Genomic DNA, 144,179 nt, shown 5'->3' with positions numbered 1-144,179 from the left:
TAATGGAACTGTCAACGGGAAAAGCAAGCATAAAAGCAACCTTAGCTACGTATGCACTGCAACCAGGACTATCTTTTGAGAGGGGATTCTGTTTGGACTTGCAGATCGGACGCGGAATGGACCGAAACAAGTCCCACTTGGGAAGGTTCATTTTGTAACTTGATAAATAACAACATTTATTAATTTATTTTTTTTAGCCGATAATGCAGCCACAAACCCATTTGTAGGCTACCCCACAGATACACGACTTTTAGGGTACACTAAGATTATAGGCGCATAAGATCCCCGAGATTTTGTTAAATTACATAGCTTACTTTTTATCGTCAGTATGATAAAAGTGTTCCTTCTCACAAAAAATCAATTTTGTTGAAGTTTTTTAATTTTAAATGATATTTGCCGGGTCCAGATCGTGATCAAAAACAAAAAGTATCAAGACATTTTATAAAATTTTCATTGCATCGTTGCAAAATAAATGCATATAAAATAAAGTCACAGTTAGAACTTGAATTTTCAGTTTGAAAATACACTAAATAATAACAAGCGATACTTCTTAACCGAGCAGCAGAAACTCATCAACTGATACAAGAATGAAAATACGTAAACAACATAACGAGCAACAGATCACGTGAGGTGTATAAGGCAAATACGTGACACAAATTAGAAAACGCACGAAAAAAAAACAACGAGACAAAGGCAGACAACAGCCTCTCAACGGAAGACATTATAATAATGGTATTTTATACTGTCGGTCCACAACAGGTAACGTTATATATCTACAATAGATATATTCAATTCTGCATTCATCACATTTGACCGACCTACTTTCCGGCTACAAGGTAAAATACAATCGGTACCGTATTTAGTATGACCTGACCTGTAAACAATCTCAGACCTACCAGCACTACATTACATCCACTAAGCTGATCAAGTTCGTTGTAATTATAATGTCATAGCTTTATTTATTGTCGCTCTACAACAGCTAATGTGTTTTAACGACATTGCTCATTTTTAATTTTATATCAGGTTTACCATCTCATCATATTATTACCCGACCTATTCTCATTGCGTTATGCAAGAAAGAACACAATCGGTACCGTTTTTAAAGCCTTCCGTATCACCCGACCTGGAATCGACCTCAGATCTACCAGCACTACAGACGAAGAATATTACCACTCTTTCAATGAGCTGGCCTTGTTTCCTGCATTTGTGTTCCTATTTTTGTAGCTTTTTAAAAGTCTTGTTTAAGCAAAGTTTATTTACGAGACAAATGCTTAGGGTTTGATTGATCTTTCAATTGTTGCGTGATACCACACAAAGAACTTGTAGCACATTTGCATCAAGTACGCTTCATTTCTGAAGTTGGCCTTAGATTTGCTTCTTTGTTTTTTCTTCTACTTGCATTTAGAATAAATTCGATAGTAACACAAGCTATGACAGGTGCAGACGTAAGGAAGAAACAATGCATATAATAAATACATTACTAAACTAATGCGATAATTGCTTGTGGCAGAAAGCAGCGTTTGTTAGAGAAAAGAGATTAACAGTAAGTTGGGACGCAACTGATGCTATCAATGAAAGAATTTACTTAGAATTATTAGAAAATGTACACATGGTATGCTCAGAACTGCTCCAGCATAGAGTTAAACCCATGTGTTTAGATCTCTATTTTTTCTTTTTTGATTCTGGTATTTGTTGGAAGTAGGCCTTTCAGAATTAGTGTGAATGTAATTTACTTTTTATAATACAAAATTCAAGCAGTTGTGAATCAAACTTAAAGAAATATAACACACAGCATGTTTCTCATTACATAATACGCAGGATAACATATTTGTGAATCAACAACTGAAAATCACGAATTTATACCAAAGAAAGCATAAACAAAAACTATTATCGCGCAACTTTAAAACTTCTATCATGAATAATGGTTAAATTGAATTAAGTTGAGTCCGGTAAAGTTCTACTTGAATCAATGAAACCTTTTTATTGAATGATTACAATGATTGCAGCACAACCCTATTTCGGCCGTAGAGAGTAATTTGATCCTGGCTTCGAAGGGAAGCTGGATCCTTCAAAGAAAACATTCTTCTTCTTCTTTTTCTCCTTTTCCTTCGTTTGAACCTTGTTCGCCACTCCAAGGGTTGAGGGGCTCTGCCTTTTACTACTCTTGGGCAGTGGCGGCGACGCGGTCTAGATGTTTGGGCAGGTGTTGAACTGCCATTGAATTGATTTGTCGTCCAGTCCACGCACACCATTTGGCGCATGGTAAATGGCGCAGTTACAGATGGTGTGGTCTGCGGTTTGTTCCTCCTTGCCACACTTACAGATTGCGGATGAAGCCATCCCCCATTTGTACATTTTGGAGCGAATAGTCCGACGCCAGTAAACAGGCGGTTACGCCGCACCCAGGCCTTGCTTGGTGTAACGATTTCTTTCTATTTCTTACCAGGAAAAGACTTGGAAAGGTTCAATAATGTAGTTTAATGGGGTAAACCGAAAAGCAGTCAATTAAATTCATGGATAGTTCTACTAGTGAAATGATATATATGAAAACGCTTGAAGAACTCCAACGAATGGTTCACCACTTCCAGCAATTAATCAAAGTAACAGTAAACAGCAATAGATTCCAATGCTTGCGGCTTTTGATCGAGTCTAACGTGATCCACTCACAGCTTCTCATACGATTCTAATTACAATCAGAAATTATATTAGCATCAACTTTGCTTTACTCGTATTCAATACTTCAACTCTCGATCAACAATAATCTTTGCGTCTATTAACAGCTGCTACTACTACAACAATGATCTCTCATCACCAACTCAGATCTCACTAGTGGCGAAGAAGGTTCAAACGAAGAAGAAGACCAACTCATAATAATGATAATCAACTCATCATAATAATCATTACGCAAATTACACCACTATTTATATTTATAAAAGGTTGTTTCGGTCTAGTAACTTCGAGAAGGTTACGTAATGTTACATCATGGGACTCATGGATCTGTCAAGTTGCATTAAAATCGTAAACAAGCCGAAGCCTCTAGATTGTCACGTAGGGAAAATGATTCTAGAAAATACATTGCATAATAATAATTTCGCAATCAGAGATCCATTGGTAAACATCCTTGTGACATCATGACAGACGATATTTGGTGATTGAGCAAACAACAGAAGGTTTGAGGTTCGCATCTTACAGAATGATGTAGAATTACGTTACATAACAACGATTCGCGATCAAAGGTTACTTCAGGTCATAACCGATAATAACACATCGCACCAGAATTTTACAATCAAAACAACACGCTCGTTGAAGACACAAAGCAGTCCATCGTGAGGCCTTGCACATTGATTGTGACACTTGGCAAATGCATTCCGGTTGGGTGTGGGCTGGTGTCGGAGATGAAACTTTGGAGTCATTAGGAGTTCTTCTTCTATTCCGAGCTCCATTGGTGGTCCGCCCGCTGCATTAGAAATCTTTACTCTTTAAAATGTTTGATATTTGATATGGACATTTGTGGTTCCAGATAACCAGTGTCGTCCCCTACCGGATGTCCCCAACGCTCGAAAAGTCACTGTTCGTCGCAGGTCATCGAACGGCTCACTCGTACTGGTGACGGGGATGCTGTACGTGTATGCCGATGTGGCTGAATACGACTGCTTACCCGGCTATAGAAAAGCATGGCCTTCGATGCAGCATCTGTGCCACAGGAAGACGATGGAACAACTATTTGCACTTGTACGTTTTACCTTTATAATTGTTTATTCTCCTTCATCACGTTTATTATAACCTATTGCTTAATTATTCTGTCTTTATTAAAACAGTTCAGTATATTCTAGATTTTTGAAAACAAACAAGTGTATTTGATTATTTTGTAATGCGTATGAACTTTTGTAATGCGTAGTTGTATTATCGTTTTAGAAGAAATCAGTAAAATTTACAATCCGTCTGTAAGAATAATGTTACAAATCCAAAATATCGCCATCATCTGACAAGTAGCAAGGTATATTCATTTTAAATTTGCAAAAAAATATAGTGAGGCAAATATAAAATTTTTGGCCATATACATGTTAACCTTTATCAAGTAAGAAAATTTAACTGAAGTATAGGATCACTTATTTGGTTACTTGATAAGGGCTAACATGTGTGTTGCCGAAAACGTTTGCAATTTATAATTCATCTTCACTTCATTGTATTAAAATATCATCATTAATCATCATTATCAGCCATTGTTGTTCCACTGCAGGATGAAGGCCTTCCCCATATCTTTATAATTTTGTCTGTCTTTGCAAGTTTGTGTCCAGTGTTTGTCGAATTGGTAGAGTTCGTCTCGCCATCTTGTTTTCTGTTTCCCTCTTTTGCGTTTATTGTCAAGCGGTATCCAGTCAGTAACTCTTCTTGTCCATCTGTTGTCAGTTGTTCGCATGGTATGTCCTGCCCAATTCCACTTTAAACTTTTTATTGTTTGAATGATATCTTTGATTTGTGTTTGTTGTCGTATCCATTTGGCTGGTTTCCTGTCTTTCCATGTAATGCCTAAGAGTACTTTTTCATCAAGTGGAAGCATTGAAGGTGATCTAAGCGGTCTATGTGTAATGGGAAGTCAACTTACTTTTACTTGTCCTTTTTTTCATCACTTGATTGGTTCAAAAGTGAGAAAAAAAGTAGTCGATATACTTTTAAAAAAATTGTTTGACCTAATCAATTTTTATTTGAAAGTCATTGGGAAGAGTTTATTTTATTGATCAGCTAGAAATTCTAAATGTGTTTAACATCAGAACTACCCTATCTGTCAATTGAGCGATAGGGCATTTTGATTTGCAATATAAATTAAATCAAGATATGTTTTTTTTTATCAATTTACTAATCGAAGTCTTGCACTGTATTGTTAACTTCATAGCTTCTCTCCTGATGATGGCTATCAAAATAAATGGCTGTGGAGTAACTTACAATATGAAAAAAGGTGTTACCAAAAGATTGTAGCGATCGTTATTAGAAAGCCATTTGACATGGGAAAAGATAACGTTTTTAGCCAAAGTCATATCCATTTGGTTTATTTGGTTAATTGGTAATGATCGTTTACTTTTACTGCTACAGTATCTGGAATACCCATTAAAAACTTAAGCAAGATGTTTATCATTTTACAAATTCTAAAGTTTTGGTTATGTAAAGCTACAGTAAACGTAGGTGTAAAAATCGAAATGAGCTATTTATTCTTTTTCATCAACGATGCTCAATTGCAGAGCAGTGTTGTCTCAACTGCCTCTTCATTACCGAGTTCCTTCCTCAAAATTTCCACTATACCTACGCGTGGATTCTTACACAATGCAAGTCTTGTTTAGTATACTGGAAAAGAAGGTGATAGTTACAAGTTCTACGTATATAAAGTCTTAATTGTGCTTGCACTAGTCTACCTGGGCAACACTAAGCGAATGAGATATTGTGAAAGTAAAAATCAAAGGCTATAATTATTTTTCTTTGTATCCTAATAAAATTTGACCATTTTACATTACTCTAACACGACAGACAGGGATGGTAGCAAAATATACTACTTTCGTGCTATGTGTGTTCAGTATCGTTTTAACCAATGGGCAAGGTAAGGAAGAGCTAGATGCTACAGCTATGAATTACAAATATTTAGCAAAACACCTTACAGCACTCCTATTGCATGCTACTCTATGGTAAACTGCAACAGCAATCTTTGCTAAAATATTGCATACTTGTTGGTTGATAGTTGGTTAACCAAACCAAATGATATCAAGTGAAAACTCGATGTTTCTAGAACAAAGTTCATGTGGAAAAGCTGGAAATGTTAGAAACATTGGGAACCAAGCATCTGTTGGAAGAGTCATTGGAGGCGAATATGCTGCTGGAGGAGCCTGGCCTTGGCAAGCTGTTCTTTGCGGATACGAATCCAGTGTCTTCAACGTATGTGAAGTGAAGTAAACTTTTTCAAAGCAAATCTATCAATAATACAGTAGAAAAGCTGCATCACATTTATTGCGAAATTTTCACACAGCCGGAAGACCTCTTTAGAATACTAAAGTCTAGAAAAGAACGTTCATAAATTCAAATAATTTTTTGACTTATTTGAATGAAATACAATGCAATGTAGTTGTTATAATTTATGCAGTAGCTAAAATTGTAATCTATGATTCCTTTGAGTGCGAATTTATAAGGTTATTAGTTACACAATATTAATCATTGATTGAGATGTGTTTTGTTTAATTCATGTTGCCTTCCACATTGCTAAGCTAAATATTTCCAACTAAGTCTCGATGTCTCAAAGTTAAGAATGCCAATAGTCTAGATGTCGCAATAAGGCAAATCAATTCGATAGCATCACATATCGAATAGACCTTGCTACAAGGGGGAAGAGATTTTTCAAATGTGCTTTTGGTAAAAAGTATGTTTTGTTACTTATCTGCTTAGTCGTACAACGATAGTACATTCGGAGGCGGATCTTTGATCAACTATCGCTGGATTCTAACCGCTGCACACGTCTTCACCTCTTACTATATTAAACACGGTTGGCCTCGCAATCTACTGATCACAACGGGTAAGAGAGAAGTTTTGTTTTAAAGCAGAGAAAACATTTTGTTTTGTTGATCTTTTCTTTGTAATGCTTGTTTTGCTTTATGCTAGCTTACAACCAAAACTTATTTTTTGTAAATTCTTTATCGCATTCGCATTATACTGTGTTTGAAAACGTTCTTTGTTTAATGTTGTTGTTTGTCGTATCCAGGCTTACGCACGGTCATTGAAGATTTAGATTAAGCGGAGAGGAAGGCAAGGAAGCCAATCCTCGTGACCACCATCAGGCATGTCTTTAAATGTCTTGCCAAAGACACAGTCGCATGCACTTGAGCGGTGTCGAACCGGCGCTCTTTCGAACGTCGTTTCAGGACTCTTACCACACGGCAATGCCGCCGACCTTTTTTAATGATTGTGCGTGTAACAATGTGGTCATCTTAATATGAGTTTGACTGGTATTGTAATTAAGGAATTTCACAACTTCCTCTCAAAACGCCAGTTGCCCTCCCAGTCTCCTCAAGAGTTTATTTACCAGAGGAGATTATCATTCACGGTGATTTCTCAGACAGTACCTTGGACTACGACATTGCTCTTGTAAGTTGTATGACTTCTGTTATTACGTAGGATAATTTCAAATATGTTTTCTCTCAACTTTTATTTGATAAACCAAACCACATTTCCTTTTTATCCTATAAAAAGTTTCTGCCTTCGATCCAAGCTCCTTGAACTTTAATTTGCACAACAAAAATTATATCAGAAGTAGTTGGTTCACAGATTTTTCACAAATTTTAAAAATAATTTTTGTAGATCACACACAAGAAACAGTGCTTTGTCCTTGGCTATCCAATAGAACACAAGTGTTCAATTTTTAAAGGGAATAGAAGTAATATTAGAAAGAGATACTTGGTTATTCGGTGTTATTATAATTTAAAATTGTGAACGCTTTTTCTTTTGTGCAACTTTTTCAAGATTAAACTTGGACAAAGAATGCAAATAGTTGATGACAAGTGGATCGTGTCGTCGGACAGAATGGAGAAAGATTTTGTAGAATACTCGTCTTTTATTAGGCCTGTGTGTCTGCCGTGTGTTAAAGGAAACTGCGTTGGAAGTTTTCTTTATCAAAGTGGAATTCTTCACGGAAATGAAACGTCAGAAGAACAGTGCCAGAAGGAAAGTAAGTAATTGGTTATACTCCGCAACTTGTCTAATTAATTAATATTAAGAACAATTGACTTACGTTGGCTTTAAAGCCCAAGTAGCCGGGTAGAATTTTGCACTATTGAATTATTTACTTTGGTTTTGAACGACGTCTAAATAACATCACAAGTACTGTAGATTCAAATCATTGTTATGTAAACGTTTAGGCAAGTGGTTGCTTCAGGAAGACAAACGAGAAGAAAAGGATATTCTTGCCGTTATCACTGGCTTTGGCATAGAAGACGTAAAAGTCGAAAAAGCTTCTAACAAACTCAAACAAGGATTAATTCGATTGCGAAACAATGAAAGGTTTGTTATCAACTTAGGTTGCTCTCCATTTTGATGTTATTAGTGTGCATTTCTACTATAGATATCCATAATATTTGCCTGTACTTTGATCGTCATAAACAATCTAGTTTTAGAAGAAACGAAAACTTACAGCATGAACGGCTCATTTTACTTCAACTGACATAAATCTGATTATAAAACCTTCAAATCCACATTACTTTGGCGAAAATAGAGTTGTCATCTTTATTTTACTATTCGAAAATAGTAACTTCAATGTGCAAGAGAGAGAGAGAGAGAGAGAAATAACTTCATCTGCCAATTACATTCTATAAAAGAACGGTACAAAATAGGCTTGCATCACAATAACATATCATTTACAAATATGGAGAAGCACATAAGTACGCTCAGTGTTGAATAATTCAATCTGATTACCCACGAGCAGTGAAAGACTATTTGGTCATCTAATTAGCTGCTTCCAACTGATTATATATATAAAACAAAAAACAAAACAAATATGGTGCTGAAAATTGGATGAGGCTGTTCACCAGACATTCACTTAAATAACATGATCTGTTCTACTGGTGCAAATTAAGCTGAATTATCACAAGATGTAAAAGTGACAATCTGCTTTTATCTCGACATTTCGTCAAACAGACACGACTGACTTATTCAGGGTCAAGACCAGGTAGTGACCACTGACCACCTATCTAGCTTGGCAAAACACAGGACCATGTTGATGAAATCAACAAAACATGCAAGATAAAAATTCAAATTCAACAAAACAATTATCGCGGGCAAAGTTTGAAACTAGACAAAAAAGGGTTTAAAGTTGACGATCAACTAACATTCAAATCCCCTTTATCTAGTTTCAAAGTGTTAGTTCAGCTTAATTTGCTCCAGTAGAAAGCGTCATGTTATTTAAAACAAAAATTGATTGAAGAACTACTCAAAATGACTAAAGTAAAGGTAAAGTGATTTCCCATACTTTATCCAAGCATCGAGGGATGAGAACATAAGGTTCTTAACTGTATCTGTTACTGCTTCCTTTTGGCGGCAAGAGTTACTGGCCGAGACCATCAGGTCTACGTCTCTCTTATTGCTAATTACTCCGTCGGCTTATATCAAATAACACCGGGAAAAAGTATGCCGTTGGTCAAAAGCCTTATCTATCACTTCAATCAATTTATTTCGGAAAATATATTCGTGATTGTGTATTTTAGGTAGAAAAGGTGATAAAGACTCGGTTTTAGACCTATTTGGCCATTTCTTGGTCAATTTTTTCAGTTCACATTTCATTTTAAAAGTCTTCTTGCGTTGAACACAGAATTTCATCAATTTTGTTTTTCCGTTTCTGTGCAAACAGTATTCCATGCACTTTTTGCACTACAAAGCAATTTGCGCAAATAACGAATTACCTTCCTAATTATTGTCTGCCAGGAAAGAATGACTCATATTGCGTCAGAGACCGACTCCTTACCCAGACAGCAAAATCGACATTGAATCAATGTAAAAAGACGGATTTTGCTGCCTGGAATTTTAGCGCTGTCGCGTTAACAAAAAATGAAACTGCACGCTAATATTAAACTGTCAATCAAGCTATTGAATAAACCCGAAATTTTCCTGCATTTCATAACTGGCTGTGACAAAAGGTTTATTGTGAACTTCACAATTATCCGATACCAACATATTCGGGATTAAAATTTGGGGCAAGAAAAAAAAGTAATAGCCGAGAAATCTCAGGTTTCTAGCGTCACTGCTTCTATGTGAAATTTCTGAATTAGTAGAGGGCGAGACCATAGGGACTCCGCCAGTAACAGTCACGGTTAATATACAAAGCCTTCAGCACTTTCTCCGGGCCGGCTTTCTTCAGCAACCACGCTCATCGAATTTATTACACCCTGGTAGAAGTGAACTCTGTTTTTCAACATTCAGCTCAAGCCGGGGGTCTAGCCAGTCAAAATGACTAATGTCAACAAATAATTATGCTGTATCAGTGACATCTTTAACAACGTAAATTTTTGTAGCGGTAGGCGAAGTTGTTTTTCATGTACGGGATTGATTTGTCGTCACTTTTAGATAGCTTAATTTTAATTTGTGACAGAAAGTTTTGATGTTGGAAAGTGTCCGTATTTCGTGTGGAATTTCTTTCCATACTGTTGGAAATGTCCTACAATGTTAGAAATTTATAATATTTTTTTTTCCTTTCTCTTTTTCCTTGGTTCTCGAGTTAAATATGCCTTATCAATGTTAAGGCACAATCATTTTGTTCATAGTCTATGCAGACAATATTTTACAGTGTTAGAACTGTATTCCATTTGCACTTTTAGAATATATCATTATTTTACAAATTTCTTTGTTTGATTGATCATGATAAAGATGTTTGATTGATCATGAAACGTTGTCGGACAATCGAGTTATTGACGAAAGCATAAAGTTCACCAAAAACATGATTTGTGGAATTGGATCAAACAAGGCAAAAATTGTCGACTCTTGTCACGGTGATAGTGGGGGCCCTCTTGTTAGAGAGGTAAGACTTTTAAATGTGTTTCAAAGTTTATTATTTGTTATAGATATAATAAATTTTGTTGAAATGCATGGACGGTAAAAATATAATTTAGCTTTCCATTATAATCAAAAGAATAAAGATAAAATTAGGTTTTTAGTAGTGTTCATAAAAAAAACATTAAAGCTAATACAACTTCAACTTAAATGTCAACTAAATTAGAAGATTAGTCTTGCGCAACTAATCAAACTAGGGCACAATGCTTGATGACCCAATAATTTATAATTTATCACATGGCCACCTAAAGATACGGCCTGATTTGTCACATTTTGCAGAAATTTCCAGGTTTTTCTAACTTTGAGCGAACGTTAAAATAATTTTTTCTAAAAATTAGATTTTTACGCTTGCTTTATTCTTTTCCCCAGATGACACATTAGGTTTTAACATCCTCACATGTTGAAAAACAAAGAAAATTTGATTTTGTAGATTTTAGTCAGACTGTTAATTTTCAATAACAGTCTGATTTTGCGTTTTTCAACTTACTTTTTCGCATTTGCTACTGCTTCCCCAAGGCAACAAAAAAGTTTTTTGTCATTAGGAAACCGCAAAAAGTAAAAATATCTCAAAAAATGTCAGTTAAGCACTAGTAGTAGCTGTAATCAAAATCTGCAAAATGTGACAAATCAGGCCGCATCTCCAGGTGGCCATGTTTATCAAATAGATGAAGAGGAGAAGGCATTGATGCAAACTTTATTTCTGTGAAAAGCACATGCTGCTTTAACTTTCAGACTAAAGTTTTTTAAACTTTATTAGTTGATGCAAATATACAGCAAGGTTGAGCATTTGGGTGTACCATTTTGCAAAAAGTTTTTAGAAATTGTTGCGGCTATATATTAGGCTACGGGTTTCCACCTTTGTTAAACAGTATTTTGGTGGAGTTTCAGAATTTTCCCGCTAAAAGTTTGGTTCTGCACTATTTTTTAAAATGGCGGCCAGATAAGATATCTTGAAAGTCTACAGTCCTAAACTGGCATATTGTGATCATGTAATATGTCGATTACGGGGTTTTTAGGGTCACAGATCACGAATCGGAAGTCAAAAACATTTTACAACAACAATTTTGCAAAGTGAACTTTTACCACTTGAAATTTATGGTGAAATTTTATAGACATGGACACAACCTGACCAAGAATACCTCACCCCAGAATGAATATTCCTGAAATTATGTCAAAATTGTGAAATAACAACACGTTTCATTTACAAAAAATTGAGTTAATTACTCTCAGACATGATCCACCCCTGTTTCTTCTATTCCTATTTCCTCTATTCATATTCCTTCACGCTATTCCTTATGCTTCAGTCCTGATTGATTTCAATTCCCAGAATTTCATCAACACAATACCAGAGATGCAAACACAATTCACTGAATTCTTGGCGAATTTTTTAACAATTGAGTTTGACTAAGGTAGCTGTTTTGTAATTTGAGAACTGTTCTCTGTGCTTTTGCACAACAAACAAGAGCTTGCCGGTGGCTCTCGTCAGAACACCTGTCAATAACATCGTGATTAGCTTAATCGCATGTTCCGCAATATTGTTGACTACCCTTACGTTCAAAACGAATTTGTTTAGTTTCTTATAAATTTTCGACATTTTTCCATTCTGATACTGGCATTTGTAGCCACTCTTGATCAATAAGTTCCAAATTGCTTTCCCAATTGTTGCCTTCAGCAATGTAGGCTACAAGCACCTTGCCATTTCTCTGAATTGGCTGCAGTCGTATCAAACACCATACCACCAATGGAAACTTTCACTCTCCAGTCTTCCACCGATTTTATTACCGCCTGTTCCTGAGATGATCCGGTGCCGTCTGGTATCTCAGGCACTCCCAGCAGCTGCTTCATTTCTGCATTACCTTCATCATCAAAACTAACGCCAGACACATATACACACAGCACCGTTCTGATGAAACATTTCCTCTCATTTTCAGAATCTTATCGTCCCAGTGAATTGTTGCCAAATCAGGGGCCTGAAAAGCATTTCTGATATTGACCTAGTCTTATTAGCCAGTCTATGAGCTGTTGTGACTGAGATATTAGTGTCTTCGACTTGTATGCCGGACGCTTGAGCCACAGCAGCAACAAACATTGTTTTTTGCCTAAAGCTTAATCAAAGTTGATCAGATGTTAAAGCTGTAGGCGACATAATATCCATTTTCTTTTCCTTTAAGGTGTTTTCCAGTTGTCACTGTCACTTTCTGTTTCTTCACCTGCTGTACTTAAATCTAACTTCACTGTTTTCAGATTGTCAGCAACATCATCTTTCCATTTCTTTTGACCAGCTGCACTGTGTCGTTTTTCTAACTAAGCCCGTCTCTTCTGCATAGCATCTCTGCTCAATGCGCAACCTACTTGATCTCGCTGGAGCTGATTTTTCAGATGTTCCAGATCTGTCTCCCAGTCAATCATACCAGAATGCATGAGAATTGACCGCGAGGTAGTCTTACATATATTCAGAGGATCCTTGAGCTTTTCTTCCATATCACGCAAACGTTTTTTAAATGAATCACTATTATTCCTCTCACGTCTGGAATCAAGTTCTAGTTGATACCAAGTTTCATACAAATTCCTCAGAAGCCATGACATATCCGCATTTTTAGGAACAACAGCCTTTCTAAAACGTCAGAGCATTTAGGAAGCTTAGAAACACCTACTCTTTGCTAGTGTTCCCAATGAGGATGTGCTTTCTTTTTGGTCTTTGTGCCAATGACCGGTGTGCTTCACTGGCCGTCTCATTCAGTGGCATAACGGATCTGAATCTTGTAACTTGCGTAGGATCACTAGTCACTGTAGGTAATGATGATCTTCATCGTGTAGAAGTAAGGTGTTTACCCAGTTGAGAGAGTTTACTTCGTTTTTTTGAACCTTTTGGTCTGTCGTGGGGTAGGCTACTCTGTTGCTGTCCATTAGTTAGTAAGTAGGTAGGTTAGTAACTAAGTAGGCTACAAGTTACTGTAGACTAGTTAGTAGGTTCTACAGTTCGAATAGTTCACCACTTCCATGACATAAAGAAATCAAGCTATGAACAGCAAACGTCTTTATCGATTTCAAAATGAATATACACCACTACTTGCAACAGCTACTTTACAATTGGCAATAACTTAGATTGATTGATTGAACTTCCATTTTTACATTCTATTTAATGTTGACTGGAGCTCTACAATCGTTTTCAATACATTTTTCATTATAACTTCTACTCCACATAATACACAACTCTCGACACAACTCTAAACACAGCTCTAATAATAAAAATCAAATCACGCGGCTACTTATACCAGGTGTGCTTGGAGTAGAATCTCTCAGAGACTAAGGTAATATTACATCACAAGAATTTATTGTTTTGGCCAAAAAATCAGAGAAGTTTGCAGAATGTCATTGTCGCTACCTTTTAGAAGCAGATGTTACAATAACAGATTGCGTAACAAAAGGTTAATATCAGCCAGTATTATCGAAGCACCACAACCGAATTACGCAATAAAATAGTTCACTCATTTTAGAACAAAATGCAACCTACCGCAGACTACGCATATTGATCGTAACACTTACTATTAAAACGTTTCTATAAGCATCTCTTTACTGAGAGCTTTAACCCTATATGTAGCGACACGGAGTTTTATGAGGACGCCCCACTTTAGTAGTGAAATATTTCTCAGAAGGAAATATGCTGGAAGTATGAAATTTCTTGACTTTTAGTTTTTATTCTTTGCAAATTTTCTAAACCTAATAGTCCGGCAGCCCGTGACGTATTTGTAACATCATAAGGTACAAAAGGTTTGAGTGTTTTATCAACCTTGCCCCACTGTGGGATGTTCAGAAACCCACATCCGAGGTTTCACTGCTGGGGCGTTTGGGGGCTACGGCCTGGTGAAAAACCCATTTTGGGGGTCAAAAAAACATCATAAGGTACAAGAAAAAAACCTATGCTAGATTTTATGCCTTCACTTGTAGACTTTGGAACAAGTCGATCTGGGTGCCCCAGGTGGGGCATTCCCGAATAAGGGGCCCCCAAAGTTGGGGCAAAATACGTAAAAATAACATCATAAGGTACAAAGATGGAACTTTTTTCATCAGTTGGGGCATGTTCCACTGAGTACGAAACAACTTTTCTTATGGCCCCAAGGTGGGGTTTAACCTTATTTTAGGGGTACAACCCCTAAAATTCACAAAATTAACATCATAAGGTACATGGATGAAACCAAGTGTAGATGATAATACCTCACTTACGGATTTCAAAACATTAAAATTTGGTCGCCTCGGGTGGGGCATTCCTGAATAAGGAGCCCCCAAAGTTGGGGCAAAATACGTAAAAATAACATCATAAGATACAAAGATGGAACTTGTATCATCAGTTGGGACGCGTTCCACCGAGTTCGAAAAAAACTTTTCTTATGGCTCCAAGGTGGGGCTTAACCTCATCTTAGGATATACAACCCCCAAATTCAAGGTTGTAGCCTATTTGGATGAAACCAAGTGTTTGTAAAACGTCAAAAAAATTTTGCATCAGCTGAGGATTTTTCCTAGCACAAAGACTGATACCGGATGCGAAAGTCATAATTCCATAATAAGCAACTGCGCTATAATTTAATATTTCACTGGTTGAAGACTGTAGTGTACAGTAGCATACAATGTGATAATGATTTGGCGCAACAGGCATGCTTTCGTCATAGACTATTAAGTGTTACTCTGTATGACAACATAATGATATTATGCTACTCTTGTGGTTATATTTCGTACAAGACAAGAGTCGAAGACAATAATAGCGCATAAAGAACTCCACGTGCTGTTTCTGAAATTCTCATACTGACTGCCAGTTAACCTGCGCCATTAGAAATGTAAGATTTAGTATTATAGATTAAAGATTTTGAATCTTGCCAGTGTGCAGTGCCGGTTCCAGTAGCCTACCATTTTAGTTCTACTCAATAGAAAAGGTTAATTTGATGAAGATATTTACAACAAACTAAAAGCTAAGCTACATCTCAGGTTAGCAGACAACATTAGTAGCACAGAAGCATCTGGCTGATGCAAAAAGTAGAATTCGACCACGACAACTACCGGTAGTAACCAGTTCACAAGGGCTATCAAATAATAAAGTTTTAGTCTTCAATTGTTTAGAATACCGGTAGCGTAGTCTACGTTTTGAGTTCCTACCAAGAATTTTCAAGGAAAACCGAAACAGGAGAAAATGGCAAGACTGCCCAGTACTGGTATGGATACCTACTTAAAACTTGTCAAGACGTACCTCCTCTTTGCTCGGAGTATTCATTCTGCAAATCATCAGTTGTTTGTGCACTGCATAGGAGAGATGTCAAGCGTGTTCTTCATTTTCAACCAACCAAATTATGCAAGATGGATTTTGCGACTGCAGGATAACATGCTAAAAATGAAAGAAACTCACCCTGGAATAAGTGATCTGTTTTCACCTTGGAATAAGGCATCTTGTCCGTAAAAAGAACTGAAAAAAACTTCTATGGATGTGCTGTTGATCAAACTTTGGAGCAAACAATCAATGCAGAATCCGCCAATCGATTCACTGGGATTACGTCTTTCACCAATTCAATTGGTGCCAGACAGAGATGGGCACTTACCCACTTTATGCGCCAAACGATCCTTCCCCACTTCTATGAAGATCTGGGGATGACATCAGCAGAGAAAGCATCATTCGACCTTCATCCTTCAAGCATCGATAGAGATCGCAGACATTTGGATAAACTAATGCAAAAAGTAAGCAATACAGTTAATCCATTTAGTGCAGGCTTCGATGTATCCTTTCTATTCAATATTAGCACAGAAAAAGCAGTCGCTCCTGCCACTTCAAATTTTCTTTTGAATGTTTTTCAAAAAGGAACTGAGGATAGAAACAAATTTATTAGTCAATGCCACCAGGACGCTAGCACCTTCAACAAGCCAATACGTAAAAACAAAATCTGCAACTTTGCTTCTGAAGCTGCCGTTGTCAAAAGCATAACCCGCGAAGGCAAATTTTCTCACTTGAGAATGGAACGCAAATTGATTGGAAGGCTTCTATGTTTAGCAGTAGATCACAAGGTAGACATGGAATTGATGCTGTCTTACCCCTTCACACCAGTACCACTGTCTTTGTGCCATATGGATGCAACGATGAAATCAACCCAAAAGTCAATGCTTTTGAAGGCTCTTTAAAAAAAAAATTGAAAGTACAGATCCGCCTTTTGTTGACTGCACGTTGATCGATGGTATGTTTCTTCTTCACACTCTTGGATATTTGCCGATGACGTTCGGAGGTGTTGCAAAGACGACTTTGAAGAAATTGTGCAGACACAGTGAGAAAACAATACACGTTGTTTTCTATAGAACTATATCGCCGTCCATCAAAGATGCCCAGCGAGATCGCCGAGCAATTCATGACTTCCGCGATCAGCAATACGTCACCGAAGGAGAGGCCATGAAACGACCTGTTAATTTTGCAGCCGCAATGAGGAATGACAACTTCAAGCAAGTATTGGTGTATTTTCTTGTTAATTCTTGGAAATCAGATGAGTGTTCCAGCTTCCTCGACTTAAAGGTTCTTTATGCTACACTTGATGAAAAATGTTATGTTTATCGAAAAGATGGCGAAATGTTGTCTGGTGAAGAGAAGTCCTTGTTATGCTACCACGAAGAAGCAGATACGCGCCTAATGCACCACATCGTCACCGCATGCCAAGATGTGAAAAATGTGGTAGTCCGCTCTAATGACACGTATGTTCTGATTATACTGTTGGGAAATTTGTCGTTCGTACAAAAAGACGTAAACATATGGATGGAAATTGGTGTACAGGCAAACAATACTCTGAGATGTATTGATGTATCAAAGCTTGGCAGTACTTTATCTCCAGACATGCTTTGTTCGCTTCCCGGTTTTCATTGCTTTACAAGCTGTGATTATACAGCTGCTTTTTTGGGTAAAGGGAAGGCTCGACCCCTTAATATATTGGAGAAAAATGTGCATGCTCAACATGTCTTTGCTGCTTTGAGATATTCGAAAAATCTTGATGAAACCATTGAAAAGGGCATTGAAAAATTTGTGTGCCAGATGTATGGATGTAAAAGTGGTCATTGCCTTAATGAATTACGATTTAAAGAAATCATTGAAACATACAAACCGAAAAGTTCCAATCCATTGCGACGACTGAAAGGTTCAGATGGAAGCAACTTTCCCCCGTGCAAAACTGCGCTCCATCAGAAAATACTCAGAGCGAATTACATTCGTGGCATTTAGAATCATGTTGCCGAAAAAGGAAGCTTTTTCCAGACACCAGTTGAAAGCGGCTGGCATTTGGAAGATGGTAAATTCACTCCAGCTTGGTTTCATGGAGATCCAGTTCCGTCCACGCTGGATAACGTTCTGCAAAGTGAGAAGGGTTTGGACCAAGACGGAACAGAATCAGATGATGAAACAACAGAAACGGATGAATGTGACTTTTCTGACGACGAACCTGCAGACCTTTAATGAATAGATGTTTTTGCCTTTCTCCACCTCAAGCATAAATAAACTGTCGGCTATAGCCTACATAAGCAACTTTTTACCTTTATTCTTGTAAAAATGGGGATAGAGTATGATTTGAACTTGTATTAATTTTACGGTTTCCACCAGAACTCACGAAACCACATGGAACAAACTGTTAGGATAAATTATTTCACATGCCTGCAAACCGGGGCCAATGGTGCATAGCCTACTCAAGAGAGATTATGCAGGAGGCATGCTTTTTCAAGAAGACTTTTGACTTGATAAACAGGGCATACGTTTTCAAATAGTTCAATGTGCATCTTTTCGTTCTAGTGTAGCCTATAGTTTAACGTTTCTTTCGCACGCCTTCCAGGTTTCCATATTTTGTAGCGAGCAATTTTTCCATTCCTTTCAGCACAAATCACATGTTATTCGAGAAGTCCTCTCAGTTGTTTAAATGAGACCACATAGTGTGATTTGTTTCTGTTCAGTGTTTAGCCTGAGAGAAACTTAAATGTAGGTAGGCCTACGTACAATCAGGGGCGGATTTTCAAACTAAATTAGCCCGGGAATTTAAAAATAATAACGGTCCACTTCTATCAAAATAGATTTAGCATAAAAATGCTCGTTTCACAAACAATTTATTTCATTTCAGAAAAAGTCTTTCATCGGTAATATGATGTAGGCTATAAAATTAGACATTGTACGTATTTGTACAGCAAGCTTCGATTTGTAACTTGAATCATTGTCAGTGTTATTCAAACAAACAATAAGGATATAGCGCTACGACTATTATATTTCAAATAAAATTTTCTTTTGTACATAAAACAGGACAGTCAGGGCCGGATTTAGCTGATGGGGAGCCCGGGGCACTTTTAGATCGGGGGCCCCCATGCGAAAAACCATCTCTACGTCTACAGTAGCATCAGTCCAGTAGCCTACTGCACAGCATTTTGCAGACTTTAAAGGCCAAAAGGAAAAAATATATAACAAAATCACATTTTTTTCCACATAGGGGAGCCTTTCAAAAGTCGGGGAGCCTAAGGCAACTGCCCCCCTAAATCCGGGCCTGAGGACAGTGACCCTCTGACCGGCCAACCGGGAACGTTCTCGAATTCCCAGTAGGCTAATGATTAGCCGCCAATCCACCCCTGCGTACAATATCTATTTTCATTGTGATAAATTTTAACCTAATAAGCAAATGTTATGCTGTGTAGATATTATATCTTACATACTTCGTTGATTTTCCAAAATATTTGCAGACGTTTTGAAATATATACGTGAGACACTATTGGTTTTATACCTTATGATATTAATTTTGTGAATTTTAGGGGTTATACCTCCAAAATGAGGTTAAGCCCCACCTTGGAGCCATAAGAAAAGTTTTTTCGAACTCGGTGGAACGCGTCCCAACTGATGATACAAGTTCCATCTTTGTATCTTATGATGTTATTTTTACGTATTTTGCCCCAACTTTGGGGGCTCCTTATTCAGGAATGCCCCACCCGAGGCGACCAAATTTTAATGTTTTGAAATCCGTAAGTGAGGTACTATCACCTACACTTGGTTTCATCCATGTACCTTATGATGTTAATTTTGTGAATTTTAGGGGTTGTACCCCCAAAATGAGGTTAAGCCCCACCTTGGGGCCATAAGAAAAGTTTTTTCGAACTCAGTGGAACATGCCCTAACTGATGATACAAGTTCCATCTTTGTACCTTATGCTGTTATTTTTACGTATTTTGCCCCAACTTTGGGGGCTCCTTATTCGGGAATGCCCCACCTGGGGCGACTAAATTTTAATGTTCTGAAATCCGTAAGTGAGGTACTATCACCTGCACTTGGTTTCATCCATGTACCTTATGATGTTAATTTTGTGAATTTTAGGGGTTTTACCCCCAAAATGAGGTTAAGCCCCACCTTGGGGCCATAAGAAAAGTTGTTTCGTACTCAGTGGAACATGCCCCAACCGATGAAAGAAGTTTCATCTTTGTACTTTATGATGTTATTTTTACGTATTTTGCCCCAACTTTGGGGGCCCCTTATTCGGAAATGCCCCACCTGGGGCACCCAGATCGACTTGTTCCAAAGTCTACAAGTGAAGGCATAAAATCTGGCATAGGTTTTGTTCTTGTACCTTATGATGTTTTTTTGACCCCCAAAATGGGTTTTTCACCAAGCCGTAGCCCCCAAACGCCCCAGCAGTGAAACCTCGGATGTGGGTTTCTGAACATCCCACAGTGGGCCAAGGTTGATAAAACACTCAAACCTTTTGTACCTTATGATGTTACAAATACGTCACGGGCTGCCGGACTATAAACTGGTCTTTTTTTATTCTTCCTGCTCTTCACAATAATTATTTCGTGTCAGGTAGCCAGACATTTTCGTGCAATGCTAAATATATATAATTTAATGTAAGTGTAATATAAATTCTTCCTGACATACTTTCTACACTTCATCAATAGCTTCTTGCCATATTTTCTTCTAATGGTAGTAAAAATTTTACTACCATTACAAGAAAATATGGCAAGAAGCTATGTAATATAAATGTTAGTGAAATTACTTTGAAATGCAAAAACGCCCAAAAATGCCTTATATTTATGAGCAAAAGTAATTTTATGTTTAGTTTAGCATTACTTTATGTTATAATTCAAAAACTTCAACTTGGAAGCTACTTTTGGAAAGTAGAATAAAAACTGAATTTCTGACGTCTGTTCATCTCAAACACTTTATTTCAATAAATATGATGGGTACAAGTTTAATTTATATACGCACAATACACATGGCTATTATCTTGTAAAATATTTTGGCTTTGTGATTTTCATAGCTCCCGTTATTAACGATTTATTAGCATGGGGCTAAGATAGCCAGTGACGTGCTTTCCGCGTACGAAAACAGCTCGTATTAAAATAGGGTTAACCAGCGGTTTCGCTTTTATTGGGATCATGAGAATGTTCTTATTCCAATAGAATTTATATTTGAATCTCCACACTTATGTGTTAAAAGTCACATTTACAATAGACTTTAATCATATAAGTTGTAGTCAGAAGACGAATCCATTGCTCAAGTATGAACAGAAGTCATCGTCGATGTCATTTCAATTTATGAACGAAAACAGAGCAACATCACTTGGCAGTCATCCTTCAAACTACCTACACATGGTACTAAAAAGTTTAGGAATGAATAAAACAAAATAAGCTTCAAATTAAAATTTTTATTAAATTATTTAGGTTATAACTGGTCCCTTCAAAAGTTGTTGGGTGCAATTGGGGATAACCAGTTGGGGACCAGTGGAGTGTGCTTCGTCCTACCTCAAAAATGGGATCAGAAAATATTATCCTGGGTTTTATACAAACGTCCCAGCATTGATTAACTGGGTAGCAAGGAAAACATATAAAGGTGATTATGGTTGACTTCGATTGCATTTGTATTTGTTTTGTATTGTCTTAAATACAGCGCGCCTCCATTGGTAGGCTATATGAGTTCGTTGCTTATCTTGCACAAAGTGTGACTTACAACTTAAGTATTTGTTTTTCATAAGTAAGCTTGATACCTTAATATCAGAAGCAAATCAAGGGGATACCGCCTAGGTAATCCACGAGTCATGACGTACTGTAGGAGGAACTTGGATCAAAGGGGAACTTAGTCACGTGCTTTCTAGACAAAAACAAAAAACAACATCAAATCTGTTTTGTGTTTTTGCAAACTTTTGTCATTCGCTCTACTACATTGTATTAGTCTAACTAGAGGCAAAAGCACACAGTACGTGTATTTTAAATCACTTGCAGATTGCGCATATCAAAATCACTTGCAGTCATGCGCATATCAAAAACTAAAAAAACAATAAAGTGAAAGCAAATACTCTGTGGTAAAAACAGCATTGTTTTGCTAACAATGGGGCTAAGGGAATTGAAATTGAGAGTGGAAACTTTAACTGCAAAGGAATAATAGGATTATTAAGAGCATTGCTAAATCAACAAGTAGTCGCCGAAAATCATTTCTACAAAACATTATGTGACTTTTAGGCTGCAAAGAAAAGCGTTTGAAATGTAGTGATTATACAAAACAAGTTGGGAGAATTTTTGAACTTTTCTGGTTTTATGAAAAATCACTAAAAGCACCAAAAAATTACTTTAATTGTGTTGTAATATCAATATAAAAAATAAGCGGAATGATTGTAGCTTTAGTAACAAATTTTACATACAACTTTACCTTTCTTTGTCTACCATGTTGGCAATTCAAAAATTCTTAAAAAATAATAAATTCCTGATAGTCTTCTACTTTTACTAAATGGGATTTAAAATTTTAAGTTTATACCAAACACCTTTTCTCCAACTTTTACAGAAATCTAGCTTTTGCTATTATGGTAATACAACATTTTTGTCCTAAAAAACCAATCATTGTTTAGAAAGCAAAGTATGCAATAAAAAACGATCAAACTGAGTTAAAATTTTACAAGGCCAGGACCCCAGACGTGCAAGTAACATTTTTGACCCTTTCGACTTCAATTTTGTATAGTCTAATTATTCTTGCAAATTTCGTTTTATCAGAGTTTTATTGCTCCCAAAAAATTTTTTTATGTATGTTCTGCTGCTCAATTATATTTCAACATTTCAGAGATTGGCTGTTCTAAAGAATTGTCAAAATTGGAAAGAGGCAGAAAATGCAAGAAACCCTGTCGTTCTGAAAGCGATTGCAAAGGATCGCGAAGGAAATGCAGATGTGACGATGTATGCGGAATGTCTTGCTTTAACCCAGGTAGAGAACAAATTTTCGGCAACAATATTGCCGCTATAAATCATAATAAACTAAAGAAAGACTTGCACATTTCTTTTTACTTTATCAACCTTTTTAATTTTGTTGACACTCTAAAAAATGGAAAACGAAAACTAAAATTACGCAGTTGTCTTATTTTGCAATTTGTTTAATATTTTATAATATATTGTAATGTATGTTTTTGAATTTATAATGTATGATTTTTTTATATCTCTCTATGTATATCTCTCTATGATTTTTTATATGTCTCTTGTTCTCAGCACTTGATTAAAGCTGTGAGGGCAAGCTTAGCCATATACGAGCATATAGCGCATAGAGGTGCAGCGATTAAATTTTTAACCTAAATCAGGCGTGCCCAAAGTCTGACCCGCTGGTCAACTCCGGCCCGCGATACGTTTTTGTATGGCCCGCGCCTGTTGTTTCACAATGTGCTATGTTTGGCCTGCAGACACACAGAAATCATACCAAGTCAACTTGCCTTATTACAAATTTAAATAAGACAGCATTTTCTCACAGACAAGAGAAAAGTTAATCATTCTTGCGTCATAATTGGGAAATCAACTATTGTCTCGAAGAGTATATAAATGAGTAACTGATATGCGAGCATTTATTCATTTTCTTTTTAGCGAATTCGGCATTTTGCTGCAATTGAAAAGAACTTATTGCTCTTCACTTCTTTCTGCGTGAACCTTGATGAGGTTCCACCTCATGTGCAGATAATTGGGCTTCACTGCGGCGCCGAGTAGCGAAGGCGACAGCAACATATCTACTTTGTGTTTTTTTACTAGCAGATGGATAAATAAAATTCCAAAAATGCAAACGTTGATAAAGAAATGATTGAGCTTATTCGGATCAACATATTTAAACTTGATTGCTTGTCTACCGGTAACCTCAAAACAAATTTAACCTGGGTATTGAAATCAAGACGCCAGTTCATTCTTTGCAATAAGACAACTGTGTTTAAAAAGTTCCTAGATGTTGTAATTTATAATGGAAAAGCAGATAATTTGTATTCTTACTTATCACATCCGTTGATAGGCTATATAGCTTATATAAAAAAATACTTAAACCTGCATTATGGCTTTGTTGTATGAAAATTATATTACATAACACAATGTTACTATATAATGTCGCTTTATTCAAGCAAAACAAGGTTATCAGATAATATGGTTGAACTGCAGCCTCCCCGGCATTATTGCCTGGAGAAAAGTTTGGACATTCCTGCCCTAAATCCATTTCCTTGTCAAGTGTCAAAAAATAATAAGATGTAGGCCTACCACTTTCAGAAGGAATTCTAACCCACATCAGCACGATTGATAACATTCTGTGCTTATCGCATCTTGGCAGCAGGGAATGGGATGGAATGGAAAGGAAGGCATATTTTGCGATGGAATATGGAAAATGTTAAAGATGGAATAGAATAGAAGATTTGTGTGATGGGATGGAAGACAGTATTCCATCATTCCATATCAATTCCATCATTAACTTTCAAGCCTAACATGGTTAAAGACATAAAAAATTGCTAAAAAATTATCGCAAAGGTTAAATTGTTGAACAAGCGAGTTAGAAGAGGCACCGTTTCAGACGCTCGACATGTACTTCGAAAGCAATGGACTTGAGTTGATAGCGGCTTTGAAGGAGGACATACCTGACCACTTAGACCAGCTAGCCAAGAAGATGGACAACTACTTTCCGAATTTGGACACAGCTAGTCTCCAATGGTGCACTGATCCCTTCACATGTGATGACAGCCAGGTGGATGATGACGACTTTCCGGCCAAAGAAGAATTTATCACTCTCCGAATGAACAAAGCGTTGAAACTTGATTTCAAGGGGAAAGGCTTGGAACCCTTCTGGTTCGGCACACTCCAGGACGCACCAACATTAGCGACACGGGCATTAAATATCCTGACATCTTTTTCAACAATGTATCGCTGTGAACAAGGCTTTTCAACTGTCTTGGGAATGATAGACAAAGAAGCGCAATCGCCTGGATGTCGAAAGCGACGTAAGAACCGCCCTCAGTACCACAAAGCCCAGGATCACAAAGTTGGCGGCTGAAATCCAGGCTCAACCTTCGCATTGAATGTTTACCACGCATTGTTATCTTGTATTCAGTGTTGTATTGCATTTTCATTGTCATAGTTAGCCCATTCAAATTACATAGCAATAAACACTTTTGTTTTGAAAACTGATCGTGGGGGTAATTGACTCACTTCAGGGTGGAGATTAGGGTAACAGCCAAAAAAGGTTGGGAACCCCAGCCTTAGCTGAAATTAGTTTTTGTCCATGCATACAAAGTACAGTAGCCTACGACTGAAAGCTTTGCTTTGCATTTTATTATTGTTTTTGTTTTTTTTACTGAAATAAGATTATAGGATACTTCTTACTTTATACTGCAGATAAAAGGTTGTTTTTTCTTACTTATGAAATAGCCATTGAACTTCCGCATTAAATGCGCTCAGCATGGCATCACAGAGAATTATCACAAGGCCAAAAACTAATGGCAGATACAGCATGTCAACAAACAATAGGTATTTATGAAACAACAGGTTTTTAAACATTGACAAAACACGGTAAACAATCACTCCAACGCTTTCCATCTCGCTGTGACTCTTTGTACAAGAAGTGTTGAAGTTGCACCGAAACAAGACTACATAGCCTATAATGTGCTGCAGGTCTAGTTTAACTTCTAACACCAGACTGTACGTTGCATAATCCTTACAAAAATACTGCTGTTAAAGGTTTAACTCAAATTTACCGTATAGTTCGTGGTCTTACTTGTAACATACACAATACAGGAATAACAAAATTTGCAGATGGAAGATGGAAAAAAATGAGATGGAATGGAATAGGGACAGGATGGAAGAAAATCTCAGGATGAAAAATGGAAAAAACGTCTTTCATTCCATTCCATCCCATACCCTGCTTAGACTAAAGATTTTGTTTTCTTCTTTTCGATGAAAGGTTGTTTTCTCTTACTTATGAAATGGCCGTTGATCTTCCGCATTACATTCGCTCAGCATGGCATCACAGAGAATTATCGCAAAGCTGAAAACTAATGGCACATACAGCATGACAACAAACAACAGGCATTTATGAAAAAAAAAGTTTTTAAACAGTGACTACAAAATGTAGTTAATCGTATTTGTTGTACTTTTTAGAGGCAACTTGTAAAATGGATGATGATTTTCCTGACGGAAAAGTATTCGGAGAAAAAACTTATGGAAAAAAAGTGACGTATTCCTGTAACTATGGCTACAGGTTGCATGGCAACGCACAGAGAACTTGCAGATCCGACAGAAAATGGAGTGGGGTGGTTCCCATGTGTGTTCCAGGTATTGTGATTCTGCAGGGATTATCAAAGTTCAATATTCTGCCCAGTATCAAACCAAAAAAGATAAAATGTGTAAAGTATAGCCTGCGCCATTACTTTTTTGTAGCCAAGTTTTTTCGTTTTGAAAATCTTGCGCAATTCATTTACATCTGAGATGCTGAGCCACTCATGAGACCTATTTTTCTGAATAGATATTTTATATATCCATTTATATATAATTTATATAAATGGTGATCTCTCTAGTAAATTGAAATAGACTATTAGACACTCATTGAAGTAATAGTTAAGTAAAGCAAAATGTAGTTTAAGCAACAACATTTCAATTTTTTTTTTTAAAACATTTTATTGTTTGTTTTTTAAGTGACGTGTTCCACTCTTTATTCGCCTGCTAATGGATTTGTTAATTCCCAACCTCAACCATGGCGGCCTGGAGACACGGTGCAATATTTGTGCAAAGATGGATATTTTATATCTGGCTCCAATAAGCTCACTTGCCGAAGTAATGGAACATGGTCAGGGGAAGCGCCGAATTGTATAAGTAAGAATGCAGAAAGTGATTATATTTTAATATTAATTTAATAATAATTAATATTAAAGTATTATTTTAACTATTTTTTTTTTATGATTTTGATTATTGATGTCGCGTAAAACTTATCTCATATTGTATGCGCCAACCAGATTACAAAATATATGATTACTTCTCTCCCAGAATTCCACTATTTCAGCATATAATTTCAAATTATTTTTTCAACAAATTCTAAACACGTGAGACAAATCGTGACAGTTGATATGTTTGTTATTGTGCGTACAAAAAAAACTAAAACACGATACGGTTGAGTTTCTGCAACAATATGGCGTACATGCACTTATAATCAAAGCAACCACGGTGTAGCAACAGAAATGAATAGCACTTACTGGTTAATTTACATGCGTTTTGACGACAAATTAACAAATCAAGGAAATGTCATGTTCAAAACACTGGTCTATGTAACCTAATCAGCAATGAAACATATAAACAACAATGGTAATCATAACGAAATCGTTGCAAGCAAAGACATAAATACAGTACAGTACATGGTTTCGGCGAAGCTGCAGCGCCATATACAATTGCATGCTCCGTGAAGTACAACGGTTGCAGTGCGTTGTAGCGGTGAAAGAAAGATGTTGACCGTAAAACACAAGTAATGTACAGCTACCGCAAAATGACTTGAGACCTACCTTATTTTTAAAGAAAAACAGAGGTTTATTTGTTATAAACGCTTTTATTAAAAATAGTCACTTTTGTTAATATTTTGTCATATTGCCCTTGTTTTTGATAACCATTTGCAAGCATTTGGGCATAGAGTCGCTTAAATTTCTAAAATAATGTGGTGTCATTTCCAGGCACCACACTTTTTTCAGTTCTTCTTTAAGAGTATCCAGGTTAGGAGTTTTTTTTTTCGGCTATTGTTCTCTTCAGTTTATGCCAGCAATTTTCGATGGGATTTAAATCCGGGCTGTTGCCAGGCCATTCAAGAACATTTATCTGTTGCTGTTCAAGGAATCTTGTTACTTTTTTGGCTTTGTGGTAGGGTGCACTATCATGCATGAACACCTCGGAGCTGTGAATGTGGAAGAAATTGAGCATATGCTCCTCTAAAACTTGCATATAGAGATCAGCGTTCATTTTTTTGTTTTTTGGAAGAAAGTGCAGGCCTCCCTTTCCCTTCTCTCCAGAAAAACTTCTCCACACCATGACTGACTGTGGGTGTTTAACAGTCGGAACCGTATATCGAGGATCAAAACGATCAGATGACCTTGGACGCTGCACCGTAGTAGACCCCATCTTAAAGACCTGGAAGTTGCTCTCATCAGAGAACATTACTTTTCTTCATTGTTCAGTGGTCCAATGGGCATTTTTCTTGGCAAATGCTAGCCGTTGTTTTTTCATCCGCTCATTGATAAGAGGCTTTTTGGCAGCTTTACGGCTAGGAAGATCCAAGTCCTTTTGGAGGCGGTGCTGAACTGTCCAGATTTTTACATGCTGCAGCAGATCTGGATGAAGATCTTGCAGGCCTAATGCTGTTAAACGAGGGTTCTTTTGTAGTTCTCGTTTCATGATGTTTCAGTTTATTTAGATGTTTTTTTTTCCTTCCTCCACCAAACTTATGCTTGGGAACTGTTTTGCATGGAAGACTTTTGGCTGCAGCCAAGACCCTCATAATGGTTACTTTTCCTCTTCCACTTTGCTAGCATATGACTTTTATTGGCACATTTTCCTGTCTCCATGCAAGAATACGAGCCTTCTCTTCATTACTAGTATACTTTCCAGGCATGACAAGTTTACTACAAAAATATTTACTCACCTCCGAAAACATTTACTTTGGATTCTCTTCTGCTTTCAAATTAACTATGATTCTCCAAGAACTTCCTCTGAATTCTCATCACTATTTTATTCTAATAAAATGCCCAAAGCAATTCTACAGTAACATTGTCTTGCTAATATCCCATTGTGTACGTATTATACATCATAATTGATTTGAGTGAAACAATTGCCTTTTATGCAATACACAATGGTTTAATACTTATTGCAATTAAAAACGTGTGAAAATGATCGAGGTCTCAAGTCATAAATACAGTACATGGTTTCGGCGAAGCTGCAGCGCCATATACAATTGCATGCTCCGTGAAGTACAACGGTTGCAGTGCGTTGTAGCGGTGAAAGAAAGATGTTGACCGTAAAATACCAGTGATGTACAATTGTACATGTCTGCAGACAGCATATCTCCAAATTAAAAACGTTAAACAAGAAAAATATAATATATTTTGAATATTATTTATAATGAACATTATTCATTTCTAACAGCAGTTGCAGCGTTCATCTGTTGAATGTGAAAGTAAAGCCCTGTAAGAGCACTATATTCTTCAATCTTAGAAGCAAATGAAAGATATACAAAGCGCCGATTAGCCATGCTAAACAATTTCCATTTTGCTTCACTATCAGACATGATAGCTGTGTAATGTTGTTGTAGCCAAAGCAATCATTGCCAGGCATGGAGGAAACACGTAGGCCTCGTGGGCCTGGCCCACCTACTTTATTTTCTGGGTGAGCCCAGCCCACCCACTTTTGAAAGCCAAATTTCTTTCAAAAGGTAGAGAAAATGGCAAATCAGAGAGGAAGTTTCAAAAAAGGTCTTCACTCATTCAATACGCACTAGTTTGATTACGGTATCTTTGATAACTCAATGATGAAATCCAATCTTTAAACTTTTCTGTTGAGCCCACTATTGATGGGAAGCATGTGTGGGTGCGGTTGCGTGTGATTGGTGGAGCAATCTATCAATCAATATAATTATTCTCTATGGTTGAAACAATGATATCATTGTTTATTAGAATGAATTGATTTTTAGTCTCACTGAAATTAATACAGCAAGGCAGTAGCCTACTATATTTTTTGTATTTATCTGCCAACTGAAATGACAAAAATTACATTACATCGTTTTTCGCCAAACGGTCTTTAGACAAGTCCAGTTTCAAAGAAAACTCAGAGGATCCTCATTCTAAAAAGTATAACTGTGTGTATATTGTTGCCTTTGGATTTGTGTGTACATCGCCACATTTTGTAAAGCGTTTACAGTATATAAAGCAATTTAACAATTTTGTAATTTTTTTGGCCAAAGCGGGTCCACCTACTTTTAAAATGGTTCCTCCATGCGTGGTCATTGCAAAATACATTGTGTTGGTGTAAACAATTCGCCAGTTCAAAACATTAGTGTAACGATTTGAAAGCACAACAATCTTTCTAGCGTTTCATTTCCTGATGCTCGCATTGCTTCACAAAACTTCTTTTCTTCAAAGAGCTGTAAAAAAATTTACGATTAACCCCAAACTTGTTTTTTTTCTGTGACTTGACTTTAAAATCTGAAGATAGTCTGCTTTCTGAGAGAGATGCAATGTTACTACTAAACTTCGAGCTGTCAAAGTAAGGACAATAAAACCAGAAAGATTGATATGAACATGTCAACATTTCAAGCTGGTTGCTTTTCAAAAAACAAATAGATAATGGAAAAACAAAGTGCTTGCAGTCTGGCTACAAAGCGTATACACTATAGTAAGGTAGGCTACCTCTAATACCAATTGTCAAATGTTAGTGTTACAGGACGTTTTAAGTAAAGATAGTATTTATTTTTCTGAAGTCGATTCAAAATAATAGGAAATCAAAGGAATCAAAGATAGCTTACTGCAACCCGCAACTGGGAAGCAAAGCCAGCTCGGTTTTGCAGACTAAACTCGCGGCTCTGGGCTCTGGCAAACCCTGAAAATTGTCCAGGCATTGTGTAGACATTCAGCAGGTGACAAACAATTTCAAGGGTTGTCGTATCATACTCGTAACCGTAGTCCGATTGGAATTGACGATCTTGACAATGATTGAAAATGGATAGGCGATTTAGAGGAACCGCTACAATACATCAAAAAATGTTTGTGTGTGGCTGGCTACATACAACAAGAAAAAATTGCCATGAGAGTAAATAGCCTTAAACGTATCTAATGTAACCAAAGTAAGCCAAAATAAAATTTTAAAGACGAAATGTGTTGTTGAAATAAACCGCTTCAGCTGTATATGTGTTTCTGTGTATTTACGAAGCAAAAGGTACTAATATCCTTTGTTTGATCTGATTTTTTGAACATCCAGTAAACGAATGCAATGACACACCTTGCAAGAACGGAGCTACTTGTATCAATAGAATTGATGATTTTGAATGCTTGTGCGCGACTGGATATGAAGTAAAAGATTGCACTTAGAGTAAGCAGCCTAGATTGTATCTACCAAAAGTGAAGAGAAATAAAACTTTGGAGACGAAACGCGTCGATGAAGTAAACGCGTCATCAGTGTTGTTTTAATTAATGCTTCAGCTGTGTATTTCTTTTTGTTCGCTCACAAAGTAAAAGATACAGCATTCTTTGTTGTCGGCTGTGTAGCCGTGGACGTGGGTTCGACTCCGCTCCAGAGCACGCGGCTGTGTCTCGGCAAAGACACAACACTATCAGTGCCGACCGCGCGTATACATGCGGTCACCCCAGGACCGCACTGGTCATTGTTTTAGAAGTAGGAAGACTTGTTGTTTTAGAAAGAGGAAGTCTGACTGTTTTAGAAAGAGGAAGACTTGTATTGTCTAAAAGTTGAAAGAAATTACTAGGTTTGTAATTAAATTTTTTCTGCAATTATCAATTATTTACAAAAAACTGTCATTTTTTGTGTAAAGTGAGGTATATCCAGTTCTTTCTTCGCAAAACGCGTCAATATCTCCGTGACAACCTTTGTGCGACAAGCGTAGTACTTGCCTGACGTCTAGCGGTGATGTTTATCGCAGTTTGAAAATTTTTTTCAGATATCTAAACGGAAGCGAAAAAAAGTCAAAAAAACGCAGAATTTTGTAGTTTGTCAGAAATTTTAGTAATTTAAGGCATTTTAAAAAGAAAATACACAAAATTTGTAAACATACTGTAAAAGACTGTTGAAAATGCAACAACTTTCATGTTTTGATTGTTTTTCTAGCAGTTACGGTTCTCAAAATACAGCAGTTCAAAATCAAAGCCTTTGCTCAAGCTAAATCCTAAAAGTTTCTTAAAAAAAAGCATGGCACTGAAAGGGCAAGCCAAAATAAGGGGAGCAGCTGACTCGAAGCCTATATGTCACTTCGCTGCTTCCTGTCGTCTGTTGTATAGCATCTGTAATTGCAGTGTACTGTATGTTATCGCAATGGGCGCAAATAAGAACACGATTATTATTATTATTGCAAAGATATAGAATAAAGAAACCGGTGAGGGTCCTGTGTTGCTTGTAGTTCAAATATTCATTGTTCATTGTCAGCACTAGTTTAGTGGTATCCACTCTGTAGATAAATATTTAGATCCCACAAGGGTAAGCTATAACATGTTGCTGTAAAATATGTTACATGACTATGATAAGTCTCGAACCTATGACATGTGGAGCCTGGTTGGCTACTTCGCAATGTAATCAACTGGTATTCTCAACGTTTATGCCATAGAACGCCAACTCGAAAATTTTGGTTCCATATCATCATCATTATCATTTTCAGCCTGTGAGAACCCTTTGCAGAGCGTAAGCCTTCCCTTTTCATGCCAATTTACATGATTATATGCTAGTTGGCAGAGGTAGGCAATTGCGCGCTACTTGTGTAGCGCCGCTACTTTTTTTCCAAAGTAGCGGTAGCGGGAGAGGTGCTACTTTTTGCTCACCTCTGCTAGTTGGTACCAATTGGTTGTATTGCGTTGTTACAATATACTTTTGTGAAATTGCATTATTTAAATGTTTTTTGTTTTTGTTTTCTAGTCGACACAGACTGTGACTTTGAAAATTCAAGAAAACCAACGTGTGGTTACACCAACCAAGGTGAAAAATGGGAACGGACATTCTCTCGCAGCGTTCCTAAAGGCCCACGAGGTAATACATTTAATAATGACTACGAAAACCACAGTTTTGTGTGGTTGTTTGAAGGATTAATCTTTTTGAAACAATTTTGTTTGTTTAACCTTCTCTCGTGTTGTCGCTATATGTCAGGGCATCCGTTAGTTGGACACTGCCTGGTGTCGTCATCGATGGAAACTAGGCCTTCCATACCATGAGGTGGTCTGTATAGCCGGCAATCCTTGATAATGTGGGCTGCCGTCTGCATTTCACCACACTCACAAGCAGCACTCTCTGCCAAGCCCCAGCGCAACATGTCTGCACCATAGCGTCCAACACCAGTGAGCAAACGGTTACGCCTTGATGAGGCAAGATTTGTTTAACCGTTCTAAAATGACCCATTCTAAAACAACAGTACTAAAATGACCCATCACGAGCGTAAATGAAGGTTCCACCATCACGGTCTCTTCTCCTATGAGCAAACGCTCCCTGGGCAAAGTGGAAAATCTTGAATCGATTCGGAACTTGTGTTGGCGGTACTAAATCTGCAATAGTGAAGTAAGGCTACAGCGCGGGCCACGTTACATGTATCTGTGGCACCAAGCCCAAACGGCGGACCATCTTCTTATGTGCCCCTGCTTACCACACAGTGCAGCAATGCAGCAAGTGGGACCTTTCCATAAACAGCTCCCTCGCACAAGAATGTATAGATCTGTGGTGTATCAGCCAAATTTATAAGATTCGATAAAAGAAGACTGCACTGAGAAATCCTTGAGATCGAAACATTGGCTATTTTGTCTGCAGATAACAATTTCTTTTTAGACAGTTTTTCAAGAAATGAAAATAAGTTAAAAGTCATTTAATTTTTACTTTGTGAGGAACTGCAGGTAGCCTACTTGAATGGTTACTGATACTTCTTTATTCACCAAAAAGCTTAAACTTAGCAGTTTTCCATGTAGAGGCTTTGAAACTCCTGACACAGGCCAGACCACCGAGTTTGACAGTGTGAAGTTTCCGCTTATCGGAGTGTTGGTAAATTATTCCAAACACTAGGTGCTGTGAATGGTAAGCTATCATTGAATTTCATTGCGCATGCGCATGCTCCGAGAGTTGAACGATTCTTGTTTGATATTTCCGTTTCTTTGTTTACAAAGCCGGGCGCTTATTCAAACAAGCTATCGGAGTTGTCACAAAACTAAGTCTTACGTTAACGTAGTATTTGAGACTTATTCTTGTCCCTTTAACCCTATGCTTTTCAATTTTTTTTTGAAAGTTAACGGCTCAGGGGGGAAGGGGAGGGGGCGTTTTTAGATCAAATTTAATCAGCTGTTACGTGTGTTCCGCTGGTGCTACAGTATTTCAAAAGAAGTTGCACTGATGTGTAGAAAAAACAGTTCTCTAAGTATGAAAATTAATATTATAAAATTTTATATGTTAAACTTAAAGTGCCCCTGACAGGTTGCATCCAAGTATAGTAACTTTTTTAAGCATTTTCTAGCGCAGAATTATGCTTAGAAAACTTTTTAATCTTAATCTCGAAGCTCGACTGGTTAGGGCGTAATTTATATCAAATGACTGCTCTGCAGCGCCACTACGGGCAAAACTGCATAATTCATTGCTCTGGGACAACTTTGGTGGTTTTACGTCATTCTAAGTGGACGTCGTTAGCAACGGATGAAACAAATGCTTCCTAGATGTAATTAGTGGATCACAGTTTGGCCGGAGTAGGTACAAGTGGTTACTTTTTTCAAAGATTTATTGTCTTTGCAGTTTAATAAAACTGTACTGGATATGTTCCTACAAAACCTAAAATATACTTGAAGTGAAAAATGAAGAAATCGTACGAATCATCATTCATATTCACTAATCATAAATAAATAAAAGTTCTCTCTATCATAATGTGCCTTCCGTTGGCCATTGAAATCCGATGTAACGGCCATCTGGACTTGGAAAATTGTTTCGGATTCGCCAAACAATGCATGACGGCAGCACAATCCGATTGTTGCTTCCGAGAGCATCACCTTGTAGTATCCACTCCAATACATGCCTGTAGGCTACTAACAGATACAGCCTTCAAGGAAATAAAATCACTTCGTTTAGTGTGCATTCTTTAGCGTTTAGGGTATTTTTAGCCTAATGTAGCATTCTTACTCGTTTGATAGGTCACCGTTTTCTCCTTTCGGTTTAGTCTATTGATTTTTCTCCGGTTCTTCCTGCTCCTCATAAAAAAAGTCCTCAGAACTGCATGATGTAAGTGTACCTCAAAATCGGTCAAATTTGTAACACAACTAGATGCGTCTTTCCTCAAAAGTTCTTTCGCCTGTGGCTAGGGATTGTAGATCATATAAGGGATGCGAAACTTCATCCGCTTTTGGCTTATCTGCAACACTAGAAGGGTTACGTTTTTTTGTAATTTACAAAATAGTTTCCTTTTTATGGGTTATATAAGAAGAGTGAAGTTGGTTTTAAAGTAATTTAAGGTTTTTAGTTGAAAGCAAGCCAGCAGTAAAGCGTAAAAAAGTGTCAAATTAGCAATTGACCCTTCTAATGTTGAAGGAACAACGGAGTTGCGCGTCCCGTAATGTACCTTCCCTACCTGTGGCACTTCATGGCAACATATACATTCATTGGGCTGGGGCATAGACTCGCACTTGTGGCAAACGCACCACCATAACAAAATCATCTTCAGTGAAGTGAAGAGAACATATCCGACTAGTTTTGTAAGGCCCATCCCACTTTCGAACACTGGAAGAAAACTTTGACCATTTTCTTCTCAGCACCTTGTTTTGTGGGAAAGCGTGAAAAGATAACACACGGTCTTTGTCACTGACACTGTCACATAAACAGCAATTCGTATGCATTGCCTCAACCATAAATTAAGGATACTGTTTGTGAGATATTGTTGTTTCACTGCAAATGGCTATAGCCAGATTACAACAAATAAAAAATTATCAAAATTGTAGCCCTACGAAACTGCAATTTCAATTGAATTGAGATGCTATTTGATAAAAATAAACTCAACCTATTTAATCTAAACCTGATAGTAATAATAAGTTCACTTTTTAATTTCTGTAATTCTTATTTTGCACATGCTTTAGAAAGTTTAGACCAACAGAGCCCCACACATTTACGTTTTGGAGTAGTCGTACCATACCTTACCAAGTCACCACAGAGAAAGAATGTATCCTTCTCAATTATGGTGACGTCACAGCGGTGTTGCCGTTTTTATTTTCGTAATTGAATGAGTGCCAGATTCGCTAAAAGTCAACAAAAGTTTGCAAGCGTGTAACTTAGTAACCTGTTGGTATTTTTTACGATTTGCTGGTCAGGAAAGTTTGTTAGTGTCATCTTTTTGGTATCTTAGGTAAATTTAACGAATTTATTTACCTGTCAGAGGCACTTTAATATTTCAATTTTTGTAAACGTACCCAAAAACGACAGTTTAGATTTATCTTTCCGCCGTTTAATTAGCGTGCTAATTCAATTTTATGCAAAGGTTTGGAGAACAATGAGCTCGATCAACCGCACGAAGTGAGTGTGCCCACTCATTACAGTGATAAAGATTTACGAATTGCGAGCAAACCTTATTAAGCTCATTCCATTTAAACTTAAATACCGGTATCTTCAATTAGTTATATCAGGTTTCCATTTTTCACATGTTTCCAGAACTGCATTGTTTCTGAAGTACTCAATGCTGTGTATATGTTAAAAATCGAAATGTGGGATTGAAAGAAATGCGATGAAGTTTGCAGCTTCAAGATATTATGCAAGATTAGTGGTTCAAGTATCGGTTTGTGAATCGGTAAGCATGGGTTCGATGCCCTCCGTATCAAGCCAATAATTTGTTGAAATTGGTACTGAACTTTTTGTTTGGCATTCAGTGAAGGAATGGCTTCGTGGTGATAATATACATGCCTGGGCTGAAACTGCCTGTTTTGTAAAAATCCGAGAGCTACGCATTTACGAAAAATACAGATAAAGTGTCATGTCAACGTATTAAGCATTTAGTTATTTCAGGTTACGTGGCTAGAGTTCGCTTTAATTCCGGACAAGGAACCATGGATTCAACTCTGACGTCACCAGAAATTCCACAGGAGAACTCTGCATGGTGTTTGAGATTCTACTACAAGGTTGATGATATTGGCGCATCGAGTGACTTCACGGTATCTACCATCCAACAAGGACAATCAAGGTTTGTGGAGCATAATCAATGCTACGTCATTCAACAAACAGTTCATTCCATTAATTGTGGCTACTTGAGAAAATATCTAGTGAGAAACTGTTGATCAGAAATGTTTCTAACACCCAGTTAGGTGAGCTGCTCAAGGCAACCGAGCGGTAGTAGAAACGACAAGAGGTGAATGGTTTCCCGTGACAAACAGAACTTTAAAACTTGGTCCCTCACACTCCATATGTGTTCGGTTTTTGCTTGAACCCTTTAGGTGACGTGGCTCAACCTTGCTTTGTATCACGGTGACGAAATATGGAATCAACTGCAATGTCACCTGAAATGAAAACTGCTCCCCTCTAACCTGTTACACAACCCTTTTGTATTCAAACATGTTACCACATTCTTGTCAATTGACATCGAATCTTTAATAACTCGCACTGTCGGCCAATTGCTGTTAGCTTGCAGCAAAGCATGGCAATGTCATCAAATTTGCCTGTAGTTCTACTACAAACGATCAAGCGTTTTTTAACTTCTCTAAAACAACTTTTGATTTTTATAAACTTTAATTTAAATTTGTTTATCATTATATTTTATTTCAGTAAAATTTGGAGCTTCTATGAACCAAGAGACTCAAAGTCCACATGGCTAAGCACAGACCATCTCTTTGAAGCATCTGATGGAATACTTCAAATTGAAATCAAAGCAATAAAGGAAATCGCTTCGACCGCGATAGATATGGATGACGTCACAATTACACAAGGCGATGCCGAAAATTGTGGTAATTATCGCGGTTAAAATATAAAGCGGTTGCATTTGCTAAAATAAAAAGGCTGAAATGGTAAACAAGTAGTTCGAGTTGAGATATTTTAAGTTTGTCTGCAACAATAACATGACCTTCCACTGTAACAACCATGCCTCTAATAATAATAATGTTATGGTTTTATTTATTGTCGCTCTACAACAGCTAAGGTCTTTTAGCGACAGGGCTCATTTTTAATTTATATCAGGTTTACGATGTTATCAGATTACTACCCGACTCATTCTCTCTGCGTTATGCAAGAAAGAACACAATCGGTACCGTTTTTAAAGTCTTCGGTTTGACCCGACCTGGAATCGATCTCAGATCTACCAGCACCAGAGCCGAAGGCGAAACCACTCGGCCACTGAGCTGGTAACCATGCCTCTATTGTGAGGTTTAGCCATCCAGAAGAAAAGTAAATAATTGATCGTTTAGTTGATGTTGTACCGCAGTCGACGAATGTGCTGGAGGTACATGCCAGAACGGAGCAACATGTCTCAACAGAATCAATGGATTTAAATGCTTCTGTAAGGATGGATATGAAGGAACAAGATGCGAGACTGGTACGATATTGCATAATTAAAATTGATGATTAAATTATCACAAACGTGAAACCATACTTTTCCTCTCCCTTGTTGTCAATTGTGATATAACTTTGAAGTAAATTTTGTTTTCAGAAATTCGATGCACAACGCCTTACCCGCCTCATCATGGTTCAGTTATGCTTAGCAATGGAATACCTATAACCACGAAATCTCTCTTTTACAAAAGTGAGATCAAATACACTTGCAACTACAAATACTATATGGTCGACTTTGCCAGAGGTGTTGTGCAGGCCAGTTGTCAACTTAATAGGCGATGGACTCACACAAGGCCAGTGTGCAAAGGTAAGCAGCATATCCTATACACCTAAAGCATTGTTAATCTTTGAATTATTTGTTCTGTTTGAGGAAGTATTTTTTATTTTTTCTATTCCTGTTTGCTCGCCTGAAGTGAACTTTAAACAGCACATCATCCATCATTGCATAGTTTTTTGATGTACAGAGAAAACCTCAATGCCTTATTGACGCTGAGACAATACACTGGTTGCAACAGTTGAAATGTCATCTGAATTGCTACTTCATAAGCAAGTAATTTAAAATGTGTCGCACGACTGTATACGTTCAACTACATTGAAGTTTTTTTTATACTCAAACTGAAGGCAAAAAGGATAATTAACGTGTGCCACAGGTGCAGCAAACCTAAAACACTATGATATAAGTTACAATGCTGAATCATAGGCATACGAAGCCGAGCAACGTGATCAAGTTTAGCATCTTCAAGTTTATTACATTTACATAAACATAAAACTACACAACAAATTAAGTATCAAACGTTTTCGACATCACAAGATGTCCTCTTCAGGAATAATATACATACAAATTAACTACATCTGAAAAAAATACAATGGTTAACTAAATCTATAAACAGAAAAAAACAAAAAAACTGCACAGTACTTCTGACTAGCTCAAACTCAACGATATAGGCTCCACGAGAATCAAAGGTAACTGCATTAAAAGGTGTTGAACAGATCACATGATATAGTAAAAAGGCAAGGTGCGAAAAAACTAATTTCGCACGTTGCCTTTTTACCGCACCTTGCCCGCACCTTGCCCGATCACATTTTTTCATGTACAGAATGCCAAAATAACGTTTCTATAAAGCAGTTTGAGATCATGTCTAGAGGCAGGTCTGAGTATTAAACAAAGATCTTGGAAGCCCTGTACATAAAACGTCACAATCCACTTTTGAACAGACAACTGTATACTTGCGGCTCGTCTTTCTTGCTCTCTGTATTTTAAAATTAGTTTTTTCGCACCTTGCCTTTTTACCATATCATGTGATCTGTTTAACACCTTTTGATGCAGTTACCTTTGATTCTCGTGGAGCCTATATCGTTGAGTTTGAGCTAGTCAGAAGTACTGTGCAGTTTTTTTGTTTTTTTCTGTTTATAGATTTAGTTAACCATTGTATTCTTTTCAGATGTAGTTAATTTGTATGTATATTATTCCTGATGAGGACATCTTGTAATGTCGAAAACGTTCGATACTTAATTTGTTGTGTAGTTTTATGTTTATGTAAATGTAATAAACTTGAAGATGTTAAACTTGATCACGTTGCTCGGCTTCGTATGCCTATGGTTCAACAAGACAAACTCTCTACCGAAGCTCTAAGTTACAATGCTACCAACATAAAAATATATAATTGTTTTTTAACAGAAATCAGGTGCATTGTTCCCCATCTTCCTTCACCCGTAAAGATGACTCCATTTCGATCTTCCTTTACTCTGGATGATGAGATCATTTACAGGTGTGCAGACAAATACCGAATGGTAGATCATGCAAGTGGAAGGCTAACTGCAACATGTCAAAAGGATTTCATGTGGTCTGAAAGTGTTCCAAGTTGTGTCAGTAAGTTTAGTTATTTGTGTTACACTCAGATCTAGAACCATCCTTTCTTAAATACCATAAATATAACCATCAAATTGACTTTAAGTTAAAAATCAATAAGAAATAATGTTCACCTAGCCAATGAACTTTACTGCATGAAATGTCAACTTATTATAAATTATAAAAAGAGCAAAATTTTTAGTCCAAAAATATCGTTTCTTTTTTACGGCTGTAGGATGAATTTGGTGAGCAGATTTTCAAGCTTTAGAAGTATATATGTTATAAAGTTTGATGTTTATCGTTGACACTTTAAAATTTCGATTTTAGATTGGGACTAATTTTAGATAGGGACATGTAGCCTGTATTTTCAATCTGGTGTTCAATTGGCTTTCTGTGGTTATTTGTGACAGAACGTCACTTTTAGGAAATTCTGAGTGGTCTGAAAAAAACAGATTGCAAAAATGAGATTCTTGGTGTATTACATCAGTAGGGGAGAGTGCCCAACAGTGCCCCGGGTGCCTACAGTGACCCTCCCATCGTTTTTTGCAATCCGTGACAAATTATTCACCCAAGCGTGCATTACCATGGCCGCGTGGTCCGTAGCTGCTGAAACTAAGTTAGGCTGAAATAAGTTTTTGCTTGTTGTTGGCAGAAATAAAAGTTTGTTTTAGGTGGTAAAAAGTAAATTTTCAGAACTTTATTAGTTTTTTTGTTACAGTTTTTGCGGTGGCTTCAGGGATGCTTCACAAGTTTTTTTATGTTTGGTCAGTCACTAGACTAGGTTTCAGTAATAACGTTTCAGATCGTAGGCCTGGGTAAAAAAAACTTACGCCATTTTATCTTGTAGGCCCGTGGTTCCAACAGTGCCCCACCCTGAGGTCTCCTACAATGCCCCGGTGGAGCACTATTGGAAGCCATGAGATTTTACTAATCAATGTACAGTGCCAAAATGATTATCAACATTATATGTTCTAAATGGCAGATTGTTGGATATTTTCTGAATTAAAAAGCTATTTGTGTCCTCTTGACAAGAAATGGCAAGACGTAGGCTACTCGCTATAGAACTAATTTTATGTAGGCCTATTGTTTAGTAATTTTGTCTGTCAAATATGCCAATATAGGCCTACAAATGTAGGTTGTGTCTGTATCTTGTGTTAATACCTTCCATGTAGGCCAAATCAATGATGTCTTTAATCTCCTGCATTGCATGTTCTTTCACTGATTGACTGTTGAATAAACACCTTCCTTCTCATTGCAATTGGTAGTTATGTCATAACACCAAAGCTTTTAAAAAGGTAATTACAAGCTTTAATTAAATCAACTTGGGCTGTTCTCAGTGGCTCCGGCAGAGGGGGAGCAGACGGGGTAGCTGCCCCCCCCCCAATGTTTTGGGCATCATCTTTTTACTTTTTTTTATTAATACATATTGTTATTATTTTTTTAATATTTCTTAAATACCATAAAGATAACCATCAAATTGACTTTAAGTTAAAAATTAATAAGAAATAATCTTCACCTAGCCAATGAACTTTACTGCATGAAATGTCAACTTATTGTAAATTATAAAAAGAGCAAAATTTTTAGTCCAGGAATATTGTTTCTTTTTTACGGCAGTAAATGAATTTGGTGAGCAGTTTTTCAAGCTTTAGAAGTATATATGTTATAAAGTTTGATGTTTATCGTTGACACTTTAAAATTTCGATTTTAGATTGGGACTAATTTTAGCTAGGTACATGTAGCCTTCATTTTCAGTCTGGTGTTCAATTGGTTTTCTATGATTATTTGTGATAGAACTTCACTTTTAGGAAATTTTGAGTGGCCAGTAAAGAAAGAGATTGTAAAGATGAGATGCTTGGTATACTACATCAGTATATTATGCATTATGTCTCTTACTATACAAGCTGCTATTCTTTCATTCAACACGTAATGATATAGGTCAGCTATGAAAAAATGCCCCCCCCCCTCGATCTTGCAGGGAACAAACTAAAACTTGGATGATGATTTTGCATGATGATGATGATTGATGATTTTGATGATGATGATGAATTTGCAGTAGAAAACATCGGTTAAATATGTGTTCCTTACCACACAAATATAATTATGAAATCCAATTATTCTTTTTTTCAGAAATTGACTGTCGGACCAGACGTTTGCAAAATGGAAGATTTGAGCTTCGTCGAGGAAGCTACACAAGACCGGAGTTCATTATTTTAGGTGGAACCATCGTTTACTCCTGCAAATATGGTTACGAAATGGAAGATCGACCAAATGAAAAGTTGTCAATGACTTGCCAAGCTGACAACTGGTGGTCGAAAGAAATTCCAACTTGTTTATGTGAGTGTGCTTCCACACGTGTGCTCCCATATGTGTGCTCCAATATGTGTGCTCCCATATTCCCATATGTGATGTGCCTAAATTCTCCTGCAACGTTTACTTCACTCTAGTGCTCTTCTTATTTCATACAATGTATGTAGCCTAGTTTGGTTGTTTAGATCCTTAATAATGGCTAAAACGCTTTTACTTTTTAGTTGACATTACAGTATTTTAATCTGCATGTACAGCATTGCATAATGTTAAATGAGTGGCCGTTGCTTAATTTATCTCCAAATGGTTCAACAAACGTACGTCTTTACAAACAAGTTTGTAATATCCAAAAACAAATTTGCTCAAAAATATATCTTGTTTGCTATTGGCAGTTAAAACATTTTCTCATTGTTATGAAAAGTAATCAGCTTAAAATTCCGCCTAGAAACAAAACATTTCTTTAGTCATAGTTGCTATGGATTGTGTATTATTAACAACAAACATAATCTGACTTCACAAATCTAAGAGGTGCTTCAGACAAGTTTTAACTAAATGTATTTTTCATGTAATCCAACTTTCACAAATGCTCATTGATATCGATGCTTAATATTTCTTCCACAGTAATCCAATGCAATGTTCCTGAAAGCTTGGCACATGGGACAATCTCTTCAACTAAAAAGAAGTTACTGCTTGATGAGAAGTTCACATACAGATGCAAAAAAGGCTATAGAATGGAGGGGCAAGCTGATGATCATCTGGCAGTAACTTGTCGCAAAAGTAGACATTGGTCTTCAACTCGTCCGACTTGCACACGTAATCGCTACAATTGCTATTTTTGTTAAATTTTGGTAGCTTTGTTTGTTTAAAAAAAAAATTAAATAACTTTAGAAGTCCGTTGTAAATAAAATGGTAAAGAAAAGATCTTAGTATATGAGCATGAAAATATTTCTTTAATTTCAGTCATCATTTGTCCTGTTCCAACTATTCCTGAGTTTGGAAATCTTTCTCGAACTTTTGAAGGAGAAAATGCAAGATTAGGAGATAGTGTTTCTTACAGATGTAATGATGGCTATCGACTGATAGGCGATGAGAAATCAATTTGTCAGAGGGATGGCACCTGGTCAAACGAAATTCCAAGGTGTAGAGGTATACGATAGACACGTATTATCATAGACAAAACATGTATCAAATTTTATTAGTGATATCTAAAGTTTAAATTTTAAGTTGTATTTCATTTTATGATTCAATAATTCTTAAATGTTTCAGCTACCATGTCGTTCAGGCATTGTCTCACGTTGTTATTGTGTATGTAAGATACTTCCTAAGACATAAAGCATTTTTAAAACAATAATACTATAATTTACTCGAATTAAACGGAGTCAAAAGTTAGAAGTTTATTTTGTTGCGCAAAAACAGCGATGCATAGGAATGTAAAGCATACGACATGCAAAACATACACACAAACGAGATAGCGCACCAGGAGGCCAAGAAAAAAACGCAAAGTTATTGAGCCGAGGCATCTTTTGGCATTTTTTGAGCTCTTTTTATTTGATTTGTTTTTTGTTAGCAAAGATGGGCAAGATCACCAGTACTGGTGATCTTGAAGATCAAGATCACCAAGAATAGGTGATCTTGAAGATCAAGATCACCAAACTATGTGATCTTGAAGATCAAGATCAAGATCGTGATCTTGAAGATCAAGATCACTTTCAAGATCACTTTTTGTGTACTTAAAAAAAAAATGAAGTTTTTGATCAGTGATGTTGCAAAAAATAATTACTATAAGCAACCTGGGTAAAGGTATATAGTTGGTATTGCTAACTTTTACTTTTAACTACTCGATCGCTGGCCTAAGAATTGTGATAAGTTAGTGACTGTTGCTATTAGGCCTATCAATTGTTGATGTAGTTTGCGTAGAATCGCAACGTCACACCCAAGGCCGAGGTTAATTACAGTAGTTCTGAAAAAGTCGCAAAATTTGCAATTAGTTTTATACGTTTTATTTATAATAAATAAATATAAATAAACTTTGAACTGCATCATTTTTTACCAAATTTTTGTCTGGTTCATGTGGGAGTTTTTATTCGTGTTACTAAGCAGTTTTAACTTTCACTGTCTTATGTCAATGTTTATTGCACCATTTACCTATCTGGCAACCTTGATGCTGTTGTCTGCTATCAAAAAAGTTCAGAGGCCCGCGGTCAGACAAACCGCTCCATACTCGACCCTAAACTGGCTAAACAAGTCTTGGTCTGGTTGATTTGCTGCAATAAACCACTTTACATGACCAAAGTCGGCGTCCTAGAGTCCAGATTTTTTAACGCCACCATTCTAGAGTTTTGAAACATCTAAAATTGGGTCAAAGAAAGAAAACATTTTTTTTTAAATTCACACATGGAAATTGTAAACAAAGTTAAATCATTTTTTATTATACGGCAACATAAAGTACACGGTAGTTGACTTGTTTTCAATTTCGAAATGGCAACACTGACCAGATTAGACGGAGACTTTAAATCGTCTTTTGTTGGACACATATTACATTAACAGTGGCTTAATGTTAGTAGTTGCCACTAACTGCTTTGTACAGTACGAGTTCTAAAAAAATGCCTCTATTTAGGAAGTAAAATTCAATTTTAAAGTGATCTTAATCTTACTGTTCTTCAAGATCAAGATCACACAAAAAAAAGTGATCTTAGATCAAGATCAAGATCACCAAAAAAAAGTGATCTTGAAGATCAAGATCAAGATCACTTATTGTGATCTTCAAGATCACTTGTGATCTTCAAGATCAAAATCACGCCCATCTCTGTTTGTTAGTATGTTTAGTTTTGTTTATAGCCGAGCCTCCTTTTAAACAAGAATTCCTTATTGTTTAGTTGTCCAGTGCAGTGTTCCAAGCGTTCCTCTCAATGTTGTCGCATCAACCACACAGAGAACTCTAAGACAGGGCGAGACAATCACTTACACCTGCGCTTCTTACTCGTACGTCATGATAGACCAAAGTTCAGACCAACTGACAGCAACTTGCCAGAATGACGGAACATGGTCTACCGCACTCCCAACGTGTTACAAACGTGAGTTTTGCGCATTTCCGTTTTAATAAATTTTGAAGTGATATTATTTCATTTTCTATTATATTGCACACAATCAAATTGTTATTTTGTATTAATAATATTACTCTAATTCCAACTTTTAACTTTAGCAAAACAATCTAATCCAAGCATTGTTTTATACGTAAAGATTAACCCTTTCAGGTTATTGATTTGGAGGACCGTATTGTTGGCTTAATGTGAATTTTTCTTAACCTCGGCTTAAGAAAGATAGAATCCGAGTTAAGACAAAACAGTGCCCCACATAGCCAGTACTTTGGAATACACCTGATGTAGTTTATCACAAATCCTTTCCGGAATCCTGTTTATCCTTCTGAAACTTTCTGAAACATTTCATTGTTAAACCTCTGCCAGAGAAGAAGTTGCTTTTGCAAACATTGATCGCAATGCATTGACTGAGACAGTCATTAGGTTTGTAACATTTGTTCAGGTGACAACATTTGCGGAAACAATGGAGAGCGTTGTCATTTCCCGTTCACATTCAAAGGAGTTTCCTACAACCGATGCACAACTTTTCTCAACAAAGGAATACCCTGGTGTGCCTACAACGCGACATTTACACGTCACCAGTGGGGCAACTGCCAACCTTGTACTGGTGAGTATATTATTTAATCAAGAAATAAACGATATTAGTCTTTATATGTTTTGTTAGTAGTCTGTCTTTTCTTTGGGTAACTTTGATGAAATGCAATTGAACCAATATTAACTTTTTTGAAATGTGTTTCAACGGTTACAAAAGAAAAGCTATAATGGGAAAATTAAAGTTGAGTTTAGTAGACTATATCGAACTATGAAATGTCCTAATTGTTTTCCTTAGAAACCCCTTGTAAAAGAAACTTGGAACTTATTTGCTTGCCTTTAATTATACGCTTTTACTCGATGAAACAAATCAAATTACATATTTTTAACGACCATTTGCAAAAGTTAATAGTCGTATTTTGCCAATTAACTATATGTGTTATGCATGCAATAATATTTGATTTATTGCTAAATTAACATGGTAGGAAAACATGAATTCATTTCACAAATTAGTAAAAATTTAAGAACGTCTTTTATTTTACATTCTGTATATTAATTGGGTTTAGAAGATTCTTGGAGTGAATGGAGTGAATTTGGAGAGTGCTCAGTTACCTGTGGCAGTGGACAGCAGACTCGAAATAGGCGATGTACAGGATCTAAAGAAACGACTTGTCCAGGAAAAGCTACACAATTGCAAGATTGCACAGCACAAACTTGCCCAGTAGAAATTAGTAAGTGTTAACAACGTCGTCATATGTATAATAGCCGATGTTGCCCTTGATGAACTAGATGTTGAGTTCATAAACCTTGCCACCGTTCAAATCGTCCTGCACTTCCCTTATTTAACCCTATTTTAATACGAGCTGTTTTCGTACGCAGAAAACACGTCACGGGCTATCTTAGCCCTGTGCTAATTAATCGCTAATAACGAGAGCGATGAAAATCACAGAGCCAAAATATTCTACAAGATAATAGCCATGTGTATAGTGAGTATAGAAATTAAATTTTTACCCAACAAATTTATTAAAATAAATTGTTTGAGATGAAAAAACTTCAGAAAGTCGGTTTTTATTCTAGTTTCCAGAAATTGGCTTCAAAATTGAAATTTTTGAATTATAACATAAAGTAATGTTAAACTAAACAAAAACTTACTTTTTCTCATAAATATAAGCCATTGTTTGGCGTTTTTAAATTTCAAAGTAACTGCACTAACATTTATATTGCACTAACATTAACATATATATAACTAGCATTGCACGAAAATGTCTAGCCACCTGAGACGAAATGCTTATTGTGAAGGGTAGGAAGGTAGAAAATTGACCAGTGTAGGTTTACAAAATTCGCAAAGAATAAAACTAAAAGTCAAACAACTTCACATTTCAAGCATTTTTCCTTCTGTAAAATATTTCACTACTAGAGTAGGCGCCCTCATAAAGCGCCGTGTCGCTACAGAGAGGGTTAAAGAATTGAATTGAATTATTTTGTTAAAAGAAACAGGGAGCTTGTTTGGTTGCCTTTAATTATTTGCTTTTACTCAATGAAACAAATGAAGTTATACGTTTTTAATGACCATTTACAAAAGTTAATAGTCATATTTCAACGATTAACTATATGTGTTATGCATGCATTAATATTTGATTTGTTGTTAAATTTTAACATGTTAATAAAACCTGAATTCATTTCACAGATGAGTAAAAATTTAAAACGTCTTTAACTTTGCATTCTGCATATTAATTGGGTTTAGAAGATTCTTGGAGTGAATGGAGTGAATTTGGAGACTGTTCGGTTACCTGTGGCAGTGGACAGCAAACTCGAAATAGACGATGTACAGGATCTGCTGAACCGACTTGTCCAGGAAAAGCTACACAATTGAAAGATTGCACAGCACAACTTTGTCCAGTTGAAATTAGTAAGTACAGTATTTACAACGTCGTAATATGCATCATAGCCGATGTTTGCCCTTGGTGAACTAGATGTTGAGTTCATAAACCTTGTCACCGTTCAAAGTGTCCTGCACTGCCCCAATGTGTTTTTGGTAGGTTCCAGGGCTTCCCAAACTGGGGGTCGCGACCCCGCAAGGGGTCGCGTAACAAACTTCAGGGGTCGCAGAGAGTATACCAATTTTACATAAAGTACTGCATATTATCCTATTGTACTTTTCAGACGTTTAGTTTACAACGCAGTCGTTAAAACTGATGTGACTGTTCAAAACATTATTCTTAACTGATTTGTAGATTCTGCGTAAATAGGCCTAGCCCTGGTAGTGGGCTAGCTTGAGGACTGCATGCTAATAGCTAAATATTGAAAAATTAAAAATAATCAAATCAATTGAAAGCTGGTTAAGAAAAATTGAACGGTAGCGATAATTTCGTCAATTTTTGCACGGAAGTGGAGCTATTTGGAAGGACTGTGTTGGCATGTCTACTGAGGGAGCATCTGCAATGACAGGACATACAGCTGGGTTTCATGCAAAAGTGCGATTTGTGAGTGATAGGCCTACAGTAGACATATTGCATTTACACACTATAGGCTATGATTCATTGCGAGACCTTAATAGCTAAAAAGAATATATCCTCATCGAAATGCTATTGTGCAAGATGCTGTAAAAATATTAACTTTATTAAGAGTCGCGCACTCAATACCAGTATTTTTGCAAGTTTATATGGTGGGGTGAAATGTGATGAGAGTTCTTCCCTTTTACTGCATTGTGAAGTAAGATTGCTCTCGAAAACAAAACTTTAAAAATGCATTGAAGTCGTGGTTTTTCCAACGAAAAAAAAATCAAACTTGGTCCATCATTTCTGCAATGACATTTGACTTTCAAAATTATGCTACTGTATTTGTGAGATTTGCTTGAAAAATGGAAAGAACTTAATTTATCCATCTAAGGAAAAAACACCAATGTTTTTACATTGAAATCAAGAAATCAAAAACTTAAAGCGTTCGTTAAAAATTTAATCATCTAGAAAGAAGAAGTTGAAAATGATTCATTTGAAATTTTTCATCTACTGTAGAGTTTTTGACTAACAGTGATGTGGAATCAAATGTTTATGCCTGTGGTTATCGACCACTTGTCCAATCTGTTGAAACAGTTTTAAAAGTATTTTCTTCCAGAATTACAGTAAACGATGCCAAATTAGATTGGATCCAAAACCTATTTGCAATACAAAAACAAAATACCGAGCACCTCTCTTCCAAATCTCAAAAATAACTGATATATTTTCTGACTCTACGTTGCGGCTTGAATTTTCTGGAAAAGTTTCACACTTTTTGTCTGGTTAAAGCGGAATATTTATAGACCTAATAATCTCACTCAGCGGGGACTGCACTCTTGCCGTTTGTGTTCACGCGTCTGTGCGAATCAACGTTATCAAAGCTGACGACAATCGCAAGAAAATAAGCAACAATGAAACTGCCTTGAGACCAGCAGTAACAAACATTGTGCAACGACAGGATTTGCTTTGCAGTAGAAAGCAGTCGCACTGCATAAATGTGTTTTCGGTTTTGTTTCCCATAGGCTACGTGTAAAGTAGCAGGTTTCGAGTATCGGTAGCTTGATGCTACTCTAGTTTCGTTCGAATTAACCCTTTTAACACTTTGCTCCTCAAAGGGAGGCCAGATTTGGCCCCCCCCTCATATTTCCTTTGATTATTTGAAGCACAGTAACGCCATGCACTTGGTTTTTCTTGACTTTTCCTAAAATTGCCAGGCGGATCTGATGATATTAAATTTAATGCTAAAAGTTGTGTAGTTTTCTTGTAAATTCAAGATTTTGGTGAATTTTTGCTATTTCTAGCTCACTTCCAGCAAAGCGTGAAATGGATTACATTGCGATAACAAGCCATAAGCTCATAATTGCTTCGTGCATCGATATGCGCGAGCAGAGAGAAACATCCTCTTGGTTTCCTTTGTTTGGTTTGACCTCAATAATACAAAGCGCGTTATTTCTTATGCCACAAAAGAAAAGCCAGTGATCACAAAGCTGTTAATTAGAAACAATAATAGCAAACGTTTTTTGCGTTATCAGCTCTACAAAGAAGAATAGCAATCCACGATCAATATAGTAGGCTATGTAGGCCACAAACTATTCAAAACAGTTGTTTCAAGCAGATAATATTCATTGACGAATAAAAAACGTTACAATAAGAAATCTTCTCTTGGGTAAATGCACGAAAACCTGGTTTCGAAATAAACGTTCTATGGAAATGCTCTCATTGACAAAACTTGCAATTGAGGAAATGTATCACTGCAAATGCTTTTGGGAGAGGCCGAAGAAATGGCGTTTTTGCAAGCAGTAATTGTGAGATACATTCAAAATTATGAGATAGGCTCCATTTACACGTAGCAGCTAACTCGATGGCTACAATATGTCCCTTCCCTGCTTTATGTCGCCTACTTGTTGTTTTGTCCTGCATTTTTGTTTCACAGTGCACTGTGTGTTGTTCTAAAGAGCGCAAAATGAAGATGATAATGCCTCATCTACATTACTAAATATTTTGTAATGTAGAAGAGGCATAAAGCTAGGCGTCACATCAGACAAACAACAAATCAGCTTTTTTCATCATTGATTCAACATCTGAATACGTTGCGCCAATGTATAAGAGGCCGGCTATTGTGAAGACCTGCCATTTATAAACGATCCGATTAGGCTATACCAAAAGTGGGACAAATTAGTGGATCAAAGAATGAATAAACAATGCTGAGAAAACTAAATCTAAGTGACGAACAATACCGATGTCTTCATTTATCTTTGAAAAATGCTTCCTAAACTTATCAACAAAAAATACCGTAAATAACGGCAAGGATCCCGAAAGCAGAATTTGCTCGACTTTGGCATGAATGTAGTCAGACATCTTCAGTAATAATTCCACACATACAATAACGGGCTCTCAACGGCTGTAAGATACATAATAATCAACCTGGTTCTGGGCGGTTTGTGTAACAGCTTAGGGGAAGACACTACTTGAAATGATGCACCACACAAAAGATTTTCAATGAAGACTGAGTCTAAAAACCGATGTGGATTGTGCTGCACAATGACTTCAAGTTTAGAACAGAAAAGGCACAAAAATGTCACGATAAAAATAAAGACCTTGTGGGAAATTTTCGAGAATCATAACACGATGCAAATACCATAAACGCGTAGTTTGCATGCTGCTCTAAGCTGGCCGGCAACCACAAAGGTAGACAATACAGGCAGTTTATAATTCGAACAGGGCAATAAACATTATAAATACGTAAACCGACAATTTTCTTTTACAAACGTTTTACGTCTAATGGTAAATTTTCCCCCAACAATTTTTTGTGAAGCGCTTGCAAACCACGGTTTTGTAAAATAATTCATCATTATTATTTTTTACTTCTCGGATATTGTAAAACGTCATCAGCAAAATCACAAAAAAAATTTCATTACTTCAATGTAGTAGGCCTAAGAATTTTTTATAGAATTGTAGCCACGTTGTTTCAACAAAGAAGCCATTTTTTGGCAATATAAAGTTATAAAAAATAATTTGCAATCCTGCAAATGTTTGGAAAGAATCTAGGAAGTCTTCTCACAATCTGGCACAAAATGATTATGTTTATTGTATCTCTGCAATATTTTTTACGACAAACTTTGAAGCTTCGTTATAATCATTTTTATCTTTGAATTCAAAAGTTAATTTTTTTTTGGCCAGAAACATAATCGCTGCCTTGCTGATGTTGTCGCATTTACGCGTATTTTTTGTGCTTCAAACAATGACGACCCAGTCAGCAATCCATTCCTTTTACATTGATTCAACATTTGTAAACGTTAAATTTATGTAGCTTTGCTGACTGTGGGTTATTTCACATTTCCTTTGTTTACGCATGTTCCTCAATTCGCTGTTGCATTGTTTCGACGCTGGCGGACTAAAAATGTTATTTCAAATTGATTGACACAATCTTCAATAAAAAGTTTAGCTTCGAACTTAGCTTTGTTGATGTAAATGCTGTATTGTTGGTGGATGTAATTTATGAGTCATGTTTATAAACACCCGTAAGCGAAATGACTTATGATGTAGCTTGCATGATATTTGTGATGCGACTTGACACAAATCCACTATTTCAAAAGCACCTAATTTGAACTTAGAAATTTCAGATAATTTCAACAACTTGTTCAATTGTCTTCTCTCTACTAAAAATATTCATACTACAAACTCAATTGTAGACCTAAAATACACAAACGAAGGTGTAAACAGCTATTCAAGCAGGCTAAGGTGTTACTTATGAGAAATTTGGTTCCATAAAACTAGAAGCTAGCCATGAGTTTGGGAATGCATTAGTTTAGGACGAAAATGTAAGACAACAAACGCAGTTTTGTTTTTTTTCAAATTCGTGTAACAATATTACTCTGATTGTAACTATTTTAGAATCAATGAGTAGCTTACAATAAGATTTGCTCGCAAGTCGTAAGTAAATCTTTATCAATGCAATGATTTGGCACACCGCACACACACTTCGTGCGTTCGATCGAGCTCATTGTTTTTCAGAACTTTGCATGAAATCGGATTAGCACGGTAATTAAATAGCGGCAAGATAAATCAAAATTGTCGTTTTTGGGTACCTTTGCAAAAATTGAAATATCAAGTTTAACATACAAAATTTTAAAATAATGACTTTTCAAACTTATAGACAAATGATTTTTTTTCACACCAGTGCAACTTTTGTTGAAATAGCATCAGCAGATAACACGTAACAGCTGATTGAATTTGATCCAAAAAAGGCCCCCCCTTGAGCAGTTAACTTCCAAAAAAACGTTGAAAAGCAAAGGGTTAATAAATATTAACAAATGTATATTTCGCACTGTTTATCATATCAACTGTAAAGGGTCGCGGAAAATTTTAGGAGATTAAAAGGGGTCGCGAGCAAAAAAGTTTGGGAAGCCCTGGATAAGCGATTTATTTTGTTAAAGAATTGAATTGTTTTGTTAAAACAAACAGGGAGCTTGTTTGGTTGCCTTTAATTATTTGCTTTTACTCGATGTAACAAATCAAATTATATGTTTTTAACGACCATTTACAAAAGTTAATAGGCATATTTCAACGATTAACTACATGTGTTATGCATGCATTAATATTTGATTTATTGTTAAATTTTAACATGTTAATAAAATCTGAATTCATTTCACAGATTAGTAAAAATTTAAGAACGTCTTTTACTTTGCATTCTGCATATTAATTGGGTTTAGAAGATTCTTGGAGTAAATGGAGTGAATTTGGAGACTGTTCGGTTACCTGTGGCAGTGGACAGCAAACTCGAAATAGACGATGTACAGGATCTGCTGAACCGACTTGTCCAGGAAAAGCTACACAATTGAAAGATTGCACAGCACAACTTTGCCCAGTTGAAATTAGTAAGTATTTTATAACGTCGTAATATGTATCATAGCCGATGCTGCCTTCGGTAAACTAGATGTTGAGTTCATAAACCTTGTCATCGTTCAAAGTGTCCTGCACTGCCCCAACGTGCTTTTGGTAGGTCTAGTGATTTATTTCGCTAAAAAATTGAAAAACAATGTTGTTTGTTGTTTACCATGGCTAATGGTCGCCTAGGCAGAAACATTACTTATTTCTAAATCAATAAAATGTTGCTTCATCTTGATTAGGCTACATAACAGAAAGACCATTAAGTCTATTATTACTGATATTTAAAAAGGATGGATAGTAAGGGGGGTCAAATTTTTTTTTTTATTCCATAAAATGGTGGCAACCCCCTCATATTATGAGGTTGGTCATAGAAACTCCCCAAAAAAAGTTTGAGCAGGTTTGTTCAAGTATTCGCCAAGCAATGACCAATTGAAATTTTCAGTATAGGAACATGATAGGCTATGGGACAACGTATGTTAATAAAAAGATTTTTTTTTTGGTGATTTTAAGTGATTTTTTATCTCTATGCCCTTGCTAACATCTAAAATAATCAATTCTAACTGAAATCACTACATATCCGGTATCAATTGATGTTTAAAAGATGCAAGAAAAGTTTAATTTGATCAAAAAATAGTAGCAATATTATGCCTATTTTTGTAAAGGCAATCTTAGTTGAAAGCCAGATCACCGCGTCAAGGAGTCGCCCATCATCCAGGTTTCTCTTATTTGCTGTTAGGTTTTTGTAACGAATTTTCAGAATTGTTGAAGACTTTGCAAAATGTGTGGCTCCAAGTATAGTTGGTTTCGCAACCACAGCATCTTCAATGCGTAAATAGATGTTGACATCCAGGCAACTACCAAAAATATCATGATGTTCATTTGGCTCCACAAAAGCCAGTATTTCCTTCGGTCTCTTCTGACACAAAATTCCATGAATTTGTTGGTGCAAGATGTGCTTTATTGATTCATAAGTTGCGCGAAAGACAAAAAAAAAAAAAAATCATAAGCTGCAATTCAGTATGGGAGACATTGGTTTCTTGAAGTATGCAGGAGAAAGATGGCCGGAGTTTCAGAATTATAAAAGATTGGAAAAAGTGATAAAGAGTATCAAGTTGTAAACGATGTGGCAGAGCGAGGAGTGAGAATTATGGAAGAGTACAATGGGATTTTAACCCATGATGCAGAAGAAAGAAATGTAATTCTTCATTGTGTAGAAAGGACAAGGCGGGATTATCCAGACTTCAAAAAAGCCACACTGTCATCCTCCAAGATGTAATTATTGACGTATTGGGAGTTTAGTTCAGTTTCGTTTGCCTCATCACCGCAATTATATGCTAATTGTGAAAAGGATTTCCTTGCCTGATCTAACTACAAATAAGAAAATCCTGGATGATGGGCGACACCTTGACGCGGTGTTCAGGCTTTCAACAAAGACCCCCCCTACAAAAATAGGCATAATATTGCTACTATTTTTTGATCAAACTAAACTTTTCTTGTATCTTTTAAACATCGATTGATACCAACTATGTGGTGATTTCAGTCAAAAATGATTAGTTTAGATGTTAGCAAGGGCATAGAGATAGAAAAAATCTTTTAAAAACCCCACAAAAAAATTTTTTTTACAGTACGTTTTCCCATATGGCCTATCATGTTCTTATACTGAAAATTTCAAAGAGCCATTGCTTGGCGAATACTTTAACAAACCCGCTCCAAATTTTTTTTGGGAGTTTCTAGGACCAACCTCATAATCTGAGGGGGTTGCCGCCATTTTTTGGAAAAAGGTTTTTTTTACCCACCCTAATGGATAGTCATTAATGTTGTTTGGATGCGAAACAAAACGTACATAAAACACAAACTTACAGCTTGCATCCAATGAGAGAATGCGAACAACCATAGCCCTAAAAAGGATATGTAAAAGTAACATAAAAAGTACCTAAAAAGCTAAAAGCGGAAACCTAAAAAGTAACATATACGTAAGAAAGTATTGCGTATTAAAATAGCAAATTGACACAATAAAGAAGAAGGAAGGAAGAACAGAAAAAAAAATACGGACGCAAAAACAAAAAAACATTGGACATAAAGTCAGGTTGTGGATGTCGCTTGTATAGTTCTTGATTCTTGAAGAAGTGTTTTTGTAAGTTTTACTGCAAACATTGTAGCTCTTTTTCTTGTGTTCTTTCATATGTTGAGGTAAATTGACCCATACCTTGATTCCCATACCATTTTAAACTTTTTTGGAATAATTAGTTATTTGCCTGTAACTGTTGAGTATAAAGCGAATTGGAGCTTGAGCGATGGGTGTTATGCGAATGTATAGCTGATGTGATGTGAAGATGTGATGATATGTGAAGACAGTTTTGAAGTTTTCCAGTAGTTTGTTATTATAAACTTTGAACATAAATTTGCTTATTTCTTGTTTATGAGTGGAATATACATTTAGTGTTCCATTATCTTTATAGAGTGGCGGTGATTTTGTTTTCAATACAAATGCTCAGGTAACGATTTTAATTATCTTATTTTGTATGACTTGGATTTTATGCAAGTATGTTGTGGGTGCGCATCTCCAGTTGATAATTCCATATTGTAGGTGAGAGTGTACAATGCTATAATAAATATTTATGAGAGCTATTTTAGCAATAAATTGTCTAAGTTTACTCAGTACGCTTAAAGAAGAAGATAATTAATTCGCGAAGTTATCAATGTGCTTATTCCAGTTGAGTTTGTTATCTATTTTCCCACTTAATTTAATTTGCATACAGGAGAGTTTAGTCTTTTTATTGTTATTGTTGTTATCAAGCCAAGTGTGTAGTTTGCATAATTATTTTTATATCATCGGTTGGAGGTTTTTAGTAGTTTTTTGAGCCAAATAAAGAACTGTAACATCAGCATTAAGTACAGTTTTTAAATTAGTTGCATCGGGAAGATCGTTTATGTAAACTGAAAACAAAAAGGGGCCAAGTATTCAGTCCTAAAGAACTCCAATAGTAATATTTGAGCGAGAATAGTTGATTTCCCCGCCATGCACGTTAGGGAGTGTCGTCAATGCACTTTTTTTGTTAAATCACTTAGCAACTCGGCTCAGATAGGAGGCTTAGGTCACAAACAAATAATCTGAAATTTTTTTTTAGATCAGGCCGAGGGAAAACGCCGCACAAAAAAGTCAATATTACCTAAATAAAATAAAAATCATTTTTTCTTTAAAAAAAAAGTGTTAAATAATTAAAAAAATATAAAATACACAAAACGACGAAAATAGTCAAAAACAATCACAGAACGTAATCTTTCTTTCACTCAAAACGTGAATGCTGTGAGCGAGCAGTAGTTCGCGTCAGAATAAGGTCATGTCTGCTGTCATGGCCGATAACTTCATCGCTTACTTCGGTGACGAGTTTGATTGCGCGCTCAACTGCTTGTGTGTACATGCAGCACGGAAAACTGTCAATCGATATAGGAACATCGGTCTCGACGAAAAACTCTGTGAGCTGTTGGATGCTGAAATCGCGTAGATTGGCGGCTCAGTGAGTTTCCGCTCGCTCCACCGGAGCAACAAGTTTGTTGTCAAATCTGTGTACCCAAAGTTTAGTTTAGGAATTTCGAAACGACGTATCCCACCCGTGTACTCGTCCCTTGCTTTCTGGATCCCATGAACTGCCAGCATACGCATTGGCTTAGCCTCGTCATGCCTCGTCATGCAGAAGGACCAACACTGCATTCTTTGGATGAGCAGCGAAGGCCTTTGCTTGTAGGCAACTGTCGACGACTTTTATTGATTGGCCTGTCAGATAGGGAGTCAGCTTAACCAACCGAAAGAAAGACCGAGCAGCAAAGTGAATCTTCTTGTTTTGCTTGGTAGTAAACCACATCGGAGCGTAAACTTTAACGATGTAGCATACGTCGTCATTTCTATCAGCGCCTCTGTTGGTTCTGGCTCCGAGATATAAAGTCGGCATATCCTTGAAACGAGAGCAAGCCATCGTGCATGACCCTGTTTTCCTGGATCACGGAATCGAATGCTTTATGGAGGCAGACTTCCCTCGATGACCAACACGATATCGAGCAGATAGGCCTACTTTTGATCGCCGCTAATTTCCATCACCTCATCTACTTCCGTCAGATCGAAATTTGTCTTCTCTAACCCGACGACTGCAAATTCTCCCACTTTGCACTTATCATTAGCGACGACACGGATGATAAATCCTTTGAAGGTTTGCGGTCCTGATGATTTCCCGTCAGGAGTTCGTTGAGGTGAAACCTGGCAAATCGATTATTTCACCGTTCTCCCGATATGTTGCTCAATGGTAGTGATGGCCCTGTGTGCTTACCTGAATTGACAGCAGTTCCGTTGCAGCCAACGACCCGAATGCTTTTCACATCAATTCCCTTGACTTCAAGAGCAGCCAACATCGTTTTAGCAATGTTGTTCCCAGTTGAACGCCCTTGAATGGAAACGTGGTCGATATATTCAGATCATGGGTATTTCAGCATCACGTAGTGGGCTTCGGTTGATTTCTGACGATAGCCAGCTATGCCATTCAATGTAAAAGTTCTATCCTTTCTGTCATCAAAGTAAAGGCCTTCAGCTATTGTGCCGAGAGAACTGGACGCAAAGCGATTCGTCTCTAAACGGAACCGTTTTCGTGCACGAACGAGCTTGTTTTTATCGACTATCATCGTCGGATTGAAATCATCTTTTGTGTCCAGTAATGTTGCGGTTGCGAGGGCAGCTGCTGCTTGACTTGGAATTCCAAACCTTTCCGCCTCACGCGCAACTTTATGCAGATCGAAAGTACATCACTCCTGCTCTTCTTCGAGTTCTTCGAGCACTCCGATAGGAAACGCCTTCTTGGAGTTTCTTCTGCATTGTCGTCATCTGAGTCGTGAGTACATTCTTCGCGTTCTTTCGCTCGTTTTCTCGCTTCTCTCTCTTGAAAGCAGCTTACGCCTTCCGCTCGTCCCTCTTCTTTTCAGGTTTCACCGCCTCCCAATCCAATGAAACCAATGCGTGCTCCGCGTTGGTCTTTAACGAAATCAACCTCGCGTGGGTGCAACAATTTGTCGTCAACGACGTCGAAAGGAGTGTGGAGGCAAAGACTGGCTTTCAATGAAGTTTTCCATTCTGCCGTATTTCTGGCTGTGAGGATTTTGTTCTTCATCTTAACCATGGCCCATTCCTTCAGAATCTTTTTGATCACTCCCTCACGCGTAATGATCGCCACTGTGGCGAAATCGTAGATAGCTCCATTTCCTTCTTATGATCTCCGGTGTCCTCCTTCTTCATGATTTTCTTCTTTCACTGTGGCGTAACTTCGGAGAACGTCACCACTGGTGGGGGGTTATATCCCAGAAATGGGGTGATTTACTGATTAGTTGGACCGTGTTGTGCAGGTCCGGATTTAAGGGGGGAAGAGGGTGTAGTTGCCCCGGACCCTCTTTTTGAAGGCCCTCCGACGTGAAAAAATGTTATTTTGTGTTATTATAATTATTTTTTCTCAGCCTTTGAAATCTCTGCAAGATGCCTCCTTTTTCTTCCGAGGTTAATATTTCGTCACAAGATGGCGACTGAGCTTGGCGTAAAGGCATTAGCAACGGTGTGACTGACTTTTAAGTTACCTTGTAAAGTTTTACGCGCCCTCGGAGCAAAAAACTTTTTTTCACGGGCTCCCCAATCGAAGAGTGCCCCAGGCCTCCATCAGTTAAACTCGCCCCTGGTTGTGCACCGTCTTCTTGGCGTTCAATTAAAAAATGGTTTCCGATTTCGTCATTTACTCGACGAACCTCCTAAGAAACTCGAGTTGCTAAGCGATCTGTTTCCGACTGCCTAATGCAACGTATTAATGCCTTTTGGTTAGGTATGAATGAATAAGGTTTTGAACGTTTCCCTTTACGCCATAATGCTTCAATTTGTCAATTAAGGTTTAATGATTAACTGTATCAAATGCTTTTTTGAGGTCTATGAACACAGAGCACAGAGCACAAACTTTGTTGTTAGAACTTCTAAGGACTGAATTGCTCATTTGTATTTTTAGAAGATTCTTGGAGTGAATGGAGTGAATTTGGAGACTGCTCAGTTACTTGTGGCAATGGGCAGCAGACACGCAACAGACGATGTACAGGATCTGCTGAACCGACTTGTTCAGGAAAAGCTACGCAATTGCAAGGTTGCACAATGCAACCTTGCCCAGTAGAAATCAGTAAGTTTTCACAACGTCGTCGTATGTATCATAACCGATACTGCCTTCGATGAACTAGATCAGCGTGGACCAACTTCTTTTCATCGCGGGCCAATTTTTTTTTTATCTTGCAGACCAATGTTTTTAAATAGCGATTCATAGGCTTATTGCTGGAAAACTATACATAGCCTATTGCTTATAGTTACTACTCTCTAAAACCTCTACAGCTTAATTGTTTCACCTGAAAAAGGGGTCATCTTTAACTTTATCAACTTTTATATTTAATTTTAGACAATAGCGTTGGTAGCCACAAGAATTGTAGTTGTGTCCATCCGAACGCAAGCGTAAAGAGCCTCGTTTCTAAGTTGATTTCGATTTTTGGTTTTAATATTGTTCATTGCCATAAACGTACATACGCAAATGTACGTACTTCCAAACATCGAGTGGCCTACAGGTTCAGAACAGCATCTTTTAAAAGGGGAAATTTCTCCTTTGACACTAACTGCAGTTGGACCACGCTGAACTAGATGTGGAGTTAATAAACCTATAGTCATCTTTCAAAATGTCCTGCACTGTCCCAAAGTGTTCCGGGTATGTTAAACGAGTTACTTTGTGGAAAAATTGAATAACGATGTTTTTTTGTTGTTTTGAACGTGTAGCGATAGCCTAAGCAGAAATATTATTTATTTCTAGCGTGATGTTGGGAACATGTTGTTTGATTGCCAATCAGCCTATCACAGTCTATCAATTGAATAAGCCTAAGTAGTGGATTATGATCCGATCAATATCGGCTGGCAGTGCTAAAAAGCAGTGCTCTGGCAGTTCTGAAGAGCACTGCCCAAAAGCAGTGTCCAAGCAGTGCTCTGGCATTCCTTGTTTGTATGTTTTATGAGAAAAGCAGTGCTCTGGCACTGCCTGGCAAAAACAGAGTCTTTGCAGAGTCATAAAAGCTGAGCATAAATTCTTGCTTATGTCAAATTATTTAGTCTGTTTCTTCTTCGGGTAACTTTGATAAAATGCAATTGAACCAATATTAACTTTTTTGAAATGTGTTTTAACGTTTATTTTGTGTTTCTGGTTGTGATTGACTATAGATTCCTTTCCTGCTTCTTCATGCTGTACTTGTATGCGAGGTTATTGTTTCTGTTTGGATTGCATTTTAGTGTTTTAAGTGGTAGTAGGCCTGCTTTATCTAGCGTCTTAACCCTTTGCTTTTCAACGTTTTTTTGAAAGTTAACTGCTCAAGAGGGGGCCCTTTTTGGTTCAAATTCAATCAGCTGTTACGTGTTATCCGCTGGTGCTATTTCAACAGAAGTTGCACTGGTGTGAAAACAAATCATTTGTCTATAAGTTTGAAAAGTCATTATTCTAAAATTTTATATGTTAAACTTAATATTTCAATTTTTGCAAAGGTACTCAAAAACGACAATTTTGATTTATCTTGCTGCTATTTAATTACCGTGCTAATCTGATTTCATGCAAAGTTCTGAAAAACAATGAGCTCAATCGAAGGCACGAAGTGTGTGTGCGGTGTGCCGAATCCCGAATCATTGCATTGATAAAGATTTACGACTTGCGAGCAAATCTTATTGTAAGCTACTCACTGATTCTAAAATAGTTACAATCAGAGTAATATTGTTACACGAATTTGAAAAAAAAAACTGCGTTTGTTGTCTTACATTTTTGTCCTAAACTAATGCATTCCCAAACTCATGGCTAGCTTCTAGTTTTATGGAACCAAATTTCTCATAAGTAACACCTTAGCCTGCTTGAATAGCTGTTTACATCTTCGTTTGTGTATTTTAGGTCTACAATTGAGTTTGTAGTATGAATATTTTTAGTAGAGAGAAGACAATTGAACAAGTTGTTGAAATTATCTGAAATTTCTAAGTTCAAATTAGGTGCTTTTGAAATTGTGGATTTGTGTCAAGTCGCATCACAAATATCATGCAGGCTACATCATATGTCATTTCGCTTACGGGTGTTTATAAACATGACTAATAAATTACATCCACAAACAATTCAGCATTTACATCAACAAAGCTAAGTTCGAAGCTCACTTTTTATTGAAGATTGTGTCAATCAAAATGAAAATACATTTTTAGTCCGCCAGCGTCGAAACAATGCTACAGCGAATTGAGGAACATGCGTAAACAAAGGAAATGTGAAATAACCCACAATCAGCAAAGCTACATAAATTTAACGTTTACAAATGTTGAATCAATGTAAAAGGACTGGATTGCTGACTGGGTCGTCATTGTTTGAAACACAAAAAATACGCGTAAAGGCGACAACATCAGCAAGGCAGCGATTATGTTTCTGGCCAAAAAAAACTAACTTTTGACTTCAAAGATAAAATTGATTATAACGAAGCTTCAAAGTTTGTCGTAAAAAATATTGTAGAGATACAATAAACATAATCATTTTGTGCCAGATTGTGAGAAGACTTCCTAGATTCTTTCCAAACATTTGCAGGATTGCAAATTATTTTCTATAACTTTATATTGCCAAAAAATGGCTTCTTTGTTGAAACAACGTAGCTACAATTCTATAAAAAATTCTTAGGCCTATTACATTGAAGTAATGAAATTTTTTTTTGTGATTTTGCTGATGACGTTTTACAATATCCGAAAAGTAAAAAATAATAATGATGAATTATTTTACAAAACCGTGGTTTGCAAGCGCTTCATAAAAAATTGTTGGGGGAAAATTTACTATTAGACGTGAAACGTTTGTAAAAGAAAATTGTCGGTTTACGTATTTATAATGTTTATTGCGCTGTTCGAATTATAAACTGCCTGTATTGTCTACCTTTGTGGTTGCCGGCCAGCTTAGAGCAGCATGCAAACTACGCGTTTATGGTATTTGCATCGTGTTATGATTCTCGAAAATTTCCCACAAGGTCTTTATTTTTATCGTGATATTTTTGTGCCTTTTCTGTCCTAAACTTGAAGTCATTGTGAAGCACAATCCACATCGGTTTTTAGACTCAGTCTTCATTGAAAATCTTTTGTGTGGTGCATCATTTCAAGTAGTGTCTTCCCCTAAGCTGTTACACAAACCGCCCAGAATCAGGTTGATTATTATGTATCTTACAGCAGTTGAGAGCCCGTTATTGTATGTGTGGAATTATTATTGTAGATGTCTGACTAAATTCATGCCAATATCGAGCAAATTCTGCTTTCTGGATCCTTGCCGTTATTTACGGTATTTTTTGTTGATAAGTTTAGGCAGCATTTTTCAAAGATAAATGAAGACATCGGTATTGTTCGTCACTTAGATTTAGTTTTCTCAGCATTGTTTATTCATTCTTTGATCCACTAGTTTGTCCCTCTTTTGGTATAATCGGATCGTTTATAAATGGCAGGTCTTCACAATAGCCGGCCTCTTCTACATTGGCGCAACGTATTCAGTTGTTGAATCAATGATGAAAAAAGCTGATTTGTTGTTTGTCTTATGTGACGCCTAGCTTTATGCCTCTTCTACATTACAAAATATTTAGTAATGTAGATGAGGCATTATCATCTTTATTTTGCGCTCTTTGGAACAACACACAGTGCACTGTGAAACAAAAATGCAGGACATAACAACAAGTAGGCGACATAAAGCAGGGAAGGGACGCCATCGAGTTAGCTGCTACGTGTAAATGGAGCCTATCTCATAATTTTGAGTGTATCTCACAATTACTGTTTGCAAAAACGCTATTTCTCCGGCTTCTCCCAAAAGCATTTGCAGTGATACATTTCCTCAATTGCAAGTTTTGTCAATGAGAGCATCTCCATAGAACGTTTATTTTGAAACCAGGTTGTAGAGCTGATAACGCAAAAAACGTTTGCTATTATTGTTTCTAATTAACAGCTTTGTGATCACTGGCTTTTCTTTTGTAACATAAGAAATAACGCGCTTTGTATTATTGAGGTCAAACCAAACAAAGTAAAACAAGAGGATGTTTCTCTCTGCTCGCGCATATCGATGCACGAAGCAATTATGAGCTTATGGCTTGTTATCGCAATGTAATCCATTTTACGCTTTGCTGGAAGTGAGCTAGAAATAGCAAAAATTCACTAAAATCTTGAATTTACAAGAAAACTACACAACTTTTAGCATCAAATTTAATATCATCAGATCCGCCTGGCAATTTTAGGAAAAGTCAAGAAAAACCAAGTACATGGCGTTACTGTGCTTCAAATAATCAAAGGAAATATGAGGGGGGGGCCAAATCTGGCCTCCCTTTGAGACGCAAAGTGTTAATGCTATGACGCAGATCATTCAACAAAGCAACAGCACAAATACAAATCATTTGGCGTTGACGCTCAACTTCTTTTGAGAAGCGCATAAACGTGATTTGTAGTTCAAGCGGATTAATTGCAACGACTGGCAAATCAGCAACAAGGCACAAGTCACACTATTTTCTGTTTAAGTCACACTGATATAATGAATAGAAGCACTTGTAGACCATAAAAAGAGGTTTAAAATTAGAATTAAATATTTTTGGAGGCCAATACTTTTGTGCACTTTTGGACAAACTTTTATCACACTTTAATTATTTTAAAGAATCGTTCGCTTGTTACAGCAATGGTACAATCATCAAACCATGCATGTGAAAAGGGATCTCACTTCTCTCAATCCTTTCATGCTAAAAACGGTGTAAGAAAGGAAGGGGTTCTGAGTCCTTACATTTTTGTTTTATATATTGATCATTTGTCAAAACACTTTAAAACCTGTTTGCTACGTCGGGATTCTTGAATCATATTTTGTTTGCTGACAACTTTTGTTTCTTTGTCCTTGTCCTTTTGGTTGACGTGAATTGCTTGAAATCTGCAAGGAATTCGCTGATCACCATAACGTTATTTTTAATTGTAGAAAGTTATTTGGGATGTTGTTCCAACTGAAATGTTTTGACCTATCTGCAACGCCAAAAATCTGAACTGGCCAGGAATGGATTCGCTTTGTTGACAGAATTTGGGTGTAAATATCAACACTTCTTTATCGGATAACAATGACATTGTCAATTTTCTTTCTATCTCTTACCAAGAAAAAGACTTGGAAAGGTTCAGTGACGTAGTTTAATGGGTTATAACCAAAAAGCAGTCAATTAAATGTCGAATAGTTCTACTAGTGAAATGATATATGAAAACGTTTGAAGGACTCCAACGAATGGTTCACCACTTCCAGCAATTAATCAAAGTAACAGTAACAGTAAACAGCAATAGATTCCACCGCTTGCTACTATTGATCGAATTTAACGTAATCCACTCCCAGCTTATCATACGATTCTAATTTCAATCATAAATTATATTAGCATCAACTTTGCTTTACTCGTATTCAATACTTCAACTCTCGATCAACAATAATCTTTGCATCTATTACCAACTGCCACTACTACAACAATTATCTTTCATAATCAACTCATAATAATAAAGATTACGCAAATTACACACCACTATTTATAAAAGGTTGTTCGGTCTAGTAACTTTGAGAAGGTTACGTAATGTTACATCATAAGGACTCATTGTTCTGTCAATTTGCATTAAAGTAAATAAGCAGTAGCTTCCCGATTGACACGTAGGGTAAAAGGTTCTAGAAACACGTCGCGTAATAAAGATTTTGCAATCATAGATCCACTGGTAAACATCCTTATGACGTCATGACAAACGACACTCGGCAATTGTGAAAAAAAACAGAACATTCCAGATTTGCATGCTTATAGAAGATTATGGAAATACGTTACATAACAAACATTCGCAATCCAAGGGTACTACAGGTCAATAACCGATAATAACACATCGCACAAGATTTTTACTATCAAAACATACGCTTGGTCAAGACACAAAGCAGTCCGTTGCGAGGTCTTGCACATTAATTGTGACAGACATAGGACTAAGACAAGTAAAATATCTTTATCGCTCAGCAAACAAATTAAAGAATAAATATAATAAAGGTTCACCACGAGTAAAAAATGTGTTGTTTCGCTCATATTGCGCATCATTTTATGCGTGTCAACGATGACTCAATTTCCATCGATCTTCTTTCTTAACCCTATCTGTAGCGACACGGGGCTTTATGAGGACGCCCCACTCTAATAGTGAAATATTTCATATTGAAGGAAATATGCTAGAAATGTGAAATTTGTTGGCTTTTAGTTTTTATTCTTTGCCAATTTTCTAAACCTGTACTGGTCAATTTTCTACCTTCCTGCCCTTCACAATAATCATTTCGTCTCAGGTGGCTAGACACTTTCGTGCAATGCTAGTTATATATACATAATTTAATTTTAGTGCAATATAAATGTCAGTGCAATTACTTTAAAATGTAAAAACGTCCAAAAATGCCTTATATTTATGAGCAAAGTAATTTTTTGTTTAGTTTAGCAATACTTTATGTTATAATTCGAAAATTTCAATTTACAAGCTATTTTGAGGAAATTAAGATAAAACCGACTCTCTGTCGTTTTTTTTTTTATTTCAAACAGTTTATTTCAATAAATTTGTTGGGTAAAAATTTAATTCCTACACGCACAATACACATGGCTATCATCTTGTAAAATATTATGGCTCTGTAATTTTCACAGCTCCCGTTATTAGCGATTAATTTGCAAGGGGCTAAGATAGCCGTGACATGCTTTTCGCGTACGAATAGGTACAGCTCTTGTTAAGATAGGGTTAAGGATTAGAATTACTTATGATACAATATGCCTCGTTATGCTAGTGCATATGCATATGAGGTTTCAGCAAATGTTACAAATTTGGAAGCTCTCTTGCGAAAATCACTCTATGCGTTTGTTCCAAGTTGGTGTAAATGTTGCAATTCTCTGCTTAAAACTTTAATGTCCACGATACTTTGTATAAATCAAAAGATTTTGAACACTACAATGACATGCTTAACCTGCCATCATACATTTTTTTTCTTGCTGATTTATTCTTTCGAGTAATTTTTCATTTCTTATTGAGAAGAGTTTGTCAAGTTTTGTTAAACCGACCGCCTTCCCTTGTATCTACCAGTGATTGTGCTAAACTATCTTCTGGCTACTTTCGCGCCGTTGCTGTTTATGTGCCAACTGTATACCATTCTCTATTTATGCATTTTTTTTCTTTGTTTGTTTATTCAAATATGGACATTCAAGTCAACGCAAATAAATAATATATAAATAAATAAATACAGTCGATGCTGATGGCTGTTGTGTAGCTACTTTTTAAATTTGTGTTTAGTTGTTTTGATGCAAAGTAAAGAAACTAATATTATACTCTCCTCAGTGTGAATATTTTTTTCAGCTGTGGGTGGAATTACCTATACCATCAGTGAAAGCGAATTGAATTATTGGAATGCTAAGGCAAGTTGCAAACGAATGTCTTCCGGTGGTAGACTAGCAATGATCAAATCACAAAGTGTTCAACAACAAATCCATTCTGTTATACGATGGCGGAGTGAACGGGGGTATTACATTGGCATGACAGGACAAAATACAAACAACTGGCTTTATGAAGATGGTAGTCGAGTTGATATTCCAAACTACAGGACTGGTCAATATTCGAATTGGTATTCTGGTGAGCCAAACAATGGATGGGGGAATGAACATTGCGGCATGATGTATCGTCGCAGCGGTTTGTGGAATGATGTCAGCTGTCACACCACACTGAACTACATCTGTCAACAAGGTAAATTTTGACTGAAAGGACTAGAGCCTATATTGAAATTGAGTAGGCTATGATGGTTAATACAAGCCTTCAATTAGTATTTTGGAGTCTTATAACTTCTTTATCTGTAGTATTAACATATTCATTTTCAAAAACAAACCAGCAACACTTTGTTTTATCAGCCAGTACGTTAAGTTTACATATTTTTAAGGAATCAATAAAATTTTGAAATTTTTTGAAGATAATTTGGAATATTTCAAATATAAAACAATGTTTTTAAATAGAGGGTTTAAACAGAGTGAAGGCAGATAAACAATATTTGGGTCTACTTTCAAGCATGTGATTAAGTGTCTTACTAAAGTTCTCGACCGGTGTTGAACTCGAGCCTCCTGCCAGGGATCTCACCTTTCGGTTATGCAGAAAATCAATTCAATATTAAGTGCTCATCAGCGGAAGACTAATCCATCTGAAAACCGTCGAGAACTAATCCATCAGTGCGGCTACCTGCGTGCACCACCAATGAAGCTTGGACTGGAAAAAGAACTCTTTAAGACTCCAAAGCATCATCTCCGACCCAACCAAAAATTTTTTGCCAAAGAAAGCCTCGTTTGGGCATTGGCGTCGGACTATTCCGTCCCAACTTGCACAAATGGGAGATAACTTCATTCGTGATCTGTAAGCGTAGCATGGACAAACATACCGCAGACTCCAGCATCAACACAACTGCGCCATCCATCATACGTCAAACGGTATGCGTGGTCTGCGCGAACTGGATGACGAATCAATTCCGTGGCTGCTCGGCACCTGTAAAAGGCAGAGCCTGCCGATTTTTGGAGTGGTCAAGAAAAACTTCAAACGAAGAAAAAGACTATGTGACTTTTTAGCTGATGCTTTTACGTTTACGTTCAATTGAAGCCCTTTAGCGAGGCTAAGCCAGTTTTCTGCGGTAATTTTTGTCTAGAGTTGAATTTTCATTTTGCATGTTTAGTTGGTTTCAACACCAAGGTCCTGTGTTTTGCCATGCTAGACAGGTAGTCAATAACTGGTCTAGCCCCTGAAGAAGTCAGTCGTGTCTAATTGACGAAACGTCGGAATAAAAGCAGATTGTCACTGTATACACCTTGTGATAGTATAGCTCAATTTGCACCAGTAGAACATTTCCTATTATTTAATTTAATGCCTGGTGAACAACCTCATTCAATTTTCTACAGCCATATTAGGCTTAAACTATGAATAAACATTTCTTAAATATGTAGAAAACTTTTCTTTTTGTAGTCATCGACCTGTGTTGGAGTTCACCATGTCAAAATGGAGGGATTTGTAGTGGTAATGCAGAAAGGTACAAGTGTGAATGTAAAAGTGGATATAAAGGGATCAACTGCGAGCAAAGTAAGCAGATCCAGCTGTTTTGCAGGTCTTATTATCAAGGCATTGCACACTAGGGTGGATCGAAAAAACGTTTTTATAAAATTTTTATTAGTTTGGGGTTGGAAAACTTGCCAATTACTACTAAAACTAATTGTGCAAAATTAGATTGTAATCTGACGACATCTTGATCTGCCACCAGCCACTTGAAAATTTACCATTAGGCCATTCCGTGTTAATTCACACAGTCAAGAAATTCAATCTCTTCAATTTTACTTAAATTTTACACACCTTTTCACTATCTTATATGATGAACACCTGCAAAATTCGAGTGAAATTTATTGAGAAACATTTCCTCGGCAGACCCCCCCCCCAAACTAAATGCTCTATAACTCTCGTGTTTCTCAATAAATTTCACTCAAATTTTGCAAGTGTTCATCATATAAGATAATGAAAAAGTGTGTATAACTAAAGAAAAATTGAAGAGGTTGAATTTCTTGACTGTGTGAATTGACACGGCATGGCCCAATGGTAAATTTTCAAGTGGCTGGTGACAGATCAAGCTCTCGTCAGATTACATTCTAATTTTGCACAATTCGTTTTAGTAGTAATTGGCAAGTTTTCCAACCCCAAGCTAATAACAATTTAAAAAAAAGGTTTTTTCGATCCACCCTATTGTACACTAAAGACTTGTTCACCTATTTGTTACGTCATCAACAGCATATTTTGGTTGTGTATGATGCTTTGACCACATTTTTTGGATCAAAATAAAAAGTAGCTTAAAATAATAGTTTTATGGAAGCAAGTTTTCGGATTGAGCAAATATTGCTTTGTTTGTAGTACCGACCAAACCTTATGAATCAATCAAATTTGATATAAAATTTGTTTGGTAGGAAATAAAGTTACATTTCGGGTAAACTATACCCCAACAGTTCAGCTACTAACTGACGATAGGCTTTTGTGTTTCTTTCCTCGATATTGATCTCTGATGTAAATTTAAGATTGTTATGCTCTTTATTCATTTAGGTTAGCAATCACTCAATGTTAAATGTTTAAAGATATTAGACAGCTTTTTATTTAACTAATCATAGTTATTTAATTAATCATAGGTGAATATTTTAAAATCTACATAGAATTTAAAATATTCATCAGTACCATTCTTGTGCTAAGGATCAGTTCCATGTGATAGCAACCCTTGCCAGAACAAAGCACTTTGCAATGGAAAAGGAGCTGGTGATTATTTGTGTGGCTGTGGTCGGCACTTGAATGGGAAAAACTGCGACATAAGTAAGCCAATTTTTTGTTGCGAGACCCACCGTACTGCCGTGTTTGCAATTCAATTGAGTGGCCGTTGTCAACCGCAACTGTTTGTGCAGTTGTGTTGTCAAGCAGATCTATAACTATTACTCTGTAACTTGTAAAATTAATCGGGCAGATTATTTTTATTTATGTACAGTATAAGTAACATGCTTGCAATGCTATTAACCACTAACTAAATTAGGGCGTCGGACTTTTTCGCTCAACGATGCACCCATTGGGAAGGGCTTCCTCCTTTTTTTGTTGATGTACTGCTGAGAAACAGACCGCAGACCACATCATCAGTGTTTGTACTATCATCAACCAATCTAATGGAGTGAAAGGTCTACACGTCTGGGATGATGATACAAAAGATTGGCTACTTTCTACAGTAGTGGTCTTTCAAGGTAGTCGGGCAACATCGTGAATCTGGGGTTGTAAAAAGGTAGACCCTCGGTTCCAGAGGCCGATAAAACGACGAAATCACCAATTCCCGATACACACCCATTTAAGATAATTAATCGTTTATTGTGACAGTTGAAAGCCAGTGTTGGAGTTCACCTTGTCAGAATGGAGCAACTTGTAGTGGCAATGCTGAGAGTTATAATTGTGAATGCGAAACTGGATACAAGGGAATCAACTGCGAAAAAGGTATCAGCTTTGGATTTATTTCTTATCTTTAGGTGATTATAACGCATCGCTGTGCTTCTAGACTACGCTATCAAGCTTATGCAAAGGCGGTGTGCTTTTCTTAGACAATATCCAAAGATTTCACCCCAGAGGGGTTCACCACCACCCTTCGCTTAGTGAAACAACTCATAACTCAAAGGCTGGATAATTGCCCTGAGCTTGTACTCCATACTGGTTCTACCCTCAAGTCCTGGCTATGCAGAGATTGTTTTGTTCCTGCTTGCACCACCTCCCAATCCCAAAATCTGGAGAAGAGCTTGAGTAATTGCGATTCCTAAGTCTCAAAAGGAGCCACCAGAAAACCCACGGAGCTACTGCACGGTATCTGCCCTCTGTGTTCTCTTCAAAATCCTCTAAAGGCTGATCTATGACCGCGTCAATCTAATCATCGACCCACTCTTCCCAAAGGAACAAGCTGGGTTCTGGCGCAGAAAATCCACCGTAGATCAGGTCAAACTATTGACCAAAGATATCGAGGATTGCTTTGAGGCAAAAAAGAAATCCACGCTGCCTTTCTAGATCTTACAGCTGTCTATGACACCGTATGGCACCGCGGTCTTACTTGCTTTTCCTGCTTCCAGACCGACATATGGTCCATAAGATCATGAAACGTCAGAAATTGAATGTTCACCTTCACCACAGGCCACTCACAGCACAGCAGACTGAAACGCTTGAAAAATGATGTCTCACAAGGGTCTGTCCTGATTCAACTTCTCTTTAACATCTGCACCCACGACAAGCCAAGCACGGTCTCTGCAAATACGCATACGCGACGACCTGGCAATTCTCCACTCAACAAAATCGTGGGAAAGCCCAGAAGACACCTTGAGCCAGGACATAAAACCCTCTCAGCTTATCTCCAGAAATGGCGACTGAAATTCAGCGAAACCAAAACTGTGGCAGCAGCACCTTGGGGTTAGATAAGACAGATCGCTGACATACCCACCATGTGGTGTCACTGCCCAAAAAACTCTCATCGCGTGCTGCGCTGCTCAATCGTTTGGCAGCCACCAGCTGTGGAACGAGGGCTGACATTTCGCGTGGAGCAGCCCTTGCTTTGTCTACTCCTCGGCAGAGTCCTGTGCAGTTTTTTGGAGTCGCAGTGCTCAATGCCACAACATCACTTAGCCTGGGAACATCGTGAATCTTGGATTGTAAAAGGATAGACCCTCGCCCTCAGAGGCTCACACAGCGATAACGAGGCTACATAAGGACAGAAACTAGACATATCTAAAACATGAGCAATATCGCTGTAGAAAATCTTGAAAAACATAAATTGCAATTTTCTTGCAAGTAAACGTTTTGCTAATAAATCGGCTGCGTGTTTTATTGAAATTTTTTTGATATCTTTTATTGATATCGTTGTCTTACTAACGCTTCGAATAGGGATAGTAGATTACCGGGATTGTTAACTACATCCGCTTTTTCGTTCATCCGCAACATTAGAAGGGTAATTTTTTTTTTATTTACAAAATAATGTATTTTTTATGGGTTATATAAAAAGAGTGAAGTTGGTTTTGAAGTAATTTAAAGTTTTTAGTTGAAAGCAAGCCAGCAGCAAAGCGTGAAAAAAATGTCAAATTGGCAATTTACCCTTCTAATGTTGGCGGAACAACGGAGTTGCTCGTCCCGGTAATCTACTGTCCCTAGCTTCGAATGGCAATATCATTTTTTTCAGAAGCCGGCCCATGCGATAGCAATCCATGTCAGCATGGAGCGGTTTGCAACAGAAAAGGAGCAGACGGCTATCTGTGTGGTTGTGGCCGTTACTTCACTGGCAAAAATTGTGAAATAAGTAAAACACCATTTCATCAAAACAATTTCGATTCCATTGTTTTCACATAAACTGATTACTCATGAAAAATTGTCATTGACAATATATTTTCTAAACTCATACCTCTGAGTTGAAAGGTCAACGTAAATACTTGAACTTGACTAGATTAGAATCTTTAGTAGCTTCCACAAATCTGAAATGTGCTTTCGTTTTCCACATGGCACTTTGTACAACTTAGTAATTTTTATTATACATGTAACACAATGTAGCCTATTGGTAACATTAACTTTATTGATAATGTGAGCTTATCTCATTACATGTTATGGCAGTTGAAAGCTTGTGTTGGAGTTCTCCTTGTCAGAATGAAGGAACTTGTCGTAAGAATGAAGATTCTTACACTTGCCAATGCCGTGAAGGTTATGATGGAACGAATTGTGAATTAGGTAGAAATTCTGCTTTTGTATCAGTAACCTTGGGACAAAGCTTATTGTGTATGATTTTGATCAACAAACGAATGTGATTTATATCATTGTTCAATTATAAATCAATAAAGCGGTAGGATGGTGCAGCGGATAAGGCGTTGGCTTTCCAATTATTCGAACTGACATCGATACCCGGTAAAAACACCGTGCACCTCTCCCCAGGGTGTAATAAATTGGTGGACATAGTCGCTGAAGGAAAATCGGCCGAGAGAAAGGAACTGGCCATCCTACTCGTGTTGTGGGTAATGAAAACTGTATCTTCTTATTCCCCAAAGCTCAATACCTGAGTATGAGACTACCGTTACCTCATTTATAAAGCAATAATAAGCATTGTCAAGAAATCTCTTGAATTTTATAAGTTTTTTAAACCTGACTTTGTGATTGCAGAAGCTTTAACCGATTGACATATCTTACATGGAAGATGGAGATTGCAACTCTTCTGACGTCATATTGGAACACTTATCCATGAATTTATCTGCAGCTAAAACAATTTCGTGTGTATACTTCTATGAACCTGGATGCATAACGTGTTGATGTCATTAATCAGTGTCAATGCTTTAAAGTTTGATTAATAAATTTGCCTCATTTGTCCTGGTACTTTTCAGCACACTTCATCACTTCATGCATTCAAACATTCTGTATTGTTAAAAGCTCTCACCTTTGTGAAGTCAATAATTTTCGTTATTAAAGCAACACACTTTGTGTAGGCCACGTCGTGCTTATTTCAAATAATTAAAGTAAACTCAGAAACCGAATGATCTGCATCTTTTGGTCTGCTCGCCACTTATGTGTTTCTGCTGTGTATTCTCATTGTAAATAATAAAACAATTGCTGTGTGATTCTGCGTATATGCTGAAAAAATAAATCAAACTGATAATCTTTTTTTTCAGTGAACAGAATCAGTTCGAACAGCTTACCGTGTTATGAAGTGTCTTCGGTATTCTCACTGTCGGTTAAAATATAAATAGCCAAATAAAACGTCTTGGGTGAACACTCGTATAAGCTACATTTTAATAAAGTAAAAAAAAAATTACTTGTACTTTTATAATGTGTATCAGATTGCACGCCGTGCAGTAGCATTAAGTGCACTTAGTGCATCAAGTTCCTCAATTGTAGCCTGGCCTAGACTACACGTAAAATATGTGAAAAGTGATTCCAGTGTACAAAGCCATCGCTAGAGCATTTGAAAACGCTGATCTGTTATCTTTACTGGAAACGAGTAACTCAGTAGTTCTGATTGGATGGGTCTTCTCAGAAAACTTTTCAAATTAACAGTGATTATAAACATTAAGTGCAGTTTCTTCGACCAATAAAAATATTGAAGACTCCAGTTAGAAAAATGATAAATGTTTTTATTAATTGTACAAAGCCTGTTAAAAATTTCATGAATATATGATACAGTACTTCACTGTTTGTGGCCTTCCAGCAGTTTATATGTAACTCAAAAGAAATAATGTTGTTACAGATAGGCTAATGAAAAACATTAAACTATTTCAAACACATAGTTCGGCAATGATGATAATTAACTGAAGTGGAAATGAAACTGAAGCCAAACAAGAAATGATTTGCACATCACAAAACTAAATCAAGAATGTGCTGTACGACAAGCTCATAATCGTGAACAATGCCTCGTCATAACCAATCCTCCACACGAGGAAGGAACATGCTCATGATGAATAGTTGAAGTAAAAAGAGTAAAAATATTTACCATATGCGTTTGAACACCATATCAATGTATATGACCCTCTTGGACTTTATTGAGATGTTGGTCTTTAAATTAATGTTGGTTAATTATTTTACGTGCCAGAGTGGTTTATAATACAATAATAATCCACAAAAAATCTATAGCTTTTTGCACACGGTAGCATACAGTATGTTGATTGCAAAAATAAGGAAATGAAATATCTTTTGACACGTGTCAAACCCATAACAATACTTGATATGAACGACTCGGTTGCATGTTTTGAAATACATACGAATTTATTTTTATACGAGTAAGTTCAATCACAAACAGCTAAAAATCGGTTATTGTAAAAATAAGTAGTTTTTGCAGTGAGCCTATCTTCTCAATGCAACTCGCTTGTGGTGTTTTCAATCGTGGTCTTGATCCACGAAGATAATTTCATGACGTTGGTATAAAACCCAGGCACCTGCTGCTTCCTTCCTCCAATTGTGAGTGATTGGCCACAACCCCATCCCCAACTGACAATTCCAATTTGGACCCAACATGATTTTCTTTTCTCCTCAGTAACTTCAGTAACCTGCGAATAAAAATGTTACAAAACCAAATACTGTAATAGCAAGAAAGTGGTCAGTTGAATATTTTTATCAATCAACAACCAACTATATCCAGTAACATGTGAATGAGGTTGTTACAAAAACAAATAAGAGCATTTGGTCATCATGAATATTTTTGTCAACTAACAATCAATCTTCTTTGTTTTTCTTCTTCTTCTTCAGACCAAGGCCAGGAAAACTCTGCCTGGAGCCATGGATTTGCTTACAGACTCAGCAAGTTTGCAAATGAGTTTGATGGGTTCCCTGATAGGTTGCTTGCGATGTTTGCTTTTTAACTAAAACTTGCCCATGCATTAATTATTATCAGTAATCTTAAGTTCATTGAGGTAAATAAAGACGTCATGCGTACCATCTCATTATTTTGCAATTACCATAACTTATTGCAAAAGTTTCATTGATCACTATTATTGTACGCAAGTTCCATGGAATACGCAGGAATGTGAAGGCGCCTTTGATTAAATGAAATCATGTAAGCTACAGATGTGCGTTGTGCAAACTAGGAAATGACATAGTTAAACTTTCCTATAAGTATAGCCTAGTAGGATGGTTTAATTTTGTGTGCATGGACTTGCTGTTAAATAAAATTCTTCAAAGATGTCGGCTATAGGATTCAATCAGGAAAACGACAAAGTTTAGGTTCAAGATCCAGCGTGAAAGTGGGCAATAGTTTAGTTGCTTGAAATTTTCTACCTTTTTAATTGTATTACCATTTAAGTTATATTTACCTGGCAATAGTTATAGTAATGAAAGTTTTTTGATTATATAAAGAATAGATTTTTGCTGTTTGACGACAAGATAATTGAAAACAAAAAGGTAGTTCCATAGTGATAAATAAACCATTTTGTCACTGTCATTTCGATTTGCACTACTGACATTTTTAACAGGATTCTGCTGGGGAGCAAAAAATTACTCATTCTGTAAAGCAACCGTGGGTCTAATAAATTCTTCAACACAGTACGCCTATTGCACGCCTAGTTGGTGCCGCAATTCATACTCAAACTCATAACACAAACAGTGCTATCAATGGCGCACTGTGGCTATGTCTGTGTCCTTTACCATTGGGTAGCCATCTTATTTTGCAAACATCCACCCCGCTGAGATTAATTCAAATATAAGACACTCGGCGAACAAGCAGAATCATCATCTTTATTAATAAGATGTATGCTTTTAAAGAAAACCATCTGGTCTTCAGAAACAACACCCCCTTTCATTTATATTTTGGGACCTTGTGAAGGCATTTGATTAAGTTCATCGACCTGCTATGTGGACCGTTCTTGCTCGATTTGGATGCCTTGACGACTTTATAACCTTGATCCGTGCTCTCTCCACGATGGCACGACGACTTTATAACCTTGATCCGTGCTCTTTCTACGATGGCATGGTTGACAGAGTTTGCTATCAAAACACCCTCTACGAATCATACCCTGATACAGGTGGCCAAACACGGATGAGTTTTTCAGATTTCGTGATGCAATGTGACTGCTATGTTAAACAAGGTCCCACAAACATAAACATGCGCTGTCGCATAGACGGAGGGCTCTTTAATCTTGCTTGCTTCCGTGCAAAGTCGAAAACCTCTGCAGATACAATGCATGAGTTTCAGTTTGCCGATGACAATGCCACACTTGCTCGAACTCTTGATGGTCTCCAAACAATAACAACGACATGCAAAGACTCTTATGAGCCTTTTCAACAGAAGTTGACATTAGTAAAACTAGGATCATCAAGCAATTGCTAGCCTATTACACCTCCCAGATGATCGATATCAACAAAAGATCTCTAGGTGAAGTAGACTGGTGTTCTTATTCTTCTGTGTTGGTAGCATACTATCAGCACGTGCAAACGATATTGAACACCGCATAAAAGCAGCATATTGTGCCTATGGAAGTTTTAACCATGAAGTTTTCAACAACCATCTATCCTCACAAAAGTATGGTCTTCCGGGCTGTCGTTCTCTCCATTTTTATCTACGCCTGTGAAACTTGGACATTATACCGCGGTGACATCAAACCTCTTGAAAATTTTCAACAGAGAAAACTGAGGCAAATACCAGGCACTCAAGAGAACCGGCTCACCAACCAATTTATCTTCGATCGTACTAGGCTGCCAACTCTGGAAGCCACCATACTGCAACACCGCCTCAGCTGAACAGGACATGTCATGCGGATGAACCTAACGCGGGTTCCTCGATAAATGCTCTATGGAGAACAAAAGACAGGAAAAACATAGAAGACCAAAAATTAGATATAAAGATAATCTGAAAGTCCCCCTTGACTAAGCGAATATTGATCTGGAATCGTGAGAACAACTTGTTAGTGACAGATCAATCTAGAGAAAGAAGGATGGCACAAAATTTTTCGAAAAAAGAAAACAGGAAATAGATGACTCTGGATAAACGAAACATCAGAAAATAAAGCTAAATGAACCAAGTTCCCCACCATCCATACAATGTGACTTTTGCCCACGTCTATACCACCACAGACTCCGCCTCCGAAGCCTTATCAGACATAACTATCCAAAACCACATACGACAACTTGAAAACTAAGCCACTGTTCGGAAACGAGCTGGAGCCGCCGACTGTTCTGCACTATGCGATACAAAATTGTAATCGAAAAGGGATATCCCGGCTTAATGTGTTATTATCTGCATTTACAGCGGCAAGACATTTTACAGAGAGGTAACTGTCCCTCCTTTTCCCTTCCAACCCCCCTTGGTTACGCCACTGACCAAAGACAAGGAGATTCAACAAATAACAATTATACTATTTTCTTGTTCTGCCGTCAATTTTCAGAAATAAAATTTCTCGTGTATTGTAGTTTGAAATGTGATAACGATATTTTACGTCCGTTTAATGTTAAGCAACGTTATTTATTGCTTTACATACCTCTGTTACTAATGGTCCACCACTGTCTCCTTGGCACGAGTCGACAATACGCCCTGGTATTCCACTGGTAGCGCATAACATTGAATTGGTGTATGGTATAACTCCCCATGCACCCAACTTGCCACGAAGCCATTCATTTGTTGCTGTAGAACAACTGAAACAAGTAAATTCAGTAAAATAAAGATTGCTGTAATACAGTACTCTGAATATTTTTAAACAACACAGTAGTTATTCTTGAGTTAATACATTAAACACAACTCTCCGTTTCTACAAAAAATTTCCTAGCTTAACAATAATCCGTTTATAGATAACAATAATACAAACCGTTAAATATTATTAAAGTCTCGAAAAGCAAAAGCTTGGGAAGCAGCTACTAAATTAAATTTGGTAATCAGACAATACTGGAAGCAACAATTTACACTGGGCAGGAAAGCAACACTTCACAAATAAAAACCTTTACGGTAACCTGCACCTTTCACTGAGACAATCAGAAAACGAATACTACAGCCTGGCAGGTCATTGCTTTAGATGCCAACAGGAAATCATTGATATTCTTCTTTGGTGACCAATCTATGGCACTAGGAAAAGGGATCAACAGGCAAAAGTATTCCTTAATCAAATAGAACAAGATACTACAGTACAGAAGCATAAACTTTCAATTTTGATGATGGATGAGATGTTTGGAAAAACTATGTTGATGGTGTCCTTGGTGATGATGAAGCATTGGTAGTATGGAAGAAAAGGGTAGGTTATCTGTAATAAAGAATATCTCTCCAAATTTTTCATACATCGTTTAATTATTTTGCTACATGATATCATTTGATAGCTTGGGCCCTTACAAATCATCATCTTTAATGTTGTGCAATCCTTGTTGTAAAAATTGGCTTGTTTGGTCCATATTTAACTTTTCTCCAGATGTTCGATTTGCCATTATTCCAAAGCCGGTTGAAACCATTTGAACCGTATCCAGTCTGCCTTCGTTCAGCAGAAAGTTGGCTGCAATCGATGCACAAAACTTAACAGTACTACAATTTGAGACAAACACATCAACATGATTACTGAAACGCTGAATGCTCAGTTGCTCACTGCTTTTGCTCACAAAACCAAGTATATACCGTATTCAAAGAAATAGTCGTTAAGATTTGTATAACTCAATAAAGAACGCTCAGAAACATATTGTAGGATGTTAACCAAATTACAAAAAAAGCTTTCCCGGAAAAGATATTTAACAATTCAAAATAAATATTTAGAACTAATTCAAAACATCAAAATGTGATTTATCAGCAGTTTTTAAGCTAAGGTCTTAAGTTCAAAAGATCACACTGAGGTAAAGCAAATTTAAAATAAATCTGGGTGAAAGTGAAATAGCTGTAGTCAGTTGAAGACTTCTCACGTTCTCAAATTTTAAAAGCATTCAGGCTTAAATTCACATTCATATATTGTCCGTCCCGATAGCTCAGTTGGTTAGGACGTGACTTTGTGAACAAAAAAGCTTCAAGATAAAGCAGCGCTGGTTCGACTTTCGGGGTGTGCGCTTTAGCAACGCATTCTCAGGATTGCTTTCCATTCAGCGACACCTAATGGATGGAATAATTTCTGGCAACAACACTTTAACTATCGGAAACACTTCACTCTGTCTATCTCGTTAGCCGGTCCTGTGTCAAAAGCCTTTACAAGAATGCAAAACTACCAAGAATAAACAATCAAGGCTTTGTCCGTCTGGGAATAAAAATTCATAATCAAACCATATATTACAATTCGTCTATCAGTGTCTCAATTTTAGTTTGTTTAAATGAATTAAATTTTTTTTTTGTAAAGTACTTCTTGCATTAATATTATTTTTAAACCATACTTTCAATTCTGCATTTCTCTTCTTCTGTTTCATTTTCAGACATCTGGCCAACTCTTAACAGTTGTTCTCTCACACAATTCCCGTCCATACAGGGCAGGCAGACTGGTCTGATGGAGTCAGTATAGTTCACCCAACCTTGCACCTTAGTTAGTACAAATTTCCGTCCTTTTTTTTCGTATTCACGCCCAATTTCAATCTTTACAAAATAATGTTTAATAAATAAATAAAAAAAACTTGTAAACTGAAGATTTCACTTTAACTGTTTGAAGGTTGGGGGCGGGCTGTCAATTCAACTTTTTTTGCATCAACAGTTGTATCTCTAAAACCACTGAGGCTGCGACTATGAGATTTCTTGACTTTTCCTAACTTTCATTCACCTCTATTGAGCTGAAATTTTGAGCGAATAAAGGTTATAAATTGAGAGATATAAGGCATTTCTCAGCACATCCTCTGAAATATTTCATATTCTATTGTTCAAAATTTTCCCACCAGCTGGATGAAAGTAATTAATTTGGCCCATGTCTCGTTAATCCTAACTGCTTCACAGCGTGAAGGAAATTGACAGTATGCCTGGACCTTTTGTTCTCACCAAGGCTTATAAGCGACGTCGATACAAGAAAAGCTTCAACTTTGATACGATGAGTTACCGTCGCTTGCGGTTGAAATTGCGTAAAATTAAACATAAGACTTGGTGCCAATGCATCTAGAGCGAGAATAGTTTTTCGCAGACAATTATGTCCTTTCAATCAAACAAAGCATAGGCTACAACGTTATTGCCTACTATAGAAGCTGCTCTGTAACATATTATGATTTTGGTTTCAAATCTTTCCTTTTGTCCGACACACTATCAAAAGCAGAAAAGGTGTCGATGTTCCCAAAGCTTCTCACATATACTTGTAAACATTTATTTCCAAGTCGACATGTAAAGATTTAAAATGCAATACGATTTGAAATGCAAAAATGCAATATTTGTGTAGGATAAACCAGAACATCACGCTTTTGTGAAAAGGACGATCGTTCCACCACGTTTATACGTGATGCAGCTTAGTTGAATCAATATATTCGAGGCTTCTTGTACCAGGTTCACTGTCACTGATAAACTAAACCGCGATGCAGTACCTCGCAAAGCAATTGTAGCGTAACATTTCCATGTGCTATAACTCGTCATAAATTGTGAAAACTTGTGTATTTACTTGTCAAGTTGTCTCATGTGAAATATAAGTTTGCATAGCAATGTCACAATGAAATCTTATCTCCGTTTACCAAACTAAAGCTATGAACTTATGCGACGTCTTGCAACGTTGAATCGACGGAAAGGCGGGTAACTGCCAAACTGAACTGAGAATGCATGAAAGAAATCGTTTATTATCGAATGGACGTGACGTCAGAAAACGATGAATCGACATAGGCTAGCGGCGAGAGATATTTTAGTTAGATAATGACACGCGGCAGCGCGTTTACATTGAATAAAAATACCTTTATTTTATCCATTTCTATTTCCATTCTTCCTAGTTTCGTCTCACAATAACAAACAAATGAAGTTACGCATATTTACTAAATTATTCAATAAACAATAATGCATCATCCAGCATTATATCAGCGCTGATTGACTAGACATATTCACGAGTTGTGTGAGAATTGTATTCGATTAATCGCATTATTTATTGTAGGTAACACCTGCAAAAATTCAAGTAATTGCAGACTCTGCCTTCATAAGTGTAGTTTAGAAGTAGCCATCTCATATTGAGCCAATCCAATCAATGTAAAATAGAACGCTTTTACTTGATAGCGCGTGTGATATATAGGTTTTATCTAACAACTACTTTCAGTTACATTGAAAGTGAATGAGTAAGCATTATGCAGTCTGTGACAAGGACTGGAAATGTATAATCAGAAAATATAATATCATAAAGTATATTGCGTTATGTACATCCAGTAATTTTTATGAACATGGTATCATTTTGCAGGCAGGCGTTTTTATAGAGATACAAACTTATTCCATAGTTTGATTTATGGCACTTATCCAACTGTTTCATAATGCGAATAGCTGTTTTAGTTGAATTTAGAAAAAAATATAACTTACTGTATAACCGCAGACAGATGCAACTTTTTTCATGCTTTAGGCAATCGGCAGTACGGTGAACTATAGTGGTACATAACATAACCCATATGCGGGGTAATCGCAAGGGTCAACCCAAGTAATGGAAAGGTTCTTTTTGAATTATGGTGATGGAATTCTTGTAATGCTATTGAACTTCATCTTTTTATGAAAAACTTATATTGTTTGCATTTGCAAGAAATATCAAACTGTAGTAAAAACAGAGAGAGACTGTTCACCAGGCATTTTATAATAAAAGTAATTTGCGTTCTTCTGAAAGGTGAAGTTTCTGGATTGATCTACCAAGTTCCGTGTCATGACTGTGATTTAATCTACATTGGACAGACAAAACGTGACCTTAACCCTTTGCTTTTCAACGTTTTTTTGGAAGTTAACTGCTCAAGGGGGGGCCATTTTTGGATCAAATTCAATCAGCTGTTACGAGTTATCCGCTGATGCTATTTCAACAGAAGTTGCACTGGTGTGAAAGCAAATCATTTGTCTATAAGTTTGAAAACTCATTATTTTAAAATTTTATATGTTAAACTTGATATTTCAATATTTGCAAAGGTACCCAAAAACGACAATTTTGATTTAACTTGCCGCCTTTAATTAACCGTGCTAATCCGATTTCATGCAAACTTCTAAATAACAAAGAGCTCGATCGAACGCACGAAGTGTGTGTGCGGTGTGCCGAATCATTGCATTGATTAGAATTTACGACTTGCGAGCAAATCTTATTGTAAGCTACTCAGTACTCACTGATTCTAAAATAGTTACAATCAGAGTAATATTGTTATACGAATTTGAAAAAAAACAAAACTGCGTTTGTTGTCTTACATTTTTGTCCTAAACTAATGCATTCCGAAACTCATGGCTAGCTTCTAGTTTTATGGAACCAAATTTCTCATAAGTAACAGCTTAGCCTGCTTGAATAGCTGTTTACATCTTCGTTTGTCTATTTTAGGTCTACAATTGAGTTTGTAGTATGAATATTTTTAGTAGAGAGAAGACAATTGAACAAGTTGTTGAAATAATCTGAAATTTCTAAGTTCAAATTAAGTGCTTTTGAAATTGTGGATTTGTGTCAAGTCGCATCACAAATATCATGCAGGCCACATCATAAGTCATTTCGCTTACGAGTGTTTATAAACATGACTCATAAATTACATCCACAAAAAATACAGCATTTACATCAACAAAGCTAAGTTCGAAGCTCACTTTTTATTGAAGATTGTGTCAATCAATTTGAAAATACATTTTTAGTCCGCCAGCGTGGAAATAATGCAACAGCGAATTGAGGAACATGCGTAAACAAAGGAAATGTGAAATAACCCACAGTCAGCAAATCTACATAAATTTAACCTTTACAAATGTTGAATCAATGTAAAAGGACTGGATTGCTTACTGGGTCCTTATTGTTTGAAGCACTAAAAATACGCGTAAAAGCGACAACGTCAGCAAGGCAGTGATTATGTTTCTGGCCAAAAAAAAATAACGTTTGACTTCAAAGATAAAAATGATTATAACGAAGCTTCAAAGTTTGTCGTAAAACATTTTACTGAGATACAATAAACATAATCATTTTGTGCCAGATTGTGAGAGGACTTCCTAGATTCTTTCCAACGATTTGCATGATTGCAAATTATTTTCTATAACTTTACATTGCTAAAAAATGGCTTCTTTGTTGAAACAACGTGGCTACAATTCTATAAAAAATTCTTAGGCCTACTACATTGAAGTAATGAAATTTTTTTTGTGATTTTGCCGATGACGTTTTACAATATCCGAGAAGTAAAAAATAATAATGATAAATTATTTTACAAAACCGTGGTTTGCAAGTGCTTCACAAAAAATTGTTGGGGGAAAATTTACTATTAGACGTAAAACGTTTGTAAAAGAAATTTGTCGGTTTACGTATTTATAATGTTTATTGCGCTGTTATCGAATTATAAACTGCCTGTAGGCTATTGTCTACCTTTGTGGTTGCCGGCCAGCTTAGAGCAGCATGCAAACTAAGCGTTTATGGTATTTGCATCGTGTTATGATTCTCGAAAATTTCCCACAAGGTCTTTATTTTTATCGTGATATTTTGTGCCTCTTCTGTCCTAAACTTGAAGTTATTGTGCAGCACTATCCACATCGGTTTTTAGACTCAGTCTTCATTGAAAATCTTTTGTGTGGTGCATCATTTCAAGTAGTGTCTTTCCCTAAACTGTTACACAAATCGCCCAGAACCAGGTTGATTATTATGTATCTTACAGCAGTTGAGAGCCCGTTATTGTATGTGTGGAATTATTACTGTAGATGTCTGACTAAATTCATGCCAAAGTCGAGCAAATTCTGCTTTCGGGATCCTTGCCGTTATTTACTGTATTTTTTGTTGATAAGTTTAGGCAGCATTTTTCCAAGATAAATGAAGACATCGGTATTGTTCGTCACTTAGATTTAGTTTTCTCAGCATTATTTATTCATTCTTTGATCCACTAGTTTGTCCCACTTTTGGTATAATCGGATCGTTTATAAATGGCGGGTCTTCACAATAGCCGGCCTCTTATACATTGGCGCAACGTATTCAGATGTTGAATCAATGATGAAGAAAGCTGATTTGTTGTTTGTCTTATGTGACGCCTAAATTTATGCCTCGTCTACAGTACAAAATATTTTGTAATGTACATTGTGTACATTGTACATTTTGTTTGTAGGCCTACATTACAAAATATTTTGTAATGTAGATGAGGCATTATCATCTTTATTTTGCGCTCTTTGGAACAAAACACAGTGCACTGTGAAACAAAAATACAGGACATAACAACAAGTAGGCGACATAAAGCAGTGAAGGGACGCCATCGAGTTAGCTGCTACGTGTAAATGGAGCCTATCTCATAATTTTGAGTGTATCTCACAATTACTGTTTGCAAAAACGCTATTTCTCCGGCTTCTCCCAAAAGCATTTGCAGTGATACATTTCCTCAATTGCAAGTTTTGTCAATGAGAGCATTTCCATAGAACGTTTATTTCGAAACCAGGTTTTCGTGTCTTTATCCAAGAAAAGATTTCTTATTGTATACAAGATTTCTTATTGTAACGTTTTTTATTCGTCAATGAATATTATCTGCTTGAAACAACTGTTTTGAATAGTTTGTGGCCTCCATAGCCTACTATTTTGATCGTGGATTGCTATTCTTCTTTGTAGAGCTGATAACGCAAAAAAGCTTGCTATTATTGTTTCTAATTAACAGCTTTACGATCACTGGCTTTTCTTTGTAGCATAAGAAATAACGCGCTTTGTATTATTGAGGTCAAACCAAACAAAAGAAAGCAAGAGGATGCTTCTCTCTGCTCGCGCATATCGATGCACGAAGCAATTATGAGCTTATGGCTTGTCATCGCAATGTAATCCATTTCACGCTTTGCTGGAAGTTAGCTAGAAATAGCAAAAATTCACCAAAATCTTGAATTTACAAGAAAACTACACAACTTTTAGCATCAAATTTAATATCATCAGATCCGCCTGGCAATTTTAGGAAAAGTCAAGAAAAACCAAGTGCATGGCGTTACTGTGCTTCAAATAATTAAAGGAAATATGAGGGGGGGGCCAAATCTGGCCTCCCTTTGAGGAGCAAAGTGTTAAATCTAGAATCAACGAGCACCAAAGAGCTATTAAATTTCAACGTCCGGAGCATTCCGCTCTTTGCAAACATTCTATAAATTCAGACCATAAAATTGCTTGGACCAACGCTACCATTCTTAAAACTGAAAAGGATTACACAAAAAGATTATTTACAGAAAAGTGGTACATAAACCAGAAAGCACAACATGCTCTCAACCAGAAAGATGGTCAGAATTTTCCCTCTGTGTACAAAAAATTACTTTAACTTTAACTTCACCTTTTCCATTCTCAGTGCGTCTTCTCTATCATTGTTATTGCCAATTCCCTTGGTTTCTCTCTTGTCTGATGACTTTTCAATGTTTCTTGACGGTGGCCCAATAGATAGATAAATTTACGCTGTTGGAAAGCAGCCTACTGGTTTTAGGCATTCACTGCATTCAGTTTAACCTCTAGGTATCTTGTTGCGTGTTTTAATTCTGATTCTTGCTGCTTACTTTATTCATTTTATCAGTACGTTTTTGTGTTGTGCCATCGTTGCTGAACAGGTTGTGTTAACCTGTTTTAGCCACCTTGATAAAGTCAGTCGTGCTGACTGACGAAACGTCGGAAATACAAAAGCTAGCTATCATCTTTAACATCAGGAGGTAACCTAGTAAATAGTCACCAGAAGAACGCAAATTACTTTTATTATAAATATCAAACTTTTGGATTTTTTTTATCACTGAACTGTCCGTTAGTAGAATGTTTCTTTATTACCTTAGTTAGGCCTATTGGTAAGTCAGGAAAGTATTTGTTGATGTGACATGAGGATATTGTAAGAGACCGAGTTATTTTGTAAATAGTATTTGATTTTTGGACACCATCAAAATTTTCTCACAATACACAAATGCGCATCGAGATATAGTGCTCACAGTTTGGAAAAGTTAGATTGTGATAATTACAACTTGCCTGAGTAGGCCTACAGCAAGGGACAATCAAAATAGATGAAACCGCATTCATGGTAATATAGACGTTTTGCAAACTGCTCTTTTCGTTTTCAATATAATAACAAGAATGACAGCTTATTTTCACTAAACATATAAACAAATATCAAAAATTATGCATGAACAGCGCATCTATATTTTTCGGTTTAGGTTCAACAATGCATTCTAGCCGTCAAAATGATGGAATATTTGGTAATTTTGTTGAGACATACCATTGCCCAATCGTTGAATTTACATCAGAGATAATTTTATTAGATAGATTATCAGTTTCATGCACATGGTTTCATTCAGCGTTATAATGTTGTTTTTCAAGCCACGTGGCGTTCATGGTCATAACGCAACATTGCAGAAACAGCCAATATTGATACCAGGTAGGCCTACTAATTATTACGCCGCTTTCGTCGAATCTACGTCGCTAAACGACGATATTGTGCAAACGCCTGTTGGATTTCCCTTCTACGTGTAGTTTATCATAAACGTGAAGCATTGCTCAAAAAGCTAATCTGAATCACCATAGATAACCATAGCATTCATATAGTTTCATCATCAGTAAATATGTAAAGTGCACTTCACAATTTTTAACAACGGTCTGACAATTTATTATATTGCAAAGTTTTGATTTATTCTCGATTTTTATAATTCTGTGTAACAGTTTTTTTCTAACTAGTTTCTATGGGACTAACAATTTGTTTCATTATACATTTTCTTTAGTATTTCAACGCCATTATTAAAAAAATTACGTCCTTTTCACTTTTAAATAAAACATGGCAAGGCAAGGATTCAGTGCTGAAGAAATATTGCAACATGTTTTACTGGATTCTGACGACGAAAGCCAGGCGGATGATTTGGAGGATTTATGGCACTCCGATTCAGATGAAGAAGCGGATTCTTCTCCGTCAACTTCCGCAACAGCGATTCCGATCAAGATTGACGACCAGTTACCTTCCATGGGCGATATTCAACCGGAGTTTGCGCCATCAGGACGGATTATAACATCGAAAAGACTGGTGAACAGTATAGATTCCTATCTCGACATGAACAACTACGATGCTGTTGAGTTTTCCTGACACACTGAAGTCTTATACAACTTTTGTAGAAAAGCCAAAGAACAGACAAGAGGGCGGCGTCAGCATTACTTGGTCTAATGCGAGACCGGTGCACAATGGGAGAAGGGGCCGGGCTAACATTATATCTGGCCCGATTGGTGTTAGAGGAGAAGCCAAAGAAGCCAAGACCCCTCGGCAAGCATGGGAACTATTTTTTTCTTTAAACATTTTGAACATTATTGTTCAAGAAACAAATAGAAAAATTGCCACACTCATTTCTCAATTGCCAGAGAGAATTTTAGATGACAGCAGGTACTGCTATTTTGGCCCAACCAACAACGAGGAGATGCTGGCCTTTGTTGAATTGGAGTATTTTCGGGGGCTTTTAAGACAGGCTGGTCATTCCACGGATGTATTGTTCAATCAACTGCAAGGACATCCCGTGTTTAGTGCAACAATGAGCAAGAACCGCTTTAAATTTTTATTTTCGAACATTTCGTTCGACGACCAAAATACTAGGCCGCAACGTTGGAAGAATGACCGGTTGGCCGCATTTCGAGTCGTTTTCGAAATGTTTAACGAAAACTGCGGCAAACATGTCATTCCAGGTGACTACTTGTCGTTGGACAAAACGCTATACCCCATGAGGACACAAATTGCCTTCAAGCAATATAATCCAAACAAGCCTGCGAAATATGACCTTCTGTTCAAGTCGGTAAACGCCAGCAGATTCCCATACACATTTGCGGCATCGGTCTATTCAGGTAAACCGAAGGAAGAGCCATTTCATTTTTACGTTAGTGGAACAGAAGAAGTGGTAAAAGGAATGGTGATGAGCCTGGAACAACACGGTGACCTTCAAGGTCGGAATATTTTGTATGACCGCTTTTACACCTCCATACCACTCGCGCAGTGGTTGCTTGACAGGGGTATAACGTCAGCTGGAACCCTCAACGCTATACGTAGAGGAATACCCCTGGAAGTGAAGCAAGTGAGTGGTAGGGAGAAATCTTCGTACGAAATTTATTGGCAGACGAGTGAGGCTGATCTCAGCCTACATTCTTATGTAGTAAAAACGAAGAGTTCTGGCATGCGGAATGTGTTGATGTTGACGACCATGCAACCTCTATTGGGGATTACCAAGGATGACGGCAAAAAGAAGCCAGGCTTGTATAAGCTTTACGACTTCACAAAGGGTGGCACCGATATCATCGACCAAAGGATGGGTTGGTTCATTCACGTGCAAAGCGAAGTCCCCACGGTGGACAACTACTGCGTTTGCTTATTGAGAAGGTGCCAAAGCCACAAAAAATAAACTACCAAAAAACCGTGGCCAATGTCAATGCTGTGAAAAGCCTTTATGCCCTGCACATTCCATACGAGTATGTCAAGTTTGCTTTTGCGCAGAATAAACTATTTGAATGATTGCGGTTTTATAAACTTTGGCTTCAACCACAGCCTAAATAAAACGCGGAGCTCAATTAGAGATTTTCCTTTTTTCCTTTTATTAGACAGATAGCTATTTTTACGTTGATTCAACATATCAAGACGTTGAATACTTGTAAACATGTGCGGTTTTGCAATTAGATTGCTTATCAAAATCATCTATCCTTTTTTGTATAAAAAGTGGGTCATAAAACTAATCGTAATACTCGATGTAAAATTCAGCATTTTTATATGCTGAAACAGTATTGTATTCATATTTTATAAATCCATTTTCTGTTTAGAAAATATCAATATAATGCGGTTTGAGCATAGCTGAATTTTAGCACGGATACAACGACTGATTTTATTACTTTTATACAAACAAGGACAGAAGAGAAGTAATCTAATTGCAAACCCGCGCATGTTTACATCGTCTTGCAATGTTGAATCCACGTCGAAATGATTGTATTAGCGTTGTATTCAATTTCTCGTATTATCGAACTGTAAATGTGCAGCCACTTGTAATTTCAATGTGCCTCATTGCATATTCTTAAATATTTCTGAATTTGTGTGTACATAACCTGACAGAACACAGGTTGCTTTACCATTGAATCAAGTTGAAAAACGTTGCTGCAAGAGCCTTGTGCCAATTGCTGCAGTCCGGTACTGCTGTAACTAAATCAAAATACTTATCAATATTTTGCTGCCAAACTGACATTTTTATCGCATAAACGCCCATTAGGCAAAAAAAAGGGCAGCTAATTCTTTGTAAAGTATTTCTCCAGGTTCACAATTATTTGACGCATAATAAATACTACTTTGAATAAATCTAAATATTGTTTGGATTTTAGTGTGTGGCATATGAATCTTAGAGAGCTTATTGAATCCACAAGAAAATGACCCGAGGCATTACAGATTTTCCTTTTGATGAAAAGCGTTGTGACGTTCTGTTAATTAATGAACCGTAACTGTTTTATTTTGAATTTCTTTCTGACTTCTGTTTATGTAAAGCATCATCGACTTTATCGGGTAATCTTACTCCTAGTACTAGCCTTGTATGTAGCCGAGTTCACATTGAACTTACATTGAGAGACGCTGTTGCAACTACAATACATTGCATTTAAACCGCTTTTTTTGTTGCATGATCTTCCATTCGTTTCGTGGATTACATAATAGTATTTGATAAACGCCACCCTGCTTCTTCAGCTGGTCTACATTTGTTAATAAAGCGTAGGAGTTGCTGTTCTTGGAACCGAGGTCACAAGATCATAATCCAAATTGGTGTGACACGCGTTCAGAAATCTCATTACTGCATGTAATTGATGAAGCATTGTTCTTTTAGTCAAGAAGCGAGCTTTATTTTGAGCGTGGGAAAAGTTATTATTTTGCATGAAAAATATAGATTCAAATTGAGATTATGTAAAAAAAATTTAATCACAACATGCCAATGCATGTTCTTCATTACTCTACCAAAAAATAATGTGTAAACTCACGCTACAATTGCTTTAATCGCAAAATAATCCAAAAGTCATAAGTCACCTCAACATTTCAACGTCTATGAGCAGTTCTAAAACTCACATAGGTTTAAATTTCGGATATGCTCAGCGTGAATAATTTTACAAAGTGAATCCCAAAGTTTGAAGCCGTACCTTAAAAAATAACAGAGATATCACTCCTAAAGCATAAGAAGAATCGACAGCCCCCCCCCCCAAACTGAGCAAGACTCCAGGGAGCCCAACCTCGTAAGGGTTAAAAGACATTGCTTTTATTTGAAATAAATCATAATTCTTTAAACAAAGAAAACAAGGCAGAACTAAAATGTCAAGCAATCTATAATTTTAAGCAAACAGCAAAACTGTAAAATTTCAATTTGTTTTCATTGAGAATATTGATGCGATTCAAGCCCCGATCGAATAAAAATGAAAGACTCGATCCTCACCCTTGTTTAGTGCATAGCCAATAGCCATGTGTCTTGAGCGAGAATCTAACTTCCAACTTTGATAGAATTGTGGACGTTTGGGAGAATTGAATCTCCCTCGAGATTGTATTACAGTGCCGAGTACCCTATGCCGTTTATGTCCAAGCGGCCACTTGTCAAGACAATGAAGCTGTTGTTGACTACAATGTTATTCCTTTCGATGCGAGGGAGGGTACCTGGTTGTTCCAAGTACGCAGAGAGGCACGAATCCACAACGCTAATAACCTTCACGTGAGGAACCTCACTACCATGATTTGCCTTGCAAGTCATAAGCATTGCGCTCACCAATATTCCTTGCAGGCGAATACATATAGGAAGAGGATGTGGGTATGCGTCTTCGATTTTGCTCTATCAGGGTCTCAATGACTTTATAACGCCCTACATTCCCTTAAATCTAGATGTTGTTTAATGTCAATAAATTTAACAACAAGCATTACTGTGCATAATATTGTAAACAAAATTTGTAACTAACTGATTTAAACTCCGTAAACTACAGAACAAAAAGCGCACAAGGCTTGTTAAATCACGGAAGACGAGGCTGAGATGAGATGAGGCTTATAAAGAAATCAACTGAATAATTTAACCTTATCTGTAGCCACACGGGGTTTTATGAGAACGCCCCACCCTAGTAGTGAAATATTACTCAGAAGGAAATATGCTAAAAATGTGAAATTTCATGACTTTTAGTTTTTATTCTTTGCGAATTTTCTTAGTCTACACTGGTCATTTTCCACCTTCCTGCCTTTCACAACAAGCATTTCGTCTTTTCGTAGACATTCTTGTGCAATGCTAGTTATATAACAGGTATAATATGTTAATGTAAGTGTAATATAAATGTTAGTGCAATTACTTAAAAGAGTAAAAACGCCTAAAAATTGCTTATGTTTATGAGAAAAAGTAATTTTTTGTTTAGTTTAGCATTACTTTATGTTATATTTAAAAAAAATTAATTTTGAAGCTATTTTCGGAAAATTAAAATAAAAACCGACTTTTCTGATGTTATTTCATCTCAAACAATTTGTTGGGTAAAAATTTAATTTCTATACGCACAATACACATTGCTATTATCTTATAAAATATTTTGGCTCTGTGATTTTCATAGCTCTCGTTATTAGCGATTAATTAACACGGGGCCAAGATAGCCCGTGACGTGCTTTCCGTGTACGAAAACAGCTCGTATTAAGATGGGGTTAATGCAAGAAAATGTGGCATCAAACTACAGTAAGCATGGCTAGGCTGAAATAAATTAAAAGAGGTCGGATTTTGCGGGTAAAGATAAATTTTAAAGCGAACCGGAGTTGGAATCGATTGAACAGAACAAACAAAATAAGAAAATGTGTAACTGTAGGAAAATGTTATTGCGATTTTTACAGGTTTGACATTTGGATACAACTCGCCATTACAGCTTTGGATATTACTCGCAAACTAAGCAAACAAAAAATATGTTTATTGATAACAATAGATGCAATGTTCTCCAGATTTCTTCACGTGGCTTCTATCAATCACTAAAAGTAGGTGAATACACGAATATGTATCTAAAATATTTTATTTCAAATACTGTATAGTTATTAATTCTAAAACCTCTACACTACAGCCTGTTTCACATTAAAAGGAAGGTCATCAGAAGGTCTTGAAAATAGATTTTTTTGAATAAGAACCTTTTGATGAATGATGATCCCCATTTTGGATGAAACGGGCTGTAGACTGTGTAGAGGTTTTAAAAAATAATTATTAGATTTGATGTAATTTACTCTGCTTGGCTTTTTGCTTAACATTGAGCACGTTTGGTAGTATATTATTAATATTTATTGTTTAAAATATTGTAGATATATGTTACCCTACAAACCATCTTTCATGCATACCAAAGCGATGTCATAATCAAATGCACTGTGACGGTCGTAAGAATGATGTATTATGATTCTTTTGGCTCTGTAAGCTTTTACTTTAGATGGCAGAAGGTGATTTTTTTCGTTAGGACGTTGATGGATCCCTAAAATAAAGATAAATTCAAACCGGCGCCCTTCTTAGTGGCATGCAGTGACTCACATCACTAAGCTAAGCAGCTGACAATTTAGAAAACACATCAACAAACGTTGTGGCTAGTGGCTAGAATAAATGACATCGATTGTTTTATTTACTAAGTAAGCTATCAACAAAGCCAATAAGACAACTTAGCGACACATTTATTAAGATATTATCTGTTTCTTGCTACTAATTAAAAATTGCTATCACAAATCAAAAGATTGTTTAGAAGAACTTTCCAGCTAACACGCAGTAAAAGGATTCGTAAAAACGTCTTAACAACTAAAAATTCTGTGTGTACTCAATTGCACGACAACTTAGAAAATGATAACAAAATAATGTTAGACCTAAAGCTAACAGGGCATTGCCTTACAGTCAGCGAGAAATCTTAAACTTCTGGCAAATAAAACTAAGGCATTACAATCAAAACATTCTTCCACAAGCTAGCTGAAGCATTGAAGTGCAGACAAGTGAACTATCGTACCAAGTGCACTGAAGACAGACATTCGGATAAACTGCGTTGATGATTTCCTGGTGCGGCCGAATGGATGATGTTGGATGTATAAACTCAGAAGTTTTTCTTAATTTTAAACGCACTAACCAAATGTCAATAAATAGTGTTCCTCCCAATTGTTGGTTTTGTCAGTTCCGTCAAATAAATGAGCAGCAGTGAGGACCCATTTGTTGTTTATTAAGCTTCCTCCTCCGCAGATGTTGTCATTGGAATAAGACTGCAGAAATATAATTAAACATTTTTCTTCTCACTGTCCAATTATAAAATAAAACCAGGAATGATACGCTTTTAATTTTTCTTTTATTTCTACTTTATTAGGTTACGCCATTCTGACACTTCGGTTTGAAAGTGTTAATATTGTTATTACAATATAATAAACAGTGGTGTAATTCCAGGTGTTCACAAAACACCCATTAAGATTAGAGCAACTTTTTTATTTTTATTTACCAGACTGTTGTGATCCCCTAAGTACTTTTTAAAATCAGTTTGCTTGCCCTTTAGAAATCTTCATAAATTTATTATTTACTGTTAACTAAATTTTCACGTGTTTTCTTCAAAATTTTAAAGTGGTATTTTTTCTCTCTTTTTAACTTTAGACTTTTTCATATTTCTTTCTCTATTCCAATGGGTGGCAGTGAACATTCTTGAGGTAATAAATAAAGAACCTTCAAAATGAAAAAAAAAAACAACAGTGCATGCTTTAACATAGGAAAAGGTGTTTAAGAAAGAATTTAAACAACTATTACGTCATGTGTCATTACCAATATCTTGCTAAAAAAAAAAAAAAAAGTTACAAATTTGATCCGCTGCTTGTAGTCGGTATGGCGAGCGATACTTTTTTAAACCAAATGCCTTCGTGATGTTAGCCTAAAGTTTAATTTTGTGAAAATATTAGTTTTACTTTGTAGACTAAAAGCTGGTTGCAGTTTGTAGTATTGACGCAAATTTTTTTGAACGTTAGCCTAACAATAGTTAGTCTTGGTGCTTTTGCATTCTGAAGCCTAAGTTTTAATATCTGATTGCTGAAAGTTTGATACGGTTCTTTTTACCAGTGACGTATAAACCATGTGTTTAGATTGTTTGAACGAACACTTACAGAAATCAAGGAAAAATAATTTTTATTTTTCTCAATTACTTTTGATTGCTGGAATTTCCCTTTCACTTCTGTTAAACCAGTGCCATTCTTATCTTAGGTGAAGTAACTGTCAAATGTTATGGCACAAAGCTCAGTAGTTTTCATTTGGCAGCGCTCAGTAGCTTTCATTATGTAAAACTTCAAGTTTTTCAAACAATTTAAAATTTAAACATTGTGGTGTCATTTTGGTTTTTGAAATCTGGTGGTCGGACCACTCGGCATGCGACAACTTAGCAACGTTTCAGCTACACTTGCTCTTTGCTAACTTGTGACATTCCAAGTTTCTTCATTTACCAATTTTAGCCACTTGCTTAAATGTTGTTAGTTCAGTTGTCACTTGACGCTTGCTTAGTTTACAACTGCTGACTTCTAGGAGACTTGAAATCCAGACTTTGCAGATTTTCCGTCTGGTGCCGGACAAATAATTTGTTTGTGACGATACAGTTGCTTTAAGAAGGCATATGTGTGATGCCAGTGTTGCCAAATGAGATCGAAAATTGAGCTTGTATACAGTAGAATGGTTTCAGGCTTTTTTATTACAGGAAAAAGTTTAGTTATACTTTGAACCGGATCATATTAGGTTTACTAATTAGGTGGGCATTACCATTGACTTGTTAAGTGGAAACTAATGCAAATGTTCATGTTTGAATCTTGCTGAAAATGTAAATACCCAACCAAATAGTAACGGTACACCACCGATAGAGCATTTTCATATCCTTTAGCCTAAAACTTGAAAGACATAAAAAGTATCTTTTGTCAGATTTATTGATCTCAATATTTTTAAAGCAGATTTATCGATAGATGGGACTCGAAACTCGGCCTTTCCAACCATACTAGAAGGGTCTATCGTCAACTTATATATTTTTTTTATTTGTTTGTTAGCTTGCTTTTAACAAACAACCTTAAATTGCGTTAAATCTAACTTAACCACTTCTACAGCATTTAACTTATAAAGCAAAGTGACCTCAAAAGGTTAAGCATTATTTTTTCACAACAAACTGGTACCATGCATAAAAATACACGATCGACTGGATTGGCAAGAAAAGGGAAAGGCTTTTTCAAAGCAGTGGGCTACCACAGACTGAATATGATGATGATTACACAAAGAGTAGGCCTACATAACCCAAATAAAATAAACTCAAACGTTTTTGACACGAACTTGTGTCTTCATTAAGAATTACTTTACATCTGCAAAACAGCGAGAACCTTGAAGATACATCTGATTATGCATTATAACTGCAAACGATACTGTGGACTGAAGAGCACAAACTCAACAAGTGGTACACGAATGATTACGCGTAAATAACACGGCGAGAAACAGATCACATGAGGTGAAAAAAGCAAGTAGGTGAGAGCAATTAGAACACACACAAAAAGAAGGACGAGCCACAGGCAAATAACTGCCTGTTTCGTGACGGATTATTACGCTTGATTCTAAGGGCTTCCATGATCTTTGTCTGGTATTCCGATCTGCCTCGAAAGATGATTTTAAATTGGTCAATCCAAACATAGTTTATTTTGTTTATGTTGTATATTCTTTATGTAATAAAATAAAATATGCTAAACCCCTTGAAGTAACTTGTTTTTTTTTATGTCTGTGGAACAGCAAAGCGAACTCTCTACCAACGCTTTAACCCAGTGGTTCCCAACCGGAGAAGAACTCCATCCTAGGGAACAATTTAACGAGTTCAGGGAAAGAATTTCATTAATTTGGTCTTTTTGAAAGCTTCAAAAGCATTCGACAAAGTCAATCATCATTTATTGTTTAACCTTATCTTAAGACGAGCTGTTTTCGTACGCGGAAAGTAGGCTACGTCACGGGCTATCTCAGCCTCGTGCAAATTAATCGCTAATAACTGGAGCTATGAAAGTCATAGAGCCAAAATATTTTACAGGATGATAGCAATGTGTATTGTGCGTATAGAAATTAAATTTATACCCAACAAATTTATTGAAATAAAGTGTTTGAGATGAAAAGACGTCTGAAAATCGTTTTTTATTCTAATTTCCCGAAAAAAGCTTCTAAATAGAAATTTTTGAATTACTGTATAACAAAAGTAATGCTGAGCTAAACAAAAAATTACTTTTTCTCATAAATATAAGGCATTTTTGGTCGTTTTCACATTTCAAAGTACCGTAATTGCTCTAACATTTATATTGCGCTATCATTAAGTTATACATATATCGAGCATTGCACAAAAATGTCTAGCCACCTGAGACGAAATGCTTATTGTAAAAGGCAAGAAGGTAGAAAAATGACCAGTGTAGGTTTAGAAAATTCGCAAAGAAAAAAAACTAAAAGTCAAGAAATTTCACATTTCTAGAATATTTCCTTGTGAGAAATATTTCACTGCTAAGGTGGGGCGTCCTCATAAAGCCCTGTGTCGCTACAAATAAGGATTAAACGTTATCCCACGTAACGTGCCTATGTATTTTGTTCGTTTATTGGAATACTAGTATAGTAAAGAAACCATACAAGTGAGGTGGGGAGGTCACCTGTCCCAATCATTTAGTGACCAATGGAGTCAGACAAGGTGGAGTGTTAAGCCCTTATCGTTTTGCCGTAGCCTATATACTGTATTGATCAGCTTTCTAATGAGCTCAACAAAACAAAAGTTGGTTGCTGTGTCCGCAACTCTTGTCTAAATCTCATTATGTTTGCTGTTGACATTTGCTGCATCTCGCCTAGTTTGTGTGACTTACAAAATTTTTTAGATTTTTGCCACAAGTAGGCTATGCTGTTGACATGAAATTACTTCCAATTCTAAAACGTCATTTGGTATGTTATTTTACCCCAAAAACTTTTATTTTTTACGTGCTCCTCTGCTATAAACTTATATAGGTAAATCTGAAATTGTGTTCATAGACTCTATAAAATGCCTGGTTGTATTAATATTAAGAGATCTCTCTCAGATGAAAATTATATTTGAAAGTAGGTACGCTCTCAGTACTGTGCTGCATACAATGCAAAATTCTATTTGCTAAATGCTCACCCGTTGTAAAAAAAACATTGTATTTCGCTCCTATTGTATGTCGTGTTACGCATCCCAGTTCTGGAACAAGTTTAGACCTTCCAGTATAAAACTATTACTTGTTGCTTACAATGATTCTTTCGGAATATTGCACAATTTGCCTCGTTATGTCATTGCCCGTGAACATCAAGTATTGACTAATATAAGAATAATAACCGAAGTGGGTTATGTGGGCTGCTTACACGTGACTAAAAAAAAAATTCACACACCCTGGGTACAGCTTGCGCAGAATGAGGATGATTGACTCGATGGGCAATTTCACTTGTAATTTGGTATATTTTAAGTCGGCCAATTACTACCGTACTTCGACTCGAGTGATGGTTTTGCTAAGCCAAACCAAAAACTGGCTTAGCTGGTAATTTTTATAAACTGCCGGCTGTGCGGTCCCAAATCCCATTTTTACCTCCGATCGGAATGAGGAAGGAGTCTTAGAATTCTAGCATTATGGTTTCTGCTACAATCTGGGGGAATTATAGAGAAACCATTTTAGTTAAAATGCTAGGGTTTCTAAAATTTAGGACTTCCTTTTTTGTTTTCAGTAATATAGGGAGGAATGAATAGTTCCAGATTGAGCAAATAGAGGAACGTAACAAAAAGCTTGGGAACCACTGAATTGATGGTTCCCATAATAAAGTTAGCTGCGTGATATAACCCTCTTGTGTTTACCAGAAAAAGCTTACATCACATCAATCGAATAGTTGAGTATTAGAACAATCACATCATTGAATTTTACGACAAGTAAAGTTAGATATTGTGAACGTTAAGTATTAGTTTCCTATGGTTGTGTTCATAATGGGTATATTGTTCATAATCGTTGTGTTCATAATGGGACAGGAAGAATAATTGTACTTACTTTAACAACTGTTTCAGAAATGAGAGTAATAAGAACTTGCCACGGCCACGATAGAGTAGAAACTACTCGTGTTCCACCAATCACTCGTCCTGGGGAGGCTTGTCGTCTGATGCTTTTTACATCTCCACCTTGACCACATTTTCTGAAATCTTTGGAAAAACGATTTTTTAAAAACAATTTCAAAACTCAGTTCTATTTTAATTGATAGCCTGTGTGAGTACAAGTATTACACTGGTCAACACAATTTCTGTCCAGTAGATGTATCATTGGTTTTGGCCTTTGGGGCATATTTGGGGCCTGAATCCAAAAATGAAGTTTCATTTTCAAATTGGCTGTCTTTTTTGAGATAACGTCAAATTTTAATTTCATAAATGATCAAAAATTAACAGTTTTGTAGCTCTATTTTTTTTATATCATGTTGAATAAAACTCAAAGGGCCACGATTTTGTCTTATTCTTGTACTATTACTTTCAAACCAAAGTTCCAAGTCCGACAAACGTCTTTTTCGGTAAATTGTACCTTCAGCTTCTTGATCAAGACCATTATTTCTTACACTATCGATGCTAAATATTGGCTAGTATGGCTAAATATTTAAAGCAGATTTATCGATTGATTGGTCGCGTCGTTTATGTTAAATAAGGATATCTCCTTTTTCTTTCGTGTAGTGATTTAAAAGTGATAATTTCATTATTCAATAGTAACAGTCATTATGATGATTCTCTGGTTTCCTCCAAACCTTAGGTTCAAGTTTATTTTTTCCACAACCTCATTGCTTTTACACATGTTTTGTATGATTTTGTGGGGAGTACAAGGTTTACCTTGGTGCGCAAGTTTTACCTCGAAGCAGGGCTGTGTTAACCGCCTCCCGTACCCCACGGCCGAGGGCGGGGCGGCAAGGCTGATTAAGGGCCCAATTATTTTAGGCTAATGTTGTTTGACTGTTTAAAAATTTAAAAAAAATACAACAGAAGCTCGATAATCAATAGCTAATTAAATCCAGCAAGAACGTATTTACTGCTTTCCAAGCCTCGGACGGGGCTTACTTCAAACTAGGGGCCCACTCATATTGACTTAGTGGAGCGCTTTTTGGCTTGTAACTTTACAAATTTTTCCATTTTTGTAAAAAATTTTCGCTTGCTTCGCTCGCTCAACCAGATTTCTTTCATCTTGGCCATAATGGCAAGTGTAGTTGAGGATTAAGGGAGTGAAAAGTTTTTAGTGTCTAAAAAAATGATGCAATATTTCAAAGTAAACACTGCTCACTCAAATAGCCTAATAAATAATAATTAAATTAATAAATTTCAATGTGAATCGAGATAGGTTATGAAGCGAAAATGTTATTTGTGATAGTGGGGACACCTCATCTAAAATTTTCGAAGTTCTAGATAGCTGAAAGGCAACAACACACTAGGTTATAAAAACTTTCAAGAAAAAAATTACTGAAATTCTTCTGTGGTTGTGAATAAAATATTTTTGAAATGGTAGCCTAACTTAATTTTTAAGTAAAACTTTTACCCCAATCCAATTTTAATTTGATGAATTCGGTTACATACAAAGTGTGCATCTTGATAAAAAGAATATTGCTGCTAAAATGCCTAAAAATTGACCAAAACAAGATTGTATTTGTCAAATTTGTCAAAAAGCCCTCCCACCGTTTTTCCGTTTCATTTATTTCAACGTTACGTTTTGCAATACATGGTTCATTTATGTTATAAGTTTTACTTTAAAACTCTGGTTCTTTCCCAACTTTTTTCTAAGTCCCTTTTTGCATTGTCGGCATAACCTATTAACTGTTTTTTGTTTTTGTTTTTCTATAAAATCATAAAAGTTGTTTACTCTTTGCTAAAATGATGAATGTAAATTTTCCCTCACATTGAAAGCATTTGGTGCCTTAAACGATTTCTGGACCTACTTTTAAGGACAACCACTAAACAAAGGAGCCAAATATCAGGGGGGCCCGAGATGGTGATCACACGGCCCTGCCCCGAAGTATGACAGATGCACCTGTTTAATGAATTTTGTAATGCTGGTATTCTTTGTGTTGTATATTTACCACAGATGTAACAAAACGAGTCGGGATTGCTGCAGTGTTTTATTAATATACTTCTGAATCAAATATAAGTGGGCAAATATTTAAAAACAAGAAAACAAAAAAATATATCTGTTTAATAACTTTTTTAGCACAACGCAAGAAAAAAACAAACAAAAAAACAAGAAAACAAAAAATATTTCTGTTTAATAACTTTTTTCGCACATGCTCAGAGTTCAAGATGGATACCACTACACCTTCCAGGTTTACAATTTTCCATGTAAAATAGATTTGCTACCTGACTCATCATAAATGCGCCAGTTCCGGGAGCCGTCCACATACCCAAACACTCAGCAGGCACAACATCCTTACATGGAAGAACATGGAAGATACCTGCCAGAGAAGCGAGGGACTAACTCTGACAGAAGGGCCCTACCGCGGTAGATGGTGAGTAAGCTGTATGTATATGAAAAAGGTTATTGGCTTCCTCAAGCTTAAATACCTGTCCTAACTTTCCTCTTCTATTTGGAATGCGGTTTATCTTCCTTCTGGAATAAGTTTATACCAACTCTATCACAATATTATGAATTTACGATACTCCTTGAGAAGCTTATATGTATGCGGTTATCCGGTATTTTTTAAATTAAAACACAAATATCTCAAAAAATAGAGCCAATTGGAAAAACAATTAATGCCTTATTCGGATCCAGGATCCTAAAAATACCTTTAAACTCACGAAACATCTCCTGCGCCATTTTTTGTTGAGTTGTGTTATTTGCAAACAACTAATGTCAAGAAAGCTATTTTATGCATTGCACAAGAAGGTCTGGCAATCTTTGATGGTGCTCCAGTAAGCATTAGCCAGTTAGCCACTTTAACGTGTCAATTCTCAGTAAGACCCAATGACATTAGTTTTGTGAATTGTGACCCTTTTAGCACTCAGCCAGGGAGTTAATTCGTGATTTGAACTTTGTTTGGTAATTAGAGAAGAAAAAAGAGTTATGACAGGGGTCGGAGTTATGGCAGGGGTCGGAGTTATGACAGGGGTGGGAGTTATGGCAGGGGTGGAAATCGAAATTGTAGTAAAGAAAAAATAAGTTTGAACTTTCAAGCTTTCCAGTGCGTGCCCGAAATAAATCATAAGTGCGTCGACAGCAATGGCCGAGTGGTTAGCGCGTTGGGCTCGCAGTCGAAAGCCTGCATGTTCGACTCCAGCCTTCCGCACTTGCTGTTGTTTCTCTGGGAAAGAAACTTTACGATAATTGCCCCTACCCAGTGATCGATTTCGAGTAATGGGTAGTACCAAATTTAAGTCATAAGTAGAGTAGACAACCGGAAACAGACATTGCAGTTGACTGCAGCGTGGGTCAGGTGTACGTCGGAAGGCGTACACCTATGCATAGCGCTCAAGTCCGCTTTCCTGCAATGCAGGAAAAAGATAATAAAACAAACAAAACAAAAATAAACAGTTAAAACATTTAGATGTTTGCAAACACTCAGCTCATGTTATGTGTTATTTATTTTAGTGCATTAACGAATTTTTACGACAATGTAGCCTACATAAATAATTCACCAACGCGGTACCTTGGCAGACTTATTGACTTACTAAATTAAATAAGAAAGTTCAAAATAAGACCAACCTATTCTGGCATCAGTGACTTGATCAAGTAGTTCAGAAATTACATTTAAATTTTCTATGAAGATGAAGTTCTCCATGTTGCCATCAGCCAAGGCAAGTAGTTCTTCATATGCCCGATTGAATGCATTTGTACATTCAATGCACGATGTGATGCTATAAAACTGCGAAGGATGAATGCTTTTAGCAGAGTATTTTGTGAGTTCAAAAATTAAAGTAATAAAATGTGTATGTACTTTCTTAGTTTTAAGAAGGCATATGACCAAATGCCTTACCGTAAAAATTTTTTTTTTATTGAAATCACATTTAATACAAGGCATGAGAAAATTGTCGAATTGAAAATTTACTCTAGTAATGTGGCCGAAAAAGCGAATTGTACGTCTCATTATGTATAAGACGATCATTTATTAGGTTATAATGAACTAAAAAATCATGAGCATACATCTGCCAAACACAAGCCATAAGTATAAAACAAACAAAGTAAGTTAGTCTTACACTAGCAGAATTTACAGCTTGGAAAGAAAGATAGCTGGGGCTGCATATGTTGACCTAGCAGCAGCTTATGACAACGTTTGGCAACGTGGCGGAGTCTACCAACTAAGCTACTTCGCCTACTCACTGACAGACACATGGTTAAAATAGTCGTGAAACTCATCTACAACGTAAGGCGCGCCTAGCAGAGAAGCCATATTGTAGAAACATATGTAGAATAAACGTAAAATTACAACAATGTACAGTACTATTCTTAATCTAAAATATGGTGAATATTCCAAATTGCATTTCTTATAGCAATTTTCTCTAGTGTCTTAGGCTTAATACATGCACTTACGCTGCATTATGCATTTGTATTGCAGCCGTAACTAATCCTTTCAAAGTCGTACAGCATTGTAGTCTTGGAGCATGTTTAAGCATTTGCATTTTGTTGCTTTTCATTCTTTCTATATTCTTTCAAAATATATGGAATGTACTATTATTTGCATGATTAAAAATAAGAACGAATTATATTGTGATGTTTTATTATTATATTGGCATTTGGCAAATAACTGACAACTCTAAACAATTTATTTACCGTTACTGGACCATAAACTTCTGCTTGTTGTTTCATGGTCTTTATGATGTGCTGAGGTGGCCTTCCCCAATTATGCTTGCCTAAAAGAAAAAGTCACATTTGGTGTTAATTGTAGCAAAAATAAAATGTTAGTAAAAAGTTCGTCTGCTGTGGTGTATGCACAAAGTGAATCATTCGAGGAATTTAAGAATAAAGCGGACACATTTTTATCTTATAAATAAAAAAATAAAAAAAACAGTAACCTCTCAAGTGCAGGTAGCTCCACACAAAGTGAAATTTGCATGACTTTTGTTATTCACTTGTTGATTTATGCATATAAGTTAGTATCCTCAAATATAGTTATTACTATCTGAAGCCTTTACAAATTGTTTCACCTAACGGATCATCAGAAGGTCTGAAAAAACATGCAAACAGCAAAGAATCGATAATTCTGAAAAGATATTAAATATTACAAATGTAATTTAATCTGCCAAAAAAAATCTCTAAACCTGTACTTCCTGAGAAGATAATAAATCTTACAACTTTAAATTAATCTGCAAAAAAACCTCTAAACCTGAATTCCTGAAAAGATATTAAATATTATAACCGTAATCCAATCTGCAGAAAAAAACTTCAGAATTACTAAGGACAACCTCCATCCGTTACGACAAAGTTCATCCTCTGTGGATCCTTCTCTTGTATCATGGGCCAATCCTATAATTATTTGCTGGTACACCCCTTCATTGTTACATTTTTATCTGCCCAGCTTTTTGATAGCATGCAATGGTTCGTTGTCTTCTTCTCCATTTAATTGGCAATGTTAATAACAATAATGTTTGTTTATATATAGCGCTGTATCCATCACAGAATGCGTTGCTCTTCAGCGCTTTACAAAGCAGAGAAATTATGAGCACACTGAATTTTTCGTATTTTTAACCTTGAAAAATTTTATGTTTGGTGTTTACCTTACAAACTTTCAAGTAATTATATAATTTTTGACTGCACTGTTAATCATCAACCAACGGCACAGCCTTGATACAGCAAACGAAAATCGGAAGAATAGAGTTATGAGCAGTCACATGATATAATAAAATGAACATTCTAATAAAGCAAAAGTTTTAAAAAATGCGTAGAAGCTGCTTAAACTACTCATGGCAGACCTACCATCTGTAAAGATAAAAACGTGTCTTTCCTTTTGGTTTTGGTTTTCATCTTGTTCATAGGAATACGCAATTTGAGATGCTACTTCTTGGAGGGCTGCTTCGGTGTTAGTTCCTTTGCGTATGCGCTCCTGGATATTTGCTGAAACATATTATCCAACTATCAAATTCAGGAGCGTTTCATACAATATATGGCAATACATATGAACTTCATCATATTACGTTCCTTCCACATGTCGAGAGTTGGATACAATGAGCCATTGTTAGCTTTTGTGAACTTTTCTTATATCACACTTATAGTTTATTTTGTCCACTTTGTGATGGTTGATGTCGTTAACGTTAGCGTTTAGTCGCTTCTACCTATTTCCAGACAACTGCTACGTTATGGCAAGTGGTAGCCTATTTGTTATTTTGCTTTGATGGTCGGAAATCAAACATTAAACTGAATTGTATCTGTTTACGCCATGAATCTGATTTCGCTATATACGCATTTCTTATTTAATATCGTTGTGAACATAGCAAATAATAATAGCCGTGAAACGTGCATAAATACCAAGGCACAGCACCTACACTAAACACTACAATTACTCACGTCGTTGTAAACTTATTTTTAAAATAGTTTTTATGACTACTTCTGGACTTGGCTGCTGGTCTTGTGTGTCAATTTTGACTTTCACTTCTGAAGCGAATACCACGACACCATAATTAATTACCCCAGATGCGTTGGCTTTAAGCTGCAACAACGAAATATAAGCAAGTATTACTATTGGATGCATATATTCATATTATTACGTTTTTTCATTTGTAGATGCATTCAGTATTTCATTACATTGGCCGAGGAAAATATAGCAATGAATTTGAAATAAATTATTATTCAACCCATATTAACGTTTGAAACTATTGTATTGGAATACATAAAGCATTCCTTATCTGTCCGGTTGTAATGAATAATTACCAATTGAATGCACCAAATAGACAAATAGACAAATAGATTATTACCAAATTATTATTACCAAGATAATTACCAAATAGACACAACGATTGGATTTTCTTGCTTTCCGGTCTATTTAATCTAAATCATAACAACTGTGAATTTTCCTGCATACGAGACAGCAACCGAATTCTTTCACAGTAAAACAAAAAGAATTATCTAATACAAATATTTTTAGTAAAAGAAAAGATGTACCTACAAACATCCGACGCATTCACTCAATTTCACCATGGGCCAATTCAACGGGTGTTTTTAAGTACATCTTTTCTTTTTTTTATTTGCTGTACTGCATACAAATATGTGTGAAATGAAAAGTCAAAATGCTGTAGCACTGTAGATTTTTCAAGGTACAAAATATTCTCTTTGACTAAAGTTGACATCTTCTCACCCTCTGAATTAGTTTCACAGCAAACGTAAGGGAGTTGTTTAAGCTGTCATCATCCACGCTCTCTGAAAGATCAAACAGAAAATATATTTCATGGCTCGCTTTTTCTTTTGTTCCAATAAAACGTCCAACGGAAGGAAGAGAAGATAAAATGTTCTGAGTGCTCTGAGAGAGCTTTCCCAAGGCTTCCAAAGCGGTATCTCTCACACGAGGATCTACAAAGTAAAGCACATGGCCATCAGCCTAACTGAAGTTCTAATTTTGGAAATATATAGATTAGTTGCGCTAAGCTCACTGCTTGCAGTTTGAGCACTTTGGCAAGGTTGACAGTAGTACCATTTTTAGGTACTTAGTTAACACAAATTGGAAAATGTTACATGGAGGTATATATCGCCATTGCCATACCAGTGTACCTACTGCCCTGAGGAGGCCGGAAGGCCGAAAGGGTGTGCACTGTCTGCAGTTATGATATAGATTAAATGCTCCACTATTTTAAAAAGCTAATAATAGTGAGCAAACAGTATTTCTATATTTTAAATAACTTTTCATTCTATTCTATTGTTTTTCATGTGAAATTCTTCTATTTAAAAAAGCTTTTAGTTTAATCTTAATCAAACTAACCATCAAATATCTCTTAAATTTCTTTCTTTTCAAGTTTTATCAATATTGTATTTTTATCAAAACAAAGAATACAGGGTGTAACATGCGGTACTACAGCAGCCTAGGCAAACTAAATGGAAGAGATGGCAACCCAGATATATGCTTGATATTTTTGTAACAATATATTTAACACAACTACTAAAGTTGTCTTTCTATGTAAGAAAAGTTTTATTTCGTCAACTTACCGACACATTGAGGGGCAGCCTCTCCGCTCCACTTCAAGTAAAATAAACAAGTCTGCTTTGCATCACCAACAAGCACCAAGTTCGGATCGCATTGGAATCGAACTGTTTTTCCAACCCCAAAACTCCTGTAACTCCTAGAAGAAATCAAGCGTCCTCCTACAGGAACTCCTGGATGAGGGCAACGAGGAGCTTCGTTTTGGCCACCTATTCGCAATGCAAATGAACATATGATCTTATCAATTAAAATAGACAAGAATTGAACACGCCAGTCATACAATCAGAAATCACGTCAAATAAAATTATACGTACGAGGAAGATTTCTTAAATGTAATTTGTTACACAAAAATCTGCTCTGTGCAGTTGACAGATTTATTTCTGACCTCACATTATACCTCAAATGTACAAAAAGCTGTGTTTTAGAGGTGAGAATTTTATATCTGGCCTTAAAAAAATATTTGTGCTTCAAAACATTTTAACTAATAATTAACTTTATCTCCATAGAACAAATTTAATCCCTCAATTTAGGACATTACAGAACCAAATTTTAGAGTGGCAATTGACTTGTAGACTGTATTGCCGTTTCGTTGTCTTCTTGTCAGTATGGGAACTTGTGCCACTTGCAGTGCAAATACAACTTGCATGTTTCAACCATGTACTGTTCCTGTTTCTGAAGAATAAACCCATTGATTGCAAACGCGGGTCGCTTACCGAACTTGACTTGAATCTTTGTGGACTATAAAGCTCATATTGCCATGGTAGTGTAAATTTCAAGTGCTGTGGGTAGCAGGATTCAGAGTTATTTCGGCCCACAAACTAGACCATATACCCTCGCCATAAGTCAATTTCTGTAGTTAATGATCCTCGTTTCAAAAAACAAATAATTAACCACCTAAAATCTGCAAAAACGTGATACCTCAGAAACTTGAATGCTTTTTAGAGACACATTTGCTTCAATGTTACGCTTTCAATGTGTCGCCAACCAATGTTGTCCAGAAATACAATCGTTTGTAAGCGACTACAAATAAGCAATGAAAATTTTCAAAAATTAAATAAAAAGTAAACCAACGTTTTCTATCACAAACTGTGTCGACTCCACTCCACCTTCCATTGTTGAGACAAGTTCTTGTTTTGGCTCCAATGTGGTTGTGGAAACTGCGACATCTGAGGGTCATTGTGGCATTGACGTAATAGGGCCCAGGATAGTAGTTTACGACTTCCCCATTCATGGATTGAATGGAGGATCGAAGATCAGTACATTCCACACCTGAGAAACAACGAATGGATGAAGTGTTTGCTTCATTTATATTATTACAATGTTCACCTACGATCTGCTACATACTTTCAAACAGCATTGCGGTAGCTTATATTGGGTTAACCCATATAAGACAAACGTTGCGTTTTCGCAACAGACAAGTAGGTCGCGCTTTTTTCTATTTCTCGGTCGAACTGCTTGAGATTTTGCGGTCAGTCCAGTTTCATTAGTTAGTTTAGTGCTTTGAGAGTCAGAAACAAGTTAGCTTATCTGTTTAAATTGATAAAGTGAATGTCTTCTGAGACACCGAGACCTAACCCTGGCATTGAATACATTCTATTTGAATATTCTATTTTGAATTCTATATTTGAATTCTATATATTCTATTCTATATATATATTTGAATTCATATATTATATATTTGAATATATTTATATTTGAATATATTTGAATTATATATTTGAATTCTATATATTTGAATTCTATATATTCTATATTTGAATATTCAATATTCTATTATGACATTCTATTTGAATAAGAACTGAAGATGCTCATTATGTAGCGAAATATATATTCTTTTGAAACATGAGGCTGGTTGAACTTTATTTTAATAATTCTCAAACAAAAACTTATCTGTTTATTAACTTTACTGAAGTTTTAACATAGTTCTGAATTTCGACAATTTTTTGGAATACGATGGCTGCAAGAAATATTAGGTAAGTTGCATTTTTATATGACGAATTTACAATTTTTTTTAGTGTGTATCTTAATTTAATGTATTAGGTATTGCTTGGTTCACTTATATAAAATCTAGCTGTCTTCTAAGTAGAAGTGTTTTCGTGTTCAAAATGCGTGGCAATTTTTGTTGCGTTTCCGCAACGTTTGTCATCACAGATGCGCTGAACGATGCGTTTTCGCAACGTTTGTCATACCGTGAGCTTTCGATGTGCGACCGCTCTGCATTTTATTATGGATTGATTGCTGTTGATAATGAAATATGCTAATCTGTAAATAAAGTTTTTTTTACAAACTATAATCTGACCCAACTCAATCCATCTGTTATCTGTCTTTGAATGTTTTATAACATATTGCATTAGTTTCGTACATAATTACAGCAGGCCTATAACGAAAACCTCATGCAAAAATATTTAACCGCTATCCAAGTTAGAATTCATTTGTAAATTAAGAATTATATATTAATTATTAAAATTCTACAATGTGCTTCAAAGATCTGTTGAAGGTTTTCAAGTAATATCCCACAAGCCCGACTTATCTTCCATATCATAACAATTTTTCAGTGTTACAGGAAATCTTTTGTGCTAAACTGTTGGCCTTATTTAGTGATTGTTGTCGAAAGCAAATTACATTGTTGTTCTACTTTTCTAACTCTAGTTTTCCCACACGTGTGGTTAATTATTTTTGTCTCCATTGTTAGGAAAAAGAGATTGGATGAAGAGTTGGAAGAACTTGAAAGATTCTCTGACAAAGAAAGTTCTGAAGAAGAAAATGATGATAACATCACTGTCGTTCAAACGTCTGAAGAAATTACAGTGTTTATCGCTCCACCGGATAATGGAAATATGACTGATGAAGATTCAGGTGACAAAGGAAATGTGCAGCTGGGCCATTTACCGCGTGATCAGCTTACGGCTGAAGCTATAGTGGCAAGGTCCCGCCCCTTCGGTCTCACAATACAGGATAAATATTCGAGTCAAGAAATGGTACTTTTCAATCCTCTCCTACATGTTGAATGTATGTGTGAACAACGCTTGGCTGTTTTCGAGTGAAGGTGGTTACAGCCAAGACATGCTGACCTTTACCAGATCACTGGTACAAATCTGGCTTAAAAAATGTGGAGTCCCTCTGCAAAAAAACAGGAAGACAACAGTCGCTAACAAAGGCGATCAATGCAGAGATGCGGTTTGATCAAATTGCTCATGATATCGTTCCAAGTGAACCCAAAAGCTGCCGAAGATGCAGACAATGCCAGAGCCAAACAGTAGGCTATACGTCTGCAAGAAATGCGATGTTCATTTACATTTGAAATGCTCTCAACATTACCACTAACAGTGAATACGTTTTTACGAGTGAGTACATGATAATATTGATAATGCAACCGTTGTTCCAGCAATAAATCTTGCAAACTGCCAAGCTGACTTAGTGTAATAAATATTACAATATTTCAGAAAAAACACTGCAGACAGATCATACAACTAAACATATGAAGATAATAGCTAGGAAGATCAAGAGATTAAACAGACATAGCCTACATATATGTTTTAAGTATGTACGAATCAATTGCGACAACAGCAATAGTATGCGTGGTGACAAACGATGCGTTTTCGCAACATCCACTGCCGGCAGGATGACAAACGATGCGTTTTCGCAACGTTCGATTTTTGCAAATACTTCAATAAATCAACAAAACATAAAAAAAATTTTGGCAATTATCATCCCTTTACACACTATTAAAGATGATATGTGACTTTCACGAATTTTTAAGCATCTTTATTTTTCATGTCTTATATGGGTTAAAGCAAGAATACCGTATACAATAGGGAGGGCCGTCGGAAACAGATCGCTTAGCAACTCGAATTTCTAAGGAGGTTTGTCGAGTAAATGGCGAAGTCGAAAACCATTCTTAAATTGAACGCCAGGAAGACGGTGCACAACAGGGTCCAACTAATCAGTAGCCTAAATCACTCCATTCCAGGGATACTGCAGTTGCGTAGGTTATATTCAGGATGTGTGCGTCGCACACCGATCAAACATGGTTGATTCATCAATCATCATACAGTTAAACTCAGTTTGTAATAAAGCTTGGAATGCATGACAGTCCAGTTTTTCACTTTGTCTTGTTATAAAACATAAAAAAATATTGGAAACATGTGTGCTCAGATCTTAAAACATACATAGTTGATAGCCACCTAAACATGCTTTAATTCTCAGTAAGACCCCAATTGCAGCTTTGACACGCCAATCATTCAGAACATGTTGAAAATGGCTACTGTTCATTTGTAACTCTCCTGACAGGCAGGGTTGCCTGGATTCAGAGTAAGCTAGGCTATAGGGCTAGGTTATATAAGCATAGTATGCAAGTAGGCTATTTGATAGCCTATATAAAAGCTGAAAGCAGTTATGCAAGTAAGTAAGCTACTAAAACTTAGGTATAGCCTAGCCTATAATATAAAAGGTGAAAGCAGGGTATGGGCATTGCAACTAGGGTAGATATAAAAGTGAAGGCGGGTATATGGACTACTTAGGGATCAGGTAAGTATCAGTGCTCAGAGAAGAAAGAATAGGTGGAGTATTAGCCTACTGACTGAAGCAAGTATAATTGGGTTCTGTTTCAGTAAAAAATTTATTCACAATAGTGAAGTGGAGGGAAATTTAAAACACAATTCGCTATTTATTACAGGTATTCAGTAGGCTACAGTAATTCGTAGTGGTAGTTGTAGCTTACCAGTCGTATTTTACATTGATTGATTGAATACAAATAATCAGTACCGGTGGTAGTTTATCAATTAATTGCAGTTAATTGGTCTGTAATAGTTATAACATGGCCGCATATTATACTCGATCTGCTTATCTGGTATTCGGCTTTGCCAACGAAATGAATAAGCTGGTTCTTCCCACCAGTGGTGACGTTCTCCGATATTGCGCCCGAGTAAAAGAAGAATACAAAATCATGAAGAAGGTCACCGGAGATTGCTAGAAGAAAATGGGGCTGCGCGAGATGGCGGAAGCAGTGATGACTAAGATAACAAGTATCTAAGCTTTCGCCACAGTGGCGATCATCACGCGTGAGGAAGTGATCAAGAAGATTTTGAAGGAATGGGCCATGGTTAAGACGAAGAATAAAATCCCCACGGCGAGAAAAACGGCTGAATGGAAAGCTTCAATAAAGGCGACTCTTTGTCTCGACACTCTTTTCGACGTCGTTGACGACAAATTACTGCATTCACGCGAGGTTGATTTCGTTAAGGACCAACGCGGAGCACGCACTGGTTTCATTGGAAACGTCAATTGGGAGGCGGTAAAACCTGTGAAGAAGAGGAACTAGCGGAAGGAGCAACTGCTTTCGAAAGAGAAGCGAGAAAATGAGCGGTAAGGAACGCGAAGAATGTCTCGAATGAAGACACTACAGAAGAATCTTCCAGAAGGCGTTTCCTTTCAGAGTGTTCGATCGGCAGCGAAGAACTCGAAGAAGAGCAGGAGCGATATAGCCTACTTTCGATCTCCATATAGTTGCGCGTGAGGCAGATAGGTATGGAATTCTGAGTCGAGCAGCAACTGCCCTCTCAACCGCAACATTACTGGACACAAAAAATGATTTCAATCCGACGATGGTAGTCGACGAAAACAAGCTCGTTCGTGCACGAAACCAGCTCCGTTTAGAGACGAATCACTTCGCTTCCAGTTTGCTCGACACAATAGTAGAAGGCCTTTACTTTGACGGCAGAAAGGATTCAACCCTTCTTTGTTTGTTTTTGACTGTTTAGCGTCGTTTTGTGTATTTTCTATTTTTTTAATTACGTTTTTTTTTTTTTTAAAAACGTTTTTTATTTTATTTGAGTGATATTGATTTTTTTGTTCGGCGTTTTCCTGCGGCCCGATCTAAAAAAGTTTTTTAGATTATTTGTTTGTGACCTAAGCCTCCTATCTGAGCCAAGTTACTAAGTGATTTGACAAAAAAAGTGCATTGACGCCCCTCCCTAGTATGCAATGACCATTTGGACAACACATCCTCCTAAATAGAAGAGAAAAATAATGCACGTACGCAAGCTGAAGACATACGACCAGCAAAATATATATTGCAAATCCAAGGGTAAATAACGATTAAGTTGTAACAAACACAAAGCAGCAAAAGTTTGTTTCACAATTCATTTGCGCATTTGAAACCATTTCCAAGTATTTCACAAGGCAACGAAATTCATTGCGAACAATATATTTCAGACAGCTTTTGTAAATAATGCTTTAAAAAATGCAAAGTGTTTAGAATTTATAGTTTTTTGTCAAGGCTAGGAGACTGTATTTCAATAGAAGAAACGCCTACCACGCTTTGCAAAGTGAAACAATGTATCTTGTGCTTGGCATAGGTTACGCGGTAAAGTAGCCAGATGACAGATTGTGACATAACTGTGACAGATTGTGAGCCTTATTGTGAAAGAAAGCATTTTGCGGGAAGAGTGTGTTGAGTAAGTGTTCGAATTTTTTACTAGTGTGTACAGCCTTGATTGTCTTTGCTGCGAGTCTTCGTTGCTCGAGCAGAGCTATATAAGCAAGATGTCTCTCTATGGCGTCAATTTTGTTGGCGTGATCTGAAGTTAATTCATATCCTACACCGACGGTTTTTAACCTGGGCGCTACAACCTCCTAGGGGGCGCTGTTGACCTTTAGAAGAGCGGAAATATTCAGGGGGCGATATAAGGGGCGCTATATTCAGAATGTGCAACCATATTTACCTCGCTGCGAATTTGCTTGGGGCATATTATGCATGTTGAAATTGAAAACTGATTGAAATATTGCCTCTATTTTCTTGAAGTAATAATGAAAATGTGAATGTATTTTGTAAATTTACCATAGCGGTGGGATGGCGCAACGGATAAGGCGTTGGCTTTCCAATTATGCAAACCTGGTTCGACTCCCGGCTTCAGCTGGTTGTTGAAAACACCGCTCACCTCTACCCAGGGTGTAATAAATGGGGTGGGCGTAGTTGCTGAAGTAAAGGCGGCCGAGAGAAAGGAACTGGCTACCCTACTCTCCTTAGTGCCGAAGGCTTAGTACAATGAGAACCTTATTTTCTCATACCCGACACTTGAATCAAGTATGGGACCCCCCTTTACTTTACCATAATTCTTTGAATTTAAGTTTTAATTTCTTAATTGTACAATGCTACAATGCAATATCCGATTACAAATTAACGCTATAACTCATCCTCTTTAGTACAGACCTTATATCGTGATAGACGCCAGACTGTGGACATCTCTTGAAAAAAGGCGCTGGGAAAGAAAGGTTAGAACCACTGGCTTACACCAACCGTAGTTTTGCGTCATAACACATCATTCTTACGTTGACAAGATATCGATTGCCCATCCCACGATCCCCCTCCAGTACATTTTCGCGCAGAGCTTCCGGACTGGAAGAAGAAACCTTTATCACAGTTGTAATAGGCTACACGGAAGAAGCCTGTTCCTTTATATTTTATTGTTGAGTGATTGGAAGGTGGTGCGCTACCGCAGTTGACATCTACCAAAATAAATTAAAGATAAAAAGTGTTTTTCAACATGATATTGGATTTATTAGAGATAAAACAAAATTTGAAACTTCAGGAACCATTAAAAAAATTTCATCGAAAATAATGAGTTACGTGATGATGCAAGAAAAATCAAGCAAACCATTTTGATTGACCTACTAATAAAACATTAAGTGTGATTCGTGATATAGCGGCAAATGACGAAGCTATCCTGATTTTCTACCACTTGCATTGAAAGTTGAACAATCTGTCTAATTCAAAAAAGAAAACAAAATATTCATTAGCGAAAGTTAATAGAAATGTTACGTCCTATGACATCTGTTTGTTTTCTGTTTTTTTTCTGTTTTTTTTTCTTTTTTTTTCACGTAACCCAAGACTTCTATTCATGTTTGCTTGTACCCAAAGCAACGCAAGTTCTTCCGCAAGGCCCATCACAACGACATTCATTTCCCAACGTGCAATCTCCATCTTGGACGCACACTTCCCCGCAAGTCATTCCATTCGCTGACACCTGGATGTCGTTGCGTTCACCACATGGCCCTGGATCAAAAACTTATGTTTATCTACAGTCAGAGATGGGCGTGATCTTGATCTTGAAGATCACTTTTTTTTTGGTGATCTTGATCTAAGATCACTTTTTTTTGTGTGATCTTGATCTTGAAGAACAATAAGATCAAGATCACTTTAAAATTAAAGTTTACTTCCTAGATAGAGGCATTTTTTTAAAACTTGTACTGTACAAAGTAGTTAGTGGCGACTACTAACATTAAGCCACTGCTAATCTGGTATGTGTCGAACAAAAGACGATTTAAAATCTCCATCTAATCTGGTCAGTGTTGCCATTTCAAAATTGAAAAAGTTTTCGGTGTTGGTCATAATAAGTAAGTCAACTTCCGTGTACTTTTTGTTGACGTATAATAAAAAATGATTTAACTTTGTTCACAATTTCCATGTGTGAATTTTAAAGAAATGTTTGCTTTCTTTGACCCAATTTTAGATGTTTCAAAAGTGTAGAATGGCGGTGTTAAAAAATCTGGACTCTAGCCGACTTTGGTCATGTAAAGTGGTTTATTGCAGCAAATCAACCAGACCAAGACTTGTTTACGGTCTGAGTATGGAGCGGTTTGTTTGACCGGAAACCTCTGGAACTTTTTTGATAGCAGACAACAGTATCAAGGTTGCCAGATGGGTAAATGGTGCAATAAACATTGACATAACACAGTGAAAGTTAAAACAACTTAGTAACACGAATAAAAACTCCAACATAAACCAGACAAAAATTTGGTAAAAAATGATGCAGTTAAACTTTATTATTATTTATTTATTATAAATAAAAAGCATAAAACTAATTGCTTTTTCAGTAGGCTACTATTGTAATTAACCTCGGCCTTGGGGTGACGTTGCGATTCTACGCAAACTACGTCAACAATTGATAGGCCTAATAGCAACAGTCACTAACTCATTACAATTCTTAGGCCAGCGATCGAGTAGTTAAAAGTAAAAGTTAGCAATACCAACTATATACCTTTACCCGGGTTGCTTATATACAGTATAGTAACTATTTTTTGCAACATCATTGACCAAAAACTTCATTTTTTTTCAAGTACACAAAAAGTGATCTTGAAAGTGATCTTGATCTTCAAGATCACTTAGTTTGGTGATCTTGATCTTGATCTTCAAGATCACTTAGTTTGGTGATCTTGATCTTGATCTTCAAGATCACCTATTCTTGGTGATCTTGATCTTGATCTTCAAGATCACCAATACTGGTGATCTTGCCCATCTCTGTCTACAGCTATGGTATTGAAGCAAACATTTCTTAAAAGAATACGCGATATTTAAAGATTAAAGGGTCTGTTGAAAAAAACGTATCGACTCCAGCAATCAATTGGACAAAAATACATTTAATAGAATCTGACAACTATTATCATAAACGCTCAGAATCCAATACTAAAGAATATAATACATGCAACGATATAACTAAATAGTAAGTTTAAAGATTAGAGAAACTGCAAACATTGAAGCCTGGAAGTTCTAGCTTCGTGCAATGCTCTGGATGAACTTCATTCGAAGAAGAAATGCAACATTTATCCTGATCTAACATCCTGACAACAGAAACTATTTAGTTTGCTACAGATCTGCATTTTCAAGTTCGATATAATGAATGAATGAACTTGACTTTTACTACATCAATAAAATTGACAACTTTTTGAAAATGACAGAAGACCTTGACAAGTTTGCTCCAATATTATTTAACTACTGTGTGAATTTTACAAATTCAGTTGAAGAGAAATTATGCTGTATGTGTATCATATACGATTATTACTGTCCAGTTTATTTTGTAATAAAAATAACGGTAAAATCTAGGCCTAATTAGCGTTGGCATTCTAGTACAGTATATTAGTGTAAACTTTACAGCTCACAGCAGTGATGGTGTTAATTAAACTGCTGTACACATAGTAGCAATTGTCACGATACACTTTTTATGAAACTTACTGGTACAATTGCTTCTTTTCTTGTTGCTCCATTTGCCTCTTCCAGTGCAAAGATGTGTTATATTTTTGTAAAGAACAAAACCAGGATTGCAAACATACTTAGCCATGTCATCAAACTTGTAAGGAGGTCTGGTCAAGAGAACATAATATCCTGCGGCGTTTTTTCTATAAACTTCCACGTGAGATGATGCATTTATTGGCGGAAGAACCTTACAGCGTATCTCTGTAAATTATTTGTAAAAAGATGTTTGAATGAAAATGTTATTGTTTTATCATATTTTGGACTGTAGATACTTTAATCAATTCCACCATGGCTATCATGCAATAAAAGCGAAAAATGCTTGATACATGATATATACTGTAGATAAAAGAATTAATCAACATGTCAATTAAACCACAAACCTAGCATAGATTTCTCAAGCACGAAAGTGACATTGCAAGTGCTAGAAAATAAGGTATCACCTTTGCTGTTGTTTTGAAAGAGTCGTGAATATAAATTGTCAACAAACATAGCCTATCAGCGGTTATATGTTTCTCGGAAGCCGTTTGCAGCAAGAATTAACGACGATAGATACCGTGTTAATTTCCCCCATGAGGCTGGGTTCGTCAGTATATATCGCACCCCTAATTTTGCCACAGACCACCGACCACTACCTTTACTAAGTTTTTATAAATAAGTTATATTAAGTTGTTGTGGCTCATATTTGAAAATGACTGTTGCTGTATTTTAAATTGACTTCCATTGGTATAAAATAACGTGGCTGTTAGAATAACATATCACTTTTTCTGCTATCCAGAACGAATCGTGAATCTAGATTTACAACAAACAAACTGTTTGTTGCTTTCAACAAGTTATTATAGCTTGTTGTAGCTCATACCTAAGAAAATGACTTTTTCTGTATTTAAATCGACTTCCTGTCTGTAATTGTTAGTACTGTAAGTGGTAAATTACGTCTTGTTGTATTTGTTTTTGCTTTTACAACCTTTAAAGTAAAGTGAATCTGGACATTTTACATCAACTTTGGTTTTATGTAACACCAACTACAATAATGTTGTTTCTTGCAAATGAACAATCTTTATAAATTTTCTTGTTTTCAAATGTTTAGGAAAGGCGATATGCAAATATGAAATACCCACCCTTGTCTATGCAAGACAATCCGCATTCATGACCACAGATGCATCGACGAGTTCTATAGCAATGTCTATCACTGGTGCAAGGTTTTCGACAGCGCCTTCTTTGTTCTGCAGCAGCCCTCAGGTCACGTGACGGACAACCTAAACAGTTCCAATGAAATGACATGTCAGCCTTCTAACAGTAACCTAGCTAATGGGGGCAAGGGAGTACCCACTTTTGAGCGAAGCATCAGGGGTTGCTTTAAAAAATTATAAAAACTTATAATTTTCAGATAAAGCATAATATTTCTCATCTTCTACTTCACATCATGCGGACGAAAACGGCATCATTAAACTAGGCCGGTACTTCATTGGCTTTCCAATAGTGGCCTAGCTTGGAGTTGGTGATCGGTTAGTGTGAATCTATATCTTCGGACTTCGAAGCCTCTGATAGGAACCTGAGTTGGCTGTGAACCACTGATGCAGGTTCGGCCACCGAGATTAGAGAAAGCAGAGTCCCCGGTCGCAGAGTCATGGGACGCAAAGTTAATTCAACCACTAAAATGTTCAGTAAACCACAACGCTTAATAGTTTATGCATTGTCGTCAGTGTTTTAAATACTGTCATTGTTCCCTGTAACTCTAATCACATAGTTCAGTGCTTTTCAACTCATGGAAGGGTACGCACTTGGGCGGATGATAGCTTATTGTTAGCGATGGCTATTTGTCTTTGATGCCAATGCTCAAATACACATCCCTGAGCCAAACCAGCTGTACGCGTTCTAGCCGCTAGCGGTTTCTTTGTGCGCAAAGTCGTGCACGAAATCCTGGCGGTATGGACATATTCGATACTTAATAAGCTTACTACTATACAAACGTATGGAATTGATAGTTATATTCAAAGTTGATATGCAAAAGTTCATCGTTCAAACAAAAATTCAAATTTGGAAGTGTTCTCTAATAACAACTTGAAAAGTTTGAGACAGTCCAGACCTACATTTATACAATAATAGAACAATAGAGCTTCGGTAGAGAATTTTCCTTGTACCATAGGCATAAGGGAGGGCAGTCAATGCACTTTTTTTTGTCAAATCACTTAGAAACTCGGCTCAGATAGGAGGCTTAGGTCACAAACCAAAAATCTGAAAACCTTTTTTAAATTGGACCGCGGAAAACGCCGCACAAAAAAAATCAATATCACCCAAATAAAATAAAAAACGTTTTTTTTTCCCAAAAAAAGCGTAATTAAAAAAATAGAAAATATACAAAACGAATCTAAACAGTCAAAAACAATCAAAGGGTTTTATCCTTTCTGCCGTCGAAGTAAAGGCCTTCAACTATTGTGTGAAGCTAACTGGAAGCGAAGTGATTTTTCTCTAAACGGAGCTGGTTTCGTGCACGAACGAGCTTGTTTCTGTCGAATACCGTCGTAGGATTTAAGTCATCTTTTGTGTCCAGTAATGTTGCGGTTGCAAGGGCAGTTGCTGCTTGACTCGGAATTCCATATCTTTCCGCCTCACGCGCAACTGTACAACGATTGAAAATACATTGCTCCTGCTCTTTTTCGAGTTCTTCTCTGCCAATCGAGCACTCTGAAGGGAAGCGCCTTCTGGGATATTATGCTTCTGTACTGTTGTCACCCGAGACATTCTTCGCGTTCCTTCCGCTCGTTTTCTCGCTTCTCTCTCGAAAGCAGTTGCCAACTAAACAACACCCTAAATTTTGATTAGAGCTGAGATTTAAAAAAATTGCAATCCCAGAATTTAAAGTTCTTTTGCAAAATCCGAATAAGCTACTTGACTAAAACAAGGTTTAGTATATTTAAAACGAGAAAAACTGCTATTGTCTTAATGATTACCTAATGCGGGATGCAAGCAATCAGTTATGTCTACCTGGTGTAAATTTTCAGAAATTATCAGTAGCAAACAAATCAATAATATTAGCCCAATTGGATATTTGCATAAAAATGCTAATTATTTTTGTACTACACTAATTTTTGTTGTTGTTTATTGAATAAATGTGTCCCATGCTTTTTAAAGTGCTTTAACTGCCCCAAGCCCTAAAAACATACACACTTTTTGCAATCACCATAACTGTGGTTTGTGTTTGCCAAACTGCATGGGTTTTACTTTTTTAGAAAGTAGAAGACTTGTATTGTCTAAAAGTTGAAAAAAATTACTAAGTTTGTATTTGAACTTTTTCTGCAATTTTCAATCAATTACAGAGAATTTTTATTTTTTGTGCAAAGTGAAGTTTCTGGGACTCTTTCTTCGCATAACCTATAAATTTCAACGCGTCAACGATGCGTGGAAAGCTTGAAACTTGCCTGACGTCTAGCGCAGTTTCATGTTTTTTTGTTTTTATTTTCAGATATCAAAATGCACACAGTTTGTAAATATATTGTAAAAGACTGTTGAAAATGCAGTAACTTTCATTTTTTAATTTTTTTTCTGACAGTTACCTTTCTCAAAATACAGTAGGCCTACAGCAGTTCAAAATCAAAGCCTTGCTCAAGCTAAATTCTGAAAAATGCATCAAAAAAAGCGTGGCAATTAAAGGGTTAGGTCTATTTGTTTAGAACATGCGGGAGTGAAGTAAATGAGTGTTGAATTGAAATCAATCCATTGCATTTTCTCTTAGTTTAAAAATCGTCTAAACTGCCCGATTTTACTGAACAAAAAAGACCATTGTTATTTAAAAAAAAATGCTGCAGCTGCAGCTAACTCTGTTTGATTAATGCGTAATAATAATATATCATGCTATTTTATAGTTTTTAGTTGAAAGGTAGTATTTGCATAATTCTACAATAGCGGTTGCCATAAATAACAAACCTACAAAAGAGAGTCTACGTTTTGGAGCCACAGCAGAGAATAAATTATTTCAGCACATCAACATTTGGCGTTTACTTACTTTCAAGAGCTCCACTTTGAACATCTTTCCATTCCAACAAAAAAACAAAAGCAAATAAGATAACAAACATATATGTACTCATTGTTAGACCTAAAAGCAAGTAATAAAAGTAAATAAAACTGTTACATCAGAATTATAATTTGATTGGTATTTAGTTTTACGGCCAAATGCTTTTCATGTTGCCAATCTTCCTTTACTTGGGCTTGGCTCATTATTTGTTATTTGTCGTTTTTCACCAGTGGCAATAGTTGTTTTTTTTTTCTGTACAGCCAACACATTAGAATTGAACTGAAATGTGAAAGTTTTATGAAGAAAAATACTAAATAACTACAGCTTCACAAAGTTACTAGATAGACAAACAAACAATTTATGTTTTCTAAATCTACATTCAATGCTGTAACTTCAAATCATTCTCAGCTTTCGGGCAAGTTTTTTTTTCTTTTGAAATTGGTTGTGCTTGTTGTTTCTCAAACCCTCATCGAAATAACTTCCTGAAACTTTTTCTCTTTAAGCAAATCACAAATGTGCTGAATCTCAACGCTACGGTACTCTTGAAACTCTTCAAAGCAAATTGAATTTGAGCCTTTCCGTCAAAAACACGTATGACGCCAACAAATAAGGAAGTAATTCAATTATTATTAATCTTTAGGCAAATACCGTCTTGGAAAAGTTCGATTTAATATTCTTGTTTTTTGTTTAAATCTCAAAAAAACGATGTTGCAAAAATAAATTTCGAAAACAAAACGAACAAAAAGAAAAGGTGGAAAGACCCTAATAATTTAAAACATGCATCCAAAGATCTAATTTTAAGGTATAGGTATGCATCGATGAATATAATTAGGCAAGGTCACCAAACCTGATAGTTTAACTTTAGGACTACCATACCGGTCAACTGACCAGTAGAGCATTTGTTTTTAGTGATATTTTTCGCAAATGAGCATATTTTCTGCTGATATTACGAAGACTTTTCACGTTGGGTATGAACTACGTACTTTATGCAGATAATCACTTTACACTCAAAATACTCCAAAAGAATCGTAAATATATCTAGAACTACTATAACGGTCAATTGACCGGTAAATGGAAATATTGGATAAAATTATTCTTGTAGATATCGAATAATCAAACAGTTCCAGCGCTCCATTACCTTCTTGATTTTTAATTGTGCTGACGTTTAAGTTGCGTTGTTTCTTGTTCTCCGTGACGTGACCTACCTGAGTACCCAGATGTTTCATCCTTAATTGTCGTTTTTGCCGCCTGCCGGAAGCCGTTGTTTTTGGAGAGACTATTTACCTTTTTGGAATGAAAATTCAGTATCGCTAGAAAAGCAAATGAGAGATACCAGGACACCTTTGCGATATGTGTGTACTTCGGATTTGAGTTTAACCGTTGTGAAGAATCATCAGTGTATACAAAAAAATCAGGTTTTTATCCCACTTCAGACTCAATAAATCAAAGCACAATAAACGATTGCAATTCATGATTGCGACAGGAAGAGGTGTAGGCCAGCGCTCCTACTCCTGTAACCACAAACGTATTTGACAAAAGCTCTGGCACAGGCTTGGTTTTCCATCCGAATCAAATAATTTGTTCAGGAAACATTTACAAGTAAAGTTGTTCTTATCTGCTTATCAACCGGTCAATTGACCGACGTGGTTGTTTTAGGTACATCGATTTCCAGTAGTTTAGGTTTTGGTTAACCCTATCTGTAGCGACACGGCACACGGGGCTTAGTTAGCCCGTGACGTGCTTTCCGCGTACAAAAACAGCTCGTATTAAGATACAGTAGGGTTAAGCAATCGTGAAAAGTTGGCAAAATCTGGGAATTTCTGCAAAATGCGACAAATTAGGCCGTATCTTTAGGCAGCCATGGTATTAGGGAACCAATCAGAAGAGCAGAGTATTCCGAGGCGGTTTTGCAAAACTTGTGCGAGGCACTTTCGAGTCCTATTGTATGAATCAAATTGAAGCTACAGTAGAATTAGCCTATAGTGACACCTGAAGAAACCACGGAAAAATTGTCACCATCACCGAAGTGTCACTATAGCCACAGTCACTATAGGCGAATTATTCTGTACTTTTACACACTACTGCATAAACTCAAAAAAATATATCTATCCTCAAATTTTGAAGCCATCACAATCATCATAAAACAGCTAATCTCTCCTAATTTAGAACTTTCTGACCTCGACTGACACCAGAAAAGGCGCAAAACAAACAAAATGTCCTTGTGACCGGAAAACGACAATGATGTCATAAACACGTTTATAAATGCTTGTTTTCTAACAATGTATTTGAAAACATAAACTTGTCAGTGACGTATTCTTGGAATGCCATTGCTTTTTCTTAATTATTTAAAAAAAGGGGCGATTACTTTAAACCCGTATCAACGTAAAGTCAATCGGGGATCCGCGTAAAGCAGATACAAAAGCATCAAAAATTTAAGAAAAATGTGAACACTATAAACATAAACGACGACCTTTTAGAGTACATGTTAATTGTATGAGTACATGCATAAAAGTGAAACAAAGTCCAATTTGAAATTCTTCTGTTGCATATCGTGCGATTTCGGGTATTGAACCCTCTTCAGTACAACTTTTATCAACAGCATAGTACAGTAAAATTTACAGCAGTTCACTTTAAAACGAATGACTAAAAATGTTATGTGGTTGACAAGAAACAAATAGTCTGCGAAATTAGTCTACGAGCAGTAATAATGACAATTTTTATGCAAATTATGAAGGTAATTAGGTCATAGGCTGCATTATACAAGTAAAGTGACAAACTTTAGTTGCAGCAAAAAAAAGTACGAGAATATTAAGCATTCGGCGAAGTATTTAAATGTAAACAACAAACAATGGGGTCAGTCAAGCTGACATACGCCAAAGCCTGGGACCAGTCAAGCCAGCCTCCTGTTACAATTACATGATCCGAACTAGCGGATGCAAGATACTTCTAACTAATTATTTCAAAAAAGAGGCGATTACTTTAAACCCGTATCAACGTAAAGTCAATCGGGGATCCGCGTAAAGCAGATACAAAAGCATCAAAAATTTAAAAAAATGTGAACACTATAAACATAAACGACGACCTTTTAGAGTACATGTTAATTGTATGAGTACATGCATAAAAGTGAGACAAAGTTAAAGTGAGACAAAGTTTTTTTTAAAGTAAACTGCTGTAAATTTTACTGTACTATGTTGTTGATAAAAGTTGTACTGAAGAGGGTTCAATACCCGAAATCGCGCGATATGCAACAGAAGAATTTCAAATTGGACTTTGTCTCACTTTTATGCATGTACATGATGTCACAATAACTGCAAAGAAACCATGAGTAATTCACTTTAACAACGTAAACCAAGAGGGAGTTGATTGTTTCGAACAAATGATCCACTTTTACATCACAACGTCGTCTTCTTCAATCAACTGCATATAAATTTTCGTTTTTCTACTTTCGTCCGAGCTGAGGTCAAAAACAATAGGTGAGCGTTGATTGCAGCAATATCCTACATATTTCGAAATACAGAAAGAGGCCACAAGCAAGATGTAGGATATTGCTGCAATCAACGCATACATATTGTTTTTGATCTCAGCTAGGACGAAAGTAGAAAAACGAAAATTTGTATGCAGTTGATTGAATGCCTAGGCCACGTGGTTAGCTACAAACTTGTGTTTGTACATATATGTGAAATAATAACAAAAATCGCTGATAATGTCGTATTTATTAGACATTGTAACAATGCTACTGTCTTTATTTGTACGTATTACCAAAATACAACTTGTGGAAAGTGCTCTGAAGATTGTGTAAACGTAGTTCATGCCAAGTGCATTCAATGACGCCGCAAATGTGCAAATAAATTTACGGTTGATCTTAAATGACGTTTGTGCGAGTTGTTTATGAAAGGTTGAGTGACATAAAATAATAACCTGCTGTAAAACCGGTGCATTGTAAATTTAAGTACAAAGTGGAAGACCTACATCTCTAACGAAAATGTTGCAACAACTACTGTACAGTACAAGATTAATATGAAGAGAAAAATTAAAATAATTCTGACACATAATGCAGCAAAGATCATTAATAGAAGTTGACATAGAATCGAAGACACCAGATACGGTTTAGATACTGTGTTGTACAACTACGACACATTTAACTTATGAACGTGCTGTAGCTTAAAAAAGGTCCTGATTATATGCAATGACATATATTGCCGGTTGAGTAGCCCTGGCTATTGCATCCAAGTCTCGACATGAGGAAGGAATGCGATGATGATAAACAGCTACATCAGGCTGATGTTAAAATATTAATCACAGACGTTTACTGTATTCCTTAGCCACTATATAGTACCTTGGATTTTATCAATTAATTCAAAATGCTGATCTATTTTAAATCACTGTTCCAACGTTTATATGACAGAGTGGTTTGTGATGCATAAATATTTACAAAAACCGAAAATATCCCTTTTTACATAAATAGTAACATTATTTTTGTGTACAATAATATGTTTTTTCATAGTTATAGTCTCAATGCAACTCGCTTGTATTGTTTTCAATCGTGGTCTTGATCCACGAAGATACGTTCATGACGTTGGTATAAAAGCCAGGCACCTGCTGCCTCCTTCCTCTATATGTGACTGATTGGCCGCAACCCCAACCCCAACTGACAATTCCTATTTGGACCCAACATGATTTTCTTGTCTCCTCAGTAACTTCAGTAACCTGCGAATAAAAATGTTACAAAATCAAAGAATAGCAAGAAAGTGGTCAGCTTGAATATTTTTGTCAATCGATTTTTTTTTTTTATCTAAACAACAAACAACGTTTATTGCATTTATTTTTCCGGCCAAGGCCAGGAAAAGTTTGCCTTAACCACAGAAGTGCCTTAGGTTCAATACATTTTTCGTATAAATTCAGTCTTACGTTGATATCATTCTTCGTATAAATTTAAGTTACTCCCAGAAAGGTACTTTTACAATTTTTGATTTTTCGTTGAAACCTTTCTTTAGATTATCAGCAATCATGCGTTCTATGGGCTAAATCAAGATGTCGTACTCACCCCATTCTTTGGCGATTTCTATAAATTATTGCTACTATGTCAAAGATCACTATTAGTTAAATACACGCTTTATGGAATCACACGCTCTGGCATAAATATAATTATTCAAAGATTTGCGTTGTCGGTTTCACCCTAGACAATGACAAAGTTAAGGTACAATAGGCAGCTAAAACCTCAATTGCTAAGGTAACAGGGATCAGTTGTCAGTAGATGTTACAGAAAATATATTTCGCACTTATTCAGTGCATCGTCTGTTCTGATAAAGGGCAGTTAAAACCTACAAGTAATGTTTTAAACAACATTACAGTGACGCAATAATGTCAAAACATGAGTAAAAAATTGAAAAAGCATAAGCGTAAATATTGAAAAAATGCTGAATGAAAACTAAACCAAGCCGGCAGTAAAGTAAATTACGTATCAAATATAAATTATAAACTAGAATTGATGAAAGAGCGATGAGCAAAGCCTGCAAATGTAGCGTTGTGACAAATTACGGCAAAGAAAATAAATTATATGCGGAACACGGCAGTCAAAGGCAGTGATAAACAAACTAAGTACAGCGATAAATAATTAAATGGAGCGTCTTGGAAAACACAAAATGTAGCGTTGTGGAAAAAAGAGTAGGCAAAGACGGCAGTGAATAATAAGGCAGTAAAATATTGAAAAAATACCAAAAATGTAGTGGAGCGTCAAAAAATTAAACTTGTGGCAGAATTAATTTTTGGATATTTATTTTGGCATGTATCCTATGTATCCATTTATCTTCACAAGCATCTAGATTATCAATATTGGGTTGTTCAACAAATGTGACATTGTAGCATTGGGAAAGTTGTGGTTCAGTACTTAGATCATGAAATACAGCAAAATGTTTTAATAACGCAGCCCTGTCATTATTAGAAGAAAAATCGAAAGTGTTCCAAGTTGCACGATGGCCTGACCAGCGAACCGAAAATTTATTAACCGTTTGTCCAACATATTGTTCATGGCAAAGTAAACATGTTGCTACATAAATCCCATAATTGCTGCAATTGAGTTCCTGTTTTAACTTAAAAAGTCTTTGCGGAGTGCTCAATGTCGTTGTACGTGAAACCATTGACAAACGATGATGACCATGGTTACCACACAACGCACAGCGACCACAAGGGGCAGAATAACCTCTTTGTAGAACAGAAGATTGGATTTTTTTTTTTATAACTGTGTAAAACTGTCAAAACTGTGTAACTACTGTAAAACGTAGCTGTGTAAGTCAAACTGTGTAACAAAACAACGTTAGTGACTTGGTAGTAGTCCACTACTACTACCTAGACACCAGATAGCTACTACTACCACTACAATAGGCAGTGTACAATAGGCAGTGTACAATAGGCAGTGTAGAATATTTCGTTTTAAGCAGGCAATTGTCCAGTTTCTTGAATTTCTCAAAAACTTTCGCTGCTTTTCAAATTGTATCGATTTGATAAACTTATTTATTTCTCCGTTTTTAGTGTAGAAATGTCTCTTTGTTGTTACAATGTTACTCTCACTGTTACAACATATAGAATGCTACCAATGGCAACAAAAAACGTAAGTTTTGTTTCGAAGAATCTATCCAGTGATTCGCAAAGCTTGTTTTTCTTAATCAATTTCATTTTAATCTTTTTTTTGCATTGTTTTTGAGAATTTCACCGCTTTTGTAGATCAAGTTCATCAGTCTTTGGAGAAGATCAATATCAAGATTTTCAAGAGCTTTAATTATTTCGATTGTTATGTTATTGCCATATGTGTTGCAATACTATTGCTATAAATTTCTGCGTAACGTTAAGCAACGTTTTTTAGAACTTTACATGCCTCTGTTACTAGCGGTCCACCACTGTCTCCTTGGCAGGAGTCAACAATACGCCCTGGTCTTCCACTGGTAGCGCATAGCATTGAGTTGGTGTATGGTATAGCTCCCCATGCGCCCCACCTTCCACGAAGCCAAACATCTGTTGCTGTAGAACAGCTGAAACAAACAAAAAAATTAGTGAAATGAAAACTTCAATATGATATTAGGTAGATAATATGAGGAATCTGGGTAATTTCAAACAGCATATTATACAATTTTTAGTTAATGATGGAATCTGATTTTGTGTAACAAAACCAACGCATTTGTGATTTTAACAATACAATAAGGTTCATATAAAAAGATTTCCCATCTTCACAAACATTTTCTAGTCCATCATTAACCGTTTTATGCAATGATGCAGATAACAATAATTGAAACCAAGAAACTTTGGGTGACTAAAAATTGAGGTGGGTTATTTTTAATAAAGAATACCTTGTCTGTTTAGATACACCATTGAATTATTTTGCTACATAATATTATTAGAAGGCTTGTGTCCTTACAAATTGTCATCTCGGATATTGTGCAATCCTTGTTTTAAAAATCTGCTTGGTTTGTCTGTATTTTGATCATCTCCGTATGTTTGATTTGCTGTTATTCCAAAGCCGGTTGAAACTGCTAGAACAGTATCCAAACTGCCTTTGTTCAGCAGAAAGTCAGCTGCAAATGATGTACAACAAAGCATTGCAATTAAAAAAACGTCTTAACATTATTTGCTTAGCTAACTTACATAGTATAAATAAAAATATGCAGTTTTAAATTGAATTACCAAACCAAACTCGAAGAAAAAAGTTACCTCCCTAAACTCACAAAGAAACTTCTTTAACCCTTAGGCGGTTGGGCTCCTTGGAGGCTTGCTCAGTTTGGGGGGGGGCTGTCGATTCTTCTTATGCTTTAGGAGTGATATCTCTGTTATTTTTTAAGGCACGGTTTCAAAATTTGGGATTCATTTTGTAAAACTATTCACGCAGAACATATCCGAAAATTAAAACTATGTAAATTTTAGAACTGCTTATATACGTTGAAATGTTGATGTGACTTATGACGTTTGAATTATTTGGTATTTTTTGATAGAGTAATGAAAAACATGCATTGCAATGTTGTGATTAAATTTTTTTTACATAATCTCAATTTAAATCATTTGATTAACAAGACATGGGCCATATTAATTGCTTTCATCCAGCTGGTGGAAAAACTTTGAACAATGGAATATGAAATATTTCAGAAGATGTGCTGAGAAATGCCTTATATCTCTCAATTTTTAACCTTTACTCGCTCAAAATTTCAGCTCAATAGAGGTGAATAAAAGTTAGGAAAAGTCAAGAAATCTCGTAGTCGCAGCCTCAGTGGTTTTAGAGATACAACTGTTGATACAAAAAAGTTGAATTGACAGCCCCCCCCCAACCTTCAAAGGGTTAAGAGAATGGTGGTTGAAGTTTGTTAAGTCACACATTTAGCACTGATTTGAAATGTCAAATTGCGATTTAACAGTTATTCCCTAAGGCTATCAATTCGGAGGATAAGAGTAAAGCAATTCAAAAGGAAAACAAAATCAAAATAAATCTGTGTTGAACGACGGTAGCTAATCAGACTTGAAAAACCAAAATTTCCTTATGTTTAAGATGTATCAGTTCAGCTGGTTTTCATTGTTGACCACCACAACAAAAAATGGAATATGTCAAACATAGCAGAGGTCTAGAAAACAGGTAGAAGCGACAATACGCAATCGTAATAACGTGCTTTATAGTAAAACGTGGTAATCAATTTAAATTATGATAGCCTACGATCGCAATACATTTCTTATAGTGGTTTTTAAAAAATATTAGCTCAGTTGGTTAGTGCGTGACTTCGTGAATGAAAAAGCTTCAAGATCTAGAGGCGCTGGTTCGACTCACGGGGTATGCGCTTGAGCAACGCATTCTAAAAACTGCTCCCCATCTGGAGGCACCTCATGGATGGAACAATTCCCTGCAACAAGACTTCAACTATCGGAAATTTCACTCTGTAAATCTCGGTAACCGGCCCTGCGTCAAATGCCTCTACAAGTATGTGAAACCACCAGGAATAGCTTGTCAAGGCTTTGTCAGTCCGAGAATAATTGTTAAAAACCAAGCCAAACCATTTACTTTAGTTTGTTTAGAAAAATGAAACTCTTTATAAAACGCTTTTCCAACCATACTTTCAATTCTGCATTTTTCTGCTTCTGTTTCATTTCCAGACATCTGGTCATTGGTTAACAGTTGTTCTCTCACACAATTTCCATCCATACAGGGCAGGCAGACTGGTCTGATTGACTTAGTATAATTTACCCAACCTTGCACCCCAGTTGGTACAAAAATTCGTACTTGTTGTTTGTATTCACGCCCAATCTCAATCTTTAAAAAATGATAAATCTTGTTAAATAAAATATAACTTCGTAGCAGCAAATAGTTGGAACGCATGTTCAAACTTCAATTTTAAATCCTCTGAACGCCAAATCAAATAAAAAAGCGCCCAAACTGTAGATACTAAATTCGTGTTCATCTTCAGTGCCAATAAATTTATAATACTGAAAACGAAGACAATTTAGTTTTTGAAACTGAAAAGTTTGCTTAACATGAGTTTAGCATATAAATTCATAGTTCAATAAGTAAATAAAATAAAGCAGAACTGTTATGTCCAGCAAGATTTTAGATCTGCATGAAAATATATCAATCAACATTTAAAGTTTCAGTTTGTTTTTATTGAAAATCCAGATGTTACTGAACGTCAACAAATTTACAGAAACAACAAAAATTACTGTGTAAACAAACAAAAATTGTTAACTACTGTAACTTGCATAAACTACGTAAACTATAAAATAAAACACACAAGGAACACGGCACAACACTGAGGATGGATGAGCTAAAAGAAATTTAAAGGGATCGGAATTTGTGGAGAAAGATATAAAGTGACTTAGAGTAGTATCGACCGAATGGAAGAAACAAAAGAAGATAATATATAAATCATTACACTCTGTAAATGTTATTTCATTTAATTTTTACAGCTTTAACATTTGGATACAAACTCGAAATTACAGCTTTAGATATTACTTGCCAATGATTAACTAAAATACAGGTATGGGTAGTTGGAAAGCTATAGTACGCAAAAAAAGAATAGTTGGTTTATTTATGGGACTCTTATTGATAACGATATAAGATTTCTCAGATTTTTACACACAGTTTTCTACCAATTACCAGACATGAGTTGAATACACCAATGTGTAATTGATTGAGTTCCGCTTTTAGCAGCATGATTGTTGCTTACTTCACAGTGTGGATTCTAACGATCTGTTTTAGCTTGATGCTGCGAGTTCGTGGTGGCAATATCGAATTACACTAGCTTTCGGAACACAGTTCCCTAGTCATGTGCTGTGACGAATGTGTACTACACCAATGTGTATTTAAAGTATTTTATTGATATATTACTTTATATAAGGTCTTCCATACGTACCAAAGCGACGTCATAATCAAATGTAGCAAAATCGTAAGAAGAATGTGTTACGATCCGTTTGGCTCTGTAAGCTTTTACTTTAGATGGCAGAAGATGATTTCTCTTGTTAGGACGCTGATAGATGCCTGAAATAATAATGAAATCTCATAAAAACACACCCACGTACTTTCGATGAGCGTCAAACCGGCGCCATTCTGAGCGACATGCTGTGACTCTCATCACTAAGCTAAGCAGATGAGAAGTTTTTAGAGAATACATCCAAGACATATGTGCTATTGGGTATTGGATAAAGCAAATGTCATTTGTTGTTTTGTTTTACAAGTAAGCTATCAAAAAAGCTTATAAATCAACTAATCAACCGTCTAATCGCAAGAAAAGGTATAAATAAATAACAAAATATCTATTATACTGTAAAAGATTCAGATCATTTCTACCAGAATTTCAACCTCTTTGGCAAACTAAACTAAAGCATTATAAAGACATTTCTCTACCAAGTCAGAAAGGCGTTGATTTGCTAAGCATCAAGTGAACTATCAATTTTGATGAGACCAGACATTCGGCAGGACTATGCTGATGGTTTGCGAGTGTGCCCGATTGGATGATGTATACATAAAATGTATAGGCAAACGTTACTCAATTTCAAATTCACTAACCAAAAGTCAATAAAAACTCTTCTCCCCAGTTGCTTGTGGTTTTATCAATAGTCTCGTCATCAAACAAATGAGCAGCAGTGAGGACCCATTTGTTATTTATTAAGCTTCCTCCTCCACGAATATTTTGATCGGAATAAGACTGCAAAAGCATGCTTAATAAAAACATTCTTTTCTTCAGTGACCGACAGTGAAATAAAAGTAGGAATCATCCGCTTTTCAATATTTTGATGTTTCTGAACGGTGATGTTACGTCATTCAAACACATTAGCTTGAACGTGATAGACTACTATTGTCACGAGACTGTAAAGCCTATACCATCAGAACGTTGAAACTCGAATGACATAACGGTAAATGTTTTAAACCTATTAATATCAAAAATTCTAAAGTACATTTACATGTTGGTGGGACGTGAAACTTCGCTTTTTCAACCATAATTCTTTTTCTTCCGGCGTTATTCCTACTTCAAATGGTGTCGCTGGCCTCCACATTACTCTGTCAGCAGCCTTCGTTCACTTTCACGATTTCCATATCTTCTGTCACATAATATCTCCCTTTTCTCCTCTGCCCTTCCTCTCTTTCTTTTTACAACTTTCAACTGTCTTATGTTTCCCCGACATCAACTTTGTCTCTCCTTTCGACGTGACCTTACCATTCAAGGCGTGTCTTTCTCAGCTTATTTATCAGCTTATTTATCAGCGTTCGCTTACTGATAATTTCATTTTTTCCTCCATGCTACTTTATCAACCTCAGAGACCATCGCAACATTTTCGTTTCAACAACTTTCATTTCGGCCATAATGGAAGGGTGAATTCTCAATTTGTTACATTTGCTACCCTTAGTTGTAAGCTCGATTTCAACAAAAAACCTTCTTACTTTTAAAACAACTATCCTTCTTGCTTCTATTCAAAATTAAAAATATAATTTTTTATACCAGAAAAGAAAATCTTCTAATAATGTTGGAAAGGTGAAGTTTTGCATCCCGTCAACCTATAAATTTACTTTAAAAACTTTAAAGCAGCCAAAAAGGGATTTGCAGTTCCAAGGTCTGAAATCCATGAAGATTCACCAAATGTTGCCAAGTAATCACTGCTGCTTAGCTACGGGGAACTGCATGATTCTATTGTGCTTACTAGACAAAGCTTGCATCGCATAAATCGGATAGTTGAACAATTACATGCTTGTTTGGCTGAACAATCACATGATTGTCTTGTTCAGCAATTACCTGGCCATGTGATAACAAACTACTATTGATACGTCACATTCAAGATATGGCAAAATGTTCAGACTTGGTCAGCAAGATTGACAAAGTAAAGTTTCTTGTTGAAGTTTTGTTGTCTGTAATTATTACATTTTATGGATACAACTAGAGAGCTGTACTTGAAGGTTTGTTATTGTTGCAGTAACTTCGTGTGGTAATTTCATACGCTCAGTTCGATTTGTATGAGTGAGCTGTCAAAAATTGTCCTAAGAGTTTATTGTGAAAAGCGTTGACAGTTATACCTGAACAACATTTCCAAGGTAGTAAGAGATAAGAACTTGCCACGGCCACGTTCGAGTAGAAACTACTCGAGTTCCACCGATCACTCGTCCGGGGGAGGCTTGTCGTCTGATGCTTTTTACATCCCCACCTTGACCACATTTGCTGAAGTCTTTGAAAAAATAATATTTTAAAAACAATTTCAAAACTAATTTATATTTTCATGGATACGTAATAGCGTTATTTAGGAGCAATTATAACCAAGAAAGCCATTTTATGTAGTGCACAAGAAGATCTAGCTTTCTCTGGGAGATGCTCTACTACAGGGGTGTCTAAACTTTTTCCAATGCGGGCCAGATTTAAGGATGCGAAAGTTCTCACTGGCCAGCAGCCTCAGATAATCTTGTTTTATGTTAAGAAAGATGCATATATAGCAATTTGTTAGCCGAGCAACGTAATCAAGTTTAACATACTCAAGTTTATTACATTTACAGAAACACAAAACTACGCAACAAATTAACTATCGAACGTTTTCGACATCACGTGATTTTCTCTTTAGAAATAACATACTTACAATTTAACTACATCTGAATAAAATACAATGGTTTATTAAACCCATAAACAGGAAAACGCAAAAACTGTACAGTATTTCTGACTAGCTCAAACTCAACGATATAGGCTCAACGAGAATCCTAGGTAACTGCAACAAAGGGTGTTTGAACAGATCACATGATGTGGTAGAAAGGCAAGGTGCGAAAAAACTAACTTTAAAATGCAGATAGCAAGAAAGATGAGTCGCAAGCAAACTATTGTCTGTTCAAAGGTAGATTGTTACGCTTTATGTACTGTGCATTGTACAAGTCTTCCAAGACCTTGGTTTGATACTAAGGCCTGCATCTGGACATGATCTCAAATTGCTTGATAAAAACGGTGTTTTCGCATTCTGTGCATGAGAAAATATGATCTTTAACTGCACTTTTCTGTATAGAATTCAAATTCCGATGTTCCCCAGCTTTAGTTGATTAATGTCTTATTGATATATCGATGTATGTCAGGCTTGCATGACGCAAACAATTGAATTTATAGACGACATTAGAACATAGACAAAGGGCGTAGGCCACTTTAGCTGAAAATATCTTTTAAGTAGCCTATGCATCATTAATATCTTAAGTATGCATCATTAATATCTTTTAAGTATACATCATCATGTCACGGGATAGGATGTTAGGCTGTATAAATTATCTGCTTTTCCATCGGAAATAAATTTATTCAGAAACTTTTAAACCACAATTGTGTTAGTGCCAACGACAAAACAGACCTTTTGATTTCTGTACCCGGAATTGGGTATAGAAATCTGAACTTCGATTTGTATATACACATAGCAATGCATCCTTTATGACGTGACGTCAGATTGAAGAATATCAAATTTCGGAGTCCTTGGATTTGCTTCTTTCAAGTAGTTTACAATTTGCATGATCTTTAACTTGATGGTTAATTGAAGTTAAGAAGACGAACACTCTAAACTTTCAACACTCCAATCATTCTAATTCCGTGATCAATGGCTTGATGGGGAAAAGTTTAAAACATAGTGAACATATGTGAAAGAAACGTATCTTTGTGTTGCCCGTCAAGTGCTTTATGTCATTAGAGTTTGTCAGAAAGAAGTAGCATTTTGTGAAGTAAAAACACAGATAGAATTACATGTAGGTTACCGCATATCAAAATTTAACTGACATTTTTGATACTTCAAAATTGAAGTAAAATTAATAATAAATCTGAATTTACAAGCATTCCAATGCACATTCCAAATAAATCAGAACTGGATCAAAAATTCAGATGTTTGCAAAACTCTACTCATGTTATATGGTATTAGCTTGGTAGCCTAAATTGACGAATTTATACAACACTATACGTAAAGAATTGCGCAGACACTGTACAGTACACTGGCAGACTTATTGCTTGAATCTAAATAAGAAAGTTTAAAATAAGACCAACCTAGTCTGGCATCAGTGACTTTGTCCAGAAGTTCAGAAATTACATTTGAATTTTCAATGAAAATGAAGTTTTCTGGGTTGCCATCAGCCAAAGCAAGTAGTTCGTCATATGCTTTATTAGCTGCATTTCTACATTTAACGCACGATGTGATGCTATAAAACTGTAAACGATGAATTATGTTAGTGGAGTTTCTTGTGAGTTGATTGGTGGTACTTGATTTAAATGGAAAGTAGAAAGAAAATGATAAAGTATATTTCTTCTGATTTGGGAAGTGTGCTTCAGCAACGCACTTTATGGATAACTATCCACTCAGCAACATCTAGAATAGTACACCTACTAGACGGATTAATTCACAGACAAGAACATTTCAACAACAAGCGGAAACTTTTTTTCTGTTAATTTCGTTGGCCGCACCTGCGTCAATGATTCTAAGCTGCTACATGTATGCAAAACTGCCAAGATTAAACATCAAAGAGACTTTCTTAGTCCAAAGATAAAGAGTCTTAATCATTAAATCAACTAAAAAAAGATTCAAAGCTACAGGTACTATATATCCGCTCTTGACTTATTCGCCACATTGGAATGGTCACACTTTTTCTAATTTACATTTTGTTTACATTCTGTGGGCTATATTGAAGTACTGAAATTAGTTTTAAAGCAATTTGATGCTTTTTATTAAGTATCCAACAATTTATTGAGCCTATGGCGGAAGTTTCCATGAAAAATACAGTTTGGAATAATTACCATATTCTTGACTACGGACAGCACATTACAGGACGCAAAACTCGCTTTTCTGGCCACATGACTAGAGTTAATTTTCAGTTCAATAAACATTTTACACCTTGTTGCAAGTTTGATTTAATACTCATTGCAATAACGCTGTATTAAATAGCAGTAGTTGCAATAGAGTTAGTTTATGTTACCACCTTACCAAATGCTTTTAAAGTAATAGTCTACAGCATTGTAATCTCGAAAACGTTTTAGTATTTCAGTTTTGTCACTTCTATTTGATTGATTGATTTTATCTGTATCCTCTGACCGAGAAAGCTTCTTTGAATACAGTTTCACATACTTGTATAGGTTACAACTGACGCAAGCCCGGTCACCGAGATTGATAGAGTGAAGTTTCTGCTTGCTGTTAAAGTGTTGTTGTCGGGGAAATATTTCATCTACTCGGTGCCGCTGAATTGAGAGCAGTCATGCGTACGTTGCTCAAGCGCACTCCCAGAGAGACTTTTTGGATTTTGTCTTACCATTTGCTTCGACCTTGCATGATTGAAAATAAAAGCAAATAGAATTGGTATGTTTTATTATTAAATGGACATGTGGCAAACAACCCACAACTTTTAACAACTGCATTCACCGTTATTGGACCATATTTTTCTGCTTGTTGTTTCATGGACTCAATTACGTGCTGAGGTGGACGTCCCCAATTGTGCTTGCCTAAAAACAAAAGTCACATTTATTGTCAATTGTAGTAACAATAAACTGGAAATAACATATTTTCTATTGTGAGGCTAAACAAAATACATCATCCAAAAAATTTACACATTTTTATCTACCAGCTTTTCATGGCATGTCTAAATGATCACAACGATCATAAATTTCACTTAACCTTATCTTACTACGAGCTGTTTTCGTACACAGAAAGCACGTCACAGGCTATCTTAGCCCCGTGCTAATTAGCGCTAAAAACGGGAGCTATGAAAATCACAGAGACAAATTACTTTACAAGAAAATAGCCATGTGTATTGTGCGGATAGAAATTAAATTTTTACCCAACAAATTTATTGAAATAAAATGTTTGAGATGAAAAGACGTCAGAAAGTCGGTTTTTATTCTACTTTTCCAAAAATAGCTTTAAAATTGAAATTTTTGAATTATAACATAAAGTAATACTAAACTAAACAAGAAATTACTTTTTCTCATAAATGTAAGGCATTTTTGGGCGATTTTACATTTCAAAGTAATTGCACTAAAATTTATATTGCACTTACATTAAATTGTATATATCTAGCATTGCAGCATGTCTAGCCACCTGAGACGAAATGCTTATTGTGAAGGGCAAGAAGGTTGAAAAATTACCAGTGTAGGTGTAAAACATTTGCAAAGAACAAAAACTAAAAGTCAAGAAATTTCACGTTTCTAGAATATTTCCTTCTGTGTAATATTTGACTACTAGAGTGGAGCGTCCTCATAAAACCTCGTGTCGTTACAGATAAGGTTAATCTACAATGTTGTCAGAATTTATGAGTCCACTAACTTTTTCGTATTTTTTAAATTTAAAAATATCTTTGTATTTGGCGTTTTACATTACAAAAATCCACGTGTTCTCATACAGTGATATCTGACTGCATTTTTGATCGTTAACCAACGACACAGCCTGGATGCGACAAACAAATTGGGAAGGATAGAGTTGTGCACTAGCACATGATATAATAAAACAAACAATCCAAAAAGCAAAAATTTAGAAAGTACGTGAAGGTTTCTAAAACTATTCACGGCAGACCTACCATCTGTAAAAATAAAAACGTGTCTTTCCTTTTGGTTTTGGCTTTCATCTTGTTCATAGGAAAACGCAATTTGAGATGCAACTTCCTGGAGAGCTGCTTCGGTGTTAGTTCCTTTGCGTATGTCCTTCTGAATATTTGCTGAAACATACTATCCAACTATCAATTTCTAGAGTATTTCAAACGAGGTGTTCACGACATATGAACTTCATCATATTACGTTCCTTCTACGTGTCGAGAGTTGGATACAATGAGCCATTGTTGGCGTTTATGAACTTTTCTTACATCACTTTAATAGTTTATTTTGTCCACATTGTGATGTGTTAATATTTGCGTTTGGTCGCTTTCACCTTTTTCCAAACCACTGCTATGTTATGGCAAGTGTTAATTTTGCTTTATTGGTCGGAAATCTAAGAAGTAACTAATCTGGAACTGGTTTCGCAGTGGATCTGGTTACACTTGTACAAACTTCTCATTTAATATCGTTGTGAACATAGCAAAGATAGCAGCTGAACGTACATGAATACCAAGGCATAGCCATTACGTTAAAAACTACAATTACTTACGACGATTTTGGCCAATGCGAACAATCTTTTCTATGACTTCTTCTGGACTTGGCTGCAGGTCTTGTGTGTCCAGTATGACTTTCATTTCTGAAGCGAATACTACGACACCATAATTTATTACCCCAGATGCATCAACTGTGAGCTGCAATATTAAATTACTTTTTTTTGCTTGTATGCACATCCAGTATTTCTTTATACCATTGGCCAAGGAAACCATGGCAGAGCATTTAAAATAAACTTTAGTCATTATTTGTGGTTGCCACTTTAACATAACAACTTTTGTAAGAGCCAGTAAAGCTTCAAAACAATCAACCAATCCGAAGTCTGGTGAAATAGCTTTTCAACTAATCAGAAGTTAGAGGTACAACAAAGAAAATACCCAAGCATTACTGATAGAAAGTAAATTAAGTGAACATTCCGCCGTAGCCAGCGTAGCCTAAAGTGTTAGGGCTAGGGAATACATTTCAATAATCTTGGTTTGATTCCCACCGCTTTCATAACTCTTTTTTCTTCTGCAATTACCAAATAATGTTCAAAGCACGGATCAACTGTCTAGCTGAGTGGGTCACAATTGGATGGCAGCCACTTATGACATGTTCTGATTGATTGATCGCGTTGTTGGTCTTACCAAAAATTGACATGTTACAATGGCTGCTAATATTTAATCCAAAGTAACGTTTGAAACTATTGTATTGGAATACATAAGGCATTCCTTGACTGTCCAGTTGTATTGCATGTGTACAGGTTAGGTGGTAAAAACACTTGTACGACGTTTAATAGAACGTCAATTCGATCCTCATCTAAAGGACTCAGCTGTGTTTTTGCAACACACCAAATGACCTTATTAAAAAGTAGATGTAACAATAGGGTTTTCTTGTCTTTAGGTCTATTTAATCTAAATCATGAAGAACGTGAATTTCCTTACACACAAAGCAACAACACCAACCAAATTCTTCTAAAAGGAAAAGAGTTATCTATAATTGTTTTAATCAAATGAAATGATGTTCATACAAACGTCTGACGCATTGGCTCAGTTTCATCATGGGCCAATACGACAAGTGTTCATAGAATAGATCCATCCTCTTCTTGTCTCAAGTTTTTATAAGTATGTAGGAAATAGAAAGTCAAAATTCTGCTTTAGTTGTTTAATATTTTGCATTTTCTCACCCGCTGAATTAGTTTCACAGCAAACGTAAGGGAGTTATTTAAGCTGTCATCCTTCACGCTTTCTGAAAGATCAAACAGAAAGTATATTTCATGGCTCGCTTTGTCTTTTGTTCCAATAAAACGTCCCACCGTTGGAAGAGAAGATAAAATATTCCGAGTACTATGTGAAAGCTTTTCAAAGGCTTCTAAAGCGGTATCTCTTACACGAGGATCTACAAATAAAGCACATGGTCATGCGTAGCCTATATAAAAAGCGCGTAATTTATGGAACAATGGATATCCTGTGCCATATGCTCAACTACTTTACAAAGCTAGTAGGCCTATTACTGAACATAATTTTCAATTTTAGGTCAATATTGATTTTATTTTATTGTTGTTCATGTAAACTCTTCCTGGTAAAACTTACAGTTTCGTTATGATCAAACAAATCATCAATTATTTTATAATTTATTTTCTTGTCAATTTTTAGGAAGATTGTATCTTTGAAAGAACAAGCCATATCGGTTGTAATATTCGATACTACAGCAGCATACTCTTACACACTGGAAGAAATGGCGAAACAAAATATATGTATTCAAAATTTGTATGAGTATATGCTTTGGTATTACAGTATTGCTACAATATGTCTTCATCATGAAAGCAAAAGTCGTCTCTCTGTGTAAGAAAAATTTTATTTCGTCAACTTACCGACACATTGAGGGGCAGCCCCTCCGCTCCACTTCAAGTAAAATAAACAAGTCTGCTTTGCATCACCAACAAGCACCAAGTTCGGATCGCATTGAAATCGAACTGTTTTTCCAACCCCAAAACTCCTGTAACTCCTAGAAGAAATCAAGCGTCCACCTACAGGAACTCCCGGATGAGGGCAACGAGGAGTTTCGTTTTTGCCACCTATTGACAGTGCAAATGAACATATTATGATCTTATCAATTAAATTAGACAATAATTGAACACGCCGGCCATACAATCAGAAATCAAGTTAAACAAAATTACAATACACACGCGAGGAAAATTTCTTCAATTTAATCTAATACACAAAAATGTGCTCTGTGCAGTTGAAAGTTTTATTTCTGACTTCACATAACACCTCACAAAATACTTGTGCTTCAAAATATTTCAACTTATATTCAACTTTGTCGACGGTGAAGAAAACTAATCCCTCAATTCATGAGGTCACTGGCAAAAACGCGTATCGCTCTCGGAACTTGACTTGGATCATCTTGGCCCAAGTAGCTGTTATTGTCATGGTGGTAAAAGTTTCACGTGCCGTTGGTGATTGGATCTGGAGCTTTTTCGGCCCTCAGATTGGACCACAGACCGTTTTGCTAAATTAATTAATTATTGATGCAAGTTTACGTCACTATATGAAAAACTGCCAACACATTTAAAGCCAAAATCTTGAACACTTTTTAGAACTATACATCTGCTTCAATCATCACCAACCAATGTTGTCCAGAAATACAATCGTTTGTAAGCGACTACAAAGAAGCAATGAAACACTTTTACAAATCAAATAAAAAGTAAACCAACGTTTTCTATCACAAACTGTGTCGACTCCACTCCATCTTCCATTGCTGAGACAAGTTCTTGTTTTGGCTCCAATGTGGTTGTGGAAACTGCGACATCTGAGAGTCATTGTGGCATTGACGTAATAAGGACCAGGATAGTAGTTCACGATTTCTCCATTCATGGATTGAATGGAAGATCGAAGATCAGTGCATTCCACACCTGAAGATGAACAAATTGATAAAATGTTTGCTTCGTTCTTACAATGTCCATCTTCAATCTGCTACTGCATTAAAGTATATTTTGATGGACAAATATAACCTAGCAACCAGACGAAATTTAACAAATTACTATATAGTGCATATATAAATTATAAATTACAAACGTTTTCGGACATACACATATTAGCCCTTACCAGACGCTTTATAAATTATTTTAAGTTTTTTTTTTTTGCTTAAATCTGGTACTCCCTCCTTTTGTGTTCAAGTGTCGTGTACAAGTCTGCTTGTTCTGATGACGAGAACATTTTGTATCTCCATGCGACATTTGGCCACAGTGAGAGAACACTTAAATTTAACAACTCAAACAATGTCATTAAAGTTGATATACTCAAATAACACACTTGTAAAGGATCCTTGGTATAGGCTCACTCATGTTGTTAATTGATAAAGGCGTATGGCCTAAAACGTTTGTAGAACTTTATTTTTACTTTATTGTATGATGTTAAACGCCATGAGGTTGCAAAGTTGTATTTGTTTGTTTCAAGAAAATCACCTCTTGACCAAAATTATTAAGAAAATAGAAAAGCAAGAATATTGTCAGAAATTATTTGACAGCATCTTACCCTAAAATTGAATAACTACAAAGTCGTCATTCACACAAAGCAGTAAAACATTCATTTTATAATTCCTCCCAGCGATTGTTAATTACTATTTGTAGGTATACCACGTAGATATGGACAATAGTAAGCATTGTGCTAACAACTCTATTCAGGAGGTTCTTGTTCAACAATGAAGAATGTTTCAAAGTTCAACCCTTTTGAAAACTTAACGTTTTTTTCTCTGGCTCGGAAACTGAAACTTCAACAGAAGAAATAGCTACCACACTTTGCAAAGTCAAAGAAAGCATTTGTAGAATTACAGTAGCATTAGCTACCGGTTCATAACGGCGTTACATACAACTGCAACAGTCTTAATTGTTGTTTACTTTATGATGTTAAGGTTGTTGGCAGGTGCCAAATTTATTTTTATCTACCGTAGTTTTGCGTCATAACACATCTTTCTTACGCTGACAAGTTATCGATTGTCCATCCCATGATCCCCCTCCAGTACATTTTCGCACAGAGCTTCCGGACTGGAAGAAAAATCCTTTATCACAGTTGTAATACGCTACACGGAAGAAGCCTGTTCCTTTATATTTTATTGTTGAATGATTGGAAGGTGGTGCGCTACCGCAGTTGACATCTACCAAAATAAATTAAAAAAGATGTGACACAATGAATTAGAAGAATTCGAAATATAGGAGTTCTTGACAAAACTACCCAGACCTGATTTTTCAACACCTGACTGAAATTTGGACATTTGTTGTATCTCATGCGAGGAAGAACAAAAGTTAACCATTAACGTAAGAAATGATACTTCTTATGACATCTGTTTTCTTTGCTTGTACCCAAAGCAACGCAAGTTCTTCCGCAAGGCCCATCACAACGACATTCGTTTCCTGAGGTGCAATCTCCATCTTGGATGCACACTTCCCCACAAGTCATTCCATTCGCTGACACCTGGATGTTGTTGCGTTCACCACATGGCCCTGGATCAAAAACTTATGCTGATCAACAGCTATGGTATTGGAGCAAACATTTCATCAAAGAATACGAGATATTTAAAGAGTAAAGGGTCAGTTGAAAAGAATCTATTAACTGAAGCAACTACAGTAAATAGGCAAAGAATCTATTGCATAGTACATAAAAGTAACTGAAGCATTTGTATCCTAAGGTATGCTGACAAAATGGCCCAAATGGCTGATTCAAAGGCAAAACTGCAAAATTTGTTAAACAAAGTAAATGAAAGAAATAAACAAATTGGAAGGGAAATGACTGCAAAGAAAACGGAAACGATGGTAATCACAAAGAAAAAAGAAACTGAAATTCCAATATGTCAAACAAAATGAATGGAACAACTATAAAACAAGTAAAAAGTTTTCGATGTCTAGGGACAACAATAAACTGGGACGCAAAGATGACAATAATAATAATCGTGTTTTTATTGCGCCCTTAGCGATAACATACAGTACACTGCCATACAACAAACGACAGGAAGCAGCGAAGTGACATATAGTCTTCGAGTCAGCAGCTTCCCATAGCTTGGCTTGTCATTAAGTGTCTTTGCCGAGACACAGCCGCGTGCTCTTGGAGCGGTGTCGAACCCACGTCCCTTCGAACGTCGCGCAGACGTTCTCACCACTCGGCTACGCAGCATAAGAAGTTTAATATACGTATTGCTCAAGCAAAAGCTGATTTTCAGAAAATGAAATCAAAATTATGCAATAAGTACATCTCTTTTTCAACTAGATACGGAATATTAAAGTGTTACATTTACCCAATTCTTAAATATAATTCAAAAACCTTGGAAACTTTTTATACAAGAGGCGGTCAATGTTTGGAATCATGTAGGCCTACGACAATGATGAAAAGAAGGAGATGGATTACACAAATCCAATTGAAGATGAACAATGTTGTGGCCTGTTTTGCATCATATTCATTTATTACTGCACATTTTTTGTAAAATAAACATCAGCCAAGTTAGCGAAGACTACTTAGCAATAGCATTCTGGTGCGGTCTTGTAAACTTTACATCTCACAACAGTGATGGTGTCATAAACATTGCTGTGCACTTTGTAGTAATTACAAGTTTACACTTTTTATGAAACTTACTGGTGCAAATGCTTCTTTTCTTGTTGCTCCATTTGCCTCTTCCAGTGCAAAGATGTGTTATATCGTTATAAAGAACAAAACCAGAGTTGCAAACATACTTCGCCATGTCACCAAACTTGTAAGGAGGTCTTGTCAAGAGAACATCCCCTCTGGAGTTTTTTCTATAAACTTCCACGTGAGATGATGCATGTATTGGCGGAAGAACCTTACAGCGTATCTCTGTAGATTATTTGTAAGAAGATGTTTGAATGAAAATATTATAGTACTACCTTTACAGTGTACATACGTTACAACCGACATGGCTGTCATGGAATTTAAAACGCAGAAAACGTTTGATGTATGAGGTATAGAGAATCTTCGTGTTAATTAAACTACAAACCGAGCATAGATTTCTTGAGCACGAAAGCGACATTACATGAGCTGTAAAATAACATATCACTTTTTCTGC

General features: G+C 36.3%; 5 protein-coding genes across 6 annotated transcripts; 2 read left to right on the top strand and 3 right to left on the bottom strand.

The window, feature by feature from the left end:
• The first annotated feature begins 17,813 nt into the window (after nt 1–17,813).
• LOC145768336 (uncharacterized) lies at nt 17,814–28,209 on the top strand. Its single transcript, XM_082579813.1, has 6 exons — nt 17,814–18,005; nt 21,268–21,436; nt 22,655–22,795; nt 25,978–26,151; nt 26,512–26,662; nt 28,110–28,209. The coding sequence occupies exons 1-6, from the start codon at nt 17,814–17,816 to the stop codon at nt 28,207–28,209; spliced, it is 927 nt and encodes a 308-aa protein (XP_082435939.1).
• Nucleotides 28,210–39,909: 11,700 nt separating this feature from the next.
• Nucleotides 39,910–73,688, top strand: LOC145769270 (uncharacterized). 2 transcript variants are annotated; one of them, XM_082580852.1, is made up of 17 exons: nt 39,910–39,979; nt 42,086–42,292; nt 42,884–43,075; nt 43,223–43,408; nt 45,139–45,336; nt 45,803–45,967; nt 46,458–46,622; nt 47,636–47,800; nt 53,099–53,263; nt 59,303–59,467; nt 66,718–67,101; nt 68,356–68,469; nt 69,616–69,732; nt 70,279–70,392; nt 72,110–72,226; nt 72,535–72,648; nt 73,075–73,688. In XM_082580852.1, the coding sequence occupies exons 1-17, from the start codon at nt 39,949–39,951 to the stop codon at nt 73,089–73,091; spliced, it is 2,616 nt and encodes an 871-aa protein (XP_082436978.1). In that variant the 5' UTR covers nt 39,910–39,948; the 3' UTR covers nt 73,092–73,688. The 2 variants fall into 2 exon arrangements, with proteins under 2 accessions (XP_082436978.1, XP_082436979.1); XM_082580853.1 differs by lacking the exon at nt 72,110–72,226.
• Nucleotides 73,689–73,937: 249 nt separating this feature from the next.
• LOC145768334 (complement factor B-like) lies at nt 73,938–113,908 on the bottom strand. The gene is made up of 15 exons (XM_082579811.1): nt 113,840–113,908; nt 107,582–107,779; nt 106,516–106,719; nt 105,674–105,885; nt 104,887–105,028; nt 104,299–104,436; nt 103,156–103,235; nt 102,091–102,250; nt 98,422–98,570; nt 93,489–93,618; nt 92,728–92,855; nt 79,723–79,918; nt 78,710–78,866; nt 77,871–78,024; nt 73,938–74,948 (listed from the first exon to the last, which is right to left on the bottom strand). The coding sequence occupies exons 2-15, from the start codon at nt 107,739–107,741 to the stop codon at nt 74,754–74,756; spliced, it is 2,205 nt and encodes a 734-aa protein (XP_082435937.1). The 5' UTR covers nt 107,742–107,779; nt 113,840–113,908; the 3' UTR covers nt 73,938–74,753.
• Nucleotides 113,909–114,104: 196 nt separating this feature from the next.
• On the bottom strand, nt 114,105–121,775 carry LOC145768332 (uncharacterized). Its single transcript, XM_082579810.1, has 5 exons — nt 121,688–121,775; nt 120,541–120,630; nt 117,656–117,793; nt 116,520–116,741; nt 114,105–114,563 (listed from the first exon to the last, which is right to left on the bottom strand). The coding sequence occupies exons 1-5, from the start codon at nt 121,773–121,775 to the stop codon at nt 114,403–114,405; spliced, it is 699 nt and encodes a 232-aa protein (XP_082435936.1). The 3' UTR covers nt 114,105–114,402.
• A 1,044-nt stretch (nt 121,776–122,819) lies between these two features.
• Nucleotides 122,820–143,848, bottom strand: LOC145768331 (complement factor B-like). Its single transcript, XM_082579809.1, has 17 exons — nt 143,732–143,848; nt 142,468–142,608; nt 142,086–142,262; nt 140,824–141,021; nt 139,981–140,184; nt 139,294–139,505; nt 138,127–138,268; nt 137,564–137,701; nt 136,414–136,493; nt 135,051–135,210; nt 133,079–133,227; nt 131,579–131,717; nt 130,926–131,050; nt 129,634–129,829; nt 127,958–128,114; nt 127,421–127,574; nt 122,820–125,256 (listed from the first exon to the last, which is right to left on the bottom strand). Exons 1-17 carry the CDS (start codon nt 143,835–143,837, stop codon nt 125,062–125,064), a joined length of 2,673 nt encoding a protein of 890 aa, XP_082435935.1. The 5' UTR covers nt 143,838–143,848; the 3' UTR covers nt 122,820–125,061.
• Nucleotides 143,849–144,179: the final 331 nt, after the last annotated feature.

Source organism: Aplidium turbinatum, chromosome 4, assembly GCF_918807975.1.
Source record: "Aplidium turbinatum chromosome 4, kaAplTurb1.1, whole genome shotgun sequence".
Taxonomy (NCBI): Eukaryota; Metazoa; Chordata; class Ascidiacea; order Aplousobranchia; family Polyclinidae; genus Aplidium; species Aplidium turbinatum.
The sequence above is the reverse complement of the archived record's forward strand: the minus strand, read 5'-3'. Positions and strand labels throughout refer to the sequence as shown.

Excerpts from the sequence above, each read along its gene's own strand:
- LOC145768336 (XM_082579813.1), top strand. The coding sequence starts at position 17,814 with ATGTTGCCGAAAAAGGAAGCTTTTTCCAGACACCAGTTGAAAGCGGCT. Across the intron at positions 26,152-26,511 it reads GGTTCCCATGTGTGTTCCAG|TGACGTGTTCCACTCTTTAT; the intron begins GTATTGTGATTC and ends TTGTTTTTTAAG. Across the intron at positions 26,663-28,109 it reads TGCCGAAGTAATGGAACATG|CTTTACGGCTAGGAAGATCC; the intron begins GTCAGGGGAAGC and ends GCTTTTTGGCAG.
- LOC145769270 (XM_082580852.1), top strand. The coding sequence starts at position 39,949 with ATGTGGTCTGAAAGTGTTCCAAGTTGTGTCA. Across the intron at positions 53,264-59,302 it reads ACTTTGCCCAGTTGAAATTA|AAGATTCTTGGAGTGAATGG; the intron begins GTAAGTATTTTA and ends TTGTATTTTTAG. Across the intron at positions 68,470-69,615 it reads AGGGATCAACTGCGAGCAAA|GATCAGTTCCATGTGATAGC; the intron begins GTAAGCAGATCC and ends TCTTGTGCTAAG.
- LOC145768334 (XM_082579811.1), bottom strand. The coding sequence starts at position 107,741 with ATGAATGGGGAAGTCGTAAACTACTATCCTGGGCCCTATTACGTCAAT. Across the intron at positions 93,619-98,421 it reads TTTCTGAAACAGTTGTTAAA|TCTTATTCCAATGACAACAT; the intron begins GTAAGTACAATT and ends ATATTTCTGCAG. Across the intron at positions 78,025-78,709 it reads AACATTAAAGATGATGATTT|TTGTTCTACAGCAACAAATG; the intron begins GTAAGGGCCCAA and ends TACTTGTTTCAG.
- LOC145768332 (XM_082579810.1), bottom strand. The coding sequence starts at position 121,775 with ATGAAACATCTGGGTACTCAGGTAGGTCACGTCACGGAGAACAAGAAA. Across the intron at positions 120,631-121,687 it reads CACAATTAAAAATCAAGAAG|GTCTAACAATGAGTACATAT; the intron begins GTAATGGAGCGC and ends ACTTGCTTTTAG. Across the intron at positions 114,564-116,519 it reads GAAAAGAAGCAATTGTACCA|GGCCATGTGGTGAACGCAAC; the intron begins GTAAGTTTCATA and ends TTTTTGATCCAG.
- LOC145768331 (XM_082579809.1), bottom strand. The coding sequence starts at position 143,837 with ATGGCGAAGTATGTTTGCAACTCTGGTTTTGTTCTTTATAACGATATA. Across the intron at positions 138,269-139,293 it reads CTGTGAAACTAATTCAGCGG|CTCACAGTTGATGCATCTGG; the intron begins GTGAGAAAATGC and ends TTAATATTGCAG. Across the intron at positions 128,115-129,633 it reads AGAAAAATGCAGAATTGAAA|CTGACTTTCTGCTGAACAAA; the intron begins GTATGGTTGGAA and ends CATCATTTGCAG.